The sequence below is a fragment of the Phycodurus eques genome, chromosome 10 (genome assembly GCF_024500275.1).
Source record: "Phycodurus eques isolate BA_2022a chromosome 10, UOR_Pequ_1.1, whole genome shotgun sequence".
In the NCBI taxonomy this organism is placed as follows: Eukaryota; Metazoa; Chordata; class Actinopteri; order Syngnathiformes; family Syngnathidae; genus Phycodurus; species Phycodurus eques.
In genome coordinates this window covers 10,590,625-10,734,803 of record NC_084534.1, presented here as the reverse complement: position 1 = coordinate 10,734,803, position 144,179 = coordinate 10,590,625, and the positions used below count along the sequence as shown (strand labels likewise).

Here is a 144,179-nt window from a genome sequence, read left to right as displayed (position 1 = left end):
CGCGGGGCACATATAAACAAACAACCATTCGCACTCACATTCACACCTACGGGCAATTTAGAGTCTTCAATCAACCTTGCATGTATGGTTTTGGGATGTGGGAGGAAACCGGAGTACCCGGAGAAAACCCACGCAGGCATGGGGAGAACATGCAAACTCCAAACAGGCAAGGCCGGGATTTGAACCCGGGTCCTCAGTACTGTGAGGCAGATGTGCAGATGTCTGGATTTTATTTTTATTTTTTTTACAATAATGAGTGTAGTGACTTTGGCCCGATTGTCATAGCAACCCCCAAAACAACAACTTGACAAAATGCATTCTTCCAAGCCATCCCGCTGTGCAAGATGGCCACAAGGATGCCTGGTTTATATCACCCGGACCTTAAACTAATAAACAGTTCCCCAAGAAAGATGGGCTTCCAGTCATCAAAGACTGGGGTGCAGGCCCAAGATAGTGACCAAAAGTTTGGAAAAGCCGCTGGTCTTACATGTCAAAAAGGTTCAAAGAACCATTTGCTCCTTTGAAATGCATGCAAGACCCTCTGGGACAATTGATGGAACACAAGCGACACCCACTAGCGGTTGAGAGTTACTGCAAACCTGTGGACTTGCATTCAAAGTTTTTTTAACCAAAGATAAATGTCTGTTTTATTATTTTACACGTATAAAAAGGGGCGTGATCCCCCTTTTCGAGACAATAGTTTGATTATAATGTTAAACAAGCTGAACTGGAAGCCACACAGGCATCACTTCCGGTGTTTTTTTTCTTCTTTTTCCTAAATTAATTACGTTTTATCCAAAACCAATAGACACTACAGAGCGAAAGTAGTTAGGTTAGATACATTTGAGCCTGGTTTGTTTTTGTTGGATTGCTGTAACCCTTCAGTAGAAACTGCGACTGTTTCAGACTGTCAGCATTGAAAAGGGAGCCCGCCGGCAGCCAACCGGGCAGTGACTGCTCAGCTGGGGGCAAGAGGCCGCAGGGCGAGCAGCTAGCCACTACCCGCTAACGCTGACGAGCTGGCTCCATATTATACAATTTTAATAAATGACATAATTAATTAGTGATTTCTTAGCATGTTAAATTAAGAATCGAACATGATTTCAGGATGGTGTTGTGTTAAGGTTGGTGGCAACATGATGGCAATACCTGTATGAGGTAGGATACCAATTTGAACAATGCTGAACAGATGCTGCAAGTCAGCTGGGATTCCGCTTGACAGCAATGATGTGTAGCTTGTCATTGCTGAATATTTACTAACTGAATGGTTTTCTTTGTCAATAAAACTGCATGCATAATAAGTCAGAACTGGTGACTATATGTCCCATTCTAGCGAATTCGCACTGTCGCAAGAGTGAAAAGATCTCAATATGCCGGCCATGTTTTAAGCATATTTTTTTTAAATAAATACTTTGTTGATTTAGTAAACAGCAGCAGATAAAGAAGATATGCACATCCAAAATATAACAAAGTTTTGACATCTTGGGTTTGGTTCCCCTTTAAAGATACAGGATGTAGGTTGTTCCAAATGGAATGAACTGGGCCAAAAACCAGTAAACCAGTAAAATAAAGAGAAACCTGTTAAATCATAATGATTATTAAGTAAGATCCATTTCTGGGCCCTGGTCCATCTCCAAAGTTTTCTTCTTTCCCATACGAAATAATTAAAGTAGAAACGATTTCTGTGTCTCAAACAGTCAATATTTAATGATGCAGGTATAATGCAAAGTTTAGTGGTGTAGCTAATGCACCTCATTTTGGACCTCAACTGTCTCATTTTGTAATGCTCCTATTTGTCTAATACAAATGTGAAAGCAAGTTAACCACTGTAAAATGGAAAAACAACAAAATCATTTATTCCTAAACGTAAGTGAGGATGGACAAAGGTATTGGAACATTGCTGGAGTCTTCAACTTTGAATAAGATAATAATAAAAGTCTGCTTACTTCACAGCGACATGGTGAGTGACTGGTTAGCACATCTGCCTCACAGTTCTGAGGACCGGGGTTCAGATCCCGGCCCCGCCTGTGTGGAGTTTGCATGTTCGCCCCGTGCCTGCGTGGGTTTTCTCTGGACACTCCGGTGTCCTCCCACATCCCCAAAACATGCATGGTAGGTTGATTGAAGACTCTTAATAGCATGGTGAATCCCTTGATAGTCACAGAATTAAAGTTGAGTGAGCAGGCTGAAGTCTGAGGTTTTGCACAAGGCCAATTCTGAGCTTTGTATAGTTCCCGTGTACAGTGGTAAGAAAATGTTTGTGAATACTTGACACGCCTGTTTCCATTTCAGTTGTTAAAAAGTTATGTGTGATGTGTTTAGTCATTTTAAGTGGATTATTGTGGGGTCGTGCATTGCATATTTTTTTACATTCAAAATAAAACTGCTTTCGGTGTGTGTATCTGTGATTTAGTTTTACATAACCGTTACAGCACCACTGTGGAGAAGATCATTGAACAGATGTAACTGAACCTAACACCATACACAGTATTGAGACGCTCTACATGTAGCTTGTCAAGAGCTCAGGCGCTTCCCTGGCTGCCCTTTTGTTTTCTTTTCTTTCTTTCTTTTTTTTTTGTCTTTTTACACATACATTTCATTGGACACATATCCAACATGCGCAGATGCACGATTTGTACAGAAATAACACATTAACTCCGGGCAGTGACAACATATAAGTACACATAGATACAAATAATATATATGTAATGTTAAATATTACATATGGTTTGAAGGTCTGGGCTGACTCTCCCCCCAAAGATTTAAATCAGGGTAAAGTTAGTCCAATGGCCACTTTCTGCAGTTATTTTTTGTATTTAATGATCGAAACACCTCTAATGTACCATATGTACCATATGTGGTCTATGCTTTCTCTATAGCTTACAGGTGGTATTTTTTACAATATTATCAGTCACCAATAGGTTTAGTTGGATGACGTCTGACTCACATTGACGGGGTATATCCGATATGTGCATTTACACTGCAGTCACATTAGTCGATATCATACAGTACGTTTTGGATTTTTTGCCACATTTGGAAGTGGTCTTCCAAATATATCCAATTTCATGTGTCTTTTCCAAGTGTTTCTACATGACTTTTGCCATGACACTTTATCTAAATTTTACATCTTAAGAGGAAAAGATCGGAACTGTTTCACTTGTATTATGAGATTTAAATTCATCTCCCGTGTCTCCTCGACAACATGTCTGTGTATAAGCATTTGGCAGACCTGGTTAAAATTAAGAATAATATTCAGTTTGTCTTTTAGATAATTATAACAATAGAGGAATGTTTCCCAAAGAATACTGGCTTGAGGCAGACCCGCAGACATGCTCAAATCTCGACTTGTGAGGTCATGCAGTTTATTTGGGACATTTGAGGAAAATATTTTTTCTTAGCAGAATTTCTGTGATGCTGAATATAGTGGAAGGCCCCTGTTGAGCCCAAATTAAAAGATCTTCTTTTGTTAGACAAACTCCGCAGGGAAGATCAAGCATAAGCAAAAATCCTTTTTGCCACTGTCTCAAAGATTTCTCTCTTTCTTTCACGAAAGATAGGGTGTGAGGCGAAGGCAAAGTTAAGACGAGCCCCCTGCAAAGAAGCAATTAAATGCTCGGCCTTGTGAAGGTCTCTCTGCAGTGCAACCAGAAAAACAGCCATGTGGTCTTGCACGGTGGTAAAAGGAAAAGCTTCCAACAGTGGTTTGATGAACATAGTTTCTCACAAGTTAACCAGCATAGCAAGAGAGTTCAGTAAGGGGCTCTCACACATGAATATTTATAAAAATGAATACAAATCTATGACATAAAATACACTTTGGAAAATTGAGTTTTGCTCGTAACAGTTTATGCAACATGAAGAATAATTCTGCAATCCCAAGACATGAAATCCTTGTGAACCTTCTAGCAATCATTTTGGCAAGGAGAATCTTTTAAAAGCAGACATGCTGCTGCAGAGAATGTTGGTGGTGCTTTGCCGGGTTTGGGTTTTAGAGGCCCTCTGCAGTTAGATCTGTGCTGCTGATGCAATCCACGGTAATATTGGTCTACATTTCACTTAAGCTTGTCAGCTCCTTCCCGCATGTAGACATGGTCACTTTGGCAGTCTGCTTGTTTAATATGTTCACACTTGTCAGCCACAACAAAAAGAGTGCTGTACATCTTACAAAACCAGCATCTGACTGTGACTGCTTTTCTGCATGGACTATAATCTTTATAATTGCTGAAAGCTGAATTGTGTGAATTTGCAATATCATTCACAGTTAGCATTGGTTAAAACATGCATACAAGTTACCGGTTCAAGTCAAGAAATATGTGCACAGAGATGGAGGGTGAGAAGGAAAAGGATGAAAGAAAGTTATTGCAGCTGCATTATATTTGATAGAGGCACTATAAGAAAAAATCAAGACTAAACAATTCATATGATATCGACTTCAACATTTGAAACAAAATGTATGTGGAGTGTCACTGATGGTGTAGTGGTACACTCGCCTGACTTTGGTGCAGGCAGCGTGGGTTCAGTTCCCACTCAGTGACGGTGTGAATGTGAGTGCGAATGGTTGTCCGTGTCTATATGTGCCCTGTGACTGACTGGCGACCAGTTCAGGGTGTAGTCCGCTTTTCGCCCGAAGTCAGCTGGGATAGGCTCCAGCGTCCCACGACCCTAACCAGGATAAGCGGTGTTGAAAATGGATGGATGGATGGATGGATTTATGTGGAGTTTGTCAGTCATCCAGGTCATGGTAATCCGATTTGGAGCAAGAAAAAAAACATGACAAATTTCTGCACTGATTAATCTTGCTGACAGATTCCTGAACATATTTGTGCCTCCATAAGCATTACTGCAGTGGGGTGTGTTTTTGCCAGCTGTTGTCTATTCGGTCAGTTTTATTCCATCCATGTTTTTTTAAGTCTTTGAATGGTTTATTTAATACACTTTAAACTGTTTACATCTTTAGTATCAAATAATTCCATTGTCGGTTAATGGTTGTAGTTTGGAGTGGTGCAGTACTGCACTGCTGTCACGTACGTGGTTAGGGCGAGGGCGAGTAACGCAAGGCAAGAACATGGTGGACCCAATTGCAGGGAAGCAGGGAGGCAAGGCAGGAGTGCGGGAGTCTCAAAATAATATTTAATCTTCAAAAAAGGAAAAAGACACCTGACAAAGACATACCACAATGATAAAGACAACTGGCGACTATGACATGGCAAAGACATGTGACAACGACAATGAACCGACAAGAACTGAAAGAAACCAGGGAACTAAATACAAACAGATTGACGAGACAACGAGGAACACCTGGACAAGACACGAGTGGCTGGAGAGAGCTGATTGGTCGACACAAAGTAGACGAGAACAGGTGGACACAACAACCTAATGACCACACGACAAACATGGAACACAGGAAAACATGAACAAAACTAAACACAACCCAAACCAAAACACAGACCATGACAGTACCCCCCCCTCTAAAGGAACGGATCCCAGACGTTCCCAAAACAACAACCAAAAAGTCACCAACCCAGGGTGGGCGGAAGGGGGCCTGGAGGAGGGTACAGAGTCCCCCCCCTCAGGTCAGTCTGGTGGCCATCCAGGCCACCCGAGGTGAGGTGCTTGGCTGAGCGGTTCAGGAGGTCGTCCAGGACGCCAAGCACGGGAAACTCCACATTCCGGGAATTCTACCCTCCTGCAGACTTCAATGAGTCACGCCTCTCAAGCCGTTACGCGCAGACCACCCGGGTACGGGCGGTGGTTGTGTGAGAAGTGAGAAGTCATTGCCGGAGAATCTGCGCAAGCCAGGCATGTAAAATACTGATTTACGCACCAATGGGAGAATATGCCCCATGTGAATGGTGCACTGTCAGATGTGTATACAGTCTAGTATTTATGGACATACAATAATAATAGTTCGTTCACATCCATAGAAATAATATTTAAGTTCATATCGTGTTCCATTTAAGCCAGAGGGCATGCTGATTTTTTCATTTACCCTTTTTGTGTATAGTGACAATTACAACTGTGTGTGAAGTGATGAATATTTATTTATTTGAATTGTTTATTTTTATGCACAATTAAAAGAAATTGGACCAGAGTTAGCTAAAAGCTCATTTGCATCTGTTGTCCCTGGGCAGATAGCGAAAGAACAAACAAACAGCACAGCACAACAATTACACATTATAAAAATACCTCAGTCTATAAAAGTCCACCATTGTGATTGAATAGAATCAGTGCACTAAAATGAAGTAAATTATTACATACCATGATGATGAATAAAGTAAGTAATGGTTTGACATCTGCAATAAATACAAGGCAATCATTGGAGATGACAATATTGACATAACATTAGCTGAAGTTTGTCTCTGACATTTGCAGGTATAGAATTTTCCTTTCCCAGTTTAAACCGAGAAAGCAGATTGAGAAAGCAGAATATACGGTGCATTGTTGTTTTATTTGGCGGGTTAAATATGGAAACATTGAATTCAATGCATGGTGACTAGTGTCATTTTGGTTTCATACACATAAGCTCCAAATTGAATTACGCTAAACTCAAATCACAGCTTCTTTATTTTATTTACATATACACAATAATTTAATTCATCATAAGTTTAATCAGTTTTATATGAACATTTTCTATAGTTTTGTAAAGTTGTAAACTCCATCAAACAGGATTATGGCCCAGTGCAGGCCTTTTATATTTTGCCGCATTCATCCTCTTCCCTGTCTGTTCTACGCCATAATTTCCTATAAAATTCCTGCCTCAGTTACAACATACTGTATCATATGCCTCAAAGCAAACGCTAGAGTGCAGGGAGTAAAATTCATATTACTTTTTTTGCGTTCTATGTGTCAAGTCGTTAATGGACATTGAGTGGAAGTGAAAAGCAGGAGCTTTTTCATCTCCCGTTCCTCTGTCTCTTTTACACTCGCCAAGGAAGCAAATGTAAATTGGCTATGAAAGGAGAGGTGGAAAACAATTATGGGCGCGACGCGCCTGAGAGAAATGAGTCTATTGCTTGACCTGTAATGAAGTGGAAAGTTGACAAGCTGGCTTTGTGCGACTCGCAGATTTGAATGCAAGGAAATGACTCGTCTGTACTGTCAACCAACAGGGAAAGATTGCCAATTATAAGTGCTGGCCTTCTAATGCAGCCTAGCAGGCATACTGATGGGCAAGGATGGACATGAATATTCAGTACATATGAATATTGATGCTAACATTTTATCAGAGTGGTGCCAATGAGACCATAACAAACTATTAGTGCTTGATTAAACATGAGAAATAAGCATTAATCATACAAAATATACATGGGGAATTTTGATATCATAATTTATGCCTTGTATTGTTTGTGCTTGTACATCTGCATATAAAAATAAGCCTTACCTGTGCAATTTTGCCTATATTATTATTGTTATCCAAAAAACATGCTTCTTAAGTTAATTGATTCCTCTAAATCGCTCATAGGATTGAATGCTAGGCCCGCCGCCCACCGAGCGACTCAGCCGAAAGCGACTCAACCGCTCAACCGCAGACAAATTGAAGTCGGTGATTATTGTCAACAATATATTTTCTAATAAGATTTAACTATGAAAGTAAAGGTAAGTAAATCTAATTTAATCAGCTAAACTTGAATTGGGTTTATTTAAAGTCACTTGAATTGTGGTCTAGATGGGTACTATTTAACACAGGTTTGAATGTGATTTTCTGAAACCACATTATATTTGTTGTATTTTCTACAGAAAATACATCTTTATAATGCAGTGTGTCACAATGATTAATAATCTAGGAAAGATCTTGATGGCCATTTGGTTGTATTATATATTCAAAGTACAGGTACTTTCTTGTTAATAGAGCAGCTGAATATTCCTCAGTCAAGCACTGCTGCTGCCACTGCTCCTCATGGGATGCGGCGCTTGCCAAATTCAACATGAGGTCCCTTCTTATTTGCCAAATTCCCATTCCATGGAGCTCAAGGTAAAGTTTAATGAACCGAATTTTCGGTTCCTAAGGATGTGAAGATTTGCGGCGATATATTCTTACACTCAAATGATTGACCGAGGTTCCAAACGGGTTATCACATCTGCCTCACAGTTCTGAGGACCCGGGTTCAAATCTGGCCTCGTTTGCATTTTTTCTCCGTGCATGCGTGGGTTTTCTTCATGTACTCCGGTTTCCTCCCACATTTCCAAAACATGCATGGTAGGTTAATTGAAGACTCTAAATTGCCTGTAGGTGTGAATGTGAGTGTGAATGGTTGTTTCAATTCAAGGTGTACCCCACCTCTCTCGCCCGAAGATAGCTGGGATAGGCTGCAGCACGCCTGCGACCCGAGTGAGCTTAAGCGGTATGGAAAATGAATGAATGAATGATTGGCCTTTTGTTTCACATTATTACCTTACCATTATGTTGCGGTCCCATGCGGTGAGAACTCTCTAAGCAGGACGGAATGATGTGCTTTGCAGCTTGATTGGAACAGCCTGACGCTGTGAGGGACATGTGAGTCCTTGCTGTTTGTACACCTCATCATGTGTCATCAAAAAAGCTGCAACACGCTGTCCTACAAGATGAAAGCCTTGTTGTTTCTTTCCATAATGTGCTTATATGCGCACACACATTTGTTCAGTTTTAACTCATGTGCTTACTGCACGCTCCTGAGTATATCCTGTGCTCATGCCACTGTCTGTCTGTCTGAGTGAGTGAGTGACTGACTGACAAAAGGCCCCCAGATGATGAAAGGATGACAATTGCTCACCCTTCCAGTGTCATTCAGCATAGCACAGGAGCCATTAACTTTTAAAGCCAGGCCTCGCTAACAGCAAGCCCCATGCCGTTTAGCCTCCCATTCTGTGACACTTCAAATGGCTGTGATGGGCAGGAGTCAAGGCACCCTTACCCCCATTTTTTTCTTTTCTTTTTTATTATTTTTTTTTTATTTTTTATTTTTTTGCAGAGGGTAAAGCACTGTGGTGCGGTCTCGCACTGTGGAACTGTTGGCACGCTGGTATGTGTGTGTGTGCGTCAGTGCCTGCGCGTTTGTATGTGCCTGTCTGTCTGTGTTGGAAAGTGAGGTCGACAGAATACACCTTGATTGACAAGTCTCATCAGGGATAACTTAATGGCACCACCATCAGCCAATTAGAAGTCATCAAGGTCCCCAATTGAAAGTGCTTTATAAATAATGTATAGCCAGAGTAATACCACATAATCTGGATATCAGAAAGTCAAAGGTGGATGCATTATTAATGGGGCCAAATTGGACTTTAATAACTGTTCCACCGAGTCCCACACTGCTGCAGAATTAACTTATGTTAATATGCCTTTATTATTAATGGGCAGCCTTTTTCTAAAATGTTAACTGACTGGGTTGCCCCAGAGGCGGTTGCTAAGATTGACGAGCCTCGCATCTGGATAGAAGAGGGTGGGAGGGGGAGCGGGGGGGGTTGCTTATTTATTTATTCACCTACCTGTAGCATGTCAGCCCACATCATTGTGTCAATAATTCCCTGGTAAAGCCATTAGGCGTGATCACAGAGGCCCAATTAGCTCTGCAATGTGTGAGATGACAATCGTATATCATTAGCTCTGTAATGGCATGCAGGAGCAAAGCCTCTTTAAAAACAAACAACAAGACTATTACAGGGAATATATGCTGTCGTCAACATTGTTACCTCAACCATTCTGACTTGTGCTCGAATGCTCTTTTTATGCACGTCAAGTGTTATGGGACATTAGAGCGAATGTGTTCCAATGAACTGCTCTGGGTTATTCACAATGAATGCATCTTCATTTTGGCGTATTTTGTGATGCTTAAGTGTCTCCTTGCAATCACTGCACCAAACTTTAGATAGATAATGTTAAATGCTATACAAAGGTTGCTGTTTAGACTATGAATCCTATATGTTTAGAAAGTGGGAAGAACACTTAATGTCAAAAAGATTGCTGTCACCCTGATTTATATTCACTCATCCCACAGCTCAGTGGCGGCTCACGCTGAGCTTCTGAAACAATTTGGTAGAAGCATCTCTGAGGGTAGCCGATAGACTAGCTAATATGTTCTCTTATGGTATTTGCATAATGTCCATGGTGCATCGCTAGAGAGCTGTTCTGCTCCAGTTCCTTCTCGTAATATATCTGGCAGCGTTTCTAAAATGCAGATGTTGCTGGCACCGGCTCACAAATCTGACGGCGAAAGAAAATCTGGAATATCAAAGGAAAAATAGTTTCTCAGTAGTTTCTTTGTTTTCTATTTGCTTTTGAATTTAGTCCTGCACGTGCCATGTTGATTAGGTCACCATCTTATGTGGTGTGCAAGTTTAGTTTGGGTGCTTTTTTTCTGTATTAAATTTAGAAGGACAAACTGTTGCGGTTGATACCATACCATCCAGTCTGACATTCTCCTGTTTGGTTGATGTGGCATATATACATCCATCCATCATTCCATTTTCTGAGCCGCTTCTCCTCACTAGGGTCGCGGGCGTGCTGGAGCCTAACCCAGCTATCATCGGGCAGGAGGCGGGGTACACCCCGAACTGGTTGCCAGCCAATCGCAGGGCACATACAAACAAACAACCATTCGCACTCACATTCACACCTACGGGCAATTTAAAGATGTCAATTAACCTACCATGCATGTTTTTGGGATGTGGGAGGAAACCGGAGTGCCCGGAGAAAACCCACGCAGGCACGGGGACAACGTGCAAACTCCACACAGGCGGGGCCGGGGATTAAACCCCCTTCCTCAGAACTGTGAGGCAGAGGCTCTAACCAGTCGACCACCGTGCCGGGTGTGGCATATAATTGGTTGATAAATCTTTGCAATAATCACATTCTGAATTTTAGGATGTTGGTGGATAGAGAAGCAAATATGTTGGAGTGTAGGTGGTTTATTTAAAAACAAATTAATAAAATCAGAAGGTTTTATAAATGATCACTCTTCCAAAAACAAACACTTTCTTGAAGCACCTTTTGCTTCAATGACAGCATTCGGTCTTTGAGTTTATCTTGACCGGACAATACTTGCCCACTGCAAATCTATCAGATTGCAAATGTGTTGCTTGTAAATCGCCCCCTCCCGAATACATGACCAATTTTCAATTGGATTTAAGTGTGGCCTCTGACTGGGCTATTAATAAATGTTTGCATTTGGAGGTATGCTTGCGGTCATTGTCATGCTGAAAGGGGAAATTCACCCTTAGGGGTGTGTTCGCTGTATCCACTGTAGTATGGACTGGATTATTTTACATCAACACGAGCATCAGTACATCTTGAAAAGTTCTGTGGCAATTCCTTCACAGGATTTGGACATAGTCTCCAAAATAGTCCTGTTGTAAAATGTTCCACAAATCGGAGGGACTTTCTGTGCTGAAAACTTAACATTATGCTAACAATTTATAAGTCTGAAGTGGGTTTTTTTTCATAGTCTTTACTCATTTAAAAAAAAAAAAACTTCTGTGTTCCTGTAGAGCTACAGTCATTTGAGAAAATGGCACTGCGCCAAAGAAATGGCTGATAATATACCCAAAGAGAAAGCCAACAGCGTTTACTCTAAGACATCAGTGCATTCAGTCACACTGTGTTTGCTCCTCTTGCCTTGTTTAGCCCTAAATCTTGTTTGATAATGCCTATATTTTTTCAGGTTGATAAACAGCCACAGCATCTATAAAGTAATTGACATACCTCTCAGTCTCCTCCTCTGTCACTCCCTCTTCATTAGTCATCTTGCCTCGATGCTCAACTGACTTGTGCGTGCTGTCAGTCGAGGCGTCTAATTGTCTGAAGTGGATGTTTTCTGCCTCAGTAACAGAAATTTGCAGGCCTATGGGGAAACAGCCGTGGAAATAAATGTGCTGTAGAGATTATGTGTGACAAGGCTTGTGTAAGATAATGTGTTTTCCCGGTTTTTGACATCCAGTCAATATATTGACAGTGTTTGTCACTACAGCACCGCTTTGGCGCAGCAAGCACGATGCCATCCAAGCCAGGTGACCTGTCATGCTTCGCTTCACTGTCACAGTGGATTTGGGCAGGTGAAAATCCTAAAGCCTGAAAGAATATTGCCTATAACCATCCTCTTAGCTGTTGCAAGCGCTTTAAAATGTTCCTTTAAACCGTTCAGGCACTCTCAGATAAAACATGTGCCTGAAAACTTGAGTTACAGTCTAAAAAATATATATTTATTTATTCAGAGCAGGGATTGACCATATGTACCTTTAAATTGAATACACACCATCAAAAAGATATAACATGTTATAAAGTCAACTTTCAGAGTAAATAGAGTCAACAAGATATTTGGGTTGCCCAAAGTCTGATTAGGAGGTCAACCAGTCATCTGGACCTCCCTACCCACCCTTGAGGACTTGCACTATGCCAGAACTAAGACAAGAGCATGCAAAATCCTCCTAGTTCCTCCACATCCTGGTCACCACTTCTTCTAACTTGTTCCCTCAGGTAGGCACTATCGAACAATGCAAACTAAAACAAGCAGACATTCCAACAGCTTCTTAAATTGCTAGAGGCTAAGTGACTCTCCCTAGTGTGTTTTTATGTTTTTATGTCTCAAAAGTATTTACTGACTTTTGTCATACTAGAGCGGCTCCAACTACTGAATACAAATTCCTTGTGTGCTTTTGAGATACTTGGCAAATAAAGAGGATTCCGATTCTGATTCTGAAGAGCGTGTATTGTGTGAGGGAAGAAAGTAAGATGCAAGTGGCCTATACCACAGGAGCTGTCCAGCCAGTTCCACATTAAAGTCATTGAATCGTGTACACATTCATCATGGCTTTTGTTCAAAGCAGACACAAAACAGCTTAGAAACAGACCGCTGTGACCACTATAAACCCTGACCCTCCCACTGGGCATACACAGTACTCATCAAACACTCAAAATATTATTTCGCTTCGTCTCTTTCTAGTGAACTTGATATGTGCAGGACTAGATCCCTTTTCTTTCACTTCACTTTATTGAAAAACAAAAAAAGAACTAAACTACGACACAACTTTGCTTTTTGATTCTTTAGATGTTCATCACTTGTTATTCAACAACTTCATCATAGGCACAGTACATCTGTAAAATTTATAGAAAAATATGCATAGAGAAAATACTAACTCCAGTCTGATTAATCTAATACAAGAGGGGTTTGTTTTGGCAGTGTTTGTTTATATACTGTAAATATTTTTTAGCTCAAGCCATTTTTACAGATATACTACATTTAAACATTACATAAGATGTAGTTGTACATCAATTAATAATATTTGTTCAATTATTTATTAATGATTTCATTGTATTATGATTTCATTGACCCATTTTATATGTGCAAAATCTGACGGCACACTACCGAAAAAAAACGTCACAAAAAGTCTTGACTACTAACAAAAAATTTAGTTTGTCTCAATTTACTCCCATATTGACTTATTGTGAAGTCTGGGCCTCTTTATTTGATATACTGACAGGAAGCCATTACTTATTCTGTTGTATGACTGACAGGTGGATACACAGTTCTATTGATAGATAGGCGTAGATGGATTAACAAATATATATTTGTGATTCATACATTTTTAGAAATTGACAGATTAAGTGAAATTGGATAATTTCCCTCGGCCCTCCAGTGATCTCTAATGGCACATAGTTTGCCACGGCACCCTGGTTGGGAATTACTGCTCTGTCTGACTAACATTCCATAATGCTATTCTTATCTGTCAGTTGCTATTGTGCATGAATATTCAAAAGAAAGGTTTATGATGTAAAACTACAATACATAAGACAATAATCCATCCATCCATTTTCTGAACCGCTTCTCCTCACTAGGGTCATAATAATAATAATAATACAAACCCCGACAAAACCAGAGATTGTAAAATGAGTTAAATGTTCTTCATTTACTACTCCTTTTTTTAACCAGCCCATTTTCAATCTTTGTTTCAGCGAAGAAGGTGTAGAAGCAGTGCCAGCAATGTCACTGCAGGAGAAAGGTTATCCTAGGCACAAGGATCTGTGTATAGAGTCAATCAGAGCTGTACAAACCCTTGATTGCCATTGACATTTACTGGGGGCCCATTTCCAATTAATCTTCGAGGGCCTCCACCTCTTGACGGTTGATTACGATTTCCCCCGACAAACTGGCTAGTTTGTTTCGGGGCATGTGCCTAGTAGAGGAAGCAGTCCTTCAGTGCCGCTCCATTATAGTGGAAAAGGATTTTAATAAAAGGGCAGACTGTCTGTAGCCTTAAACAATTTTAATACATATAACATTTATTGTTAAGACTTTGCAATATGCAACAGCAGGCATTTATTTTACATTGTATAGAAAACTAAACAACCATCTGTCAACGTGAACTAAGGATGTATGTCAATAGAAAGACTTTACCACTAATTCTGGATCTTTGCTTTGAAAAGCTTGACAAAATACTTAATGTAGAGTACAAAATTAAGTTTCATGGGGCATAATGAATTTTTTAAAATAAGTTTGCTAATTTTAAATGAAGAACAAATCACGTTCAATTCAAGATTACAGTAGGTTCAGTTGAACTGATTTTGTACTGCGTACATAATTTTTTATACTGTTTGTGTGTAATTTACACATTCACATTATACCTTGTGCAAGGCTTTTTTTCCAAGTCTTTACCTCTATAAAGATAATAATCCAGAATTGGGATCGACAATATCTGAAGGATCTCATTTTGAATAAAATACACATTGTTTTTACTACTTTTTATTACTTCCGCCTCTCACATAGCTGCCAAAAATAAAGTCAAGAACAACGAAAAACATTTTTAATCATTTATTAGCCAATAAATACCTCTTTGACATTGTCGATACAGATTATTATCTTTGTTGAGCCAAAGATGGGTGACACATCTAAAGGTTATAGTCAGTGATATAAAATACTGTAAAAAAATTAAAAAAATAGATGTACACAAAAATATTTGTTTAAAAAATGACCCAGATGCAAGGAAATGAGAGAAAAGAGTTGAAAGAAGTTTGTCACAGGCAATATGGCATGACTCCTTCTTATATATCATTCAGAAGCTCCAAAATTGCATTGCTGAACAGACAATGTGCCGCAATACATTTCAAAAAGATTCACACTGGCAGAGAAGTTACCCACGCCCATTTTCATTTTCCCTGCACTACACTAGCACTGCAGTTCGTGCCGGTTTGCATCTGCCTTTCAGAATCGCTATTTAAAGACACAAAAACAGCCACCGCAATCTGTCTCAGGTTCGATAAATCACATTGCATGTGCTAAATTTTGATGTATTTGCATATACTCCTCCCAAAACGGCAGCAATTTTTGCCTGTTTGGAAGACGTAATCCTGGTTGTGCCCAGTGAGTCGATCAGCTTTCACATCTGTTTTCGAGCGATCCAGTTTTTTTGCACGTGCAAACCATTAGTAAATCAGTGTTTTCTGGGAGATACACAAACAGCATGCAAGGGAATTTGTATATATGTATTTATATATTTATTATCTCATGGATGTTATTTAGCGGCACGGTGAATGACTGGTTAGCACATCTGCCTCGCAGTTCTGAGGACCCGGTTTCAAATCCGGCCTCTCCTGTGTGGAGTTAGTGTGTTCTCCCAGGCACTGCGTGGGTTTTCTCCTGGCACTCCGGTTTCCTCCCACATCCCAAAAACATGCATGCTAGGTTAATTGAAGACTCTAAAATGCCCATAGGTGTGAAAGTTAGTGCGACTGGTTGTTTGTTTCTATGTGCGCTGCGATTGGTGGGCGACCACTTCAGGGTGTACCCCGCCTCTCGCCCGAAGAATGAATGAGTGGATGTTATTGACAAATAGAAGACGTTTTAATGCTGAGAGCACCAGCTTGGGCAAAACTGAAGTGCATTGTTTTCCTGCCTTTTTTTATGTTAATTTTCCTCCTGTCTTGCTACCTCAGTCTCACGATTGCAGCTAAATCACGCGAGAGGGACGTTATTCCCAAAGTGTCCCCTGGCCCAGTTTGATAACGCCATTGCCACTCCGTCCCACCCTTCCATCTTTTTCCCTGCCACCTCCCTTTACTCCTCCCTCTGCCCCAGGCCGGTGTGCTCTGCAGACCAGTGCCACTGTGAAGCCACCCTGGAATCTTATCTTCTGCCCAGGCTGAGTCCTGGTGTCTGCCTGTCTGCCTGCTCACTACTGCTGTGCCTGCTGCCCTTTGTGTGTGAGAGAATGTTTTTTTTTTTTTTTCAATTTACAATTGTACCAATCAATCTTACAACCAGTTACATCATGTGTTTTCCGAGTTTAATATGTATACTTTAAATTTGAATGTTATGTATATCGGACTTACTGGAAGCAACATTGTAAAAGCACTTGGGGCCTGATTTACTAAGATCCCTAATAGCAGATTCTAAATTACATGTTCACACCAGTACGCGTTGTTGGCAATAGGTGTAAAAGTGGCGGAGAACGCCCTATTCAAAAGATGGTATTGCACTTCTGCTGCTGCTGTATCATTGTTTGAGATATTCTGCATATGTAAGTGATGTCTTTCTACCACTGTAACTTCGTATGGCCGTTCTAACAAGACTTTTTTTTTTTTTTTTGCTTTATTCAGTACTTCTAAATTGTTCTTGTGAACAGTTTGAATACTTTTTTCTCAATTCCCCAAAAAATCTTGGTACACTTGAACCAATTGCAAATTACTATTAATACTATTATACTATTGATTTATCTTTCCAATAAAGGTTTTTTTTCTGCTTACAATATTTTGACGTGCATTGATTGATTTTATTCCTGTACATCATCCATTATTCAAAGACATCAAATACAATGAAATATGTTGATCACCTTGAACCTCCCCAGAATATAAGAAAAACAGAGAGCAAGACAGAGAGTGAGACAGAGGGAGGGAGAGAGGGAAATGCCTGAGAGCGTCCATTGTCTTAACAACTGACGTGAGTAACAATCAACATCTCCTCCGACACGCCATTCAAATCTCCTACCATCGACACCTTTGATATTGCTGGCGGCATTGTTCATTTGTAGTTCCACGTGTTCGTCATGCTGCAAGTCGCCCGCTCCAAGTACACACATCCCTGCTCACATCTCCATCCGCACATCCGCTCACACACATTAACACACACACAAAGATACATATACTTTGCATGTCTCCCCAACTGGCTGAAATGACTATTGACATTTGGGTTTGGATTAGAAAAATGATGTAGGCGATGGAGGTGAGTTGGACATAAAACAGCCCAGTCACAGGGCCATCCCGCAGCGAAATTATATTTGTTCCCGTTCTTTATGATTGTATTATTATAGAGAACCTACAGTCAATCATCAGACTGGCAGTTGGCAATGGAGCAATTATTCCGTTGTGATTTAAATGCCTTTGTTTTATTTCTTTTTCTTTCTCTCTTTCTTTCTATCGCTTCCTTTCAGTCTCTGAGTGTTAAACTTGAAAATGCATTCATCATTGTTTTCCTGTGTGTATGCAGGACTGTGTGGGATGAGGAAGGACAGGATTACTTTGTCCTTGTCTCAACTTGTCTGTTTATCTCTGTGATGGAGGTCATTCACATCATTTCTCAGTCAAAATAGGGATCCCTAATACCTGCGCCCTCCTAGTTTCACTTCATTTAGCAAAGATGATAGAGATTAATATAAATACATCTACACATTCCATGTGACAGGTTTTCACTTAGCTAATGATGTTTTGTTGACGACTGCATTAGCTTGCCTAATTTTACTTTCACTTGAAATATTAAGGCAAACGCCGTGTTAATTTTTAACGCCTAATGAGCTTGGTTGGGGCATGTTCATTAAATGATTCTTATTACATGAGAAGGTGACATTAAGCAGCTGATTGTGAAGTCAATTTAGTTTAAAATTTTAAGAAAGTCCATCACTGCATAACTGTCAGTATCTATCAAAGCTGCAAAGGTTTTATACAGTATTGAAAGACTGTTTAATTGGGGAAACATTCTCTTATTTGACAGGCTTTGCCACATGTGGCCTACATTTTTGACACATGGGGACCGTGGTCTTATTTATTATGGTAATCACATGGAGCTACTGTGGTCAGACATGGAAAAGAGACCTGGACTTGGCCACGAGACCCGCTTGGGCCCTTTTGCAACTTGTTTATTCCTCTGATTGCCATGAGTCAGTTTAATTTAGTGGGATTTTGTCCAAAAGGTAATGTAGTTTTGTATAACTGGATTTTTTTTGTTTTATAAAGACTACTGTATCTTATGAAACAAAAGTGACATGAAGGTTCAGCTTGTAAAGCATGTTTGAATCCGGGTTTGGGTCCCTGTTTGGCATTTGCGTGTTTCCAATGTGATTGTGTGGAGTTGCTCTGGTTATACCTGCTTCCTTCCACTGTTCTCAAACCAAGATGAATGGAAGATTTGAATAAGGAAAGGTATCCGGTCTAAAAACTGATCATATCCACCTATTCCTACATTGGGTGGACAACATGGTTGAAATTATTTTTTTTTCCATTTACTAGGTTTCTTTTCATTTTTCTATTGAAGTCAGCTCCACAGTTAAGATATTTTTAAAATGAGTAGTAGAAATGAATTCTCACCATGTTGACATGGCACAATTAACATCAGCATATTTACATCTTCACAAAATGAGATTTATGAGTGGAATTTCCACATGTATCTGCAAGAATTGGACCTCTTTTTTCTGCTGGATATAAATGAATAGGAACGGGAGCATCAATTCCAGCACACGCTTCAGAGACATCTGTTCCCTGCAGGCTTTGTGTCAGAGCTGCACTTCCAGGCAGGTGTATTGGCTTTGTGTTTGAGACAGGGGAGCCAAGTAGTGCAGTGTCGAGGAAATCGATGCACCCTGGGAAGTGTTGTCTCTGGTTCTGCATGACATGAGGTTCTACCATTAAGGGAGAGGTCGGCTGGCGAGAGTGGCCCGGCACCTGTGTCCATTTGTGTGTAGTAGTGCGCGCACATGCTCATCCAAGCGTCGCATGGTCCTCATCCTCACAATCCGGACATTTCTCACCCTGTAATTAAAAATTACAGTCAGCTTGACAGTATAAGGAACTTTCCCTGGCCAAAAAGAATATTTTTTTTTTTTTTTTTTTTTTAATATTCATTCGGGTCCTTGACAAAAGATCTCATTAAGACTATTTCTACTTTGGAATAATTTGAATCCATTTCGACTTTTTGATAAGTACACTTTCATCTCGGAATAATTTCGATCTAATTTCTTTCGTCTTGTGAATGAATGAGTTAGAAAGGAGGAGAGAGAAGGCAATACTGAACTCAGCGCCTTATGTGTCTTTCCCTTTGGGCTTACTATATCCAGATTAAGGGAGAGTTCACAGATAGGTGACGGGATCCAGCACCCATATCCAATCAAACGGTTCCCTGAGGGCAACCATGTGGTGTCCACATATGTGGTCACAATCGCACAGCTTGACACACTCATGTCCTCCAGGAGTCCTCCACAAGAATCCTGAGAAATTGTAAGAGTCCAGCATGTTGAAGGTACAGGATTGTAATATTAGAAGATGAACTGTAGCACAAAAAAGTGTAGTTTGGTTTCTTTTATTTTTTTTATTTATTCATTTATTTTTTGTCCTATTCGGCTGTTAGGTCAAGCAGAATGGAGGATCTGTATCCCTTTTATGCCGGAACAGTTTTACTGTGTCACAGTGGAGTTTTTAAGCTTCCGCTGTGTTAAGCATCCGCTGTGGTTTCTTAGTATTATTTGTTGAGAATCAGTCAAACAGAACAAAGTTTCTTGAGGGGAGAGAGAAACGAAGACAAAAGACAAAGCACTAATTGTATAAAGAATGAGAAAAGTAAGTCATTACACTATCTACAACAATGAAATATTAAATATGAGTGTTGTATGGGGCTGTAATGCTACCCCCTTTGAGGGAAGGACAGGACAAGATAGAACAGGACAAGGACAGGAGAAGTAGCATGCAGGACAAGGGTCGTGAACCCGGCTGTACGGGAGCGTGTCCCTTGTTTGTTGGAAAGGAGGGCGGATAGGGGCACCCGACAAGGGAACGATAAGGGGGGGGGCAGGGAGCAGCCGCGGGTCGTGAGAGGGGAGCCCCAATGCCAAGCAGTCATCCAGCCCGGGAGGGCCCGGCCTCAGGAGCACCGCCATGCAACTAAGTGAGAGCCCAACTCCCCCCCTCTTACTATGACTGCCAGGTCCCCAACTGGCAGTCATTGGCCCTACCACGTGTATCAGTGGCCCCCCGAGTGGTGTGATGCATTAAGATCTGGAGAGGCCAGTGAGCCGAAGGGGGGGCAGGGCTGCCAGGAACTGCTGCCTACCAGCCAAACCCCCTACCCACACACACACATGTCAGTGTTTCTCCTTCCTTCTGCTCAAATGCCTTTGTGAAAGTCTATTTGTAACACCGTTTAGTTCTTTTCTGCTCCCTTCATGTGACAACACAATGATGCTTTATTAGCATTTGCAGGAAATGCATGTGTGTTTGTGAAATGCTGTTGATGGCTTAAGAAATGTGGCATATAATGCAGGGGCGTCATACTTATTTTGGTTCGGGGGCCTCATTCACCCCAATTTGATTCCAAGTGGGCCAGACCAGTGTATTCATGGCCTAATAAACTATAAATAACAATTTTTTCGAATGTTTCCATTCTTTTTGCTACAAATCATTACATAATTAAGTACATTCTGAAAATATTCACATTTATTATTATCTTGTTGCAAATCATATGAGGAAATCTGAAAACGGATGCAATTTCAACAATATTATGAATCAGTTTTTCACTTACATGTGAAATCTTTTATAAATCACCTTGTTAAGAGCTACGAAACATTTTAAATTGACATACATTTCCACATCCATCTGGAAATTTTGACAACCTCAACTGACTCATCACACAAAACAAATTGAAGTTGGATTATTAAGAGGGTGCAATTATTCCCATGCCTTGTAAACGTACTGTACATACAAGTACATACAAGTTGTAGCAGTGTATGAACAAAACACAAAAGGGTTCCATCAAACCAGCCTCTTTTGAACTCCAACTGTTGACTGAGATGTTGCAATATTTTTTATCTTAAAATATTTCTACAGTAGGTATTTATTTTCACAGATCTGTATTCTTAACAGTGCAAAGCTGGCACAGTGTTCTATAGGAAGTAGGCTTGCTTTACTACAGAAACTTGGCATCGTTTAGCCGGCACAAGTGCATTAATATCAGATGTTAAATCATGAGCAGCAGGATTTCAGAATGCCATTTAAGTGGTAAGTGGTCATTTAAGTGGTCATCAGTACAACTTCAGTGGACAAATGTAGCAACAAGCATGACTTTTATTGAAAAATTGCAGTTAAAGTTTTACACTTCGCAAAAATCCTCCCTGTGGGCCGGATTTGACCCCCTGGCAGGCTGATTCTGGCCCGCGGGTTGTATATTTGATAGCGCTGCTCTTATGTAACAAAGACTGGAAGTAGCACAGCTGGCTTCTTTAGGAATTTAGGAACAACATTTTTCATTTTTCAGCTCCATGATGAAATGTGTCTTGCACCATTGTGTCAGTTTTTGGACTGTGTTACTTTTCATGAAACACTCACACAATGACACTGGGTCCTGGACAACCAAATAACACAGCGGCACTTCCTAGAGCCATCACACTTGATCGGCATGTGAATTAATCACGCCGGGCGAGCATTTCCCTCACATCTACCTTCTTGCCGGCGACAGAGGCAGAACGAAGCCGTGGCTCAAATTTTCACTGACAAAAGAGGCGACAGTGAAGGGAAAGTGAAAAGGCTATAATAAATGTTACAAGGGTGGTACAAGGAAGAGAGTGCAGTGTTTGAAAACGGTAACCTTTTTCAGATGCTGATTTGGTATTCATTATTAATGACCTTTCCCTACCTGAGCGAAGCTGTCGCCAGGAAGCCCCTTTGTGTTGGAGCCTGCCAGAAGCTGGGGGACAGGCGCTCCAGCCTTGTTCAGACTTGTTGCCTGATGGATTTCTTCACTCTGTATATGTCTCTTTCAAACACACTGTTTAATTTGTCCTGCTGAGTCCACATGCTGAGTAAAGAATAGTAGGAACATTTGTGGGCATGGAGTTAAAGTTCAGAGAAGCACGCTGGAAACAAATTAGGGGGCAGACAGGGAAGATTGGCGTTGTGGTATTTACATTGTCTGTCACTACCTGGCAGGGAGGAAGACGGGCAGACTGGCACACACAGCGTCCTCCCTCTTCCTCTCACTCATCTTGTATTCAACGCTCTCTCGATCTCATCAGAAGGCATTCTCATGCTAATGGGACTTGAAGACCAACCATGCATACGGTGCATTTTCATGCGTGTGTTTGTGAGTCTGAACAATCAACTAAAATGTGCTCATCCATGCTCACTGTTCTGTTCACGCTGCTTTACACCCTGACATCCTCTGAACACGGTGAAAGGCATTCTGCTAAGAACATTCAAACTTCACTGCCACACTGAACAGACAATACACTGGGCTAACTATGTATTACTCTTTATCTTGTAATCCCTTAGCACCAATCTGTCATTTTATTGTCTCTCTGCAACCCTTAGTCATTATCAGCGCAAACAAATGGAATTTATACTACACCAAACTGTACTAACACCACATACATAAAATTTTAACCTGGTTTAAATTTGGAGTGACCTGTACATGTATACTGTGTAGATATGTTGCTTATGTATTATGTGAAATGTAAAAACAGTGTAGAACCAGGAAAACGTTTTTTGACGTGACGACACGTGACGACAAAATATGTCTATTTAAACTATAATAATACAGGACTGATGAAAACAGAATATTAATTATTACATTTTAAGTCCTGCTCCGTTTACACTCCAGCTGGTACACACCCATTTTTATATAAGCATTAGCATTAACCTGCACAAACAATTAGCAACCCCGCTCCAACTATTAGCATGCATCCAATTAACTTGTAGCCTACAAGTAACTACGAAGAAGTGACTTTTGCCTTTTTCCTGTCAAGGGGTCGCCGCAACACCGAGTCACTCAAATGATTTGTTTGTCTGACGTAATCCAACCATTTTTATCAGGGCTTTAATAAACCCATGTCCCAATTACATTCACAAATTCGTTTTTAACTGCACATGTATATCACTCTTTTACTGCATATAGATCAGAGGCGTGCCACGCAAATCTTTTTTTTTCTCTCTGTTTCGTGCATGTTACGTCACGTGACTCGCAGCACTTCCAGTTCTACAGTGCTTCAAAATAGGAGTCTATATGTATAAATGAACAAAAACTTGCCGGACGGGCATAACAATGTTCGCGGGCTGGATTGGACCACCGAACGTACGTTTTACACCCCTCCTATAACGTATACATCAGAATCAGAATCATCTTTATTTGCCAAGTATGTCCAAAACACACAAGGAATTTGTTGTGTATTAAAACAATACTTAATTACATTCATAATTTATGATGTAACAGTGGTGGATGAAACAATGATGCTTTCATTCATTGTCACCAGCGATGATCGTCTCGGCAGGTTCAATTCAAATCAATAGGAGCGGATGATGAGCTCCAAATATCCCCCTCTCTTTTTATTTGCATCCACATCCCCTTTCAGCTTGGTAAACTGTGCTTCACAATGATAGTAACGGGGGACAGCCATCCCACTGGGCACCGTGGCTGCTTGTCACTGGCCCTAAAGATTGTGGGGCGAGGGGCTGGAAAGGTTTGTAAAACTAGGAAGAGATCAAAAAAATCAAAGGAACCACCTGGCGTGCTTGCCATGGTTGCTTCACAGCACATCTTTGCCGAACGTTAGCACACCTACGACCCATGAAGTGGTAGAAGCATATCAATATGGCGCAAATGAAGTGAATGCACGTGAAGTGTAAATAATAATAATAATATTGTATTGTAGTATTGTTGGCATGTAGACAAGTCTCGGTCTACATGTGCTAACCCAACGGAAACAACAATGATGTCGACTCTTCACTGCGCTGTGTGAAGTGAAGTGTAGTTTACGGCCATCCTACTACTCTGAGAATGCCCGATCTCATATGATCTTGGAAAGGGCCATAACAGTTTGTGGGTCCCAAATTGACAGATATAAGTGATCTGTGGTGGCAATGGCCTTGACAAATTTGCTTCTAAAATAAATTACTGTATTCAAAGTCATCTTCCTTATTCTCATCATCATCATCATTACCGGAAATAATTTTTAGTTAGCTAGTATTACAAGTATTAGTAGTAGTAAAAGTATTCTGAAAATATAAACCACACAAAATGGCATAAACGCCACACTTCATCCGTACTCTCGACATTTAGTTTGCCAAGGGGCATATATAGCAGAGAACCAGGTGTTGTCACATTCCTTTGTGAACTCTTATTCCCTCCCTGGAGCAATTAATGGCTCCTTGGAGTCAGACACTCTGGCCTCAAAATGGCTACCCATCTAGAATGGAGGTGTCACATCACCCTGACAACCATGTCAAGCCCTCTGAGTATCATCAGTGTGCACCAACAAAGCCAGGAGTCACAAGTCATCTCACCTTGTGATCTTGCTGTGGAATTGATCTGTTGTAGTGGAAATGGGCTTTTTGAGCTGCATGATTTAGACAGCACCCAGACACTTTTTTTCTTGTCAGACCTGTGTGAGAGGCCACATGGCTCATGACATCGGACACACAAAGGAACTGCAGCCTAATTAGGGTAATTAGCTGTCTTCTTTCCCATTTGTTCACATGTCGCTTTAAGGCGCATGCATACTGTATTTGTTTATGTACCCTTATATCTGGGCCACATTGAACAGAACATTGTGTTTTTCAAGAGGCCTGTGTTTTGGGGCCAGAGAGTCATTGAAGGAGAGGAGTTGTCAGCAAAGCTGATCTGTACAGCCGGTTCTCGGCACAAGCAGAGACGCCCACTTATGTCAAATGTCACAGCACTAATCTCTTTCCAATGTAGCCCTGCGATAACCGCAGGGGCCAGAGACAGATACAGCTCATTGCTTCGCATGATGAGCTTCCCAGGAAGGTCTGCCATCCCAAACCTACAAGCTTTTCTTAAATGAGATCCATAGCATCCTCTCAATATTGGTTTGACATCAGCTGTTGCTTGTTTTATTCAAAACTGAGCATATGTGGAATAGGAGTTGCATGCCTCGCCTCTTGATATTGAAAGTAATCTTTTTGTATTAACAGAATTAAACTTGACTCTTCTTCTTCTTCTTCTTCTTCTTCTTCAGGCCACATACCAGCTAGAAGGATGTTTTGCTAATTATTTTAAAAGCTCTGATGTTATTGAATGTCTTTGCAACGTTGTTTTTTTTGTTTCTCATAGTGAGGAAATCCGAGGTGGGAATAAGTCACATACAGTATGTGCAAGTCAGAAGCCAGTCTCAAGTCGAAGCCTTCAACTTTTAAGCAAGAAAAACAAATCTAACAGGTCAAAAGTCGAGTCACCACTAAATTTCTATCAAATATTACTTAGTTTAAGGAAGTCATAAGTCAAGTAATACAATCTTGCTCAGGCACAACATATAGTGTATTGCAGTGATAATAAAATGTTTCAGTGCACTAATCATAACAACAAAGCCCATTTGACACCTCAAATGATTAAACGAACAACAGAGTATTAAATACATTTATTTATACTTATAAATAACAATAGGTGTTCTTGTTTTCTACCGTTTGCATCATTATTTACAGCTACCAATGTATCTAACACTGTTACTGTGATACTAAGTATTGAAATATACTGTATATGGGCGCAAACATACTGTATGGAAGATTACATCCGTAAGTTGTTTTTGGTGCCAATCTCTTTCCAAAATATAATTGTGTGTCTGTAAATGGGTGAAGAGGCATTAATTTTGTGCACTTTGTAGGTTACCGCGTTATGAAATTCAGTCCATCTGCATTCGTTTATGGACAGCCTTGTCACTCAAGATGGAGTCTATGTATACATGTCTACGCTAGGACATTCACGTTGGCAGTTATATAATGGTATAGTTTCCAGATGCCAGTCTCCATACTGTGGCTCACTTTATTGACTTCTATATTAATTGCATAACCAACTTGAAATTTAGGTAATTGTTTGACCAGCTGTAGCTAAACTGTGAAGCTAACTTAGCTAGCTTGCCTGTGTCTGTGGTTTCATAGTGACATATGAAGGTAGACGTAGATGTTGTGTCTCTCATCTTCGAGTTGCAAACCTTGCATGTTTCTATTCTCTTTTCTTTTCTCTCTTGGCTCCAGCGGTCCCGCGACCCTTGTGAGGATAAGCGGCTCAGATAATGGATGCATGGATATTCATTCTTCAAGCAATGAGTATGGCTTTCTATATGCTGATGTCCTTAATTATGGTAACAGACATGATACTCTCTGATACTCTAATGGGATCCAATAAAAGAAAGATTTGTAGCTTTTTTAATACAATGATGAGTTGTAAGTGACACTGTTAGAGAGACAGTAATGTAACAAATGTAGTGGTTGTATAGAATTTATCATACTGAGAAGTGTTTCTAACAGTTTGCCCTTCCCTTGTAACTAAATTAATATTGAAAACACCTCATAGTTTTACAATGCAGTTCACACTACTGTAAACGTCAACCAAATTATAAATACATTGTTTCTGCTATCATTTCTTGGGATTGTGTCGGTGCCCTTAATAAAGTGGCCGCTGATTGTATAATGATTTTGTCCACAATTCTGTTTGCCCATATTGGATATTTGACTTGCTGGACTTTTGAAAGTGTCGAAATTGGCCACATCTAGTCAGCTCCACCTTGTCTATCCGATGCCATTATACTGTTGCTAGTATAACATCAGCATTGGTTAAACCCCGAAAAAAGGAATCCATGCGAGTTTTGTTCCCGACCATGGATAGAGGAACAGTGTTTTTGTTCCAGAACCCCGGACAGAGCAACATTGGCTCTTACTTTCAGCACCACGGACAGCATAGGTGTGGACCATGTGGAGAGATCAGCGTTGGTTCTTGGGCGAAACAAGGGCCGGTTCCAGACATGGACAAAGTCTTTACCTGACTCCCCACTCCCACTCCCGTCCCCTCATCAAAATTTCACATAGTGCTCCGTAGGAATACACATTATGATAAATGCTGTGAGTCGACCTCTCTGCTTGGTTTATCTTTCAAACGTATCCATCGATCCATTTTCTATACCACTGATCCTGTCCAGGGTCACAGGTGAGCTGGAGCCTATCCCTGCTTACTTCGGGTTAAAGGCAGACTATACACCTATTCTATACATTTGTTTTACTGTCAGGGGCGGCGGCACGGTGGACGACTGGTTGGAGTGTCTGCCGCACAGTTCTGAGGACCGGGGTTCAATCCACGGCCCCGCCTGTGTGGAGTTTGCACGTTCTCCACGTGCCTGCGTGGGTTTTCTCCGGGCACTCCGGTTTCCTCCCACATCCCAAAAACATGCATGGTAGGTTAATTGACAACTCTAAATAGCCCGTAGATTTGAATGTGAGTGTGAATGGTTGTTTGTTTGTATGTGCTGGCACATACGATTGGCTGGGAACCAGTTCAGGGTGTACCTCGCCTCCTGCCCGATGATAGCTGGGATAGGCTCCAGCACGCCCGCGACCCTAGTGAGGAGAAGTGGCTCAGAAAATGGATGCATCGATGGCTGTCAGGGGCGATTGTGTACTGCTTTCAGCACATCTTAGGAGTTGGGACAGGATGTTACGCATAATAGTGTACTCAAGCAGTGTTGAAATACATACAATTTGGGGACTGCAGCTGAGATTGATTGAGAGGTGTGGTGCGCCCTGGACAGACAGCAGTCAACCAGTTGCACTTAGAAACAGACAACCATTTACATTTCATAACCACTGGTGAGTCTCTGCATTACCTTACTTGCATGTTTTGTCTTGTTGGAAGAGGTCAAAGAACCTTGTAATATCCCTTCCACCTAGATTCAAAATGTCAGCGACACACACAAATGTAGTTATGTATTGCTAATACACAATTTTTTGTCTTCATTGGTGGGCTAATCATTTCTGTTGAATTTCAGATTGGTTCAAATTTGTTCTGTGACCAAACACACCCTACATAATCATCAGCACAGTGCGTTCATTAAATGAGGTCTCCTCCCATTACGTCACATTGCATGTAAAATATTGCCAATGCTAAGTCAGGCGTGGGTGCGGGCCAGTCTGCAGTGCATGGTGAATGAGTAGATGCCCTGAGGGAAAGCTTGGAGAGTAGAGCACAGTGTCATGCCAAAGAAAGCAAAGTTCCCCCCGCGCCACTGGGGCTCGGTCATGCCGTGAAAACGAGATGACATTACCGGGCCATTTAGCTGGCGGAAGAGCAGCGAGATATAGGTGAGAGCCCAGTGTATCGCTTTTGTTATACAATGGTTGGCTAATGTGTCAGCAGAGAGGGAAAGTGAGGTCTCATGATATAAATAATGTAATTATATATATATATATATATATATATATATATATATATATATAATATAATATAAAGAAAGTATAGCACATGTTCACTTTGCTCATAAGTGAACAATGGATCAATTTGTCTGAACTATTGACACTATTTACATTGTGTGTCAAATATAGAGGAGATGCATTGCATCTTCGTAGTGAAATGTAAGCCTGTGGATGCACTTTTTTAAACTATAAATCTGCACAAGGTTGAATTTGTTTGGCAACAGCAATTGTTTTGTTTTTTGTTTTGTTTTTTCAAACGTCTACATCAGACAAATGCACATGGCGGATTTGTTTGGAAAAATAGTCTAAAAGTCTTTTGTTGCTGTTTAGATGTGGTGTTATGTATCGCATTGCATTTACACATGACCTACAGGAGATGAACAAAATAATTTGAAGTAGCCACTGTGTCGTGTTTATGTTCACAGGTTTGATATGTCATTGAAATGATATCATACTGTGATGGAATGCTCACACTTTTAAAAAATTATTAAAATACAACAATATATCAGGGATTTCGTAGTATACTGACTAGCCACACAATTATCACCACTTGCGCAATTAATCAAATCAATCTGCTTTTATGGATAATAATGTTCATTCTTCATTAACTGTCACTGTCAAGACAGTGGATTCAACAATGTTGTAGTTGTAGTTTACAGTGGTGTTGAACTATACTTCCATTATAAAACATTGACGTTGAGTGTCAAAATATTAGATCCAGACAGTCTATCTCTGTATGATAGAGAGCTGTTCTAAACAATTGAAAAGGATAAGCACAGTAATAAATATAAGAAATTGTTGAAAGGCATGCTAAAACTCTCAGATTGGTATGGTCTCGGATGGTCATATATAGGCAGGCTGTTCATGTTGTTGATGTATTCTTTGAATAGTCATGTCTACTTTATCTGCAAATGCATATTATTTTTCATCTGAAGCAGGTTTCTGCATGCAGTTGCTGATGCACGTGTACTTGGTTGTCAATTTTGTAAATGTTACCGATGTGTCTATATTGTTATCATTTGTGTTAGTAAAGCATTAAGACAATTCCAAATGAAGCTTTTCAAAAATCAACCAATAGCTATTGGTCAATTGGATGTGGATACTTGCAGTTTGAACACCACGACGATCACCGTAAAACATGAAAAAGAAATGCTCGATTTGAAAGCGAATCCCTATGCCTCACATTACATTCCGACCCACCCTTATGTGTCCCCTCTGAACGCCACTCGGCGGTGCTCACAGACTTTCCCTTTCTGGGAGCACGCGCATCCAGTGCACAAGGCTTCAGGAATAACACATTTAACTTACTGTTATCAACCATGACGAGCACAGACAGAAGGAATAGCAAACATAAAAATAAAAGCCTTCTGTGGACTCTTATCGTGTAGGCTATTCGTTTCAGCACCGCGGAGCTGTTCGGGATCACGACGCAGTGAGGATGCATGCGGCCAAATAAAAGGCTCGCAAATAAGATTTCAACAAACAAATCGCTTGGTCTATCGAATTTAACATAACATTATTGACACAACATTAGGGAGCACGCCATAATCTTGTGATTGTGTAGTTTTTCACTTGCTGAGCAGGAGCACAAAGGACCGTTTTCCTCTCTCTTTCTCTATTTATAGACCCTCGCCCCTCGGTGGAATGTACTATTCGGTCTTCCAATAAGAAAATAGGGGGGAGCAGAAAAGCTGTGTTTGACATGAGCCAAGTTGACAGCGAATGTTCCTTACTGAAACCTCCCCACCACCGCGCAGAGGTTGAGTCAGTCCTGCTCGTTTAAACCGAGAAGACACCCATAGCGACTCAAATGCAAAGAAGAAGAAAAAAATAAAAGGGTGCCAAGAAGCTGGGACCAGGGAACGTGGGTGTAAACACGCGCGGTCTCTCTCTCTCTCTCTCTCTCTCTTTCTACCTCGAATTCTCACTCTTCTCTCTCTCTCTCTCTCTCTCTCTCTCTCTCAACTCCCTTCTCTGTGTGTGTGCTTCCTCTCTTTTATTATATGAATGAACGACTTTCTGAGTAGGACTTCAACATAAGGAATCCAAAGGCTCCATCGGGACCAAAACGGCATCACGCGTTTGTGATATGCGACTTGGCCGTGCGCTCCATGTGTTTTGCCATCAATGTAAATATTGGCTTTGATAGGACGGGAGCCCCATCGGCTGTGGCGCGCCTTGCTGTCGGACCCACATTTTGACCAAGACTCGCACCTTGCCTTTTTGATTCGTCACCACTTTATCTTCATCGCCATCTGCAGCCGTTGCAAGCCACCCTCAAGTCGCCGGCCGGTCCGAACGAAGATGGCAACTTTAACCAACGGGCAGGTGGACACCGGGGTGCACGGTGTCGGTGTCGGGATCGGGGTGGTCTCCGCCAGCACCAACGGGCTCGTGAACGGATTAAGCCACAGCCACAGCCCGGCGGGCTGCCCGGCCACCATCCCCATGAAAGACCACGATGCCATCAAACTCTTCATCGGTCAGATCCCCCGCAACCTGGACGAGAAGGACCTGCGGCCCCTCTTCGAGGAGTTTGGCAAAATCTACGAGCTGACGGTGCTCAAGGACCGCTTCACGGGCATGCACAAAGGTGGGTGATGCTTCCGGAGACCTGTTCGTTTCTCAACTGTCACAACGTTTGAGGGCGTCAGGAGTAGCGCCACTCTGACAGGATGAAATGTCAAAAAAAAAAAAAAAAAAAAAAAAAAAACAGAATGACTTGCCGGTGCTGGACTTTACAAGCAAATATTTCCCAGCATAAAAAGTGTCACGAAAGCGGGGATGTGCTTTTGGTTTGTGCGCACCCATCTCGTCCGGCGGTTGTAAACGTGCTTCCATTCGCTTCACTAAATCTAGGTCATTAAACTCACGTTTTCATGTTGCAATAGCTGGAGGCTATGATTGATTGCCCGCAGCACTTCTGCTTAGTTTGCGTGCGCGCGCGCGCGTGTGAGTGTGTGTGTGCGCGCGCGCGTCGTTCGTTCGCTGGTTTGTGCAGCTAAAGTAGTAGGTCCAAAAATAATTGTGCTTTTTTTACACTTTTTTTTTTTTTTTTTTTTTTTTAACCTATTTCATAACAATGCTTGGATTTACTTTACAAAGAGTGGCCATTAATTAAGATGGTATAACTTAATGGCTCATTAAATGACGTCAAATGTCTCCAACTGGCTGGACATGGCCTTTAAGGTGTAATATGAATGACCAGCCTTTGTTTAGGTGCAACAGGAATGATGGTACTTCCCATTTGTACTTTATTTTCTTCTCTCAAGGGAAGGCAAATCACCATTTAATGAGAGATCAGTAATTGATCTACTGTACCTGCTGCACATCTCCCAGGGGAACAAAGTACACTAGGAAAAAAAAAAAAAAAAAAATCATACTATAAGCTGTTTTAAAACTGTCCTGTTGACATTGTGTTTCATGTTGAATAGCTAAGGAAATGTTAAATATATACAATTTATTTCAGAGGCTCTGTAGGCACGGGAGAACAAAAGAGACAGAGGAGGACAGTATGCATTGGGGCATAGTTTTTATTAATAGCAAAGATGTAGTAGACCCCCTGTTGGACAGTTAATCACCAGTGGCCCCGGAACTATAGGCATGGCTCACCAGCTGATTCTCAGAACTGTCTCCTCACTGCGATGTGCGGCCCTGCTTCCCGCTTTCATTAGCGAGTCCCCGCTGTGCTCATATTTTAACTAGCTGGAGGCACAAGCTACTGCCTGACTCACTCACACAATTCCTGCACAGACCTCAAACACCTTCCAGTCACTTTCTATATAAGAAGTATTCCAAATTAGCAGTAAAACTGTTCAAATGTCACAAATTAGTGACCGAGGTAGACGGGAGCTGCAGAATCTAACAATTTTTGGAAACATCTTTTCCCTATTTTAGTCCTCAAAACTTTTTTAGTATCGTCTTGTACATCCCAGACATATTTCCTTTCACCAAATCACATATGTGAAATCTGTTTGTTTTTTTTTGTTTTTTTGTGTGTGATTAAGGGCTCCACGAATAAACGTAACGTCTTTGTAGATCACATGCAATTACAGTTTTTCATTTGGCTATTGTTTACATTTTACATTTTTACAAACCACTTACCAGAAGTTTGCAGAATCGCCCCTAAAGCACAGAACCCTTTTGTCTTTTATATACTCTTATTATTTATCATCCATCTGTCCTCACTTACTTGTATCATCTTTTCCTGTCTTGTCCTGAGTGTACGTACAGTCCGAAGCAGAAACTGGATATACCTGTCAAGTGTTTCCACTGTTATCACTTCTTTCATTAAAAAAGAAAAAACTGTGTTCAGTGGTTTTCATAACTGACAATGTTGTGCCTCACATTGTTGGCCCCATTTAACTTAACAAGGAGGCACTTTTTCAAAGAAATAAGCTCGGTTTCAGCTCACTGATCCAGAGCTTATTTTCTGCTACTGCAGGTAATAAATGTTGCTTATCCTGTTCTACAGTATCAACAAGCCCAAAGAAGCAGCCTTCCTTATGGTAATGCGACCTCTGAAGAAAGAGACCCCCATTATAGCCATTGTCAGCTGTGCCTGTGATACTATTGCCATAACCCTCCCCATAATGACTCCATGTATCACTGGTAATCTAGTCTTTAGGATTCTGTCCCCTTGGAACAGAGGGCTGGGAGGCGGGGGGTGCGGGGAGGAAGGGTGCGGGGAAAAGAGGTCTGCAGAGTCTGGGAGCGGGCGCTGGGACACCAGTGCAGGCCTACATTCTCTCAATGATTTTATTTCTCTCCCCTCTGCGACCGAGCCATGCTAATAGAGGCCATTTATAATGGTCACTGGCTGCTGCTACTGCTGCTGCTGCTGCAGCTACCAATCACAATGGGCTGAGAGACACAGTTAGCACACAGAGGCAGCCTTCGAGCTTGCGCCTCACTTCAGAAAAAAAATGCATGTGAGGATGTAACTGCAACCACCATTTAATAGGATTTTATGTTAAAACGTGTGGTCGATTAGCTGTGACAATGTGAGCGAAGCATTGTATCAATTAAGGTGTCTTCTACAGTCAAGTCTTGTCAAGTCTACATCTTTACGTCTTTGTTTTTGCTCACAAACACACCTGTCAACAAGTTTGTTTTGCTATCCTTGACTGATTGGATCTAATGTAATATGTTTGTTCTTCAACCATAGTCGTAAATGGGTGAGCGACTGCTGTTTCATGGGCTCAGTCTGTTCAAGTTGCAAAGCCTGAGCGTTAAGGCCTGTTAAGACTTCTTTCAGTAAGTTTGTTAGCTCAGAAAAAAAAATCACAAAACATCCCTTTACTCAAACAGTTCTACTTAAAGATGATGCGCATATTTTGTAACCTAATATGAATGTGTAGTGGGTATACATTGTAATTAATGACAATTGCTTTATCCATACTTCAGATGCCTGATGTTGCAGGAAGCTGCAATAATCAGTGCTGGTCATAAAGGAAATTGCAGTTCTCTCTGATCGCCTACATTTTTACATTTTAACCTCTTTTAACTGAATATGTCGGAGAAGAAGGCTCAGAACAGATTATGCGGTGTATCATGTTTGGTAAGACCAGGAAGTCACAATGCCAAAAACATGAACGAATCATGCTGTGTTTTATTGCAGGCAATTAGATGTTAGAGGCTACCATTAGGGAAGTACCATCTGCAGAAAGAAGGATAAAACCAAATTTGCCTTCGAACAAAAACAAAAACTGTGTGTGTGTGTGTGTGTGTGTGTGTGCGTGCGTGTGTGTGTGTGTGTGTGTGTGTGTGTGTGTTTGTTTGTCCTGCAGGTCTACGTTAATGCAGCATGCGTTCCGGGCGAAAGATTTCACTCTAGTTGCATCATCCGCTCTGTGGGACCTTTTTCTATCTCCTCTTGCATTTGCTTAGGGATCCGCGCATGTGTGTGTTTTGGACTCCTCCCACAATCCTACATTTAGCTTCTCTTACAATGTACACTCAGACTCCACATTGTGTCCTCTTTCTCTTAAAATCCATCACTATCGATTTGGGCTGCAACATGTGTCACAGAGGACGTCGCTACTTAGAATAGTACACTTAACCAGCAGCTCCACCCTGCTCTCACCAGGCACACCGGGGAACAGCTTAGAAGTTTCAGACAGCAAAAGGGCAGCACCGTAACACGATTTGTAAGAAAGAGAAGTGCCTCAGTTGTCCATTATTGTTGCAGTGAACTTTGAGATGGTCGAGGAGCGTAATAGGAAGACAAAGGATGGCGATCTTGCAAAGATTAGCATGCTAACAGCAGGAGTGAGGCCATGAAGCTGTCAGTGAGAAGTGTTCTTCCCTACCGCAGCGCTCCTCTCATTAAAACCACTTACTATCACTTGACTGTATACATGGAGAGGAAGACAATGCAAAGGGAGGGCTGACCTCAGAAATAGCAATTTGGTGCCCTATATTGAATGGAAAACTATATTAAGCACTCAATAGAGCCCAGATGTCTGCCAAGGTTGCTAAATCTACCTTCCATTTGACCTGTTGGAATAAAATGTGATGTGCAATGCCTAATTGTTCCGCTGTGGCCCTGAAAGAGCAGATTCAACTACTCGAGGTGGTTGGCCCCTAGTGCAAGTAGAGTGTAAAGGCCAAAAATCTAAACAAATTATTGTATTCACCTAATTACGATCTTTGCCAAGATGTGATGGGTTTTGGCTGGGGATATGTGCCACCCGTTCAAAGAGTTGCGCTTGCCAGAGGTAATAATACTTGTTTGGATAGGGATTGTATGGAAAGATGTGGATCACCTCAGGAAACAGTTTTATAAATAATGATTTTTTTTTCTAAGTGGTTCATTTTTATATCATTTGATACATTATATTTGTTTTCCATTATGAAAAGGTGCTTATGGTACCAGAATACATGATACAAACCAGACCACTTTTGGACATCCATCCTTCTGTTGGTGTACCAACCATAGTGTTCACTGGGGTACATTAGTGGTTATTTAGAGTTAGACCCAGCCCAAATTGATCCAGAGTCAATTTTCAATAGAACCACCCAGCCCACCCACACACACACACACACAAATCATGGTAATGTTCATTGATAATTTTAGAACTTTGAACGACACAATTGCATTTAACTTTTGAACTAAAGTTGTTGGCGGGTTACGCAGTGTCATGTTGTTCGGATATCATACTACTTACGTACGTAGCGAACGTTATCACAGTACCTCCTGTACACGTTCATATAAATCAAAACACATTCCAATGTTCCAAACCATTCCAAGGTAAGAAACGGAACTGTACAGCTTGGTGGAAACGTAGCTTTTGTTCTTTCCTATTTAAAGAAGTTTTAGCCTCCTGGTACCTTCACACTGGTGAGGCAGAATGAAGACTGAGAGGCCACATGTTGAAGCTTTCTCAAGTGTGGCTGTTTGAGAACTCCATCCATCCATCCATTTTCTGAGCCGCTTCTCCTCACTAGGGAGCCAATCCCAGCTGTCATCGGGCAGGAGGCAGGGTACACCCTGAACTGGTTGCCAGCCAATCGCAGGGCACATAGGAACAAACAACCATTCGCACTCACAGTCATGCCTACGGGCAATTTAGAGTCTCCAATTCATGCATGTTTTTGGGATGTGGGAGGAAACCGGAGTGCCCGGAGAAAACCCACGCAGGCACGGGGAGAACATGCAAACTCCACACAGGCGGGGCCGGGGATTGAACCCGGGTCCTCAGAACTGTGAGGCTGACGCTCTATCCAGTCGTCCACCGTGCCGCCTGTTTGAGAACTAAATTTCAGAATTACATTATCCTCGGAAGCCACTTAATTCACCCACAGAAAACATTTAATGTTAATAGTTCAGAGATCACACTGTGTCCAAGTGTATACTTGTGCATTAGTGTGTACTAAATGTGTCTACTTGGCAAAGGCATGTCTCTCGGTGGATGGCAGCTCTGACCCGTGGAGGAAGAGCAGATGCTGATAGATAGAGCCTTTTTTTTAACTGTTTTTTTTATTATTATTTATATAGCCTACTGTGCAAATGGTATACTGTTTTTTATGCTCACCTAAACCTCAACCAATAGCCCACAGCGGTTTTAAAATGAAATCAGTGTTTCATCAACATTTGGCCTTTAGTATTCCATATGGTTCCAAGTCTTGCTTTCCTATTGTTGTGTTTGTTGCCTCGGTTGAATGTTTTAGTACAAGTAGATGGAATAAAAACTTTTTGTCAGAGCATTTTTGCTCCTTAGACGTGTAAATATGTTTTATTTCCCAGGCTCTTGCATCATGCGTTATCTTTGCTGTGTGTAACAACTTGACACCTTGGGTATTATCTTGTGTTTCTTCCTTTGTGATTCTTAATCATGCTTGTATTCCACTTGTCTGCAGTAGCGGTGGCCGATTGTTGAAATGCTGCGTGCAGTGCAATACTTCTGAAATTTGTGAAAGTCTTACAAGTCATTATTGAGCTGCACCTTTGTTCTGCGTGATTGCATTTATTTAAATCTGAATTGCAAATAACATGATTTTGTGTTGAGAAAAAAGTCAAAACATTACATTTGAAAAATGCACTGTGTTTAAAGTACTTTAGATGATGACATATACATTGTTAAAAAGAAGATTCTCCAAAACATGGCAGTTGTGAGTAGTTTCCCACTTTAGAAGTTCCGTTCCTGTCATCTGCTCTTGTTATCTCTCTCTATGGAGAATTTTCTTCCCTGTGCAGCCTTGAAAATTGCTGTTTTGCCCTTTGGATTCGAACCAGTCTTTTTTATTATTATTAAAATACATTCCGCAGGTTTTATAACAGCAAATATTATACTGTACAATGTGTCACTTGTGTGTGTGTGTGTGTCTGTGTGTGTGTGTGTGCGTGTGCGTGTGTGTCTGTGTTTATTGCGTTATAGATGTTCTCGGAACATTTATCATGTATGTCCTCCTCGATCCTTTTTATATGAATATGCTCCAAACGAATGTGTGATTATACCACAGAGAACAGAAATGTGCAGGCTTCCCATTTAAATAGGAATGCTCAATTGTAACTGTCTATGTTTAATAGTAATATTAATATTTAACGTGCAAGTGCAGATGGAGCCCTCACTATGCACATGAATTTAGCACTTGCTGCAGCCCTGCACTGCAGAAGCTTTGCATGAGGAAATAGCAGCATGACACAGCAGTAATATGAAAAATAGACCTTAATTTTGTCACCGCTAACAGTGTCAGTGGCCCATTAATTCACGTCCAGCGCGCAATAATTCTAGTTATACTTTCTGCCCCACATGTCATTGTATTTGTTTGGAACTTAATCTAACTCTTTATTCTGATATATGTCCTTTTTCTTGAATACAGTTTTTATGGTCAATTGTTTTTGGAACTCAGATTTTCTTTTCCAACTTTCATACAAAAGTAATGAACTGAAAATATTTATCATTTCCAGAAAGCAGAGTTGATGTTTATTCTCTACAAAATAGCTAAATGTACCTCTAGGTGGCATCTCCATGTCTGTCTGCTGAATACACTAAATCAGGGAATACATTAAATCAATGAGGCTTGTACTCTTTGTCCTGGACAGAATGCATGTCAAAAACGTCCGTGCATGGTCAATGTGTGGGTCCAGACTCATATTAACCCTCTGTGAATATACAGTATGCATCTCCAATCCTCTCATTTTAGTTCATGGGCCACATTCACAGCAATTTGATCTCAAGTGGGCCGGACCAGTATATGTGTGGCTTCATAAGCTATAAATAATGACACTCTCCTTTGCTTTGGTGCAAAAAAAATAGAAATACATTCTGAAAATATTTACTTTATTGATTATCTTGTTGCCAGTGTTGTTGCAACTCAAATGAACAATCTGAAATTCCCTACCAAAAAAGGATTGCAACAATTTCAACAATATTATGAATCATTTTTATCATTTACACATGTGCAACTAACAGATCAAAGTGAACCTACAGTATATGTGTTCCATTCATAAAACAACTTGTTACGATCTAAAATCATTTTAAATGTACATAAATTTCTGCATCCATCTGGAAATCTTGACAACCTCAACTGACTAGTCACACCGTACAAACTAAGTGGGTGCAGTTATCCGCCTACCTTGTAAATGTGTACGTAAAATACAATATATGTACAAGTTGTGGCAGTGCATAAAAAGAAACACCAAGCCAACCTCTTTTGAACTTCATTTGCTGACTGACATTTTGTAATATTCTGTGTTGTCAAATATTTCTACGGTCTGTATTAATTTTAGCATAACTAAATTCTTCACAGTGCAAAGGTGGCTTGACATTTTATAAGTAGGCTTACTTTGCTCCTGAATTTGGCATCTTTTAGCCTTCACACATGCATCAATATCAGGTGTCAAATCCTGTGTAGCAGCGTATTTCAGAAAGTCATTTAAATGGTAAGTGGTCATTCTCGTGGTCGTCAGTGTGACTTCCAGTGGATACAATTAGCAACAACAATTACTTTTATTGGAAAAATAGCAGCTAATGTGTTCTCTAGGTCCACGGGCTGGATTAGACCCTTCGACAGGCTCGTTCTGGCCCACAGGCTGTACGTTTGACACCCTTGCTCACTGGCTATGTAACGCAAAAGCCACTAAATTTGAGACTCACTGATTCAATCTATTTTCCTACCATCTCCCTTCATGCTTATTTCATATCCTCAATTAAAAATGCACCACACTGACTTGTCAAAGGAAGATGGGGATGAGGGTTAGGGCTTTCCGAAGACCCCGCTCAATTATTCAAAACCAAGTGTGATTCAGAAAATGGTAGGTGTATAGAAAGTCATGCAGAAGTTTTGGAGGTTTGGGTTTCAAATGTCATAAAAGATGTTCTGTTGAAACCAGTGGATGGCTTAGTTTTAAGGTAAGCTAAATCAGGTTTGACCCTATTCTTTAGATTAGAAAAAAGGCACTCAAAATGTGCTCTCAATACGTATGTACAACGTGTACAATATAACCATAATTACATATAAATTATGGGAAACAAAATTGTATAATGCCCTGCGACTGACTAGCGACCAGTTCAGGGTGTAGTCTGCCTTTCGCCCAAAGTCAGCTGGGATAGGCTCCAGTGCCCTGCGACCCTCAACAGGATAAGCAAAATTGAGAATGGATTGATGGATGGATGGAAAATTGCATATTTCCATTGTAAAACGTCTGGAGTACATGATTGTTGATTGCTTTGCTCCATTTTTGTGGCTTGTTTGTGGAATGTGTGTTCTACAACTCAACTAGGTGCATGGTGCTAGAAATCTGAACAAAATATTGTTTTATTTTTTTATGGGCTGTCCTACTCACTGCAAGTGAGAACACATTTCAGATTCCCAGAGTCAGCATCCTTCATTTAAAATATGACTTCTCTTTAGCAGATGCAAGAAGAACATCTGACGTTAGCAACTCAGAACGGCTTTCTAATTCTTTCCTTTTATAATGACTGTAAATTTCTTCACAAGGAATGTGTGATGTCTGGCGCGTAGCTACAGTAAGTGCCATAAGGAATGAGATCAGCTTTGAATGCTTATTTTAAAAGTTCTGCTTGCTACTGCATTGCAACTATACCGTTCTCCTTGAAAGTTTTTTTTTTTTTTTTTTTGCAGATCAGATATTATCATTCCAGCCGTATTGGCATCCCATTCAGGAAAGATACATCAAGGCCTTATCCTATTATGCTGGTTGGAGAGCAGATAGACCGAAGCATATTGTTGCAGAGGGAGATGGTGCAAGAGCGCGTAAAACGACACAGAGCTCAAAACGGAGCGAGATGTTGAAACAGGGTGATGTAAGAGAATGCGTGAAAGAGGTGAGGGGGATCCACGGAAGAGAGTTAGGGAGAGGAGGGGCACACACAATGACAGAATATTAAGGCAGACCGTCTAAAAGAAAGAGAGGATATTGTGAAAAGAGGTGCAGCCGAAACCAGAGCGATTGTACAGTGAATGGCGCACAGTGAGCACCAGGTGGAATAGGAGGAGGAGGGGGGGAAGCCTACGAGGAGGAGGAGGCAAGGAAAGGTGTTAGAAGATTGAGGGAGTCCCAGAGACAGATGTGGCCCTCGCTGGCCCCAACTGATTGATAGCTTGTGGCCCACTTCCATGCCAGGCTCTGACCTCTCTGCCCTCTGCTGTAATTTATAGTCTGAGTTTTGCCAGATTTAAGTGCTATACTCTCTGGCCATCATGGGCCAAGAAAGGAGAATGACCTTCCTTGGAAGGGAGCTGAATTATTCCCCTACTGCTCTCAGACACCCAAGGAGCAAAGTGTGCCCTCCACATTAGGAGGATCTTACACAACTCATTAAAGGGCACACTTTGGTCTTTTTTTTTTGTTTTGCTTTAGTTCATGAAGTTTTGTCTTAGGATTTAACATCAGCAAGCATCGATTAATACATGAAATAACATTTAGGGACTTGATAGATGACTTGTGAGTTTAGGATATAAAGAAATATGCATATTTTTTTGTATTTTATGTATTTTTTGTATTTAGTTTTGACACATTTAAGCACCTTCCCATGGGCTCACCACCTGTGGGAGGGGCCATAGGGGTTGGGTGCAGTGTGAGCTGGGTGGTGGCCGAAGGCAGGGACCTTGGCGATCCGATCCCCGGCTCCAGAAGCTGGCTCTAGGGACGTGGAATGTCACCTCTCTGGCAGGGAAGGAGCCCGAGCTGGCGTGCGAGGTCGAGAAGTTCCGACAAGATATAGTCGGGCTCGCCTCCACACACAGCTTGGGGTCTGGTACCAGTCCTCTTGAGAGGGGTTGGACTCTCTTCCACTTGCCCACGATGAGAGGCGCCAAGCAGGTGTGGGTATATTTATTGACCCCCGGCTTGGTGCCTGTACATTGGGGTTCACCCCAGTGGACGAAAGGGTAGCCTCCCTCCACCTTTGGGTGGGGGGATGGGTCCTGACTGTTGTTTGTGCCTATGCACCAAACAGCAATTCAGAGTACCCACCCTTTTTGGAGTCCTTAGAAGGGATGCTGGAGAGCGCTCCCGCTCGGGACTCCATCGTTCTGCTGGGGGACTTCAATGCTCACGTGGGCAATGACAGTGAGACCTGGAAGGGTGTGATAAGGGGGAATGGCCCCCTCGATCAGAACCGTGCGGTGTTCTGTTATTGGACTTCTGTGATCATCACGGATTGTCCATAACGAACACCATGTTCAAGCATAAGGGTGTCCACACGTGCACTTGGCACCAGGACACCCTCGGTCGCAGTTCGATGATCAAAATTGGTGGTCGTGTCATCGGACTTGCGGTCGCATGTCTTGGACACTCGGGTGAAGAGAGCGGCGAAGCTGTCAACTGATCACCACCTGGTGGTGAGTTAGCTCCGATGGTGGGGGAAGATGCCGGTCCGACGTGGTAAGCCCAAACGTATTGTGAGGGTCTGCTGAGAACGTCTGGCAGAATCTCCTGTCAGATGGAGTATCAACTCCCACCTCCGACAGAACTTTGCTCATGTTCCGGGGGAGGCGGGGGACATCGAGTCCGAGTGGACCATGTGCCGCGCCTCCATTGCTGAGGCGGCCGACCGCAGCTGTGGCTGTAAGGTGGTCGGTGCCTGTCGTGGCGGCGACCCCCGAACCTGTTGGTGGACACCAACGGTGAGGGATGCTGTCAAACTGAAGAAGGAGTCCTTTTGGGCTTTTTTAGCCTGTGGGACTCCTGAGGCAGCTGATGGGTACCGGCTGGCCAAGCGGAATGCAGCTTTGGTGGTTGCTGAAGCAAAAACTCGGGCATGGGACCCCCTGATACGGGCTGTTCGGTCCCTGTACGACCGTACCGAGTCAGAGTTTGGTCCGCATATCCGGCAGTAAGTCGGACTCGTTTCCGGTGAGCGTTGGACTCCACCAAGGCTGCCCTTTGTCACCGATTCTGTTCATAACTTTTATGGACAGAATTTCTGCAGCCGAGGCGTAGAGGGGAGTTTGGTGGCATCAGTATTACATCTCTGCTTTTTGCAGATGATGTGGTTCTGTTGGCTTCATCAAGCCGTGATCCCCAACTCTCACTGGAGCGGTTCGCAGCCGAGTGTGAAGCGGCTGGGTTGAGAATCAGCACCTCCAAATCTGAGACCGTGGTCCTCATTCGGATCAGGGTGACATCCCCTCTCCAGGTCGGGGATGAGATCCTGCCCTAAGTGGAGGAGTTCAAGTATCTTGGGGTCTTGTTCACGAGTGAAGGAAGAATGGAACGAGAGCTAGACAGGCGGATCGGTGCAACGTCTGCAGTGATGCGGACTTTGTATCGGTCCGTTTTGGTAAAGAAGGAGTTAAGCCGAAAGGCGAAGCTCTCAATTTACCGGTCAATCGACGTTCCTACCTTCACCTATGGTCACGAGCTGTGGGTTGTGACCGAAAGAACAAGATCCCGGATACAAGCGGCCAAAATGAGTTTCCTCCGCAGGGTGTCCGGGCTCTCCCTTAGAGAGTAGATGAGAAGCTCGTTCACCCGGGAGGAGCTCTGAGTAGAGCCGCTGCTCTTCCGCATTGAGAGGAGCCAGATGAGGTGGCTCGGGCATCTGATTCGGATGCCTCCCGGACACCCCTGGGGACGACCCAGGACACGCTGGAGAGACTATGTCTCTCGACTGGCCTGTGAACACCTTGGAATCCCCCCGGACAAGCTGGATGAAGTGGCTGGGGAGAGGGAAGTCTGGGCTTCCCTGTTGAAGCTACTGCCCCCGCGACCCAACCCCGGATAAGCGGTAGAAAACGGATGGATGGATGGACATTTAAGCACTGTATATTGCATTTTACATTTTTAAATCTGTTGGTCATACAAAATAATTGTCACCATTCACAGACTGCACCATCTCCAGTTAATTACAGTATCTCATGAGTTGTTCTGGGGTGTTTTCAATCCTGACTTACTTGTATCGGGTCCTAGCTGAAAGGAATACAACATTTCATTCTTCCATTTTTATGAAAATAAACAAGGTCTTGTATATCTGCATTCTCCCTCTGGTGGGCTGACTTGGCTGGCTGGCGGGTGGGCTCAGCTGGGTTGGTGCTCGACCATTCAGAGTGCCTCTGCAATGCACAAATCAGCCATGGAAAGTTCTGGATGGAAATCAGTCAGCAAATTATTGGAGATTTGCAATTTAATGGCTTCTGAGATCTCTGCCTTTTCTCCACACAGGTTCCCAGCGAGACAGTCTATTAGTTTGGTTCTTTAATCATGGAACAGGAGATGGGATTCCTGGTCATACACTTCCAGCACTTCACTTGCTGTGGAATGATTTCATGGAGTTCATAGAGATAGTGAATTGTGGGTGTGTGCATGTGTGTGTTTGTGTGTTTGTGTGTGTGTGTGTGTGTGTGCGTGCGTGTGTGTGTTTCCACCCATATTACTCTGTAAGCATTCATTATTTGATCAATTTGGCTTCCCCTGGGGGCGGCATGGTTGCTGACTGGTTAGCACATCTTCCTCACAGTTCTGAGGACCCGGTTTCAAATCCGGCCTCACTTGTGTGGAGTTTGCATGTTCTCCCCGGGCCTGCGTGGGTTTTCTCCGGGTACTCTAGTTTCTTCCCACATCCCAAAAACATGCATGGTAGGTTAACTGAAGACTTTAAATTGCCCGTAGTTGTGAATGTGAGTGCAAATGGTTTGTTTATATGTGCCCTGCGATTGGCTGGCGACCAATTCAGGGTGTACCCCGCCTCTCACCCAGAGTCAACTAGGATAGGCTCCAGCACGCCCGCGACCCTAATGCGGGTAAACATTACGGAAAATGGATGGATGGATGGCTTTCCCTGGAGCAGGGGTCGGGAACGCATGGCTCGCGAGCCAGATGTGGCTCTTTCGATGACGGGATATGGCCCGCAGATCAATTTTAGCTGACATTTCTTAACACGATAAATAATTAACAATTCTGCTGACATTTTAGAGTAAAACACAACAAAAATCACTATTATAAATAACATAACAAATATAAAACATTCTAATGCATTTTAAAACATTCATCTATCTATTTTCGGCCGCAACGCAGTAATTTATACGATGCCAGCAGTCCTTCCGGGTACATAGGTTCACACACCAAAACGCTATTTTTATTAGATAATGCGGTAGCCGACACGGGTCGTTGTGAGGTCAAGAAGATTCCCTCCTTTTTTTTATCCTACAAGCTATAGCTAATACTGCAGAGCACAAACGAGATGGCTAAAAGAAAGAAGGATGACGAGTATCGTACATTTCAGCACGAATGGAGAGAGGAATTTGCCTTTGTGGAGAGAGCAGGTTCTGCGGCGTGTCTAATATGCAATGATAACATTTTGTCGATGAAAGGGTCGAATATAAAGCGGCATTTCGACACACGTCATGCAATATTTGCATCGTTATATCCAGTGGGGGACAGTAGGAAGAAGGCATGCCAAGAGCTACTGCGCAGAGTGCAAGTGAGCCAGCAGCAACTCTGTGTATGGACCCGGCAAGGTGACTGGAATTCGGCTAGTTTTGCTGGTTCTTTAGCAATAGTGAGAAACGGAAAGCCATTTACAGATGGCGAGTATGCCAAAACCTTCATGCTTGATGAATTTTTTTGAGGACTTTTCGGATAAAGCTAAAATAATCAAACGAATAAAAGACATGCCTCTGTCAGCAAGAACTGTTCACGATCGTACCATCATGATGGCAAATCAAGTGGAGGAAACGCAATTGAAGGACATAAATGCAGCGGCATACTTTCCCCTCGCTTTGGATGAGTCGACAGATGTAAGCCATTTCTCCCAGTTCAGTGTGTTTGCAAGGTATGTTGCCGGTGACACACTGCGTGAGGAAAGTCTTGCTGTTTTGCCAATGAAAGGGATTGATAAACATCTTTTGATAAACATCTTTCAGTGTGTACTGATGGTGCTCCGTGTATGGTGGAAAACAGGGGATTTGTAGCGCTTCTTCGTGAACATGAAAATAGACCCATCCTAAGTTTTCATTGCATTCAGCATCAGGAGGCGCTTTGTGCTCAATTGTGCGGTGAGCAGCTTAATGAGGTGATGGCTCTGGTCATTCGAGTGGTCAACTTTTATCGTTGTCCGAGTTTACAATGAACGTCAGTTTAAAACACTGCTGGATCAAGTTGGGAATAATTATCCCGATCTGCTTTTGCACAGCAATTTGCGTTGGTTGTCCAGAGGGAAGGTGCTCAGCCATTTTGCAGCTTGCCTAAGCGAAATACGGACTTTTCTTGAAATGAAAAACGTCGAGCATCCTGAGCTAACACTGAAAGGCTCCTGAAGTTTTATTATCACGTGGACATGACTGAACATCTGCACCAACTCAATGTGAAAATACAAGGCACTGGAAATACAATCTTATCCCTTCAACAAGCAGTGTTTGCATTTGAAAACAAGCTGGAACTCTTTATTGCGGATGTTGAAACAGGTCGTCTGCTGCATTTTGAAAAACTGAAATAAGTTAGGCGGCACGGTGACCGACTGGTTAGAGCGTCAGCCTCACAGTTCTGAGAACCAGGGTTCAATCCCCGGCCCCGCCTGTGTGGAGATTGCATGTTCTCCCCATGCCTGCGTGGGTTTTCTCCGGGCACTCCGGTTTCCTCCCACATCCCAAAAACATGCATTAACTGGAGACTCTAAATTGCCCGTAGGTGTGAATGTGAGTGCGAATGGTTGTTTGTTTATATGTGCCCTGCGATTGGCTGGCAACCAGTTCAGGGTGTACCCGGCCTGCTGCCTGATGATAGCTGGGATAGGGTCCAGCACGCCCGCGACCCTAGTGAGGAGAAGCGGCTCAGACAATGGATGGATGGATGAAATAAGTTAAAGATGCATGCACAGCAAGGAACCACACTCAACATTTTGATCTCCAGCAGCTTGTTGGCTTCACATCTAATCTTCTGCAGTCATTCAAAGCACGCTTTGGAGAATTTCATGAGCGCACTTGTCTTTTTAAGTTCATCACTCATCCTCATGAGTGTGCTGTGGACAAAGCCGAGCCGAATTACATCCCTGGTGTCTCCATCAGATATTTTGAGTTAGAAGTTGCTGACCTGAAGGCCTCAGATGTGGGTGAACAAGTTCAAGTCACGGAATGAAGATTTGGAAATACTTGCATGACAACAAGCAGATCTGGCGAGCAAGCACAAGTGGACCGAAATGGAAAAACTTCAACCGGCAGACCAGCTGATTCTCAAAACTTAGAACGGGCTTCCTGTCACATACCACATACTGCGGCGTGTGTGTATTGCCGTATTGACCATGTTTGGCTCCACGTATGCATGTGAGCAGTCGTTCTCACATTTAAAAACAAAAACAAACAAAACAAACAAAAAAACATCAAGACCAACTTACTAGCACGTTTAATGGATGGAAGCCCCAATGCCTGCATGAAGCTTAACCTCACCACGTATCAACCAAACTACAAAGCCATCAGCAACACCATGCGGCACCAGAAGTCGCATTAACAGTAAAAAGCATTTTATTTATTATTGGTTAGCTTCAGAGCTTTTCTCCGGGTACTCCGGTTTCCTCCCACATCCCAAATACCTGCGTGGTAGGTTAATTGAAGACTCTAAATTGCCCGTAGTTGTGAATGTGAGTGCGAATGGTTGTTTTTTTTTTTTTTTTATATGTGCCTTGCGATTGGCTGGCGACCAGTTCATGGTGTACCCCGCCTCTCGCCCGAAGATAGCTGAGATAGGCTCCAGCACGCCCGCCACCCTCGTGAGGATAAGCGGTACATAAAATGGATGGATGGAGGGATGTTTACCTTTTTATCCCTGACGTGTCGTCGACCTCACCCTAACCTGCTAGATATTTTAAAATTCCAGGTTTCTGGGAAAAGGGGCAAAAGCACTTATTCACAGGACATTTTCTGACGCTTTCATAGTCAAAATAACCCAAAAAGTCCAGGCAGACATTTTGAGGCTTAGGTGTTGGTCATTGTACAATGGATGCAAATCATTAAGTATCTCTTGATGCCCCAAATTTTCCAAGCTGAGTTCAGAATGAACTGTTTGAGAGAACCCCATCAAATATGGTGAATGTACTGATTACCTATGGCTGACGGACCAGCATATGGGCTTTAAAAAAAAAAAAGTTTTGTCCCCAAAGTTTTAATTATTCTGACAAGAAAAAGCTAAAATTACATGTAATCAGGTATCTGTAAGACTACAAGAGTTCAGTCTTCTGCAACCCTGCAATGATCTGTTTGGTCTAGGATTTGAAGCTCTTCATATGCTGTGTAATGTTAATAAACTAACATGGTCTGTTGGTAAATTCTGAAGGGATTTAAGAAATGGCTGGCAGATGGTTTGTTGGTTTTAGTTATTGGTCCGTTGTAGAGGACCGATAAGCATGTTTACTTTAGGTATGGAAATGCCCAAATGTCTTTCATGTGTCCTTCCTGTATGGCGAATGACTAGTGGTCCATGTTAGCTTTGCAAACATCCTAATTGTGTTAAATGGGGAAAAGGGGGGGAGATTAAAATCCATTAAAGTGTTCTGTGAGGGTACGCTATTCCCGGGATGGTGCTTTTGTTCACTTTGGCAAGGCACAGTTTCTCCTTGAAACCCCACAAACGTCGTCATTGTGTCTACCTAAAACGTTGTTGCTGTCGCTGGCTCTTGCTCTTTTATTCACTGTCACATTCGCTTTGCTCCTCTTTGCATTTCTTTTTGTGATTGCCTCTCTCCATCCTTCTTACTGTCTTTGTGTGTCACTCCCATTTTCTCTCTGTCTATCGCTCGCCTGCATTCTCTTTGTAGCCCTGTTTCTCTCCATCGCTCTCTTTCTCCCTCTGTCTGTCTCAGCGTCAGATAAGCTCACTGGGGGAGACTTTAGAGGACTCTCCATCTGTGTATAAATAGCTCTGGATGAATTATTGAGGGACCTGGGGTTGCTAATAATCCCGCAGGACCCATCTGACAATGACACAGAAGATGGAGGGAAAACAATTACGCAGGATTTCTCCTTCAGAAGAGAGAGAATGGGGGAGGGATAGAAGGAGGAAGTCGGTGGCTTCTGGGAGCCTCCTCGAGGGGCCCAACATCTTGGCTAATAAACCCAATTAAATCTCCGGAATCAATCGGGGCCCTAAGGGCATCGTCTCTCTTCCTCCCCCAGACGGCATGCAACAACAGGAAGTGTAATGATTCATGTTCCCCTCCTGCGTTTAGATCGTCCTCTCATCTCCATCTTGCATATTGGCAAGGAGGACGGGACAGGACGGGATGTCCGCCCAGGCAGGATAATAGGACAGGGAAAGGGAAGGAGAAGACGGCCAAGCCGAGTGGAGAGGCGCACTGAAGAATATTAATGGGAGTGTTTATCCTGTAAGTGTTTTGCCCAGGGGACAAGACATGGGAGCGCTCCCATGCTCCAGAGTTTGTGTTCTCCCTGACACATCTGATTCCTCCGCAGACAGACTTTTGAGTGATGGACCCGACCCTCGACATGTGTTCCTGACATATACTGTACATCCATCTGTTCATGATGCTCTAATTGGGGCAGAGATAGAAATATACTTTTTAATGTTGTATTATGAAGAAAGCTAGAAAGTAAAACTTCTTTTATCACTCTAGTTTTTATTTTTTTCAAAGCACTGGGTGTTACACTATGGGGGAATAGTGGTTGGCATGTCTGCCTCACAATCAGGAGAAGCAGGGCTGGGAGTTTCCCCTTTCTCCCCGTGCTTGCATAGGTTTTGTCCGGGTACTCCAATATCCCAAACATGTTTCTTGAGTTAATTGAAGATGGAAATTGCCTATAGATGTGATTGTGAGTGTAATTGTTGTTTGTCTAAATGTGCCCAGTGATTGGCTGATGACTAGTGCAGGGTGTCCCCCTCCTCTTGCTTGATGTCAGCTCGGATTCTCAGGGCATTGAATCGATCGCAACTGGAGTGTTCTGTTTCTCTTAGAAAACGTTTTGCCTCTCATCTGAGCAGGCTTCATCAGTTCATACAACAAGGCTTAGTTAGGACACACTAGCCTGATTTGGTGTGGGGAAACTCAACTATTTATGCTCCAAGTGAGAGGCACGCCCCAAACCAAATAGGGTATAATTCTTAAATAAAATAAAATGAATAAAATAAAATACAAAACCATAAAATTCTGCAAGTTTGCACTATCTAAGATTTAGCTCTGGGCTGGACTTGGATACATTTAATAAATTGATTATCTGTGGTTCATACAGTTACAATAACATTTACTTTTAAGGTGCTGCGCTTTAAAAGGAAGGTTTTTATTTTTGACGCAACTTTTAATTTCATAAAGCTACTAGAGAGTCTTACAAACATCTTAAAGAACAATCACAGGGCACTAAGATGCATAGCGATCTGTTACCATGAATTGGACGAAGTATTTCATAGAGGAGAAACATACTGTAATGTAGTAACCTAATAGTTACACCTACGCAATTAAATGAGATCCAGTAGTCATCTGGCCTTTACAAAGACAATAAAAAATAACTAAGAAATAAATAAAAAAGATGATCTGTTTTTTTGCCAGTTTTCCATATAACAATATGCTTATACTTTTGTTGTTGGAGTTCACAGTGATGTATTGGTGTTTTTGTAATATTGTGCTTTTCTTTTTTTAACTGCATGAAAGGTATCTGATGAAAGGTTTAAAGGTTTTATCAGGATAAAAACTTTGCTTCAAACCAATTTTGTATCATAACTATTTTGTGTTGTGACTGATCTCGTAACATCCCATTTTGGCAGATTCAGCCCGTAGGGAGGAAACTATAGCACTATAGAAGGTGTCAAAGTCCAGGTGGCAGCTGAGTCATCTCTTTTAGATAAGCAGTTTCTTGAATGAGACAATTGGGGCCAATCAAAAAAAGAAAAAAAAATCAAGGCTTGGAAAGCACATTTAGAAAAGCAGCTTCACCAGGCAAACGCTGCTGTCATATAGCAACTATCCTTCCATGACTTTCCAGGATAAAAGCACATTTGTCACACTGTCCTGCATAACTGTATTTTGCCTAATAGAATAGTTGGATGAAATGCAGTTATTTCACTTAAATGCATCGCATGCAAGTCACTGATGGTGTAGTGGTGCATTCGCCTGACTTTGGTGCGGGCAACGTGGGTTCAGTTCCCACTCAGTGACAGTGTGAATGTGAGTGCGAATGGTTGTCTGTGTCTATATGCCCTGTGACTGACAGGTGACTAGTTCAGGGTGTAGTCCGTCTTTCGCCCGAAGTCAGCGGGGATAGGCTCCAGCGCCCCCGCAACCCTGAACAGGATGAGGGGTATTGAGAATGGATGGATGGATGGCTGGATGCATCGCGTGCACCTGGATGACTGAATTAATAATAAAAACACACCCTTGCACACTCCCTCCCTGGCTCAGAGAAAGTCACATACCTTGACCACTACAAGACAACAACAAAAAAAGCTTGTGGGAGAAAACGTGTTTAGATGGCCAGAAAAATTAGAACTCCGTGTGTATCATTTCAAGAAAACTTCCAATAAATAGAAGTAGAAAATGTATTCATTACACATCTAATTTTAACTTTGTAATGTGAATTTATCTCTTGGTTTCTTTATATTAGTACACACCTGGACCAAAGAGCAGGCGGAGGCAGATGTAAAATGATGAACAGTTTATTGAGCAAAGGTTATGGAGTCCTGGATGTGTTGGCAGGCGGCGACGTGGACAGGTGGGAGGCAGTGGACAGAACAGGCGACTGGCTTGGTGGCAGGAATGACGTTGGTCAGGAACACAGGGGAGCACTGGGAGCGAGGAGAGACGCGAGTTAACAAAGGAATGAGGAGTTAAGTGGCTTACTTGAGTACAGTGGGCCGTGGTACCGTTAGGAGAGACTGCAATACTTTGGCGAGGATTTCCTGGACAAGGCAGGCTTAAATACCGGTGGTGATGAGGCAGTTTGGAAACAGGTGCTGAAAACAGAGAGGGGAGGGTGGAGAGAGAGAGGACGTAAAGAGCCCTCCAGGCTACTATAATGGAACTGCAGGGCAGTATATGACAAATACCTTTTTACATTTAATGTATTTCAAACATGTATAAAATAAAAGCACAATACTTTGAAAGAGTAATATAGTACAGTAAAAAAAAAAAAAACAATTGAGAATATCAGCAAATAGAAAAAAACAATCCTGCTCAAACACATCTGACCATTTACATGTTCGATTGGCTGTACATTTTTTTCTCCACGCTAATATTTGCGCCGGCACGGTGGTTAGCACATCTGCCTTACAGTTCTAAGGACCGGGGTTCAAATCCCAGCCCTGCCTGTGTGGAGTTTGCATGTTCTCCCCGTGCCTGTGTGGGTTTTCTCCAGGCACTCCGGTTTCCTCCCACATCCCGAAACCATGCGTGGTAGGTTGATTAACGACTCTAAATTGCCCGTAGGTGTGATTGTGAGTGCGAATGTTTGTTTGTATGTGCCCTGCGATTGGCTGGTGACCAGTTCAGGGTGTACACCGCCTCCTGCCAGAAGATAGCTGGGATAGGCTCCTGCAGTCCGCGACCCTAGTGAGGATAAGAGGTAAAGAAGATGGATGGATAATATTTGCGCCTCTCCATTGGTCATACAGTACATACAGTGCACAAGACATTAATGTACAAAAGTCATTTGATATCTAAATCATGCATCTGTCAGCATAAGAACAATGTCATTCATTGTTGTGTGTTTATACTGTACTATTTTGGTTCTTTTCTATCCCACCAGGCATATTGGAGAAATCATCTCCAAGTAGGAAGATGAGTTCTTTCTGAGAAGGCAAAGACAGATGCGATCAGTAAAATGTTCCTATGGGAAATACTAAACAGCTTTAATGAGTTTGGCAGAAAGATTCTAGAATCCCACAAATCTCCATTTAGTGTCTGCTCTACAATTGTTTCGCTATTCCGTTCTGGCCAAGTATATCAAGGTGAGGAGTTCACCTTCGGAGTCATTCAGAATTGAATTATTCAGAGCATGGAAAGCTAAAAATGGGTCACTCAAACATTTCCTGACAAAATGGCTGAGGTAAGATGTGGCAATTTGTCCACACACACACACACACACACACACACACACACACACACACACACACACACACACACACACACACACACACACACACACCCTGTTGTCTTCAAGAGCACAGCTCTTTGTATACTGTTGGACTTCACCCTGTGACGGTTCAAACCTCACATATACTCAAGTCCAGTTTATGTTTTCTGTTTCTGACCCTTACTGGTTGAGTACCAGGGGAGAAAGGGAGAGTGAATGGGTTTAGGTTGGCGGTGTGTGCGTGTGTTTGACACTGTCCTAATGATGCATTTTCTAGTCCATTGATTCCGAGGCTCTGCTCTCCAGTAAATCCTTCACATGCAACACATTAAAGCTTGCCCTTTTTCCTCCTTCGCCAATCGATTAGCACAGCTGGGAAGCAGGGCGAGAGATGCCACTTGTTATCTTCAGGGACACACACGCGCACGCATATGCGCACCATTTCAAGGGTCTTATTCTATCTTATTCTATCTATCAGTTTGGTTGGTTTATTTACGTGCAACTTCATGTCTACAGTTTTTGATATAGGAACCTGGATTTTTATATGGCGTATTTTCAAGGATGATCCCATAAAAGTTTGGTGAAAATCCACACTGATGTTGTCATGAAATGTATCATCAGGATGCAGTGCTAAAGAGCTGTACTGAAACCTTAACTTATATGATCCGGAATGTGCACTTGACACTGGTATTTAAACCTAAAATCTGAAAAAACATATGAACCTGGCCCTATTTGGACATAGAGGCTTTCTGCCAGCGACAATATATTGTTATAGTAATGTTTGTTGGTAGTGTGGTTCCCATATCTGAAGCCATGTATCAGTTCTTCCCCCAATGCGACATTCACAACTGTCTTGTGATTGCCTGGCAACCAGTCCAGGGTCTAGCTTTCCCATTACGTTAGCTGGGATAGATCTCCCATTTGCATACTGTGACTCAGAATGGACTGACTTTCGATGGATGGTGAATATTTTGTAATAAGCAATCCATTGTTTTAAAGTAAAGTGTTGTATTAATACAGTCTATATTTTAACATAAGCTTTAATGCAGAGGTTGCCAATGCCTGTATGTTCAGCAGTGCCTTACAGTACCTCATTCACTGCCATTGACAGCTTTTGAATTCAAATATCCATTACATACAAAAAGTCTCCTTTATGTTATTTACAAGGGAGTTCCTTCTCTCTACCTCAATGAGATTCTGACACATTAACGTGCATGCATACAAAACACACACACACACACGCACGCACACATCAGAACTTTGTTGAGGATTACAGAGATTTATATGCAATGAATGGGACATCTGCTCCTTGGACAAACTATTACTTCCTATTAATCTGCTGCTAGCTACCTTTAAACTAATTCAATAGCCATTTCATGGTGATATTTACAAGAAGATATCCCGACCTTTAAAAGCATGAGACCAAATAGAAGAAGTAGAATTGCGTATAAAATGTTAGCATTCTGGGAGGAACGATGAGCTGGATTTGGAAGAATTTGACTTTAAGATGAATTGATTTCCTTCTGATCCGCATTATTTGAGCTTAGATTTTACATAATATGTTGATATGATATGATTTTAATGATTTTTTTTACTCATTTTGTATTTGCATTCCATTATTTATTTTTAATAGGAAAGACACAGTTAGCCCCCCAAAACTATTATATAATTTATTTGTTTACAGGAAAGGCCCAGTTATCCAAAGGAATTTCACTAACCATAACTAAGCCACCCATACACATGCATACATACTGTATATATTTTTAAATGTATATATAATTATATGCATATAATCTAATATTTATCAACTTTATTATTATTACTATTATCATGATTATTATTATTATTATTTCATGCAATACTGCAGTTCATGCAATACTGCAAGCAGTATGCTTTGGCGTTTCATCCATCACCTGTACGAGGTTCTGTCTTTTTACCTCTGTGACTCACTTCTTTCTCGGAGTGAGGTCCGATCAAGCTTCATGAAGTTGCCTGTTGGTGAGCTGCGGCTGCTATTACACTTTACTATAAATTAATTCACCTCCTCTTTTATAATACTGCCCCTTAGTTCTGCCTGCCTCAGCTGAAATGATATCATACTGAGGACCAGCGTTCATTAGTCATAGAAGCGGATCTTGGCTATCAAGCCAAGTTTAAGACAATTTTAAAAAATGTAGTGTGCTCTGAACTGAACTGTAATTGAAGTTTTCTCTACTTGGGCTTCCTGTTCACACATACTGTAATTGTAATGCACTGCTCATCCAAATTCATATTGTTGGCTTTAAAGTTGAGTTTTAATAAATCGCGCTTTACCACTGGCAATTTAAGATTTTCGGAGGATACGGGGCAAAAGCAGGAATATTTTTATCCCCTGAAATAGCCTCCTTTCTCTATATCTAGTCACCATCATACAGTAAGTAATGATCTGAGGGGCCAGGATAGGTGAAGGGGATATGAGGAATTGCTGCTCACTTATATAGAATTACTACTCCTCACAGAGGCACTTGTTTTGTTTTTGGGCTGATATCAGATCCAAGGATATTCAACTCAAATATGGATACACTTTGAATTAAAAATTAAACCTTAGCAGCGTCTGCATTAGAGCAATTCGTGTCTGTTCTGTGTGTGTTCTGTGCATGTGTGCATGAGTGTGTGAATTATGTTAAATTACCTATAGTTTCTGCAACAGCAAGGTCAACTTTCTCATCCTTTAAAAAACATCTCTTTTGCATGCAGTTGTACTCTTCTTTTCTATAGCATTTTCCTGTATAACTAACATCCTCGAGTTTCTCTTGTTTACTGAGCACAAGTTATCCTTGGTCAACTCTTTGGGGAAAAGAGAAGAAAACTGTCATACAATGTCGAAATCTATATTGATAGCCTGCAATTGGACAACATCACGCAAAGTTTGGCATGGCAAACGTTTTCGAGGCAGAGATCCAGGGCCGTGCAATGAGGAGGTTCAGCTGTGCTGCGGATAAAGACTTTAATGCTATTGACTCTTTTGAAGCTTTTACCAAGATATTCTGAAATATTTAAATGATCACTGGGAGTTTCTCCCCATCTGTAGCTGGGGATAAAGGACAGAGTGTGAAGAGGAAACCTTTTATGTCAGCCTTTTTACAATCGCTGATTTAATGGGCGCAAGATAATTGGAGAATTCTCAGCAATAACTTGTCCCCTTAGCTTTCTAGTCTTGGGTGGCGCAGAGGCATGTCGTTCTGGTGAAAAATAATTCATGTGCCCAGTAACAGTGAGAAGCACTAATTCAGGGAGGGATGCATTGGGATTCATGTGCCTTATAAGGCAACTGTCATTCCAGGACTGAAATCTGCACTGTGATTTTATCAGCGTTCTTTCATTTGAATGAACACGCATTCAAATAAAAGCATGAAAAACTTTAATATCACCTCATTTCATCTCAACAGATAAATTTCACACTGTCATCAGTGTGACATATTCTCTGCTGGTAGGTGTTACTTTTCAGTGCTAGTCGCTGGTTGACTAGTGATGCAAGGCCTTAAATGAACAGTGGAAGAACCCTAACAGAAACTGCATTCTTTCAGTCCAATATGTATTTTATATTGAATACAGTGAAATGGTTCAATTTCTGATGGCTTTCTGTCCAGGGGCACCATCAGTCCCTTCTTTGGCATTCAAACAACCGAGTGGCTGTGGATGGCGTATGACATTTTTACAATTATAATCAAGCCCTATGATATACTGTAAGTGGTGGAGCCCAAATGAAGCAACGAGGAACAATAACCAAGCAATTCTGATGATTTATGTTTGTAATTATTAACGCTCTTTGATCCATTCATACTTTTTTTTTTTTTTTAAATATCGCTTGTCCTCATTAGGGTCACAGATAATCCAAGCCTATCCTTGCTTACTTCAAGTGAGAGGCGTAATACACTTTGGACTGGACCGCTAGTCAATCATACACATATAGAGACAAACAGCAATTCACATTCACAGCTGAATTACGGGCAATTTAGATGACAGACATGCTTCTTAATTAACCTAAGAAGCATGTTTTGGGAATGTGAAAGAAACCCATGCAAGTATGGCAGAACTCAAACTCTACAGAGATGTTCCAACGGAACCACTATTTCACTTCGCTGCCTCACACGCTACTAGATTTTTTTTTTACATTTTCTTTCAGTACAGTAAAGGGTTGTTTTCTGTGTTTGGGTTGTAAAAATTAGAAATTTTAAAAATCACATTAGATGATAACAGAGGACTGTTTTCCTGGTATGTGATCCAAGTGGTTAGTGCTTTTTCATATATTATCGACATTTGAAAACCATTTTCTTCATTGAAACTTAAGTTTTGTTTTTGTTAGTTTGTTTGTTTGTTGTTTTTTACAGCGTTGCTCTGACTTAAATGACAAGCAGTCACTTGGTTGTTCTTTTGCTTTGTGTTGCGAGCTAAACATTTTGTTACGAGCGGGGTTCAGATACGCTACAGCTTAAGGGAAGTGAAACAAAAGAGATACAAATACAATACGAAAACTCCCGAGGAGCATGGAGCAGACGCTCACGCTGAACTAACCTTGTGGAAAACGGCCATCACGACTGAGCGTAACAGCAGGTGTCACTCACTAGGCCCCTGAAAGGCAAAGTGTATTCCTTGACATTCTTTTATTTTGTTTTATTTTGTTTATTTAAGAAAATAACTAAAAACAATGTTTCAGTTTGTTAGGAAACCAAATCCGACAAAGCTGCAGGTCAGACCTCATCATAGTCTTCCATAGTTTGCTGCCTTTCGCCACAGAAGCTCAGCACTTTTTCCACACACTTCTCCTGTCAGTGAGATTCATAGTATCCAACATTCCCTTGTTCCTCTCTTTCATCCTGCCTTTTCCCATCCCCTTTTCCTCCCTGTCTGTCTCACCCCCTCAGTGGGTATGTGTCCCTTTGGGGTGTCTGCACCAGTTGAGATAAGCAGCAAGTGTAGGACACAGGGGGATGGTGTTCACAGAAGCTAGGTGATCTTATCTCCACTCTCCCCTTCTCTCCCTCTCCCATTCCGAGCATCTGCTTCTCTGTCCCACTCAGTTTTCTCCCCTCTTTCGTTTTGCTTCCTTGCCCACCTTTACTTTCTGCTCTCTGTCTCTCTCCTTCATAGACACGCGCACACACACTCAGATCCCCTCTGCACTGCAGTTGATTTGAATTTGAAGTGATGGGAAACCAAATTGGCAGCATTGACATCAGAAACAAACAGCTTATCTCTCTCTCCTGGGCCAATATTGGTCTTAGTCAGATACTAAAGCCCCTGCCAGCGTCAGACTTGTGACAATGATGATAAATTGAATGTTTGTTGACTGCCACGCACTATCTATGTGCATTTGAGCACCTCAATGCGCATGGGAATACAGTGAGAAGTTGAATGTTTTTTGTTTTTTTTCCGTAGTATTTCTTCTTCAATATACAGGTAGTTGTGTAAATATTTGTTTTACCCTCAAGTCTTTTTTATATGCACAACTCGTACAAGTGTGTCTCCCCACTGGCTTTGTTTTAATTACCCTTTTCATAGCAAAATAGTTTATATTAAAATAGTAAATGTGAGGGCAATACACGTAAATTTAGAGTGCCATTCAATTTAGCTTCAAGAGGGCTCTCTTAAATTGTCTCTCGTTCAATTGTAATGGGAGGTCAGACTAAATAAAAATGTTTTTTCTTTTTTGATTTTTTGATTTTATTTAATTTTCTGTTCGTGGTGCACGGTGGACGACTGGTTAGAGCGTCAGCCTCACAGTTCTGAGGACCTGGGTTCAATCAATCAATATGGGTTAAATGAAGAGAACAAATTTCGTGTGCATGCATGCATGTTCATGACAATAAAAGGTGACTCTATTCTATTCTACCACTACCTTACAGTCAGTAACCTCCTTCAGATTATATCGTCTGCACAAGATGTAATCCACCTGCGTGCTTCTACCTCCGCTCTTGTAGGTCACCCTATGTTCGTGCCTCTTCTGGAAAAAAAGTGTTCACTACAGCCATTTCCATCCTTTTTGCAAAGTGTACCACCATTTGTCCCTCCAAGTTCCTTTCCTGGATGCCGTACTTACCCATCACTTCTTCATCGCCCTGTTTCATTCACCAACATGTCCATTACAATCTGCACCAATCACGACTCTCTCTCTGTCTGGGATGCTCAGAACTACTTCGTCTAGCTCCTTCCAGAATTTCTCTTTCACCTCTGTCAAATCCTACCTGTGGGGCATAGCCACTAATCACATTATACATAACACCCTCAAGTTCAACTTTCAGCCTCATCACTCGATCTGATACTCTTTTCACCTCCAAGTCATTCTTAGCCAACTCTTCTTTTAAAATAACCCGACTCCATTTCTCTTCCCATTGACACCATTTTAAAATAATTTAAACCCTGCCCCTGAACATCTAGCCTTACTCCCTTTCCACCTGCTCTCCTGGACACACAATATATAAACCTTTTTCCTTGATTTTTCAGCAAGTCTGCACATATACATACCCTTTCAGCAACATATTGGCACATCCTGTATCTAATTCCAAACCATATTTGTAAGGTTTGGCAGATAGTCATATAGTATCTAGGACCCTAAAGCAGACTCTTCACACAAGGGCAATAAAACCGAATTTAATAACCAAGGGAACATGTAGAAAAAAAAAAAAAACAGATGGCAATAAAGTAACGGAAAACAACAGTGGCAAAAGATCAATATGGTGCATAAATGACTCTCAGTGTAATGAATAACAAAAGGTGGTGGACGGAGCCACAGAAAGGAGACACACAATCAAAAAGAAAGCTAAATAAAACCTTGCTTATTGAAATTGCCAGCAGGGGTGGCGCAAGAGGCTCCGCCCACAAATGCTCACAGAGGAAGCTGAAAAACAAAATACAAACAAAAACAGGAACACAGTTTCGTAATAATAGTTTTATGACATAGAAAGTAGATTTTTTTTCCAGTAATGTTAGGATACCTGCTTTATTTTTTTTTATACAAAATCCCACAAACCTCTCACATTGGTTTGGCAAAGTTGGCATCGATAGTGGTCTACACACCTTTTTTTCACCATTGTGACGTATAAACTGTACAACTCAATTGAATTACAAAAAACAAAAAATCTTAGGAAGGATAAATAAGAAATAGAAAAACATAGCATAACCTGGTTGCATGACTATGCAAAAACCCAAACTAATACTTTGCCACAGCAACTTTGGCTTTCATAGGGGTAATGTCACGCATGTCCGGTTTTAACTCTTAAGGAGTGACTTCCGGTCCATTTATCTCTTTGAAAAATGACTGGATTACAATTCACTAAAGGCAGTGTTGAGTCCTATCATTAATGCAAATTTTTCCATGTCAGTACTTGAGTTTAATATCGTTCGATCGTTTAATGTATAGATTGCATAGCTATTAATGTAAGCTCACTCATTACTTGGTCAAAACTACAAGAGATGACCCAATCACTGACCTTTCACTAATGTCTTCAGCAAAGCAAACTACATCAACACAAAATAGTCTTGTTTTTCCTCCTTCCGTGGTGATTTCAAGTAGCAAGCCGTTTTTTATATGTGAGCCCGGCCACTTGATTAGGGACAGCAAGCAAGACTGCAATGTTGCGGTTTTGTCGTCGCCGTGATTTCCGGTCCGCCGACTTGTGAGGGCATCTGCTGTGCACAACCCTCTTCAGATCACCCCACAGATGTTGATGGAACTGTTCATATTTCCCCGCAACTAAACTAAGGCCCCAGTTCCAGCGAAATAAAAACATGCCCAAAACTGCCACCACTATTGTAGGTACTAGTTTGGGTTGTTTTGGTGATGAGTAGTGTTGTGTGTTTGTCTCTGTTTCATTGGATTAAAACACATTTTCCTACAGACACGTGCTGAGGAGATTTCAAGTGTGATTTAGAAAATTGTAGCCAAGTTTGGATTTTTTTCTTTGCAAAGGCCTCTTTATACTTCCGCGCTCGCACGGCCGACAGCGCCCGCATCATGTGACTGACTCATCATGTGACCGTCCGCATCATGTGACCGACGCATAGGGGCCGCGCGGCCCCTATGCGGCATTTGACGCGTACATGGCAAAAATTGTTGCTGCGCGTAGAATGGTGCGGAGATCATCTCTCGTGATTGGTCCGTTTTAGCATTGGCATTTGTGTGCAGACTTTTAATATCCACTGAATATAATGAACATTATGGTAGAGTACATGCAAGCGAGTTAAGTATCTGTGCATTTCCAGGGGGACAGCACATGCGTGTTCGAGTTAACATGACAGGCCAAGAGAGGACGAGGAGGTAGCTGAGCTGTCAGCGGCCAACTCATTTGGCCTAATGAGTGAGAGGCCTGTTAATTAAAAACACCATCAAGAGCAGCTCCCTTGTGCATTACCATCAGTAAGACCTGGGGTTAAAGACAAAGCATCAGGAGGGGTGGAGGCAACTTCCACATACACTATATGGGGTTGGTAACGACAACTAATAACATGGTTTGCATAAACAACAACGGGGTTTTGAGTTTTTCTTTTCCCGATTGGGTGGTTTAAATTAAGGGATGTCGTCAATCATTGCCAACTGTGGGCCCGTGAAGCCCTTTGAGACGCTTTTGTAATTAAGGGCTATACAAATAAACTTGACTTGACTTAACAACGTAACCAGGATGAGCTATAAGAGGAGGCTGTGAGAATTGTGATCACTCCAAAGAACAAAATGTGTTTGTTGCATCCCGTTTCTCCAGTAAAGTGAATCCCAGTGTGCCGTGAGAATCGTCCGGTGTGCTGTGAGAAATTGTCTACGGTTTCAATGCCCACCCAAACCTCTTTGGATGCCACACCCCCCGGAGTTGGATGCCCGGGACCGCTGCCATACCCCATTGCACGCCACTGGACAGGAAGAGCAGACAAATGCTCGCCGACTAGATGGCAATTCACTTATGTATCCACTTTCTGTGCCATTTTTGTTTGGGGGTGTGCCGTGACATTTTTTTTCTAATGTAAAATAGGTTGTTTTTTAACGCTTCGAATGCCTGATAGTATTATTGTCTGCGTTACTGAAGTCGAATTAAGAACTACATATCTTCGCATCTTAAAAATGTATGCATGACTTTTAAGGATTTTGTTTGTCTAATTAAATCCTGTCACCATTGTCAATGGTTTACATTGGCACATTTTAGTTCTTTGTCATCCACCTAAATTCTTTTCTTAGATGTGAAGATTGACAGTCTGTCAGCCCTCACCAGTGGTGTGCTCCTCATTGTTATCATGGGATGGTGAGGGAGAGGCTTACACATTCCCCATGGCTTCTTCTCCTGCCTCGCCTCCTGCATCTCCATCTTCATCCCACCCCCATGTCAGACCAGGTGGCAATCAACCCAAGGATTGTAGGTAGTCTTGGAAGAACATATGGAGTCGAGAGTTGGACAAATGAAGAGTGGAAAAGAAACGGGGGGGTTGTCAGGGAAAATGTCTATCTGTGTCACAACCGCCAGAAGAGTGCGATGGGTGAATGGATAACTGGCAGCTGGGAAGCTCCGTCACATCTGACGTGTTTCTCAGGCAGAGGAGCTCTCACGCAGCATATTGCACAAATCTGCAAGCCAGCAGATATTGCCCTCCTTAATTTCTCAGTGCCGACTTGACTGCGCTCATGCGAAAAGGAATTTTCCGTTTGTTCAGTTGCTGTTGTGTTGCTCATCATGCGCAAAAATAAATCCATATTCTTGATTAGAATGAAGGTGACAGACAGGCTCTTCGTGTTTCTCTGTTGTTTTTAGCTATTTGGTGTGATTGCTGGAGCACCCTCCTACATCAACCTATTTTTCTTCCCCAGTTCACATTATATAATGATGTCTCTGTTTTGCTGTGTTTCAGGCTGTGCCTTCCTCACCTACTGTGCCAGGGAGTCAGCCCTGAAAGCCCAGAATGCATTGCACGAGCAGAAGACCCTGCCAGGGGTAAGTCACGCCATGCTGGCCTGGAAGCAACGACACAGACAACAATGTTAGGTTAATGGTGGCACTTAAGTATTCATTTTTTCACATACAAATGCCTGACATTTATTTCAAATCAAAAGGGACTCACCATCTTTGCCACGCCTGTCACTTTGTGTTTATCACTGGCTGTGCGCCAGACGTGAGCAGAGCCTTCCTTTCGCTTACCGTCCTCTTGCTCTCCCTCTCTCGTCACTCTGACAGTCACACACACATATAAACCCACAGGGAGAAGCCACACACAGCATCACATCTTCGGCATACTATTTATAGTGCTTCCTCCAGTTTGTGTAAATGAGTGTACGCCTGTGTGTGTCTGTTAGAAGCAGCCGTGTGAGGGCGAGTGTGTGAACGAAAGACAGAGAGGGATGAAAAGCCACTGGGTGTGTGGGTGATGGCTATTTGTACATCATGCCCATCATGGATGTAGCATGTCTTGTCGACCGATGTTCACATGCTGTGGAGCAGCAGTGGACATGTACGATGCGCATGAAAGCCGTCTCTTATGAATGTTGATCTGTCATCGGTGCATGACAGTAGAAGGGATTTTTGACACTGTCAAGGGAGGAGGTAGATGTTCAATTCGGTATGTGAGTGGGGGGCTTATATACAGTATATCGCATTATATACAGTCTGATTTTAAGATTTACAGTTTTGTGGGAGTTTTTGCAGGAATTTGTCGCTGCAATTCTTTTCTATCATGCCCCTCAATGCACAATACATGCATCTTTGTGTGTACAGATGTAAGCCATGTTCATCCGTTAGCGTGCACACTTGCACATGTGTGTGTCAGGAAGTTTTGATGTGTCTCTGTCAGGCCTGGCTTGCTTTGCTGTGTTCGTTTTTAATGACGCCTCTAGGGAAGCTGACAGTCGCCGTGTTGAGCACATAGCCTTTGATGTGAGTGATTATGACATCACAGACATGCAGCGAGATAGCTGAGGAGTGGGGGATCCGTGGTTTCAGTTGTTTTTTGTTTTTTTTCACTTCCCAGTGGCATATTATTCAGAAAGAAACAGGGAGGGAGAGACTGACACATACACACAGAGATTAAATATTTGGTCGAAACCAGAATGCAATTTATGTTCACACATCTGCTGTGACTGCTGTTTTGGCCTTTTGTTGTTTATACCAACAGAGAGAGAACAAAGGATTCTTAGATTTAGTTGCATGCTACATAGCATATAAATTTAAGTGTAGATATGCAGTTATTGGCAATCGACTTGGCTCCAGAGGGAAATGCTAATTCACAATGCTTATGCCAGGAGAGGACACTCTCAAACTTGCAATGGATCGAGGGTGAGCCTAAAGTAAACAAGGGCATGCCTAAGAGAGACCTGCTGCCGATCTTCCAGGAGAAAATGAGCAGGAAGCAGCGGAGTATACTGAAGCCTGCCGAGCCATTTGTTAAATGGTTCCGTGGTTCATAAAGAAAAGTCAGTCCAGTTGCATGGTGTTCAAGTTGCCATTAATACTTGTCCACTACATCCCTGTAGGTGGCAGTAACGGGCATTCAAACCCGATTGTCAAGTGGCGGTAAAGGCCTAGCTAGACGATATGCGAGCTGTCTTTAGTGAACTCTGACATTTACAGTTTTAAAGAAATATATGCACATCTGAAAGTTCTTAGGAAATCAGTTTTTAGGAAATCAGTTTTTTTTTTTTTTTTGCATAATCCTGCTGGCAAACAAACAAACATAAAAATACCCACAGCCAAAAACCAAAAATATTCGCTCCTTGGTGAAAGTAATGCAGTTAGTCATTAGAATTTAGCCTAAAAAAAAAGAAATTTATGGCACTCGTTCGTACCCGGTTTTGCTTTTTCCACCTTGTTTGTTTTCTCCGTCTCTCCAGCCTCCATCAATCCCCTCTCTCAAGCCAACATAACCAAGATCCTGCAAATGAAATCCCTTTTCCCCCTTAAAGCTTCTTTCCCCTTCACTTCACGTCCTGGTGCGCTTTTTATCATCAAAGTTGGTTTCCAACCCTTTATATTTAAAAAGTTTTCCAGAGTCTTCTTTCTGTGGCTGCCAGGTGAGCCGAGAGTAGAAGGGGATTAGACTACCTAGTGGAAATGCCCTGTAAGCACGGCTGTAGGCTGTTGGTGTAGCGCAGCACAAAGTACTGAAAGCTCTGTGTGTGTGTTTGTTTGTGTGTTTGCGTGTGTGTGCGCGTGTGTGTGCGTGCGTGCATGCGTGTGTGGTGTCAGTTGAGACTGAGGGTAAACAAGCAAAAACCAAACTGACACCGAACTTTTAAAGGCAGACCAAAGTTTAAAATCCCTTCATCCATTTTCTGTAGCATTTGTCCTCATTAGGGTCACCAGCGAGCTGGAGCCTATCCTAGCTAACTTTGGGTGAGAGGCGGGGCACAGCCTGAACTGATCTCCAGCCGATCACCAACCATTCACACGTGCAAACAGTTGGTCCACCATGAGGTATTTTCCGCGAAAGAACACCGGAATATGCAGAATTCTCATCGGCACGTATTATTCTGACAGATAGAGTTTGCACAGATATTTCTTTAAGTAGTATTTCTTTACATTTGTTTGATAAAACTGTGTAATACAAATCAAGTTGGCAAACGGAATGGAAGCCCACAGTTCAAGGCCTCTGGACCAAAATCTATTAAAGTGCTACCAAACAAAAATGTCTTGTAAATTTGACACATCACAGAGAACAGTCTTGTTAACAAGAAGCCAGACAATGAATGAATAAAAAAAAAAAAAAGCAAAGGATGTGAAATCAGGCTTCAAAATGGTTGAATTGAGACATTCTTTCAGCTTGCAGGCGCGGTGAGCATGTCGCTAAGAGCTCAGAAAATCCCGCCTCTCTTGTCAATCAAATACATGTACTACCTTCCTTCTCTCACGGCTCCTTTCCAGCGACCGAGAGATCACACTTTCACAGGCTGCATAGAAGCAGCCTCGGAGCCGGCATAAGGACCATAAACCATGCCGCCAGGACAATTTTTCCCTCCTCTGAAATTCACCGGACAACGCGCTTCTGTGGCACAGAATGGTGCTCCACATGTGGCCAAAGCTGCACGATGCTCTCCAGTCCCCTTGGATGAATCCCGGCGAGGAGGAGGAGGGAAGAAGGGGAAGGAGGCCGTGAGCCTAAGGGCACTAACGCCATTGTGCTGGGCCTCTAGCGGCTCCTCTAACCTGCTGGCAAGGTGCCGCGGGGCGGCAGACCTCCTCCGTTTCGCCACTGCCTCGCGACACAACCTGCGTGGGTGTCAGACAGCAAGAAACGTTACCCGAATAACACAAAACGCATTACATTTCAAAGATGATGGGAACAGAACCCAAGCTGCCTGCACCAAAGTCAGGCGAGTGTACCACTACACCATCAGTGACTTATTAAAATATAGTCAATATAAATGGTTAAAATAGTTATTTTAACTGTTTTAACTTTTATTTTTATTGTTTCACTTACCCAGTTGACTGAGAGTTGACTTCACTGACAGCACTGATAGACCATAGTCAGCCTATCCATCACCACTGCAAACAGGAAGGGGCTCAGGGCTGAATCCTGATGCAGTCCCACCTCCACCTTAAACTCCTCTGTCACACCTACAGCACACCTCACCACTGTTCTGTTGCCCTCATTTCCTGTATTATTCTGACGTACTTCTCTGCCAATCCAGACTTCTGCATCCAGTACCACAGTTCCTCTCTGGGGACTCTGTTATTGGCTTTCTCTAGATCTACAAAGAGACAATGTACTGTAGCTCCTTCTGACCTTCTCTTTACTTCTCCGTCAACACCCTCAAAGCAAACAATGCATCAGTGGTACTCTTCCTATGCATGAAAACATACTGTTGCTCATAAATACTCAATTCTGTCCTGAGTCTGGACTCCACAACTCTTTCCCTTTCTTTCATTTTGTGGCTCATCAACTTTATTCCTCTATAGTTCCCATAGCTCTGCACATCACCCTTGTTCTTAAAAATGGGAACCAGCACAGTTTTCATCCATTCCTCAAGCAACTTCTCACCTGCTAGAATTCTGTTGAACAAGTTGGCCTAAAGCTCCACAGCCACCTCTCCTAGATGCCTCCATACCTCCACAGGTATGTCATCAGGACCAACTGCCTTTCCATTTTTCATCTTCTTGAGTGCGTTTCTAACGAAACACGAAAATGAGTTTGCTTGCACTTTAAGCCATGCATGTGATCTATGACCTTAACAATTATTTAAAATTTGACTTCTAATGATTGTAGAATGCGAACACAAGCAGCTCCTAGTTATTAAAACTGTATACAACTTCACACAACAGCAGGAGCAGTTGCATTGTTAACTCATACAGACACACAAGCATATCAGTTCATCAACTGGAGTTGTTTATTTAGATAACAGCATAGGAAGCTTGAGTCTTGCCCCAATCATATTCATTCATATTTAACTGTACTGCTGTATGAACAGTATACTGATTTAAATCTAAATCAATCTAAGACTCCGAAAGTTATTGGTTTCCTTTTAATTTTCCTAGAGATGCAGAACGTAGGTACAGTTCTGCACATACAATTACAACAAACAAGCATGCCATAAAAGGAAAGAGGAAAAAAAATACAAATCATGAAAAAATATTTTTATCCAAACTGTGTGTAAATGGAATTTTGTCTGTAAAGGGAGGTCAATAAATTAACAAACAGGTCCTTTAAAACATTCAGTCTGGGTTTTTACAGACATACAAAAGAAGTACAGTACAAAAAAGAAGCATAAAAAGCTATTTATTCATCACATTTTTCATCTGTATTAGTCATACTAATATAGATAGCCAATGGTGCAGTTTAAAGCAAATGACCGTATTTCAGATGTATAAACCATTGCACAACAAACTGTCATTGTCAAAGTGGCCTCACATAACTAAGTTTAAAGATGGATGAAAAAAAATTTTGCACCTGTACAGAGCAATTTTTAGTACGTTAATGGAGGAGTTTGGGAAATTTTGATGAGCAGCACATCCAAAAAAGCTAAGCCATTGCTGCCATATTTGTGATCTCCTGGTCCAGTTTCACAATTGGCCAACAGCATGAAAATGCATTTAATGTTTCTGGCAAAAGTGGGGGGCTGTGTTTTCGCGCTTGCACTTTTATATAAATTTGTGCAGATGTGGTTCACTCTTGGCGGCACGGTGAACGACTGGTTAGCACATCCGCCTCACAGCTCTGAAAACCGGGGTTCAAATCCGGGCCCCACCTTTGTGGAGTTTGCATGTTCTCCCTGTGCCTGCGTCGGTTTTCTACGGGTATTCCGGTTTCCTCCCACATCCCAAAAACATGTGTGGTAGGTTGATTGAAGACTCTAAATTGCCCGTAGGTGTGAATGTGAAGTGCGAATAGTTGTTTGTTTATATGTGCCCTGCGATTGGCTGGCGACCAGTTCAGGGTGTACCCCGCCTCACGACCGAAGATAACTGGGATGGGCTCCAGCACGCCCATGACCCAAGTGAGGATAAGCGGAATGAACGATGAATGAATGAATGGTTCACTCTTACACATATACAATGCACTGACAATAAAGATTATACTACTTGTACAAAGTCTTAACAAATTTATTAGATCTCTACCACCCAATGCAAAATTTATGCCCCAGCTACCCTAAATTAACACACAAGCATGTCAGCTCTTTAACCAAAATTATATTCTTTAGTTTTAGGAATTCAATATTGTATTGCATGAATTTTCAAATGTTTTACAAAAAAATGAAAAAAAAACACTTATTAACGTGTGTAATTATAGTATATAGCATAATATTTACTTGCATTCCTGTAACAGAAAAAGTGACGTCTCAGAGATGAGCTGTAATTTGGGTGTAAAATGGTGAGATCAGTTGGAAATTCCTCATTCCTTTTCAAAATAGTAAAATGTTGAAAGCTCAAAGAGTCTGCATTAAAGCCCTTTATGATGCTGGATGGTCTCATGTTATCATAACAGAAAAGCTAATACAATCATTTGGCACTGTACATGCAGACACACTCACGAATACAGACAGCATTGACTCAAACGTATATCAGGAAACACTCCATCTTTTTCCCACATTCCAAAAAAATCCATGTCAAGTTAATTAAAAAAACAAATTATTCTTCAGTGTGACTGTGATATTTTTTTTTTTTTTTTTTTTTCAATGTGCCTTGCGATTGGCAGTCCAGGTTGTACACCACCTCTCACACGGGAAATGCTCCAGCTTACCAACAATCCTACTAAGGATAAGATACAAAAAAAAGATCTACACAAAAGATCTAGACAAAATAGATGGATGGATGGATGGATGGGCGGACAATAACAAATGCCCTAACCACTTTTCCACACATGGTACACGAGGTGCATACTTGGGATGCAATGAATACTTTGTACATTGACATAACGCAGACCACTGATGCCAGCAGCACATGCACTCACTCACACCGCAAAGACTTCTCTCATAACAGTAATACAAATCTCTTCACAAACACTTTCATTGTACAACCTGATACTCAGGGAAAGAGCGTGCAGAGAGTGAGAGAGAGTAATACAGCGTCGATTGACTCATAGTGTAGTACTGTAGTGAGGCTGATGTGGAAAAAATAAAAAAATAAATCAACGTGTCATTTCAGAACACATACACACCCACATGCAATCAACACACATGCAATAGAGCACATACACGTGCCTGTTTTCAGCCCAGGGGCAAACAAATACCAGGAAAAGAAAGCAAATGAATAGCGAGAAAGAGGAAACGGTTGATGAAGCCAAGTGGGAAGGAGTGGGTAGAGCAATGTTGGTGAGGTGCTTCTGTAACAACTGATTTGTTCCTTATTCCTACAACACGACTCCTCCAACACTACTACCAGAAGTAGGCTTTCTCTCAGTTAAGATAATGCCAGCCACAGAAATCTATGACATTGATTGGCTCCTCTGACCCAATTTCATGGCAACGTCGTCTCAATAAGTCACCCCGTTTGGTCGATACCTGCGAGGCTCCCTTGCTGAAGTGGGTGAACTGGTCAGAGGGAAGATTTGGTGGTGCTTGGTTGGGATTTCCCCCCAACCCAACATAGTGTGCACAAGAAACACACTTCCTATTGTCAATGTCAATTAGTGGCACAATGTGCAAGAGTCATAGCAGCATATCCACATGAAAAATGCCTTAAGCCTCAGAGCTGAATCTTCCCCTCCGTCACCAACCATCACCCCATCAACTATCCTAATGACCCTTCTCCAAAAGAAAACCAGTTTGCGACATGGAATACTCCAATTAATCAATCTGGTCCTTGACAGAACATATAGGAGTGATAAAAAACAAGCACACAACCAAAAACACATCACCTCATTTTGGCATCCAAAAGAGTGCACGCTTCATTTGGAACAAAACTCTTTTTAAAGCCAAAGACCTGGGGCCTCGTGTACAAAAGGTGCGTATGCACAAAAACGTGGCGTTCTTTTTCACGACAAAGTTCAGATGTATCAAGATTGACATGACCGTGGAAATGTGCGGTGCCTCACGTCAACTTCATGGCTGGCGTACGCACGTTTCTGCAGCTTTTGGTGCTTTGGCGACACTTAGAGGTGATGCTGGGAAACTGTTCTCATAAATCTGCACACCAGAGACACATGAATAATTAGCACTCATGAACAATTCATGCCCGGCAACATTTGATTTCAACAATGCAATTGAGGCAAGGACTGAGAATTCATTTGTTAACCAGTGTATTTAATGAACCACTGATAATTGTGAGGACACCTATTAATTGATTGAGGCGATCATTTATGCCGCCGATTGCCCTCACAATCGCTTCGTGACTCCAGCACATGCACTGAAAAAAAAAAGTCCTTTGAATTTACTTCATTTGAACATGTAAATCGGTTGCACATGATTAAAATGTGTTTAAATTGACATAATTTACTCCTCTTCTCCTAAAAAAAACATGATTTGTTTGTCAGTGTGCGTGTCCTCTCCTGTGTATTAAAATAATAAATTGAGTAATCAAAAAGGAGTCAAAGCTTTTGATATCCTCTTTGATATGCTGATGTGCGTCTATTTGAATTCAAAAGATTGATTACAAATACCACACATACAACATTTACGCATGAACCTTTATCTCACAGGGAGTGTAGGTTACTGTATGAACACATTTGTTATGAGTTCTAAAAATACATGCTATTAACCTTGTGGGATGATCATAGTCAGCCACATGTCCAACCATCACCCCTGAGAGAGCAGCGTCACCCATGATCGCAACGATTCTCTCCTCGAACGGGTGAGGCCCTCCGCATCAGTTCTTCCGCCTTTTTTTGGCCACACTTTGGCAGTGGGCTGCTGTCCCCCGTTTCACATCCACCTTAATGTCTGACCACTTCTTTTTTAGTACAGCGTGTGCGCGCTATTCTGTCTCCACAGCATTGACAGCCACACCCGCGCTGTCCCATTCATCCCTCTTTCGCGTGTTGTTAACGCCGGAGGACAGCGTGCCAAAGAGGATTTTCTTGCGTGCCTCCACTTCATTGAGCAACTTCACATTCAGAAAAAAATATTTTTCTTCATTACCTTGCTCATTTTCCTTTTTTTCTGATCATGCAGAGATCGGCATCTCAGGTGCAGGGTTCATTTAAATATGATTTGAATATTCAAATTAGGCGTGGACAGGGAGGAGTCGGCTACTCCAACATGTGCGCTCATTTCCACGTAGATTGGAATGTACGAAGGAAATGTGCTTGGATTCATGAGTACAAAGAGTTTCATATATCTGAATATTTTTGTGTGTACGACGTTTTCTGGATTTGAGCGTACGCTATGTTTTAGGAGTCTTTGTACATGAGGCCCCTGATGGTCAGTCAATTTATTACCAGTCAACAGTTAGGAGAGCTGCCAAGAGGGCATAAATCCAGGGTACAAATAAAAGAGGGGCACAATGCAGCTTCTGTTTTATGGTCACATGCCTGAAATAATGCATTTCAATGCATCCATAAAATACAATAAAAGACAAATTTCTGTCGCAAATGGTAAAAAAAATCTGTGAATGTTGAAATTTAGAATTTTTTTTACCAGAGTTAAGTGGAATCTGGGCACAATTACAGGAATGAACTGGACTTTGGTCAAATTTCTCTAAAACAGGGAACCCTAAATATTTCTGAATAAATTGGTAATAATGTTGTTTAAAGTAACGTGCATGTGTGCACATCATATTTCTGTCTGACACTGAATACATCACTACCACTGCAAATAGCACACAATTTGACGCACTGATTTTTATTTTTATTTTTTTCCCCTCTCTTGGGCTTGTACATGTTTCGATAAATTAATTACAGAACAAACATGAAAAATAACACATTTAATGTGTCATGTAGTTGTAATGAAAATAAACACTGGACCTTCATGTGTTCACTTCTACCACAAATATTTAATGGCGGCAACTGGACTTGTTGGGTGTTAAAGACGTTTTACCTTTGATCCAAAAGCTTATTTATTTCAAAATGTTATGTTCCCATGTAAGTCAGTTCTGTCGTCATTTCCTCCCAGCATCTTCTGTTGCACTAGAGGGGATACATGTGAACAGAGAGCTGAAATTGAATAAAGTATTATCCACACATAAGCTATTGTAAGAAAAAAAAATTATGATAAAAAAATTATTACCCATAGAAAGTAAATAGTACAACTGTCCCTACTTCCAAAATCCAGCAGCTAAACTTTGATGGAAAACTTCCAAAATGTTTTTGGAAAATTACTGGAAATTTTCCACCTCATTGAAACCCTTATAACCACAGAAGTACAGTATGTCAGCCAGGTTGTTGTATGGTCAACCTGTTAACACGGCTGTTAATCTGGTGTTGGACCCCTTAAGGCTGAAAAGTAAATTATACTTCAAACTTGCACCTGGGGAGAAAAAGGGAAAATAACTACTAATCATCTAATTCTATCATATGCTTTATAATATCATCAATTACAGGAAGTTTCAGTTTACCTGCTCATTGTTGTATTTTTTTTGTATTGTTTTGTCATGATGTGGACATTGGACAGAGACCATTTTCTTTGTTTCAGACTAACGTATACAACCTTATTTTTGCACCAGCCCCATAAAATCTCAATGGCGTATGTGACTGTGACCTCAACCTCATACAACACTTCTGGGAGGAATTGAAGCACAGATGAGACAGGCCCCAAAAAACACAAGCGCAGTTAGAGTTGTCAATTATGATTTTGTGGGTGAAGGGGAATAAATCCATAAAGCCAAAATCATATTCCTGGTGTGAAGCTGTATGGAATTTTGTTAGAGTAGCTACTTTACATCCATTCATTGGGATTCATGAATCTGTTTCTTTATTTGTTTTATTTCTTGCTCCACCACCTACTAGCAATCACTATGGTTCCCTTTGTGCCTTTCTGAGGTCAAGAAGCAATGATATCTTCTGCAGCTTTTTAATACTTAAAAACTATATCGGAACACGGCGGCACGGTGGACGACTGGTTAGCGCGTCAGCCTCACAGTTCTGAGGACCGGGGTTCAATCCCCGGCCCCGCCTGTGTGGAGTTTGCATGTTCTCCCCGTGCCTGCGTGGATTTTCTCTGGGCACTCCAGTTTCCTCCCACATCCCAAAAACATGCATAAATTGGAGACTCTAAATTGCCCGTAGGTGTGAATGTGAGTGCGAATGGTTGTTTGTTTGTATGTGCCCTGCGATTGGCTGGCAACCAGTTCAGGGTGCACCCCGCCTTTCGCCCGATGATAGCTGGGATAGGCTCCAGCAAGCCCGCGGCCCTAGTGAGGACAAGCGGCTCAGAAAATGGGTGGATGGATGGATATATCGGAACATATTGGCGCATGGTGCCACGGCACGGCGGAAGACTGGTTAGCACATCTGCCTCACAGTTCTGAGGACCTGGGTTCAAATCCGGCCTTGCCAGTGTGGAGTTTGCATGTTCTCCCTGTGCCTGCGTGGGTTTTCTCTGGGTACTCTGATTTCCTCCCTTATTCCAAAAACATACATGATAGGTCAATTGAAGACTCTAAATTGCCGTAGGTGTGAATGTGAGTGCAAATGGTTGTTTGTTTATACAGTATATGCCATGTGATTGGCGGGCGACCAGTTGAGGGTGTACCCCGCCTCTCCCCCAGAGTCACCTGGGATAGGCTCCAGCACGCCCACAACCCTAGTGAAGATAAGCGGGATGAAAAATTTAAGGATGAATGGATGGTGCACCATTGTAAATTAATTTCTTAATATAATAGTATAAATGTGAGGTTTCTCCCACACAATACAGTACAGCACTAACACACTGTAATACAATTTGCTTTACATGAATTTGTAACAGCTACCTGTCTATATTTTGTTGGTTAACTGAATAAAGTTCAGCAGAAATGTTCTTGCCTTTGGTATACTTTTCAAGTTTTCCGAATGTAAAGCTCCATCATATCCTGATATACAATGGTTTCTTTTAGGTTAAACCATCTGATGCGGGAGGGAACGATGGAAGAGATGCAATCATAGAGCCAAAGATGAGTGCAATTGTACAGTAGATGCCATATTCTGTCATCTAGCCTCTGAATGGCCTCATTATGGTTGGGCTTTAGGCCTGATGTTACAACCTCCCATTACCAAGTAGAATTTGAGCAGATTGTAATGAGAAAATGAAGAAAGATTCATCCGTCTGCAGGCAACAGTTCTCTTTAGTCCGGCGGTACAACTAATTTCAAAAGTGGTGCATGGTACCCTTTAGGCCCATAGATTGATGACCCAAAAGCGACATTATACACCTTTACATTACGGGACTTTATTACATTTTGTGTAATGATATAATCTAGACAGTTTGTTTAATATCATTAGGCGAGGAAAATGTGTTGTGTGGGCATAGACTCCCCAGTGTCAATACTAAATGAACAATTTATTCACGCTTTCTTCTGTGGGGACAATTCTTCTGCAGTTGCCTGTTTTTATCAATCCAGGCACTACTAAAGATAATTTTAAATACATACACCACACATTGTGACTCGTATACACACATGGGGTAGCCTCTCATCAGATTGAATGATGTCACAAATGCTCTTTTTGATGAAAGAACAAAAAAAACAATCCCATGACAGAGACCCTCTAAAATATTACAGAAAATCTTCCTTGATGATTTGAGACTGCTCAATGTTCTTTCATTTCCAGTTCCTGTAGGAAGATGGCCAGCTATCTAACTAATTTTGTCTATCCAGCGTTTGTGTCATCGTTTGCATTGGTCGATTCACTTTTGTAGCGGACATGCTCCCGCAACCTGAGGTACCACAGTGACCCCCCACAACTTGATAAACTGCATTCTTCCCAGCCGCCCTGCTGTGAGACGGCCACTAAAAGGAGGCCTGGCGTATGTCAAGTGGACCCTAAATTAATTAGCAGGTCCCCTCGAAATCTTGGTTTACAGTCATCAAAGAGTCCTTTTCTCCGTTTGAACTGACAGCAACCAGAAGTTGGGGAGATCCTGTCCCCAATAGGAACAATTCCTGGGACACGGGCGCCAGCCACGACCAACCCTTCCTTTTCCTTTGTCCTCCGGTGCTACCAGGCGCCATTAAATGTCATTTTAAATTACAGCATTATAAATCAAGCTATTTTATATATAAGAGGGGCACCACGTCGCTTTTTATGTGGATAAAATTTTGGGAAAACGACAAACCTTTTTATCAGTCTCGTAATCTAAAGGTTGCTACACTTTAGGAAACTTTGATAAGAGTTCTAGACGTCCAGAGGTTTTTTTCATCTAACCCAAACACACACAACAATGCAGGTAGTGAATTTTATGGAAGATTTAATGATCTAACATGAGGACTCTACTGGGACAGAACACAGAAAAACACAGAAAAACAAAGTACAGACGAACATTGGCAAAGGAAACTGACTTGTGATGTGAGATTGGTAGAATGAGCGTGTAGTGAATGCATATAGCTGGGGATTCCTGTTCTCGTTATTTTAAACCCAAATATGCACTAATCTGAACTTTTAGTAGACCGCAATGTTGGACTTATTTGTCTTGAACACGTTTGAGGCAGGCGGGTCAAGCTTCCGAGTGTTCGGCCGGCCCGGTCCGCACCGGGAACAGGTGGATTTGGCGGAAAGGAAGAAGAAAAACGGAAAAAGTTCCCAGGCAGGACGGCAGGAGCCCAGGTGTCTCGGCTCACAAGACGTTCGGTACGGGCGCGTTGTGCCCACTTCCGTTCCCTCGGGGTGAACTCAGGTCCCCAAACAGGGTAGCTCGGAGCGCTTGCAGGATGCTCTGCAGCCGGGGATGGTCCGCTGTGTCCTCGTCACCTCGTGGTGAGGTGGGCGTCCTGTCTGGGCCAGTCGTTGCCAAGTCAGTCGGGTGAAACAACAACTGCCCAGAGAGCATAGCCCTGCCTTTTTATGGCCGGAGTGAGCCAGAAGGGGGTGGTTTACCCCCTCCCGCCTTCCTTTCCCCACCACCGTTCTAGTATCTTTGGTCTCCGCTTCGAAGCTCCAAGTTCTGGTAATTCACTTAGTGTTGGCATGCCAAAGCAAATTTCTGTGTCTTGCTTCTGTTGATTATGGCTGTTGATTCATTTAGCGTCTGTATGTGAAGTTACATCTCGCCACTTCGTGGTCGTCTATCTCGGTGGGAAGAGCGAGTCTCGCCGGAGACTGGGGTGCCGGGTGTCATCTTTTCATGGCGTGTCCGCTACAGTAGCAACATTTAGATTATGAGACTGATAAAAGGTTTCTCATCGCTTTTCCTACATTTTACACATATAAAACAAGAGACACGGTGTCATTTACGAGACCAAATTAGTTTAATTAAAGTTAAACGTCTATCGGACTAAACCAGAAGTGAACACAGACCTTCGACGAATTTATTTCTTAAATAAATTACGTTTTATCCAACGTCAATATACGCTACACTTTGTAACCAGTCTCCACACTCGCTGTTAATGGGTTTTGTTGTTTTCTTTTGTTTTATATATAAGTGGGAAAATAGGGCGGCACCGTGGGCGACTGGTTAGGACATCTGCCTCACAGTTCTGAGGACCCGGGTTCAAATCCAGGCTCGCCTTTGTAGAGTTCACATGTTCTCCCTGTGCCTGCGGGGGTTTTCTCCAACTCCTCTGGTTTCCTCCCACATCCCAAAAACATGCATGATAGGTTAATTGAAAACTCTAAATTGCCCGTAGGTGTGAATGTGAGTGCAAATGGTGGTTTGTTTACATGTGCCCTGCGATTGGCTGGCAACCAGTTCAGGGTGCACACCGCCTCTCGCCGAGAGTCAGCTGGGATAGGCTCCAGCACACCCGCGACCCCAGTGAGGATAAGCGGTATGGAAAATGTATGGATGGATGGAAGTGGGAAAATGTTGCCGCTATCTTTCCTGGGGTAGTTAGTTTGCTTTTAGGCATGTAAAATTGGTATTTTGGGGGCAGATTTTGTATAGCTCGTCTCATAAACCCTAACAACTTTGTTCAATCTCTATTGCAGTGCTTTTTAAGTAATATGCTAGACAGTGAATATAAACAATACTGTTGCACTTTGAGCAAGGGCTGCAATAATGAGACCAATGGAAAGAAACATGATTATGTCAGCTTAAAGAAAACAGGCAATTATCTATTGTACAGTGTCTTCTTTTACGGTAACAGTTACGGCCCTCCCAATTACAGACAACTAAACTTGGCATGGTGTGTGAACACAGCAACAGGAGTAGTGAGCTGCACTCATTTGGAAGAGGCTTATCGTGTGATGTAACAGAAACCAACGATAGTTTTACACCTACAGTAAAATGCAGGAGAATGCACCCCTTGTCTCCTGGCCCACATTCCCTTCATGTCAGGGAAAATGAACTGCCGCGTCAACAAATGGTGCGTGGAACAGAATCAGACAGAACTAAACAAAGTACACAACACATACACACAACACTTTTCTTCTGTTTCATGACAAAATATACGTAAATAAAATTGACAAGAAACAAAATAAGCTGTAATCAATTTGACTGGAATTGTCTAACATGGTCAAAAAGAAATTCATACACTCAGAACCCACAAAGAAAGTCGAGACAATGCAAGCTCACAAACACAGCTGCTTGGATGAGGGAGAGGACATAGGGCGGCGCTTCTTAGGGACGTTTGTCAGGAAGAAACTGAAAAGCCATGATTCTACCATGTCTGAAAGTTTGGCTTGGAGTCATAAACCCTGATCTGGCTTGCATTTATTTTGCAGTTTGTGTAGTCGTGTTCTTTATAACGTATATAACACTAACAATAACTTCAATAACAGTGTTATATGTCATACTAGTGCAACACAATACTGTGTAACAAGATCAAATTCATTACCGTAGCTATGAGGTTAGTTGTAAAACTGGTATCGTGTGGAACAGTTATTTTGGTATTCAAACAAACTATGAGAAAGCCAAGAAGGGTGAATGTAAGTGAAAACATCAACCGTAAAAGCATGACCACTCAGTCATCCTGATCCAATACTGGGATCACAGCAGGCGTGTTCCCATTGTACATTGCTCCCTGTTTTGTTGACTTTATATCCAACATTGCTGTATTCAGGTAGATTTTCCACTTCAATTCACTCCCGAAATTATAAATAGTTCAATCACCCCTCATAATGATCTCAGAAAGCTTCCAACCCAAACCACATTCTCCGACCTTCCCCATCACACCTTTACCGGCGATGCTGTAAAACTATGGCAGAAATTGCATTCTCTTCATTTGGCCACATCAAGTAATTAGCTGGATAGAGAAGGAAATGCCGCTGGAAAATCTTTTTCCAGACTCAGTTGTAACAGCTGGTGAGCTTGTGGTCGGCAGATGTGATAATGACAAAACACACCAGCAAAGCCAGGATAGCGGGCCACGACTCAGGGAGCTTTTAATAATTGATGGCAACCAAGGCCCCGCATTGGCCAGTAATTGCATTACAGGTCACTTCTCAATAGCAATTTGGGAAATTTCTGCTGATGTGTGCTGGGTGGCGATCAATAGACACTGTCCAGAGATGGTGTCTTTCCTCCCTTATCCTCTCACAACTGTTGTATGTTATGTTGCTATCTTATATGAAGACATCAAAATAATTTTAATTTAACTGATATTTGTTTTGCTGATGTAACATTCTTTCGTATTCCTCACAAGGATAAAAATAAGTTAATCAGTACAAAACGTAAAAATAACAAACCTTTCCCAAGAAGTGATAACGTGTGGACTCTTACGACTTTGAATGTGAGACATCTTCCTTCATGTAACTGCCAGCGTATACAGCGTTCCTCCAGTATTGACGCTTTCACCCCTCTCCCCAAATGGTGAAGCTCCTCCCCTCACTTCAAAGTAGTTTATTGGCACCAATATGCCACAAGATGGCACCAAAGCAATACTTTTATATTAGACAGGGCTTTAGCCTGAGCACAAAATAGGCAGATAGGTGAATTTGCAAGTAGCAAAGCCTGAATATGTAGGAAACACTGTATTCTTCTTTTCATTTTTTTCTTAACACCCCTTGTTTGAGGCTTCGAAAGCTTCTAAAGAAATACGTGTGCATACAAGACAAAAAGACACAGAAAAAGCAAACAAGTGCAGTTAATCCTTTGATGCTGTGTGAAGTGTGGTCTCATGACGATGACCTGTGGCATCATGAATGATGGCGGTTTAGTAGCTTTTCCATTATGAATGTCCCACTACATTAGATATCTCACCTGCTTTGCCATGTAAACTCTCACCTGCTACATCTGCTCTCTTTCTCACCCCTCATCTCTTTTGCCCCCTCCCTCTGGTGTGGTATGATAGAAGAGGAGCGGCGAGGAGACGGTAGATTTTACATGCTCCAAATACAGCCTGAATGTGTGTGGGCTGCTGTCATCCAAAGAAATCAGGGACAGAGAAGTGTTCTCTCCTTTTGTGCGAGAACATGAATGTGTACGCATGTGCTGCACTCACTGTGTATTCATTGAGGCAAACATCGAAAAATGCTCCTTCATCAGCCGTTCTCTCTCTTTCTCTCTCTCTTTCTGTCTCTCTTTCTCTCTCTTCTATCGCACTCTCTAGCGTCCCTTTTAGCGTCGCTTTGTCTGCATTGCCTTTTTTGGTTCTCGCTGTAATGTTCTGCCTTTGTGTGCCCGTCTCTTTTGCTGTATGCGTGGCCCCTTCGCATGTGCTTGACGGGGTGTGACAGCATTGAGAAGTCTCCAAAGTGGTAAATGATGATAGGCCATCCATCATGCTTTATGGACTCTGTATGGTGCTGCTGTGGCGAGTGGCTGCACTGTGCAGGCTGTAACTCAAAACACTCCATCCCTCCGTATAACCTGGCAGGGGCTCTGCCAGGAGACTGTTTATGTGTGTGAGACACAAGTGGAGTGTGTGCGTGTGTGTGTGTGTGTGTGTGTGTGTGTGTGTGTGTGTGTGTGTGTGTGTGTGTGTGTGTGTGTGTGTGTGTGTGCGTGTGCGCGCACCACAGAGAGTCATCCGTGTGTGAATCTTCACCGGCCTCATGATTCTGGCCTCCTTTCTATTATTATTCACCTGTCAAAGAACTAAATGCATTGCATCAGTGTGTCACATATTCAATGTTCTTCTGCCTTCTTTTTGTTTTTTTTTTCTTTTTCTTTTTTAATACCAGGAGCCTTATTCACAGCATCTGTCTTTTCATTTAGGAAGTACTTGGAGAAGGTCAGAGTTTAGCATTCTGTTATATAATAAATTGCATCCAATATCAGTGTTACCCACCTCAGGACATACACATGACTAAAACACACAAGTGTAGATGCTACTTAACTATTTGGACTAGTATTCAGATACATAGTATGACAAAGTTAATTTTATGTTGCTTATGTAAATGCAGAAATGCTTTACGGGTTTCTTACGGTTTGATTTGTGGCTCTGCGAAAGGTAAGCTTGCAATAACCTTTGCATTCACTCTTTATTTTGATGTCCACATCATAGTACACATTTTCAAAATATATATACTTTACAATTACCTGACACTATAAGATTTGATTGCCTTTGTTGTATGTTTCACGTTTTTTGTGTGGATGATACGCTGGTCCTGAAATGCAAAACACAGCAGCAAAAAACTAAACACAACGGCAAGTTAAAAAAACACAACAGCAAATAACTAAACGCAACAGCAAATTAAAAAACACAACAGCAAATAACTAAACGCAACAGCAAGTTAAAAAAGAACACTAAATAACTAAACACAACGGCAAGTTAAAAACACAATAGCAAATTACTAAACACCACAGCAGAATAAAACAAACACAACAGCAAATAACTAAACACAATAGCAAGTTAAAAAACACAACAGCAAATAACTAATCACAACAGCAAATGACTAAACGCAACAGCAAATCAAAAAACACAACAGCAAATACCGAAACACAACAGATAATTCAAAAAACACAACAGCAAATAACTAATCACAACAACAAGTAACTAAACACAACAGCAAAATAAAAACCACAATGACATTAAGCTACCGGAAGAGGTAGGTACTGGTTGGGGACAATAATCATCGCTGATTGGACGAGAGGGACGACTTGATTGGATGCTTTGACCAGGAAGACGTCTGGCGTGGTTACCAGTGATTCAAACGTAGCTGGTGTTATCAAATAATATTTTGACACTGGACATAACCCATTGGATTTTGTGGCTCTGCAGTACATAACTTCCTGCACGGACGACCACATCGGGGTAAACCATACTGCCACCGTTTCAGGGATTGGGAGGCGAGTTCCCGGGATGCTAACTCAGCAGCCAGCAACCTCTTTTAAGGAAGTTGGGTTTCTTAACATACATCCTCACCGCCTAGCGTGCTCCCATTACAAACATATGAGGTGATAGTGGATAGATATGCTCAGGACGAAATCACGACATTCAAATAAGTATGCGTTCACTGACAACGCATTTAAAAGAGGTTGGGTTGAACAAACGGCGTCTTCCAATTAAGTCATCCCTGTCGTCCAATCAGTGATCAGTCTTATCCTCAACCAGTACCGACCTATTCCGGTATCTTAATGCAGTTGTGTTTTTTCATTTGCCGTTGTGTTTAGTCATTTGCTGTTGTGATTAGTTCTTTGTTGTTGTGTTTTTTAATTTGTAATCGTCAAGCCTCCCGGACGTTATTGCACTCAGTCGAATGGTGACTGTAGAGACGCTTCTCCCAGCTGTTCTTTGCTCATTGATGCATTGCTCGGGTTGGTCTTCCAACTTGGGCCACCTCGCCTTGTGTCCAGGGAAACTCAGCTTCGCCCCGTCCATTTTGGAGAAAATTTAAGACTTTTAAGTGCGCCTTATGGTCGTGAAAATATGGTAATAATCTTCTCACATGCAAGGACAGGTCTTGTGGGAAGTGTAATGTTACCCCGGCCACATTGAGCAAATTTTATTAATGCAATAAGGACTTTAGCATGTGATTTACAAGTGCTGAATCAGAAACATCCTGCTGATTCTTTTGTATGGAGCCTCTCTTGCTACCTTTTCCCCTTTCACTTTGCCTCTTCTCACTCTTGCATAATGTCCTCCTGTCATGCACCTTTCCACTCTTTTCTTTTGTCACCTTTACACATGAAAGAACAATTGCTCTGACAGCATTCACTCTATCTCCGTCCCTCCTGCTCCTGCGCTGCCTCTCCTTGCCAGCACTCACAATGATCCATAGGGAATCACACTGTCTGAACCAAATCTGCCACAAAAAGTCAAATAATGTTTGTTTTGTGTCCTGTTTTTGTTTTTCTCACCCCTTCCTACCTCTGCTTTCAGCACGTGTGTGTGTTCTAACTCTATCTCCATATGTGACAACGGGCAGTGACACAAGGCGCACCTTCACGTCTACTGAATGAAAATGTGGAGCTTCATTATTAAAATAGTGTCGAGGGAGGACACGACGCGGCACACAAACTTTGTCAGGGGGTTTGCGTGATGATAACATTTGTATCTTCAGACAGCTTGTTAGCATATTTGTGAAGACAGCAAGTCAACGACATTTCCACTGAGGCTCCCTAGAAACTTTGAACAAAGGATACTTTGCTGACAACTGTAGGTGTTCAGATGACTGCACAGCTGTGGCCAAATAACAGAATAGCCCCAAAGAACTATTTAACTAACTGCTAAACAATTACCTAACAGATTTCTTATGAGTAGGAGAAATGCCAATTGTATTTTAATCGTGTATATGCGCAACCTACTTTCGCATTTGGCAAAACAGGTCTAAGTGTTTCCTCCTGTATCAAGTGAATGGCGAACGGGGCCGTGACAAAGCACCCGTAGGAACTTTAAATGTCTACAATGTCTTTTGTTGAACACAAGACGTCACCACAGAGCCACCAAAGATGACAATATCTAATGTTTAGGCGTTGTTTACATTTCATATCATATTTGTATGAATAAATTATATACATGTTTAACTTTTGTCCGAAGACACTAGCCATAGAGAAAACAACATTTTAGCAAGTTTGGCTTCAAACAATTATATGACCAAACCGTAGTCATGCTCATTAGCGTAACATACACAGGAAGTAAGGTAATCTGTTTTGCAGGTTTTATCACGTGACGTTCCGCATACAGCGGATAGACAGCAATATCCCGACTATTGATATTATTCTATCATTGTGTTATTATTCTAATAGTCTAAATAAGACCACATTTCCTGTGTTTAATTGTTTTGTTATTGCTGTTAATTATAGTTAATAACTAATCAGGTTTATCTGTCATTCCCAGAACTTCATGAAGTCCACTCACCTATGATATTTTCCTGTGAACTGCCACTAAACATCAGAACAAAGTACTATTGCAAAATGCTGCCAAAACTCACAATAGCGTTGCTGTTTAATCCAAATATGAATTAATCCTGGTTCAAGTAGTCAGCAGTGAGTAAATTGCCTTAATTGGGTTCAAATATAAATGTCTATGCAAAGTTGTGAATCAGCCAACTGCCTGTGGATTGGATTCTGCCAGTTTTGATGAAGCAAAATATATTTTTGGAAGACTGCCCCAACTTTTGTCATTTCAAGCTAAATGAGAGAAGTTTTAAAGGGGACCTATTTTGCCAAACCAACTTATTTTAGTATTTAGATGTAATATTGGCTCTATGGTGCCTCAGTTAACATGTGAAATATGAATTAAAATCGTCTAAGCATTCCTGAGTCCCAGACGTTTTTCTGCCAAGTGGCCAGAAATCAGATCAGTCGAACTTTCCCTCTCCACTCCTGAGCCAGCGCTTTCAACATAACGTGTGCTTTCACAAGTGTGTCTTCTACATGGAGGCAACCAATCAGAGGAAAGGGGGCGGTCCTAGCCAAATATGGAAGAAGCGGATACAAAACTGGGTCAAACAGAAGTAGCTGTCAAAGGGACCTTTTCTGGACGCTTGTATGACAAAATCTAGGTGTTTATTAAATGAAATTGACATTTTTGTACTAAGGTCATGTTAGAGAGTCACTCTCTAACATATAAGAGCTTAATAATCATGGCTACACTCAAGGAAGATGTGTTAAAAGGTGATTTAGTTCTATAAAGTAGTTCTATAAAAATAAAAGATTTAAAGCAATAAAATCAAAGTCATTCAGTTAGTCAGATGGGCCAGGTGGCTGAGGAACATCTTAACTCACTTTTGGTTGTCCATCTAAAGTTTGTCTTCAACTTCAGCAATACTCCTGCACAAGCATTTTTATGAATGTAACACTCGGGAGAGGAAAATGATTACATCTGCAAAGCAGACAGGGGGCAGAACGGGAGAGGGTGGGGAAAAGAAAAGGGGGGAAATCCCTTTGATGGATTATACCTATTTTGAAACAACCTTTATTAATGTTTTTGAACAGGATTCTAACAAGATCCTCTGTTACAGCCATGAATAAGCCTTTTGTATCCAATTTTCAATTGTATTTACAAAATAACTGATTGCCAGAGACGCATGAACCCAGACTTTTTAACTCGGGTTGATCCGGGGGGAAATGCAGGATGATATTCCTGCGAGCAGACCGAACGCACTTCCCTGCGTGGAGGCTCCCATGTGATGACACTGGAGTAAAACTAAAAAGACTAAAAGACAATAAAACAGGATAAAAACTGAAGGATAATAGGAGATACACTAAATTAGAAATAAATAAATAAATGAGTACTTCAAATCGGAATTCAGAAATCAGTTTAAAACTAAATAAATAATTTCAAAAAATATTGTCAAAAGCTAAACCAAACAGGTGAGTCTTGAGCCTCCTTCTAAAAGCATCAACAATCTCTGCATTCCTGAGGCACTAGCAGATCTAGGTTTCATTTCCACCGTGGGGTGGGTCGTGAGATGTTGACAACCACATCAGCTACAAATATAAGCAGTGTATTTTTGTTCTGTCTTTTTTGCACGTGGCTGAGAAATTTTGCAAGAAAAAAGGTGGTTTTGTATCCTTCCCATTTCATTTCCGTTGTCACACGAAAGTAGTCGACAAGCCAAGCGATGTTACCAAAATGTGATAAAGTACAAGTCAGCTCTCTTAGAAATAGAATCTATAGCTAATTGAACTGTTGCTGAGAAAGACATCCATCAGTCCATTTTTTCAATCTCTTGTCCTCATTAGGCTCACAGGTGAGCTGGAGCCTATCCCAGGTGACTTTAGGCGAGAGGTCCAATTGCCAGCCAATCGAAGGGCACATATAAACAAACGACCATTCACACTCACATTCACACCTATGGAGAATTTAGTCTTGACAGTAATTCACTTACCAGGCATGTTTTTGGAATGTGGAAAGAAGCCAGAGTACCTGGAAAAAATCCACGCAAGCACAGGAATAAAATTCAAACTCAAAGGTTGTTTCATTAAATCTAAGTGATGGCATTCTGTGTTTGTCTTCAATGTGTTGTTTGCTGACACTTGAATGTGAATGAGTGGGGGAGGTGTTGTGTATTGTGTGTTATAAACATAGCATGATAAAACACTTCTCATTCATTGTTTGGCTGCATACATTTTAAGAGGACATGCAGGAGAACATAGAAAGTTGCACTATGTTAAGAAATAAAAATCCTTAGCAGATCGAGATTCAGGATTTTCATGGGACAGTGGCAACAGAAGAAAAAAAAGAGTTAGTGAGGGGTGTGGCCGTGTAAAGTTACTCAAGTAAGCAAAGACAAGAATGGAGTGGTAGAGTATTCCCAGCAGGATGTTGGAGATGTGATGCATGTGCAGTGTTGGCCCTCAAGCGCATTTAGTCCCACTTAGCAATCATGTTCCACAGCAAGGTTGTCTTTGGTGGGGATCCATGCAGACCAATAATTCATTCACAGTTACACATCTTCCTGAGCAATAAAGGACTTAAAAGTTCAGTACAGCTCTTGCAGTGCCACTTAGTGGAAACATAAATTGTGTATATTTTCTCCTTTAAAGGCTGCTGTGAATAGCTCTCCTTCTGCACACTAACAATTAAAATGTCTGCTTCTTCACCTTGGTACATTCTTAAATTCTAATCTCCACGATTCCCGTTTATCTTTCTATTGATTCATGGGACATCTTTAATAGTGTGGGAGTCAATGCTTTTGCATTTTTGGTGTGGGTTTCCTATTGATTCCTCTGAATTTGTCCTCGGTGCTCCAGCTGGGAGAGTGCGACCTTAATCCCAAACAAGAAAGATAAGTAAAATATCAACACGACAAAACCCGAGGTTCATACAGCATTTGTCGCCTCACTTCTAAATCTCTCTTAAATAGGGGTTGTCACAATAAAGTGCTTTGCAATGCACCTAGATGCAAATAAAACAAAACTCTATGTGGACACTCATTGCAAGTGTGAAACATCTGCATCGCTCAGTCGTCATTGCAGATGGAAAAGGCTTGTTAAATCTTCCCTAATCTCAAAGACATCTGCTTTTCCAACAAGTATAATTGTCTCCCTATGGATAATGTCTTCCTATACTTTAAGTAAGCTTTTCCTGCAGATGGCCCTCTGTTTTTTTATGTGTTCTGTCTCGGTGACTGTCGCAACTCACGCAATCTACACAGTTGTTCTTTTATTTGTTGCCATCATGAAGTGTGCACCAGAACATTATTTTCCAAGAACTAACAACCCATTCAAATAATTGTCAGGTAATTTGCGATGCGTGCGTTGCAGTCTATTACAACAACAATAGATAACATTCCATGTGGGTGGCAATGACCGTGGGAGACTTACTGTAGCTCATTCACTGATATAGTCTCGCTGTGGCTATCTCTGCTAGAGTGAGCTTAGTAAGTAAAACAGATGTTCAGAAAACAAATATGTTCATAAATGAATGCTCCCATGCTAATTATGATAACCAGTCACAGGTTTTACACACCAGGAGGGAAGACAGGTAAACATTTTGCTGGTTTCCACCTACCTTTTCTGACATTATCGGAACAAACATTTCGTTAGGTATTCCTTTAATTGCTCTGCAATTAAAGTAATACTGCTCTGCATCATACTGCAAGGTGCTCTGCATCATACTGCAAGGTGTTTCTAATAGTTTGTCACATGTAATTATTAAAAAATGGAGACAGTTCTCAGTGTGACACAGCAGTTCTACACCACGAGTAGTAATGCCTCTCTGAGAAATGTAAGTACTATTATCTTTGTAAAAACACTTTTTGATACATTTCTTGTATTGGATCTCAAGTGCCGGTGTATCTAATGGTTTGCCGGGTGATTTTATGTATTGCAAGACAAGTAAAGGTACATTATATTTACTCAACGGGTGCGTCATCATCAATAATGACATACTGTAGTGTATATTTTCAAACATTCGCACTATATTGCTTTTCTTCTCTTGATCTCACCCCATGAAGAATTAAAGGGTGTGGTTGTTAAAATTAAACAATGCTCTCTAAAGTCAACTGCAGTGAACAGTAAAGACATTTTTGGCTCGCAGGCTGCTTGCTCCTGTCATCTCTATATCGTTGTTGTCTCCCATATCCACGCATGGCATGATGGGGACCAGCAAATGTGTTTCTTCCCTTCTCATGAGATGGACCCCTGAGAAAATCTGCCAGTGCTCCAAGCATTAGACTGTTGTATTTCAACACAGCCTAAATGTTGAGACTTGTGGTTGACTCTTGATAAATGTTCGTTTGTTCATTGATTAAACCTTTGGAAAGTTGTTTAGTGTTTCACTCTCTGTTGCCTGCACTGTAATGTCGGAGAAACAGTTTTTTTTTCCCTTGAGTGTTGGAAATATCATGCAAGTGCGCAAAATGACGAAACTTGACTCATCAATTGCAGTGTACTTTTTGTTTTTTTATAGAAAAAAATACATACCACAGCATAATGTGGTAAATATTTACAGATATATATGTAATATTAGAAGGTCTTCACAATATGAAGCTGGGTAGTTATGGACTACTACAAACAATGCAACCACGATAATAAGCATGCTGTTATATGTGGAACAGCATTCAGGTCCACTGGAACACATGCAAAATAACCTAACCCTACTGTAAGCTCTACAAAAATTCACTGGGACACGTAAAAAAGATTTTTAATCCAAATGTTTTTCCTGGCAAAATCAATGTTAAATAAAAATGGAAATTAGTCAATGTTCTCACAGAGCATGGAGAATAAATGCCTGTGAACATTGTTGTCTCTCAGCTTTGTGTGTGTTAAAGTAGCAGCTATTAAAGCTTTATATTAACGTAACATTTATGATAGTTCCCGTTAGCCCGTCTATGGACTTTCACATCTTATGTTAGCATTAAGCTGGCAGAATTTCGTTAGATGATTTGGTTGAACATTTTGATGTTCTGTAGAAGATTCAGTTCTCCTTTGTTTTATTTGCCAGTAAACTTATAGTAAACTTCAACTGGGAGCGACAAATAAACAGCTTGAAGCAAACACGCTTCCCCGCTTATTTGGAGAACTGAGTGAGCGAGAGAGTGAGAAGAGGCACTAAGAAATACTTTTAAAAGTGTCTTATAATAAGCCTAACGGTGTTCTATCCATCCATCCATCCATCCATCCATTTTCTGAGCTGCTTCTCCTCACACGGGTGTCCGGAGTGCCCGGAGAAAACCCACACAGGCACGGGGAGAGCATGCAAACTCCACACAGGCGGGGATTGAACCCCACTCCTCAGAACTGTGAGGCAGACGCTCTAACCAGTCGTCCACCGTGCCGCTAACAGTGTTCTAATCATGTGGAAATGGTAAACCTATGAAATAATTATCTCTGTATAGCTGATTTTCGCCTATTGCGGGTGGGTCTGAACTGCATCCCCCACAATAAACGGGTTTAATGTATTTATGTTTATTTACATTACCTTTACATTTCTTTTCGCAATATTGTAATAACAATAACGGTGATCATTTTGGCCACTGTAAGCACCCTATGAAATTCACTGTTCAAAAACCGTTTAATCTGTTTATTTAAAGGGCTTTCAACTCAATAGAGTCTGCAAGGATATTTATTGAAGTGAGTTATCGTCACTATAGTGTTAAAATGTACATTTTTAGAAATCGCTATATGAATCCAACGAAGCTGAGTGTTTATCACTTACTCAACTGGGTTGACAAGATTGCAAAATATATTTTTGTCCATTCTCACTTTGCTTTGTTAAAACTGAAACTGACTACATGGCAAATAAATGGGCAAATATCCAGTTATAAGTCTTGAGGCTACATAAATAGGTGTGGTGATGAATTATTGATATGATCCTGGAGATAACATTCAACCTCTAATTGCATGCCATCATTACCACATTGAAACTAGTCCCCGTGTTCCCTTAATGTAATTACACATCCCTAATTGTCCTGTTATTAGCTTGCTTAATTATTCACAACAGCTAGACTCTAATTGGCACAGGACCGCAACATGTCATTTAATCTCTTTCTTTAAGGTATATTTTAACTTTACATTAGCTGAATGTTATTTTCAAATACCTGACTGTGCACTATATCACTGCTGAGGGTTTTATTTTGTGTTTTAAAACATATATGTAACTCAAAGTCAAGCACATAGGCACTTAATATATTTGTATAAAAGTGGACTATGTCAACATTTCACTGAAGCATAATTTAAATAACACATACAGTATAATAATGATTAAATTGAATAAGATTCTCAGTTAAAAATATCTGCAGCATTAATGCCTACTGTAAATACTTCTGCCTTCCTCGTAGTTTAGAGTTTATATCAACCACACCTTAATTATTCATCTTACAAAGACATTTTGAACAATCCCCCTGTGTTTCCAACTTCGTGGGAACACTTAGGAGAAGACAACCTTTCTGTTGGAGCATGACTGTGCCCCAAAATTGTCAGTTACAGGCAAGCTTGGATGCATTTGGTGGAGAAGAACTTGCCAGCTCTGATATTAGCCCCATCCAACAACTTGAGATGAACCATAACAGAGCTCGTGAGCCAACGTCAGTACCTCGCAAATGCCCTTTTGAATGAAAGGACAAACACAAGCACACACATGCTGTACTGACGTTTGAATTTTGCTTTAGTTTATGACTTTGCTTCTATAGTTACATCAAACACATCCTTGCAATCTTAATGCATTCTGTGTATCGTGTTTAGTGCTAGCCAGACCTTAGATGCTGTCCTGCTTCTCTCGATTACCAGTCACATTATTTCGAGGCACCATTTTCGCTATTATTGTTTCTTTAGAGCTTCTACTCTATCAGCTCCTGGGAGCTCTTTTGCTATAATTTTCATATATGAAAGTAATCCCATCTCATCTGCTCTTCCACAGTGTTCAATTTATTCTTGTTTCCATCAGACCTTGCTCTTTATTTTTTTTTAAAATGTCTTTCACTTTCTTGCAGCACTCCCAACCCCCCGGATGGTCTTCCTCTATCGCTCTTTCAGGCTCACTAACCATTCACTCGTCCACCCGCACACCATATCTCCCCAACTTTCCCCTCCATCCCTCCAACTGTTACCCCCGCTGTATCCCATCAACAGCTTCTTATCTTTCTCTTACTGCATTTGCATCATTCTCACCTTTCCGTCTCCAACTCTTTACCGACATGAAATTACCTCTCTCACTGTCTCTCTTTCGCTCTCTCTCTCTCTCTGTTCCTCTGAGGCATGTTTAATTAAGCGTAGGGCTATGTGTCAGAGAGAGAGAGAGAGAGAGAGAGAGAGAGAGAGAGAGAGTTGCTATCTCGAGCAAGCAGAGCAGCCAGTATAGATTCTTGTCCTCCTGTTTTTTTTCTCGCTCTCCTCTCCCTTTGGCCTGGGCCAGCCGTAATTACCATGCTCATTAGCAGAGGAAAGACATGGGGGAGGGAATGTGAGCACAAACAAGGGAGTTGGGGGAGGACAGGTGAGAAGGTTGGAGGATCATCTAACAGTGGATGTGCACAGAGAGGGTGAGCGGACGACTGGGGAGTTGTCAGTGAAGTCAGAGACTGTCAATTTTGGGAAGGTTTTGTGTAATTAGTATACAAGGGAGTGAGAGAACTTGTTTTCTATGATTTTTTTGTGACTAAAATCCTACAACAACCCAAAATTATTGATATCCTGGCCAATGTTAGAGCTAAAGTGATTTTTCTTTTCCTGACTGGAAACGACACAAGAAAGTGGTAAAGTCTTTAGAGATAAGCAAAATACAATGTACATATAATGACCATTTTCCTTGTAGAAACATAAACATTCCTAATATTTTCAAGCAGAATAAATAAAAAGTAGTAGTGGTAATCTAGAGATAATCTGGAGGGTGACCAACCTTTCTGAAACTACAGTAGCTTCTTGGGTACTGATTAATGTGAAGGGCTACCAGTTTGATACACACTTCTGAAATAACAAATTTGCTTAAATTACATTTTATTATATGTTATTATTACCTTAGTGATGATAAGCGGTACATGGATGGATGGATTGCTGGCTATTCTTCGACAGTATGTAAAGATGCTTATCAAGGCAATGAGTTCACATAATTTTCAACAATGATTTAACAAGGTAGGAAACAATTAAATATTAATATGCCACATTTTATTTCTATGACTCTATGCTAATGGCTACATTTTCATTAATATCACTTCTACAACATTCTGAGGAAATCACAGTGTCCGATCACTGGTGAGATATTTTTAGAACAGGTGAGAGGGGTACTCATGTGGTCCTCAAGGCACCATGTTGGTGACGCCTGTGAGCTGGAGCATTCTGACCAACTATACAAAAAAATGCCATAGAGGGGATATGCCTGTATTGAGAAAGGGTATAGGTCATTTTGTACATTGAACTTTTAAAACTGTATGTCTACTCTAACTTTAATTTGTGAATCTTAGCAAATTACTTGCATAGGCCGTTATTACCGTGGTAAATTACTGTTTGTACAAAATGCACTTGCAGTCGTGTCTTTGGTGACTCTGCAATCTCTTATTAAGCATATCTTTCATTGATCTTCCCTAGAAAAAAAATATTTAGATGTTCCTGGGATTTGCAATCTATATTGTGAAACAAATTGCTATTCGATAAAGCACTTGCCATTATAAATTGAAAGCTTTATGAAAAAAACTACTTTGTGGGTTTAAAAAAAAAACTCCCGGTCAATTTATCATCATCATCTGGCGTGGATACACTATCACGCCATGAGACTGGATGGGTGAAGATTATGGGAAGAAATGTTCATTAAAAGCTGCACACACACAAATAGTAAGTAAAAGTAGTTTTACATCCTGACATGCTGCGAGCTACACAACACAAGGTTATCTTTTGAGACTGGATTATTTGTTTTTTTGCGTAATGAGTTTGTCTTGCTTGTGGAACACAGAACCGCAATTTCGGCTCTCTAATTTCTCAGGGAAAATGTTGCGGTGGCAGGATGATTCAATGCTGATCTGCTCCCCTGTGAATAGACTGTTTAATCCTTCAGGTACTTGCTGTTTGTTGACACTTAAGCGTTGTTAATGAGTGCTTGTAGAGAAAGATGTGAGTGCTGAGCGTTGTGTTTGGAATGAGAGGTGCACAGAAAAGTAGGACAGCCTCAATATCATGCCATGTTACATTTGCACATGGCTTGCCAAATGCACATGTAGTCCTGGCTGGTGTCAAGTGTGCTGATGCACACACCTTACAAGCTTGCTCAGGCAAGGGTCCAAGAGAGTGGCTTCACGTAGTGAGAGCTCTTTGGCCGCTTGGCCTCCTGCGGGCTGTGTGGCTCACATTACATCACCTCATATTTTCTTTCCTTTCCATTGTTTGGTATTTAAGAACATTTTCTCTTTATGATCGTTAACTTTGTCTCAGTGACACTGATAGAAAACTTACTTGCAAACTCAGAACTCTGTCCACCTTAAGTTGGTTGATGACACGCTTCATGGAGGAAAGTAAGTGAGTTCTTAGGCTATTGACTTCTGAGAGAACTAATCAGAGTCAGAGTCAACCAACCTAGAGTGAAATCAACATAGACAAGATTGGAGGTGTTGGTTAAAGCTGCCCTGCCCTATTAAAACTAGACTTTACACCGATTTTATCGGGCTGATCGGTATCGGTCGATAATTAGCATTTTATGCTGATCGGCTTTAATGTCATAATTCGCCGAAGACATTTACTCCGCGTCGCCATCGTGCACAGTATATTTGAATCCAAAAGCTAGTTTATTTTTAGCCTTGTGACGCGTCTTTTGACGTAGTATTGGAAAACATCTGACGGCCAATAAAATGTTTAAAAAAAACACGTCGGCGGTGTGGAACAGACAACACGTCTGAGACAGACAACATGTCCGGATCAGACTACAAGACAAATTTGCTCTTTCATGATTGCATTGTCAGACTACTGCAATAAAATCTTGTATTCCGATACCACTGCATCCAGTTTTTTAAGACCATTGGGCTTTATCTTGTCAAATGATACACCGGATACCGGATACACGCGTTACCATGGCGACAACAACAAGAGTGGATCACGCCAACTGTATTATGAGGACAAAATGGGGGAAAATGTGTGTCAGTGGTCACCGGTGCTCAGGACAGGAGAGGACGTCCGTTTAAGGCCTGCTTGAGATATGTTCATGTACTTTTAATACTATACAGGCGACAAAAACGTTATGTAGCCTAGCAAGTTAGTGGTAGCACAAATGGTTGGACGTAAACATGCCGCTGTTCTGTCGAATCATGCTCTAAAGGTTCGGTGTGGGTGAAGTAATTTAATTAAAAATAAATTAATTTAATTACAGTAAGTTACCACCCATTATTTCTGTCATGTAATGTTGGTTTGACCTGAATGATTAGAATACACAATCTGACTAGAGCAGTGATTTCCAAGCTTTGTGGCGCCAAGGAACATATTTTACAATTGAAAAATCACACCAACAAAGGAAAATGTCACAAAACGTGTATACATGAATTACTGTATTTACTTCCTGCCATCTAGTAGAAGACCATTAATTTTTTCTGTCTGTCACTATGACTCACTGGCATAAATAGAGGAACAAAGATACATTATTTATTGTAAATATAATTTTTAGAGCAATTAAGTGCACAAGTATATTCAGTAAATGAACAGGTCATTTAAATAGACACATTCCTCCAACTTGTGATCGGATCAGTTATCGTTTTTTTAAACTCGCTGATCGGTGGTGATCATGTAAAGTCTAATTAAAACAAGTTTTGGGTTTGCTATTCTCAAGCCGCATTGCTTTACGTGAACATTGCCTCGAACAAAAGAGATCTCAGAAGACTTACAATTAAGAATTGTTGACCTGCATCAAGCCAGAAAGGGTCACAAAATAATCTCTAAAAGCCTTAATGTTTATCAGTCCATGGTAAAACAGACTTTTAACGGAGAAAGTTCAGCACTGTTGCTACTTTCCTCAGGACTGGCTGTCCGGTAAACATTCACACGGAATGATCAGTGAGTGGAAGAAAAATGTCTGCAGTGGGACTTGAACCATGACCATCTGGTTCCAAAGGCCAAGTCCTTGCAGATGAGGTGCTGCTGCCCAATTGCATACATTCAGTATTCCGGGGTGAGTGGCATCATCAATGACTATGACCCTTTGCCCTTGAGTGTCCAGTTCATGTGTTGCATTGTCATCAATATGCACACGAATTGAACAAGATCAGGGATTTTAGTCAAACTTCAGTGTACTTTCTACCCCAAAAAAAGCAAAGCACGTCAGTCAGAAGTGTCCTGTCAGGACCAGCATTCACAACTTTTGTAATCATTTTCAGGAATGGCACAATGTAAATTACTTTCTGCTTCATTCAACTCTACTGACTTTCCTGCAGTTATTAGTTACAAAATAACACGTGGAAAGGAGAACTTTACTCAAAGCTGCACATCGATGGGTTCGGGGAGAAAAAAATACATTTGGCGTTCAAATTATGCCTGTTAGCATCACCATGAGTATGATTGACCTTCATTACTGACCCATACAATCTGGCATGTCCTAAACATCAGCTATGTAGTGTCGAGAAGATGCTCATTGGCCCAAATCTTGTGCTATTTTCCTGGCTAAAGCAGCCAAGGGAAGTAGTTGGTCTGTTTTGTGAACAAAAAATAACTGCAACTTTGCTTGGCTTTTACAAATATAAATTGCATGACCACACTGTGCTTTCATGCAAGAAAGCGAGGGGGAAAAACAGCAACAAATCTGTGCAAGTGAAGTTTAGATTACAAGCAATGTGTGATTGGTGGTCTAATGCCCTTAAAGTGGACTAGCTCTGGGAACCTGCCAAAATATGCATTTATCAAACTGAAATCTTGTGTGGCCACAATAAATAATTGAGAAAATAATAATAAATAACAAAGCACTAATACCTAGCGGGGAAAAATAAAGTCCAAAATTATTTATACTCTGGTCAAAATAAATAAATCCTCTGGAAATTCCGCAAAAAAAGGTGTAAAAAGCCCATAAGATTTTGTGTTAAGAGAATCTTTAATTTTTAAGAAAATATTTAATTTAATTTAATTTTAATTTTAACTGTTTTCACTATTTCATTTGTTTAAAAAAAACAAATACTCAATTAATAGTTGTGTAGAATGTTCTAGAACATTTTCTAGATTCTTGATTATACTAGAATTTACCAGTATCCTTATTGACAATCGTAACTCTGCTTGGATTTGGATAATGTCGCTAACACAATCGCTTATAGTCTACTGTCATTTCATATGCATACATTTAAAAATTCACTTTAACAAAAAATTTGGGCAGCGTATAAATTATTTTGGTCATGTTCATTTAGTGTTCACAATCAGCGTGGAATGTTAAAATATCAGTATGTAAAGACTATTAGTTGACGTTGTACCTTGCGCTTATTTCAGCAACTATCCCTCCTTTCTGATATAAAACTTGAGGTAAATATCTCATTAATTACCACTTAACACCACGTAATGATCTATTTCCATCATAATGAATTATCATCCTAGCCAATGACATTAATGGGCAATGACTACTGCAGTTTGGATGAGAAATTGCAGAAAATGTGTCTTACTATAGGAAGGAGTATTCCTAGCTCTTTGGTTTTATCGAGCGGTGGGAAGAACATAAATCTCCTGCACCATTTACTTAAAGCAGAACAACTGAGACAGACAGTTTTTCTGGCATCACAGGAAAAATGCAGTGTAAAAGTATATGGCAGAGTTGTAATATTATTACATATGTAAGATATACAGCATATAAATCACAGCCCGCAGCTGTAGTGTGTACTCCACTTAATAGGATTATACCTGTCCTGGTGTCACAGAGGTGTTAACTGCACAGCTCTGTTTCCTTCTATATCAGCAAAGTGGGCAACCCACAGCAAAGACAAGGCATTGAGGCACTATTTGCAATTATTGTGATTTTAATAAGAATTAGAAGTATTTGGCTTCTGTGTACTCAATTAGATCCTCTCATTTGTAATCTGAGTGAGTTGGTCAGCACTCGATCGGACTCTGTAACCCCTCGGAGGAGACAGATCCGCTTTGATTTAACATCTCAGACAAAAAAAAATAATCCCAGAAGAGATGCTGCACAAGACTACAATACTGGAAATATTTTTTCAATTCCAGGTGTCAGAGTTTTCATCCAAACCTCTTGAAATGATGTGTTTGGATGAAAGTCCTCCTATATCCTTCCATCGCTTATCCTGTTCAGGGTCACGGGAAGCTGGAGCCCATCCCATCTGACTTTGGATGAAAGGCAGACGACACCTTGGACTGGCTGAGAGTCACTCACAGGGCATGTCTTCCTATGTGCTGTATGCAAATAAAGTTAGAAGGTTTCATGGCCAGTCGACTGTCACGGTGCTTAGCCTTTGTCAATCACTCACAACCTGTTCCAATCACAAGCTGGGAACTAAAGATAAAACAACTGTGCCGACTGGCTTCCATATACAGTAAATGCCGCCTGCAGTGCAACTGTAGGCAGTGGGGGTCAATCAGTGCAACAGGGGGCGCCGCAATGCTTTTGTGCCCAGACGGGCCTCCTCAGGGGAGAAGCAGGCTTTCACCACATGGGCCACCTCAACTTTATTAGATTAGACTGTGTGCCGCCTCTGTTTTGTAACTGCATTTGCCCAATGCTGCACATTTAAGAATAGATCAGGCTTGGTCCCAGGCCCACCCGTCTCTGCCCAATTTTCCAGCAGCCTCAGCTCTAGGATAAAAAGTTGACTTGACAGCAAGGAGGTAACAGTTAAAGAGAAAATGGAAATAGACTTTGCTCCTTCTTTCCTTGGGTTCCTCTTTTTTATTCACTCTTTCTTAAAGTTTGAAAAGCACTTCAGTTCATTTCTTTGAATATTTTAATTCTTTTTTTTTTTTATCAAAACAAAACAAAACAAAAAAACACCAAATGCTTCTGTTAGCTTCTTGGGAGGGGGCGGTATCAAGCGCTGTCGAGTGAGACTCGTATTTCATCCTGTCCATAATTTATGAAGGGACAAGATTTAGGAACGGACAATGTACTAACATGGGGGGTGCTTGCCATAAACATCCCCCATGAGACATAAGCAAGTAGATAGAGTACACATCGATGCTAACACGTGTTTTGCAACTAAATGCACCCTTTGCCATTTAAACCATCTTTATGCATTTGCAGGTAAGCATCCATTAAGTGTCATCTACTTGTGTATATTACAATGTGGTTTATGGTATTGGTTTAGGCCTGTTTGAGGATACTTAGCTTGAACTTATGCACTCAACTGGAGCTGTTATGACTCAGCAGATCTTCAACAAGCCCTACTGAACAGATTGGAACTTGACCTCGTCTGGTCCATTTTAGTGAGACAGCAAGCTTTATGTGGTGTGGGACGGTGGCGTTCTTTTGAACTGGGAGTTCAACCAGCCGGAGGTTGTATATTATTCAGCACAACCTGTCCGCTAATCACAAAATACAGCCAGCCTCTCCTAGGCCCTGATCCACTTCTCTCCACAGGGAAGCGGCGGCCAAGGAGAAGAATACTAGCCCCCGGCCACCGCTCCCCACTTAGGGATGCTTATAAATCGGCATCCTCACAGATAGGTCAAGGTTTTGATTTGGTCGTGACCGTCGTCCATAAATCTGAATGATGTAAGGTCCTTGGTTAAAAGGCTGCTGGAACAACTCGGAGATGGGATGCATCCCTTGTGTTCTGTCTCCTTTGCTGACTCTCTCTTCTCTGCATCGCTTTTTAAGTTCCTGCTGCAGCCTCGGTCCGCCGAGGCTTTATAACAGGCTAAGAAAAGGGGAGGGAGGGAGAGACAGAGACAGAGAGAGAGCGAGAGAGACAGAGAGAGAGAGAGAGAGAGAGAGAGAGGGTGAACCAGGCAATCAATAAATCAATATGTTTTGCGCCACTAAGCTAGGGTAAGCTCACTCTCTCAAAGCTACTGGTGCACGTACAAGTATACACACACACACACACACACACACACGCACACGCACACACACCGACTTACCATTCCAGCAAATTTCTCTCAACACACAGATACAAACAAACAATTGAAAGCCCAGGACAGAATGTCCCTTGCTAAAAGACATTTTGTTGTTTTAGGGACTTGCTTTTTTTCTCTCTCTCATTCTATTTCCTGTTTTGGATCATTAAGCCATTGATTTTTGTTTCAACTGGTAAGTGGTGGTGCAAACCCCCTGGGAGCTGGCTGTAAACCTCAACAGAGGAGTTTCTCTAGTTGTGACAGGATGGTCCCAAGGGCCACCAGGTCCTCTTAACTCTGCAGTTGAGGAGATACAGTATCACCAGAAATCAGTCATTTTGCCTCAGTATTCCAGAGCCACTTGGGTAGACGCTCCACTTGGATAGCTATAGATTTTTTTCTTCCTCCATCTTTGCAGATGGAGAGAATTTTAAATTATCGCAAGTCAGTTCTTATAGCCACTATGCCAATGATTTTTAGGCGTGTGGGGGTGGAGAGGGTCAGGGAAGGGAGAAGGAGAGATATGGTATGATACAGTAGCAACTCTCACTGGCCAAATCTCAGCTGGCCAACAGCCAGTAAGATATTACAGCCAGATATATCGTAACACAGATGGATGCACTCAGCCTAAAGAGGCTGACATATTGGCTAGCGCTGTCATAAGAATGACATAATACCTATCCTGACAGGTAATGAAAATAAAGGCAGCGCCACTGCTGAGTTGCATAAGCGGTGTAACGTTGCCGTACAACCTAAAATATTGGCCCTGACATGCGGGATATCCTGCATGCGCAAAGATTTCAGGGTAGTCAGATGTTAAAGGGGTTTGACATTTGGAAGTGAGCGTGAACCGGCATGCAACTCACCAATGGCCTCGGGTATAGTTAACATAATTCCTGTCTATTTCCATTTGTCCATAAAATATTTATTTTCATTGTAGTCAAACCAAACCTCAGACATTACAGTTTCTGGTAATGTATCCACACCGTTAAATGATTAGCTGCTCCAGATGTCAGTCACTGCCTAGCGTTCAGCAAAGGGAAGTATTTATTTGTTTAACTCCATCTGAATTTTTTAACTATAAAGTTTTATTATTTATTGATGTTCATCCTGGAAATGAAAGTTGGTTGATTAATACTGCAGTCCTCATTAAACAAATTGAACTCTTGCACTGTGTGGCACCTTCATATACAGTAGAAATGTTACTCTGCATTTCATTTAAATGCATCTCAGTGATCCGCACTGAATCGATCTGCTTCCCCCTCAGAGAAAACAGGAATACAAATCCAGCCTGACAAGTTCTCCCTTGAGAAAGCACAAAATCATTCAAACGTGCAAAGTTGTAATTGTGCTTTCTCCTTTTATTTGTTCTCGAACAGAATTAAGTCTGGAATCATCATTTGAACCCTATGAGGAAACTACTGTTACCTTTCAAAGGGACACAAATAAAGAGTACTTGAAAGTCTTTTTTACCTTTAAAACTTGTCACCGTACTGCTTTTGCATCCTTGACACTTGACTTTTACCGCTGGGGGAACATACACATAGACGTTTGACTCAGGAAAGGATACAAAGTGTTACCTTGCAGTCATTGAATTAACCCTACAGATTGCATTAGAAATTGACTCCAACTGCATCCCTTTGACTGTGTGAAGTGTTGGATTAACTTGGTGACGTAATTGTTTCCAAGTTGGTTTAGCGTGTTGGAACAAGGCCTATTGAGCTCATTGGATGCATTTAGGTAACAACACTTATTTGTTTTTAAGATTACTATGGAAGAAATCCAAGTTAATGTGACTCTTTGAAAATCAATTGCAAGATAATATTTCCATGAAGCTCTGTTGTTTTTTGGCACCACTGCACCAAAGCATACTGTTGGACAAGAATCAATGCGAAGGGTACAAGACCTTTAAGAGGATCATGGGAAATAAAAACATAAAATGAGGCTTGATAAATTATGCTAAACCTTCCGGCATCTTCCTGTTTGGCTTACTCCTATGGTTTGAAATTAGGTTAGGTTGAGAGGTTATACACCTGCCACCAACTTAGTTACACTTGTAATATTTAATGAGATCCAATGAAAGAGCAATATCAAAAGTCTGCCTACACAAAGATCATAATCATTTTCAATATTCATTTATTGCTGTGATTGTAGTTTGAAGTGGTATAGAAGTGAACTTCATTTAGTTCATTTAATTGAACGAGAGAGTCAACATATTAATCATAGCTCTTCTCATAATAAACATATTGTTAACTGAGCATTTATATCTCTGTATTTTTTAATTCAGTGTACTGCACTGGTGGCACTTTGGTCCCCTTCATTTATATTCATTTCCCAGGTCCTCTTTTGATATGAAATCTTGCAGGTGATCCCATATACGTTCAATTTGAAGGAGGTTTTCCTTCATTAATAATGACATCAAATTTCCATCTATTCCTCTTCCTCCCCATTCACTTCCCCCTGGAATGAACATAGTACAACTGCAACATAAAACTCTTGTCAGCGTTCCTCTTTTCCTCAATGAAACCTTCCACTTTTGAGGAGACATGCAGCAGGGCTGGAAATTCAAAGAAGTACACGAAGAAAAAGAGGACAAGAAAACATGCACTACAAAAAATATAGGGATAATAGAGATGCACACTTTGCACATTTTACAGGACAAACCTGCAACTGTAATTTAGGGAATGTGCCCAAATGTCAGCAACTCTACGCATGGGAAGTATTGCATATACTGTACATGCAAGTACTTATTTGTGTCTCTTCCGTGTGTCGGAGGGAGAGACCTTTCACATATCCCAATACTACATCGACTATTATTTAGCTGTTACATTGGCACAAGCTAATATGCAGGTTTGACTTCAAATCTTGCCCTTCTTGCTGCTCTTCCACACTTACGCGCCTCTTTTGCTTTGATTTGCCTCTCATCTTCCTCCCCTCTTCCTCACTTGCTGTTGTTTCTATATTCAATCCAGTAGTCAGTATAGAATTAGTTATTATTGTATGGAAATAAGCAGGCGAGAGGTTGGCTGTGTGAATTTTCTCCTCGATATGACACATCCTTTCATTTCATTACCTAGTACACCACTATTACCTCTTAGCTACTGTTTCTTCATGTTTACATCATCCTTGCTTTAATGTCAATCTTTCTCTACTAGTTCACAACTGATTTAGCTTTTCATCAATTGACTTGAACGGGAGCACTGTGTTGACTCAGCGGCTGCCGTGGAGAGAAGGTTCTGCCAAAGCAAGAGACAGAAGTCTTGTCTTATCTTCTACTGTTTACCTCAAAATCATGGCAACAAAATGCCAAATGTCCTGATGAAGTCGTTTAAATCCCATGGATTTGTCAACTCTGCAGTAGTTAAGATACAACTGTTTTATCGATATGCTTTCTGTTGTTTTCAGTATAACTTCCTACAACAGCAAAATGACGGATTCGTTGATCAATGGCCAATACAATATTACATAACTAAATGGAGATACAGAGACATAAATACAGTACAAATCAGCAAATTTTATTAAAACATTTGTAGCCCTCACTGGCAGTACTCACAAAACCGTTGAACCCTCAGTTCACTGGGGAAAAGAAAACCGAAACCGATTGGCGTAGGAACGCGCCCTTGAAACGCTTCAGTAGGCACAGCGACTGGATCCCGTAGCGTCGAAGCGGCAGCCCGGTGGCGTTGATTAGGCAGGACCCGTGGTGTTGAGCAGGCAGGACCCGTGGCGTTGAGCAGGCAGGACCCGTCGCGTTGAAAGAACCAATCCGTTCGCGTTGAAACAGTAAAAAATCCGTTCACGTGGAAAAAACAACCAATCCGTTCACGTGGAAAACCAGTCACACAAAACACACTCAGTATTGTGATTACAATGCTATTACATTGACCGAATTTCTTCTTTTTTTTTTTTTTTTTTTTTTTTAAGAACCAAACAAACTTTTAACTAGTTTTCACAACAGCAATTCAAACAAATACAGTTCAACACATTTTAGTCAGTACACTACACATTAAATTACGTACTGTTTTACTGTTAACATCGCAGTTTTGGATATTCTGAGCTTTCTGACGTAAACGTGGTGGAATCACTGTTCTGTGCTTGTAGTAAACAAAGTTAACATTTACAGTGTGCAAAGCAGTCACAATGTGGCGTAAGTCAGATTGATCCTATCATATAAACAGCCTAACCCTTTATTTTTATATATATATATATATATATATATATATATATATATATATATATATATAATCAAATCAGCTGTTAAGAAAGTCCCTCTATCGCGCCCCTGGCTGCAGATTTATGCTGGCTGCTATGTGATCTTGTCACGCTGCTCTGCACTTTCTTCACTCAGTGTGCGATATGATGTTTAGAAGAGGAGTATTTCCCTTTTCTTGAGGTTCTGTTCTGTTTTCACGCTACACTGGGTTTGGCTCAGCTTTCCGGAACCTTAAGAACAGTGATGTGCATGTCTGTATTCATCCACCAAAACCAAATAGCAGGGACACTGGGACTGGCACCTACCGAGTTCTCCTCTTAATTGTGCAATAGCACAGCCAATAGTGTTTGTATTGTGTGAGCTTTTACAAATGCAATTATGCATGTGTGGGTATGTTTAAGATTAATAGTAGTTGTGTTTCTTTCCTCTATATTTGCATGAGCATATGCTTTAAGGTATCTTTCATAATGCAAATGCCTTTCAAATCATCCTTTATTGTGTACTGTACTGCATATACAGTCCACCAGCTCATGAATATCTTGCAGCAATTATGGGAAAGCCTCTCATCATCTGTGCACCCGTGATGGCTACAGAAGAGAACAAAAGTTGTGTGGCGCTCTAAGTGGACGCAGGCTACACAGTTCAGAATATGACAGCATTTAACTTGTTTTTCTTTTTTTATTCATTAGATAAGTGAAAAGCAAAAAGCCAGTGATGGAACGCCAGTAACAGATTTATGTTCTGTGCTGGAAAGAGAAAAGTAGAATTTATGGCTCTCTCATCTGGTCTAATCTTCACTATATTCTGCAAAGCCGAGGCGATGCAGTGAGCTTAGAGGCTGAAAATTGTCCTCTGCTCTTTTTCACTAGTTAGCTTTTCCTTTTTTTTCTTTCTCTTCCTCTCAATTACTAGCCTACTCTATCACATTTCGTCCTTGTAGTTTGTTCTCTTGCAAGTGTACATACACTCCAGCACCCGAACATACACACTGAGGTGCACACCCTGAAGGCTCCTACCCCTGTAATCACACACATGCAAGTGCGCCTTTCTCACACGCAGACACGCACGCACACACCCACACACACACACACACACACACACACACACGCACACACACACACGCACACACACACACACACACACACACAGTGCGAGCTTCTGAGCCCCTCAGCGACACCTTCATTCTCGCACCAATTTTCTCACACTTTTTCATTCTCTGCGTCTTCGCCTCATTCTTTCTCTCACCGCCTCGCTCGGCACCTCCGCCCTCATGCGCCTCCACACATAGATCTTTTCTTTGTATAGTCGACACTATAGGCCAGCAGAGTTGTTGATTGCAAGGTGCTGCACGTCTAATTATGTAACCATCGCAATGGGTTGTGTTGTTTGTGAGAGTGAGTGTGTTTGCTCTGCAGCCTATTTGTTACTCACCCCGCCACTGTCCTCCATTAGCTGTGTCTCTTCCAGTGCAGCAGGGATCAAGCTATGGTGAGAGAGTCCACCTTTGTTTAGGATTTCAGCTGTAATGTTGCATACATTCAATTTGAAAGTAGTACATTTAAATAATCCAGTACAAGAGCTGCCTCAACAGATAATATAGATAGTAATGTTCAGTTTTTAATTATTCTGTACTGCAACTATAGTTGTCGTTTGTAGTGGTGTACAACTGCACTAAAAATTGTTTGAATGTTTAGCTTCTCATTTAGCTGAACAAGGTAACCAAAATATTAGTAAAAGCTTTCGGTATGATGATAATCAACAAACAGACAAACCAGTCCCTTATGTCGACCAATCAGCTCCCTCCAATAACTTTTGTTTAGTCCCGGTGTTCCTCGTTGTCTCGTCAATTTTTTTGTATCTAGTTACCTGCTTTCTTAGGGTTTTAGTCTGGAGTTTGACTTGATTATTCTCAAACCTTCCACATCTTTCCCCGACGAAGTCCTTTGTTGTTATGGCAGTGGAATTTCCCATTTCAAAACTGAGTCTACACATTCACCCATCCGTCCAACCATTTTCTTTACCGCTTATCCTCACTAGGATTGCGGGCTGATGGAGCCTATCCCAGGTATCTTCGGGCTGGAGGCGGGGTACACCCTGAACCGGTCTACACATTCAGTGCTATTTATTGTTTGGATCAGCAATGTACTGTAATACACACACATAGGCATCAAAGCACACTTGTCAGTCACATCTTCCAATACTTTTTCTCACGTTAAAACTAGTGCTTAAAGATGAACCAAAGAACCCAGAAAATTTCATAAATTTGACACACCACAGAGAAGAACATAGTTAACAAGCCAGACAGTGAATGAATAAATAAAAAAATACAAAGTATGTGAAATAAGGCTTCCAAATGGTCAATAAATTGGACATTTTTTCAGCTTGCAGACGCTGTGGGCATGTTGATGAATACTCTGCGGCTGGCAACTGTATGGCTGACAACCCTAATGCCATTGCGGCGGACCTCCAGTGGCTACTTTAACCGCAGTCAGGCTGGCAAGGGGCCATGGGGCGGCAGATTCCCTCCAGTTCGCCGCTGCCTTGCAACGCAATGCACGTGGGGCCAGACGGCAGAGACACTGTCATCCAAATAGCGCAACACACTTTAGACTTAAGGGAAGATGTCTGCTGTTCCCCGGTGACGTCAGGGCGACCCCGGTTTAGCCCCGCCCAACAAATCTGAACAAAAACAGTTTTAAGCTATAGCTCAACAATTCAGTACTATGTTGTTCTCAGTCTTTGCACAGGTTTTCAATTCTTATCTTCAAAATCATTTATTGTATTTTGAAATAAAACACGAGTTTGGTTCATCTTTAAACAAAAGGTGCTATTTTCTAACTTGTGTATCATTTTCTAAGTTGTGTATCAGATCCATATGTAAATAACTGTCTTAAATATCCATTGCTTGTCTCATGTCTATCTGTCCATCAATCCATTTTCTTCCACTTATCCTGAGTTATGGGGGCAGCAGCTTAAGCAGGGAAACCCAGACTTCCCTCTCCCCAGCCACTTTGTCCAACTCTTCTGGGGGGATCCCGAGGCGCTCCCAGCTAGGAGCCATAGTCTCTCCAGCCTTTCTTGGTTCATCCCTGGGGTCTCCTCATGGTGGGATGTGACAGGATCACCTCACCAGGGAGGCATCCAGCGGGCATCCTAACCAGATGCCCGAGCCACCTCATCTGGCTCCTCTCGATGTGGAGAGCAGCAACTCGACTCTGATCCCCTCGCGGATGACCAAGCTTCTCACCCTATCTCTAAGGGAGAGCCGGACTCCCTGTGGTGGAAACTCAATTCGCCTAATTGTATCCCGATCTTGTTCTTTTGGTCACAACCCACAGCTGGTGAGGGTAGGAACGTAGCTCGACCAGTAAATTAAGAGCTTCGCCTTTCGACTCAGTTCCTTCGTCACCACGACAGTCCGATACAGACTGCCTTACTGTAGACGCTGCACTGATTCACCTGTCGATCTCCCGCTCCATTCTCCCCTTACTCGTGAACAAGACCCCGAGATACGTGAACTCCTCCACTTGGGGTAGGATACATTTTTACTCCATGTTTGAAGTGCAAGGCATAGGCTAGAGGATGAAGCTTTAGGGTTTTTAATGGTACAATCGAGTGTTGTTGATGTTTTCTGTCTACATAGTGTGACAATATTTTATACCCTCTATTGCAATTAAAGCAAGTCCTCTTTGAAAAGATGAAGGAAACAGGGAAAGCACTGTTTTATGCATCAGCTTCATGTAAAAAAAAAATTTTTTTTAAATACTTCACACACTCATTTACTCTATTTGACAGCAAATTTCCACAGAAAATGAGGAGGAAGGAGAAAGAATAATCAGATGTGGAACACGAATAGAAAGAAGTACAGAAAGAGCAGCATATTTGCATTTTAACCTCTCATTCAAAACTGCTCGAGAGCATCCCACTAATCAACGTACTGAGGCAGCTTGGCAATGAAATAAGGAAGAAGCAGAAGGAGATAAAGAAGAGGTGGGCCGGTGTGAAATGGATCAAACAATGGATTAGAGAAAATCATTGCTGTTCTCAACCAACTGCAGGCAAATGAAAGAGAAGCGGAGTTGAATCGGGTGGAGGAGTGGGTGATAACTTACAGCTTTTCAAATGACTGTGTTTCATAACTCTTTTGACAGCAGGTCTTCCAAATAATAGAAACATTACTGAGAGGGTAGAAATTTTGGAATCAAGAGTCCAAACAAGGGAACAGAACCCTTTGGTCACTAAAGCTGCATCAATATCAAATCCATCCAATAGAGTAAATAAGATGCTCAGCGAATTAAGATCATATGTGTTAACAATTCTTTGTTTGTTTGTTTGTCTGTTTGTTTTTTTATGATTGTGATTTTTTTGGGCTGTGGAACTGCCTTCTCTTATGTTGCTAAATACTATAAACACTTGCAGTGCATTACAAGTGCAAACTACAACAACAATACCAGCCTTTTGCTAATTTAATACCTCTCTGACAGTGTCAATCAAAACTGAGCATTCATGTCTTTGTAATTACAGACCTCTTGGTGTTGCTTTTTTGGGGATCATATTACATTGTCCAGGTGTAGCGTATATAAGTTGCATCAAATTTTAATTAATTTAGGAGAAAAGAATAAGACGGAAGTGATGCCTGCATTACTTCGTTACGTTAGCGCAATTTTAAGATAAATTGTTAAAATACAAACTAATTTTAGTATAGGGGCAACACGTTACTTTTTATGTGAAGTCTACTTGTGGAGGAGTCTCACTTCAATCTTTAAAAATAAAATTACCTCGCTCTTTCGCCATCTCTATGTGACATGCGCGCACTCACAGCCGACAATGAGGCGCTCTAAAGCTGCCACGCCAGCGGACTGTCAGAAGGAAAGATGCATTTTCAGAATTTAGGCATAGTAAGTACCGTAGCTACTGCACGTCACAATTGCAACAGACAACCGCTGATACAAACAAAGGCCCTTAAGTTCCTAAATAGTGAGATAGTGACGACTTATGCCGCACTTATACACAACTATGAACGATTTAGAGTCTTCGATTACCCGAACATTCCTCTTCTTTGAATGTGCGAGGAAGCTGGAGTGCCCAGTGGAAACCCATACAAGCACGGGGAGAACATGCAAACTCCACACAGGAAGGCCGTAGCCGAGATTCAAACCCTGAACCTGTGAGGCAGATATGCTAGCTACGAGGCCAGGTATTCATTCATTCATTTTCTGTACCGCTTATCCTCACTAGGGTCGCGGAGGTGCTGGAGCCAATCCCAGCTGACTCTGGGCGAGAGGCGGGGTTCACCCTGAACAGATGAGGTGGCTTGGGCATCTGATTAGGATGCCTCCTAGACACCTCCCTGGTGAGGTGGATGGATGGATGGATGGATGGATGGATGGATTTTGGTGTAAAAGGGCCAGTGTTTCCCTCTTGTTCGTGTGTAAAGTTGTCAATCATTCTCTCCTCCCAAGTGTTGTTGCACTGCTTATAAAAGGCATGTTGATGAAGGAATAAGCAATGATTAGAGAGATGCACAGAGAAACTTGTCTCCTTTTGTGATCTTGCAGTGCTTCCTTTTCATCCGCCTTTGTGGAGACACGCTGATGTGGGACGGCGGGAGCACAGAGCGAGCAGCAGCATATACAAAAAGGCCGACACTGGCGATGGCTGCATTTTTCATTCACATGGTTGCTCTGAGCGGATTCTCAGGGTTAGAACATGAAGAAAGCCTCCTAATGAATATTTAATGCTTTTGGAGGATATGTGTTTTGGGTTTGTGTAGTAAATGAACACACTGGGATAACTCAGTATAGTGGCACCTGACTGAAGATATTCAAGTGTGGAGGTGCATGAAGCATAAATATTTTCAACTCAACGTTAAATATGATTGTTTCTCCCCTGTGAAATGCATAGCTTCATCAGACGCAAAAATGATAAAATACACCAACTTCACTTCATTAGGTACACGAGCTAATGAGATCCAATTCTCAAGCGGTGTTGCCTTTACAAAGATGGCTTGGAGTGAAGAGTTTCATTAGATTTTATCTTGTTTTAGATATTCTATGTATAGAAAATTCTGGTTCACAAATATAGGATGCTGGAAATGCAAAAAAATAAACTGCAAAAACATTTTTGGGGCAGTTTTAAAGCCTTCATTGCCTCATTTACTAGCCTGTTGCCACATATTACGCAGAGCGGACTTGGCGCGATAAAGACATGTTTTGAGTGAGACCAGAGATATTGTCTCTTAAATGCAGCTTTCTTTTTCTTGTAAGTTGTAGGCTCTTCTTTTTCAGTCTCATTACTTGACGTGACTGAAAGGAGCAGTTAGACACAGGCAGATGCACCTTATTTTCAAAATGAAACTTCTTGCAGACTCTGATGATCAATAAAATATTTTTTGGTTTAGTCTCTCTGTGGAGCCCGGTACCAAATGTCCCACAGACCAGTAACGGTTGGGGCCCACTGCCGTAATGCACACGACCATCATACCACAAGCCCCCTTAGTGATGCTTTGTTGCAAACATTTCTTCCTGTGTCAATTCATAATTCATTTAGGTTTGTTAAAGTATTTATCTAGTATATCATGTTCCCCCATTCAAACTGAGGCATGCAACCAGCACAACCGTCACTCAAACAAAGGACACTACCATGTGGTTCTGGAAAGAAATTATTTCAAACTCTGTCAATCGTGACATGAGACACCCACCTTTGTTTGCCTGTATTTTTCTTTTTAATTCATAGTGACATCTTTCTTCATAGTCATCTGTCACAGTGACATTGATCTGTGCTGCATGTATTTTTTCATCACAAGAGAGTTTTGTTGTTTGGCCCAGTGGACGCAAAGTAGGAAAATTCTGAAAGGTGTAAACATTTGTACAAATAAAACATGATGGCTATAAATTCATTGAAGCAGCGACACCTGCATTGCTTCTAGTTTAGCGTGATTTGACGCTTAACATTATAAATCGAGCTATTTTGTCTCGTCCAGGGCACCACGTCACTTCATATGTATAAAGCGACGACAAACCTGTTATCAGTCTCATAAGCTAAAGGTTGCTACAGTTTATGAAATATGATTCCTAGATGACAGAGGTCTCCTTATTAAGCTCAAAACACAACAAGGAGTGGAATTTTATAGAATATTTAATGACATCTACAAGGGATCTATAGGGAAACACACAGAGTCTAAAGACCGGAAGAAAATAACACTAAAACTGGTGAAAGAAAGAAAGATAGGCGTACGAAAAGGGAAATAGAACACCGTGTTGCTGGAATAAAATTGAAAACGTGAGCGTTTAATGCATTCAGTCCGGACGAGAGAGAGCGAGGGCAAAGTTTGGATTTTGAATGAAGCTAGTACTTTCCTCAAAATTATTAGGCACTAATATGGTACATCCTAGCAACGCTTGTCGTGTGGTACTCACGACCGTAAATCAGCTGGTCGGTGGGGATGGTCGTTTTCCGGACATCTCAGGAGGAAAACGGAGTAGGTTTGGTTGAAAAAGAAAAAGATGCTGAAAAATTAAACAAAACAAAAGAGGCGGAAGAAGAAAAATGTAAGTTGTTCAGCACGCCTCGTTGGGAGAATAGGACCGTCTCTCTCCCTGCCTGTTTCCGGGATCCGCTAGCAAGTTAAGAGAACTCACATTTGGCTGGTAGCGTATCTGGCACCTCAGCAGCAGCTGTTCTGGGTGCATAACAGCGGTGATCAGCGCAGGCTAGGAAGCCGGATCTCCATCCCCAAGGCTCGCGGTTAACGAGACGCGGACTTGAACAAGAGGAAAGGGAGGGGCGGCGGCACAGCGTAGGTCAAAACAAGAGAGCCAGACACAAAAAAGAGATAGAAGTGGCGGGAGTCTTGGAGAGAGGGTTCCAGCTTTTGGTCGCTGTCTTCAAAAGAAGGAAATGAGTCTTTGTGAAGACGGGAATCAAGATTTGACGGGAAGCTGCTAATTAAGTTAAGGTCCAGTAGGCGTCTTCTTGTGGTTGTCCCGAACAGCAGGGCCGCTTGGAAGAATCCAGTTTATCAAGTTGTGGTGGAGGTTTTGGCAACTGGGTCAGAGTCATTACACTATTCATTCCTCACTGTTCAAGACCGCATTGACAACTAAAAGTTTCTTTTACAGTCAAGTTCAAGTCATAGCTGACTGAGTCTGGCAAGAGTCCACGTCACGATTAGGGATACAAAGATCTGTGGAGGGAAGTTACTGTATGTATACATAGGGAGTATAATATATGAGAATACTATTCTCAAAAGAAATCTGGAGAAAAATAATCACAATATTAAGAATATTGTACTCTTGTACAGCACCCAACATGTTGCGCTGAAAACCCTTTATCATTGAAAACACTGGTCTCAAACTCAAGGGCCAGGGGCCAGAACTGGCCTGCCACATCATTTTATGTGGCCCATGAAAGCAAATCATGTGCATCACCTTCCATTATCCTTGTTAAAATCTGTACTAAAATTCTGATATGTAATAATGTGAATGTTGAGATATTGCAAGCATTATTTTGTTACCAAACACCTTTAATCGGTTGAACAATAGTTGAACAAACTATTATGCTTGACTTCTGATTTCAAAATTAGTTATCTATCAATTTGTTCTGTATATGTAATAATATGATGAGGTGGTGAAACATTGATGTGGTTTCAGAGTCACAACGGCCCACTGATGAAAAACGTAACTACAATGTGGCCTGTGACAAAAATGTTTTTGACACCCCTGACTGGTTTAATGTATTGCTGGGGTTTGGAGCTGAAACAGACGGCATTACTGTTTGCTTTTAATCAGAAAGATTCAAATTTTTTTGAAGAACAAACACAAGAAGGTTCTAGCTATAGATATATACATATTTATAATGAAATAATACTCCATATTAAAAACTATATTTTAAAAAATGACCACGATTTTGTGTGGCAAATTTGGTTAGTACAGTAAAGTGATACAGCAATTGTCATACTCTCTTGAACCTGAAATACAATAAAGTTCAGCTGAGGTTACTGAGGTTAAGAGCACACACTCCAAAATAGCCACACTGACCCTGTTCAATGTGCAGAAAAAGCAGTTCATGTGGCTGCAGTGCTACAACCGTGGACTGATCCCCAGAGAAACACTAGTTTGCCATCTATGTGAATCACTACATTGCCAATGTCATTCATCTTTTAAATGCTTTGAGTGGCTTCACTGGTGCAAAACTTGTCACATTCAGTTAGTTCATCTTCACCCCAAGTAGATCCCTTGCTATGAGGTGAGGTGATGCCATTTGACAGAACGCTTCTTGTGCATGGTAAAACAAATAACTTCTACTCTTGGACTACTTGATTCCAGTTCCATTAGTCACATTAAGGCTCTTCTCTCTTTGGTCTGCAGAGGTGCTGCTGGTAGGGAGGGGCATGGGGGGGCTTTGAGGGGCTCCCGCTTGTAACAGATGCTCTAAATACATCAGAGACATGATCTTTTGCAGCACAGAGTCATATTTTTACTGAAACTCTCTACAATTTTTTTTATATAGTCATGACACTGACTGCATTTGTTTTATCCTTCCGTAAATGAAAAAAATGGGATTGCATAATAATTGTTAATATTGTTATTATTGCTATTAGGCGGCACGGTGGACGACTGGTTAGAGCGTCTGCCTCACAGTTCTGAGGACCCGGGTTCAATCCCCAGCCCCGCCTGTGTGGAGTTTGCATGTTCTCCCCGTGCCTGCGTGCGTTTTCTTTGGACACTCCGGTTTCCTCCCACATCCCAAAAACATGCATGGTAGGTTAATTGACGACTCTAAATTGCCCGTAGGTGTGACTGTGAGTGCGAATGGTTGTTTGTTTGTACGTGCCCTCCGATTGGCTGGCAACCAGTTCAGGGTGTACCCCGCCTCCTGCCCGATGATAGCTGGGATAGGCTCCAGCACGCCCGTGACCCTAGTGAGGAGAAGCGGCTCAGAAACTGGATGGATGGATGTTTTGCTATTAGCACATGTTTCACTGCATGTATGCTGACAGCTTGAATGTGAACCACTGGTTTGTTTGATAGATTTGAAACATTGGTGTTCCTCCTACAGTGACACCTAGAGCACCCACTGCCCCCCTTCATATACTGTACCTCATATCACATATAATCTTCTTAAGAATCAGTTAATAGACAGTATATGCTGTTTAAGAAGGGAGCGCAGCAGCAGTCAGCCGCAGCATGTAAAACAGAGCAAGTTGTGACAATAGTGGAGGAGGAATATTATGAAGGCAGCCCTCCTTACTTCCCCGGGAGACTTCCATGGAGTGCTTTCTCAATGTGATAATGAAATGACCTGGCTTGCACTGACTCTCTCTCTCTCTCTCTCTCTCTCTCTCTCTCTCTCTCTCTCTTGCTCTCTCACTCTCTCTCACTCTCTGGCTTTCACGCATTCTCTTTCTCGCTCTCTGTCTCTCTGTCTCTCTCAAAAACACTGTGACTAAATTGAGATGAGTCACGAGATCATCATTATTTCTGTATTCATACTGTGATGGTGTACCGTAAGATTTATGAACGTAAAATGGGTGCCTAGGCTCCATAAAAGTTGGCAAACACTGTCCTAGTGAATGTGTGTTACTTGTACCCAAAAAAAATCCAATCACATTTGAGAATAACAGAACAAGTTATTCTATAGATATCCGACAAAAGTTTTCATTTCTTGCTGTGTTTTCACAGAATTGTGGTGGTTTGAACACACTGAGGTCAATACAGCAGAAAAAGTCAAATCAAGAACTAAAAATACTTGCTCCCCATTTCAAGCCAGAACCCATAGTCGATAATCCCACATTGTTTGCCGTTAATCATAAGGGCCTTGCTGGCCCTACTAGACTGATTCAGAAGAATGACTCACCAGTTTGATACAGTGCAGACTGCATGCACGCCATGTATTCCCTCAGCTTCTAGTTAGCAGGGAATCTGTGGCAGCACCAAGGCATTGAGTTACATAATCAACAGAGGAATGAGGCGAGCGCGTGTGCATACGTGCGTTTGCAGAGCCACAGTTCTTTTTGAGCTGTCGATCAAGCGCCGCTCCAAGGCCGCTCAAACACAAGGCTGCTGAGTTGGACTTTCAGCAACAATGGAGCTCAGCCTGCCTGCCTGCCTGTAGGCTTCCATGTGAGGCTTCCATGTGAGGCACATGCATGAATGTACAGGTCATACAAAGAGTATACAAGACAAGAGGAGAGAATGCACGTGAGGTATGCTGCCTGAGAGATGAGCCAATTTTCTTCCACATATAGAAATATTTACATATTGAATGTTTCCATGGAAGCTTGAAGGCATGAGCCCATTGTGATTTTCCACTCTCGACTATGTGTAATCAGCATGCATGTCATGTATGGTTCTTTTGCATGTGCACATATGTTTGTGCATGTACAGTTTGTGCACATCTCTCATGTTTCCCACCCTCACACGAGCTTGAGGAGTTCTTGGTTGCAGTTGGTTCTGTTGCTCAATGGTGCCATCTGGCTTTGGCAAGCACCACTGCAGTCCTTTTGTGGGAACGATAAGTGCTCGTCAGCATCCAATTGTACAACTGCTTTGGGATCAGTTTTCCAGTTGGTGCTAATTCACTCTGCATTGTGGGCTGGATGGTACAACAGACCTTGAAGCAGTTTATAGTGCTGAGATAATGGTAGCCAAGACCATGAAACACCACTCAGCATTCAGTGGCAAAAGAAAATAATAGTTTAACCACTTAACATTGTTTTGAACTGTATGTAAAACTTTATGAGCAGAGACTGTTTAACTGTTGCTACTCAAGTAAGTAGCAATGATAGCTTAATTGGATTCATTGGTCATACTTGCATTACTAGATTCTGGGTTAAAACGAGTTTCATTTTTTGAGGACAGAACCAGAAAGCATTCAGTTGTTGAGTTGTTGTTGTGTTGAGACCAGCACTTGTGTTTAAAACCAGTGACGGTGAACTACAATTAGGTCAGATTGAGGCCAGACCATTAGTATGGGTCACGGTAAAAGCACTCATATGTATGCAGGCTTATAGCCCCCCTGGGACCTCCATGCTGACCTTGTCCCACACTCTGATCTATGTCCTCATCTCTCCCCTTTGTCCGCTCTCCTTATTCACTCAATGTTTCCCCTCTATCACCCTACCTTTGTTTAAAATTAGTTTGCTCTGTGCCTCCAATCACTCCTCTTATTATCACCTTTGCCATCCAGCTCTTTTACACATTTTTTAACTTGCTCACTGCATTCCCAGTTATCGTTACGCCTCCCCGTTCTTTTTTCCATATCAACAGTGAGTCTGATAAATAATGCATCACAGCACATTAAAATCATTAATAGGGCTCTCTTGGCTGTCAAACAGAGGGAGGAGATGAGAGAGACGAAGGAATGGGGAACTCTATTTTAAATAAACGTTATGGTGAATGATGTGATTTAATATTTGTCAGAGAATGACGAAAGGAAGGGCTGGAGGTCCGAGCATTAATTGTGTTTGCATCGTGACACTGTGTCCTCCTTGCCCTGAGGCTTTTGCTTTGTAGAATCATCTGAACCATTCATTACAATGATGAGTGTATCAGCAAACTCAAAAGAAAGGATTTAATGACATTTAACAAAACACTGATGCTGCATCACACAGAACCTTGACCTTTCCCTCCTAACGCTTCAACACCCCCCGCCCCACTTCTCCCTTTCTGCATCTTCGGCTCTGCTCTCTTCTCACCCCACGTCTCCCCATTCCTCCTGGCAGCATAGCAATTGGCATTATTAAAAATTGATTGGAGGCGAGCGTTTAGCTGGGTGCTGAGGCGGAGGGAATGTCTGACAGGCAGGAGTAAAATGACAGGAGGACTGACACTGGAAAGGTCTCACTGGGGGACAGTGCATGCGTGTGTGCCAGTATAATTTGTAAACAGGCAAGAGACGTGCTGTGATGCCCCTCACTGTGTGTACAGTATGCGCTTATTTTATGAATTCATAACCTTTTACCTGAATAGCCAGTTAAACCACAAATTATTATACTGAAAAAGTGAATTTGTATTTGTTGAATGGGTATCTTTTGGCTATAAATGGCACCATAAAATGGAAGATTTTCATGAAAAACATTCACCATTTTAAGTTTTTAATATTTGGAAAATTAATCAAATGCCAATTGGTAGGAAACAAAATATTTTTGCATTTTTCACACATACAATCCTTTCTAACATAATCTAAAGCAGGGGTGTCAAACTCATTTTTTGTCACGGGCCATCGTAGTTGTGACTTCCCTCGGCGGGCCGCTACACCTGTGAACCCATATAAATGAAAGAGTACCTCATATACTGCAATTACATACAATATACACAACACATTGATGAATAACCATTTTTGAAATCAGAAGCCTATAAAAACATGTTTTTTGACTGATGACTTGATGATGAGAGCGATCTAGCTAGAAAGGAGGAAGCTGGTACCAGCCAGGGAGCATCAAGACAGGTGTTAACGAACCCGGGTTCTACTTTTGGCTATGGTACAGCACTGTGTCAATCATGCAGTTTTGTGGGGCCAAAATCTGCTATAAACCATCGGAAAACAACACTAAAATTACTATTGAGCCTGTTTTGGTGGGGGATTTTTTTTCTGCAGCCATCATTTTTAAGTCCAGAACTAAAAAATAAGTGCCACTGTTTGCAGCATTAGAGAGGTTCCTTAACTCAAAATGTGACCAGGATAGAGATTATTTTTGTTGTTGATGTTGCTGCTTCTGCATCTTACTACATGGGAGGGGCAAAATGGTGGAAACCTCCAAAAACTAGAGGTACACACCTGCATTTGCCTCAATTTTGTCATAAAGCCTGATGCATTATTCATTGAGAAATTACAAACAATCTCATAAAACCTCCGTGGCGACACTAGGATCTATATCACAGTCAAAGAGGTTATTTCTTGCCCTACTTCTCTGCAAAGTAGTTTGGATATTTTTGTGCAATCCTGCAGAAAACAAACTGACAGTGATGAAACTTTGTGATAACCTCCATGGGAGAGGTGATTAATGGAATCAAAACTGAGTATTTTTCAAATTTTTGATGTAGCGCTTGTATTGGATCTCATTAGACTGTAGAGGTACTCTATATCTAATGTCGTGGCTGGTGAGTGTACAAAGTCCACATTGGCAGAAATGTTACCTCTCTACTAGCCTTCTTGCCTCCCTGTCTCACTCCCTTCATCCCTCTCCTCATCCCTCTTTCCAGCCCTCCCCTGCCTTTCATCTCAGATCAAATCATATTTACAGCCCATATTCCCAACCAACTAGTCCCCCAATGCCTATAAGTGCTACAGCTTTGGATATTTTTAATACAATTTACCAGCAATTTGGCTGAGTGATTCTTAAAAAAAAAAAAAATTTAAAAAGACATTTTATTTTCTAGGCGGGATGAGGAAAAGTGTTTGCCAGTACATAAGTTCATACTATTAACTGGTTTACTTTTCTCTGAATTTCCTGTCTTTCCCTATTTTTTTTGCACAGATGAACAGACCAATCCAGGTGAAGCCAGCAGACAGCGAGAGTCGAGGAGGTATAGTGTATTTTGCTTCCCTTCCTTTCTTTGCTACTTTCTGCCTTTATTCTGACCCCCCAAACATGCTGCCTGTGCATATCAGCCTCACCATTATTTGTCCCATTACACAATGGCCTGTACCTCAACGCAGGCTGACAGCCTGGCCAGACCCTCTAGAATTCAGAACGCATTATGTAAACAGAGCTTGTCCTCGCCAGTGTTGGCCAGCGTGGCCTTCAGCTCCTCAGTCTGAGTTTTATCATATGCAAGGATGCATGCACAAGCACAGACATACAGTACATACATGTACACGCACACACGTCTTGTTATGCTTGGATGAGGGGGGACAGGTCATTTCTCTTTGGACTTTAATGGCGCTGTCTCCAAATCCCATTAAAAATATTGTATTTTTGCATCAAGCCAATGAACTTGATTTGGTATTTGGTGACATTTTCTACATCTGGAAATGGAGCGACTTGCACTTGATATCAAACAAGAGCAGACAGCTTTCAGAATTTGCAGTTGTTGCAGATAAATTATTTAATGTAGAACAAAACACGGAGACAAATTTGAAGAATTAGAGCATGCGATGGATTGGAAAAACAATGTTGGACATAGTCTACTATTTCGTTTGTTGCTTCTCTAAATCGAAGACTGATGGAGCAGAAGAGTCGCTGCTACACTTTTGTTTTAAGTCTTCCCCAACTGCTCATCTTCACCCCCCCCCCCCCCCTTCTCTCCACCCCCACCCCGAGACCTCTTATTTCCCTTATTTGTCTTGTTTGTTACTCTATATCACAGAGTTTTCATCTCAGGGAGTATTGCAGTCCTACACATTCACAATCAAGAGTCATCAAATAGCAACAATATATAATAACGAACACGTATAATAAACGTGTTCGTATTGATAATAGGCACCATTTTGCATCTGAAATATAGACGTGTGCAGGTATAAAGTAAGGAATGGAAAGAAGGCAATTGAAGATGTCATATTGTAGCTTGTGTTATGTAGATTAAACACTTTTATGGCTGTTTGGTGATATTTGCAATGCTCCTACTGAGTGTAACAAAGAAGGAAATAAATGAGAGTTTTTGTCATGCCTAACTGTGTGGGTGTGCTCCAAAGAGAGAGCTTTGCATCGAGACTCTTAAGTCTTCATGCTGTATATTGATTTGCTCTCCGGCCAAATATGTGTGCGTAAATGTGTGTGAGCGTGTGTTAACAGCCCTTTCCCAAAGAAAGATGTAATGTTTATTGGTGCCTTCCCTAGGGAACTGACGGCTTTGGCCATCAGTGGATATGCGTGTGTGTGATGTGTGTTGTGTTGTGTGTGTGTGGGCGGGGGGGGAGACAATTTCAGGATATGTGTGGATAGGTCCTGCACCTCCGATGCGCACCCGCTCTTGTAAACACCCCCCGTCCCCACAACCTCCCCCCGGTGCAAGGCCAGAGCTCAGATTAGTCTTGTTGACTCGGCAAGGACACCCTGTCAGGCACAGGCTGTGGGGAACGGACCGTGAGCACGTTGGCGCGCACACACACACCTACACGCACGTTCATTTGCAGGGCATACTCAGAGGCAATTGCACCAAGGCTCATTAATTTCCCAACATATACATCAATTTCCACAAAGCTCAGATTCGAGAATGTCACGTTAGAACAGACTGCCTAACACACAACCCATCTGCTGTTGTTGTGTACTAACACACTTTCGTCGTCTGCCTCAAACACTCATTCATTGGCTCAATCACCTCGTTTGTTTACATCCTGCCAAAGACAAAACACAATAATCATATTTCATTTGTCTAACAACAAATCAATACAAGTTTTTTTTTTCTGAGATGTCTTTAGTTCTGTCAAATGGGTATTTTACCCCAATTATACAACCACAATTCCAATGAAGTTGGGACATTGTGTTAAACATAAATAAAAACAGAATACAATGATTTGCAAATCATGTTCGAACTATATTTAATTAACGCTACAAAGACAAGATGGCGGCACGGTGGACGACTGGTTAGAGAAAAAGCGTCTGCATCACAGTTCTGAGGACCGGGGTTCAATACCCAGCCACACCTGTGTGGAGTTTGCATGTTCTCCCCGTGCCTGTGTGAGTTTTCTCCGGGCACTCCGGTGTCCTCCCACATCCCAAAAACATGCGTGGTAGGTTAATTGACAACTCTAAATTGCCCGTAGGTGTGAATGTGAGTGCGAATGGTTGTTTGTTTGTAGGTGCCCTGCGATTGGCTGGCAACCAGTTCAGGGTGTACCCCGCCTCCTGCCCAATGATAGCTGGGATAGGCTCCAGCACGCCCGCGACCCTAGTGAGGAAAAGCAGCTCAGAAAACGGATGGATGGATGGACAAAGACAAGATATTTAATGTTCAAACTGAAAAACGTTATTGTTTTCAACAAATAATCATTAACAGTCTGGGGTCTCCGTTGTCATATTTTACGCTTCATAATGCGTCACACATTTTCAAATGGAGACAGGTCTGAACTGCAAGCAAACCAGTCTAGTACCCGCACTCTGTTACTACAAAGCCACACTGTTGTAACACGTGCAGAATGTGGTTTGGCATTGTCTTGCTGAAATAAGCATGGGCGTCCATGTAAAAGACATTGCTTGGATGGCAGCATATGTTTCTCCAAAACCTGTAAGTACCTTTCAGCATTAATGGTGCCTTCACAGATCTGTAAGTTACCCATGCCATTGGCACTAACAAAGCCCCATACCATCACAGATGCTGGCTTTTGAACTTTGCGTCCATAACAGTCCAGATGGTTCCTTTCCTCTTTGGCCTGGAGGACACGACGTCCACAATTTCCAAAAACAATTTGAAATATGGACTCGTCAGACCACAGAACACTTTTCCACTTTTCATCAGTCCATCTTAGATGAGCTCGGGCCCAGAGAAGCCGGCGGCGTTTCTGGGTGTTGTTGATAAATGGCTTTTGCTTTGCATAGTACAGTTTCAAGTTGCACTTACGGATGTAGCACCGAACTGTATTTACTGACATTGGTTTTCTGTAGTGTTCCTGAGCCCAGGTGGTAATATCCTTTACACATTGATGTCGGTTATTGATGCTGTGCCGCCAGAGGGATCGGAGGTCACGGGCATTCAATGTTGGTTTTCGTCCTTGCCGCTTACATATAGTGATTTCTCCAGATTCTTTGAACCTTTTGATGATATTATGGACCGTAGATGACGAAAATCCCTAAATTCCTTGCAATTGTACGTTACGGAACATTGTCCTTAAACTGTTCGACTATTTTCTTACACACTTGCTCACATAGGTGAACCTCGCCCCATCTTTGCTTGTGAAGGACTGAGCAATTCAGGGACGCTCCTTTTATACCCAATCATGGCATCCACCTGTTCCCAATTAGCCTGTTCACCTGTGGGATGTTCCAAACTGGTGCTTGATGAGCATTCCTCAACTTTCTCAGTCTTCTTTGCCACCTGTCCCAGCGTTTTTGGAACGTGTTGCAGCCATAAAATTCCAAGTTAATGATTATTTTCTAAAAACAATAAAGTTGATCAGTTTGAACATTAAATATCTTGTCTTTGTAGTGTATTCAATTAAATATTGGTTGAACATGATTTGCAAATCATTGTATTCTGTTTGTAGTTATGTTTAACACAACGTCCTAACTTCATTGGAATTGGGGTTGGAGAAGAAAAATCAACAACGTGCCTTTGGTAGTGTATTATCAAACAAGTAACTTCTACTGTGAAGATGTTGGACCTTTTACAAAGGTTTTGCATATATTGTTATGTCCATAAGTGATGCCTTTGTCTCCCAGTGCAATTTGACCTCTCATTTATAGCAAACAGGGGCTAGCATCCTGTCTATGCACGTTTGACAACCATAATGTGTTGCTCAATATAAATTATTCCCCAGAAATGCAAATTTGGAATGTAACTGGAAATTCAATTAAATGTTAATCACATCCTGACCTGTGGACAAACACATCTGGTCATCCTAATGCCTATGCATGGAGCATTTATACTCTTACAGCTGTTTTGTGTTTAAAGCATGCTGCCTACCTTCTATTTGGTACAACCTCATCATTGATTTGGTGACATCACAACTTCTACATGCAGCAGGCAGCTGTTTTCAGCGAGAGTGACCCCATTGTGCATAAAACCTGACCAGATGGAATAATTTCTTTTTAACACTCTTGACACTTGGCAGCACAAAAACTTAATGTTCTACAAAGGAGGTTGAACAAATGTGTGTCAGGAAGCAATACCAAATACAAAGTGATATCGTCGGATTCATAAGAAGGCAATGGATGTATCACCAAAGGTAATGCTGCCGCCCAAATTTGCATAGTGAATGAATAAGATGTAAAATGATCACTCAAGAGAATGAATAAGTTGCATGCTACTTCCCACATGAACCTGACGGTTTTGTGACGGTTTGACACATCGGCAAATCATGTGCATCAGAGAGAAAGAAAGAAAGAAAGAAAGAAAGAAAGAAAGAAAGAAAGAAACAAAGAAAGAAAGAAAGAAAGAAAGAAAGAAAGAAAGAAAGAGAAAGAAGGAAAGTATGAAAGGTCTGTTCACAATTATGTCATCGTGTCAGTTGAAATTTTCTGTATCAAAAGTACGAGTGGTATCGGTACTCAGGATTGGTGAGTACTCAAGAGTGAATACTCGCACTGGTATGGCTCTGAAAAAAAGTGGTATCGAACATCCCTAGTGACAACCAATCAGTGGAATGTATTGTGTTTATTTCCCCATTACACGAGTGAACCACACTGCACTCGTGTGACTGGTACCCCAACAGAGGGATTCTGATGAGTGAGACAGTTTGGGTCAGATACTTTTTGACCCTTAAAAACAAACTCAATTAAACTGAACTGAACAGGCTGAACATTTCAGCCACCGTGAGCACATGTTCCCTACAATTTCAAATGAAGTGCTTCTAAATTCATGAAAGTATATTCTTTATGGTGACATCATCATAGAATTGGAACAAAACATATTCTAGAGCAGTGTTTCTTAACCTTGTTGGAGGTTCAGAACCTCGCCAGTTTCATCTGGAGTTCACGGAACCCTTCCTAATTTGAAAAATAAAATATCGTTTACTTCAAACTCAAAACAGGTATATATTTTATTGTCTGTGTCAATTCTCAGTCATCCAGGTCATGTGCAAAATGAACCACCCATCAGCTGCACACAAAGTCATTGTGGTAAAAGAATAAAACCAACAAAACCAGACTTTCACACAAAAAAAAAAAAAAAAATTCATCCATCCGTCCATTTTCTGTACCGTTTATCCTCACTGGGGTCACGGGCGTGCTGGAGACTATCCCAGCTATCTTCGGATGCGAGGCGGGGTACACCCTGAAATGGTCGCCAGCCAATCGCAGGGCACATACAAACAAACAACAATTCGCACCCACATTCACACCTACGGGCAATTTAAAGTCTTCAGTCAACCTACCATGCATGTTTTTGGGACGTGGGAGGAAACCGGAGTGCCCGGAGAAAATCCACGCAGGCACGGACGGGGAGAGCATGCAAACGCCACACAGGCGGGGCCGGGATTTCAATTCAATGAAAATTTACTCTAAGTGAATGGGAATTTTGCTGTTGCCATTCCCCTTGTAAGTGCCACTCTCATGTCAGAGGAACGGACTTCGTCGTGAAAATTCACAACAAAATCTGTTCCTTTTCTTTATGTTATTTCTACAATCCTCTAAAAGGGTTCATAGGTAAGAGTAAATTTTTTGGGCTCTTTTTTCAATTATTGGATGCGCTGTCTGACGCCACAGCAACTCAAGTGTATCATTAAAACTTTGTTAAATAAAGATAGTTTAAAAAAAGAACAAAGCATTTCAACTCGAGGCGCAGCGCCGCAATGGTAAACGCCCACTTTGAAGCACGGCATTCAAAATGCAGTGTAAAAAGGCTTTTACGGATACATGCAAGCACGCACACACGGTGTGTGTCAAGTCCTCCGTTGAACCTCAGCGACTGCCTCACCGAACCCCTGGGGTTCGATCAAACCCAAGTTAAGAACTACTGTTCTAGAGAATACAGAGGGCTCTATTTTAGTTGGTGGTGCATCTGCTGTGGAGCGCAAAAAAACTGGCATATCTCGATTTTCATGCAAGAGCACAGCTTGCTGCGCATGTTTGCCAGTTTTCTGACAAGCTGGGTTTACCTGGTACGAAGAGGGTCTGTCCTTCCACTTGTACTCAGCACATGTGACAATCTGGTGGCAGAAAGTTGGTCAACTGACGCCTGCTGGGACCACATCTAGATACGACGCAGTAGGTAGACGGCTGATCTCACGCGATTTTGATTAACTTGCTCGGTGCTGTAAACACACCCACAGTGGTGCTGCTCTACAAAATTATCAACACCAGACTGACCCGCCTCTGACGCACAGTTTACGCCGTTCACGAAAACAGGGCCTAGTGAGTCTAAAAGTAGATCTCTGAGCCCTTGATTATAAATAATTCCTTCTCCCTTTTAGAAGACAGAAAGCTCTTTGTGGGCATGCTCAACAAGCAACAGTCCGAAGATGACGTGCGACGCCTTTTCGAGTCCTTCGGCGGCATCGAGGAGTGCACCATCCTGCGAGGTCCTGACGGCAACAGCAAAGGTGAGTTTCTAGCTATTTATGACATTGGGTCGTCAGCAGAGTTGTGTCACAGGCTACTGCACAGAAATGATTTGGGCTTTCACAGTTGGTGACTTTGCAAAGTTCTCCTCAACCACCCTATGTTGAGTCACGTCAAAGCAAAGTTATTTGTCAATGAGAGGTCACAAATGAATGCTGTAGATTCCATAAATTCCAAAAGTAGACGTCAATCGAAAGCTTTGTCCACAGGGTATAAGATAGAAAAGAAACTCATTTTAAATGAACCCAATTAACCTTATAAGTCAACCTACATGGGGAAAAAGACAAACTAAGTCAACCTCATTATAAGCCATCAAGCCTCCTATCATGCCAGTGAAATGGCCTTTCATAGTGTTGTCACAGTGCTTGAAGTTATCATTGGGCTTAGCAGCCAACACTGTGGCCTGTCGATAACTAAGCCTGATGATTACAGTGGGCTTGATCGTTCTGATGCCTCCATGAAGCTCCATTAACAAGACTCCGTCAGCCAGCGTACTCAGCTAAATGGGCTTTAGCTCAATAATTACTGGCAACTTGATCATTCAAATTCATCAACAGGCCTTGTCAATATTAAGCGAAGTCCCATTGCTGTGGCATTTTAAGCCCCATCAGAGGATCTCAAAGTTGTTAATGATGTCAAAGTGCCGTGTTTACCCTGCCTATTGAGTGCAATTCAACTTGGAGCCTCCTCTGCAAAGAGAGCTTTGTCCATCAGAAGCATTACTTGTGACTAGTGAGCTTCCTCAGTAACATTGCATGATGTTTGTCCTCCGCTCCTTCTATTTAACATGCTCATTGTCTTCTCTTTCTCTTTAGGCTGCGCATTTGTAAAATACTCGTCTCATGCCGAAGCTCAGGCGGCCATCAGTGCACTACACGGCAGCCAGACAATGCCTGTGAGTAGCTATGCGTGAGAGCGTGTAGATTTATGTGAGTGACAAGAGTCACCGCAGAGGTGAATCGCAACAAGCTTAATTACCTCCTAAAAGTTATAAAGTTATACTTTTGTAATCCCTCTGTTGGAAGAGTGTCCCCTGCCTTTGACCCATGACAACTAAATCAGGGGAAAAGTAAAGCTTTGAAGCTGGTTGGCTTGGCAGTGCAAAGTTAATTCTTGTAACAGCAACATAGACTCTCTTTTCCATTTACTCACTACTTTTCACATGGTTTTGTGCTGTTGCGCATGGGAGGAGTAAAATATACTGTATGCTTTGTGTACAACAGGGGACACGAGGTGATGTCATGCGTCCATCTGTACACGCTAACCTACTGTCTGGTGTGTGTGTGTGTTTATGTGTGTGTGTGTGTGTGTGTGTGTGTGTAAATGCGCAGGGTGCCTCATCCAGTCTGGTGGTAAAGTTCGCAGACACGGATAAGGAGCGCACCATTCGCCGCATGCAGCAGATGGCTGGTCAGATGGGCATCTTCAACCCTATGGCCCTGCAGTTTGGAGCCTACGGAGCCTACGCTCAGGCAAGGCCCTCCAAAGCATATTTTGGAAACACATTATTTAGGGGCTGTTTACATGGCATCATTTTTGGCTGAAAAAAATGTCTGGCTGTAGAGCCTAAATGAGAAAATATTGGAACGAGTGTGTCAAAGTGGATGTTTTTTAAACCAACACTGTTTTAAATACAGTATAAACTAAAAATCAAAAGTCCTTGTTTGTGCTGCTCTGGAAAATGAGTTTGACACTGAGTGTACATTTACTGACGACAAGGAATTGATGCCTAGATCATTGAGGTGTAATCATAAACTTAATCACGAATCCACAGAGACTGAATACTATACCAAACCCTTTGCCTTTTCGCAAGACAAATGATCAAACTCCAAGCACAGTTTTGTACTCGCTCAAAGATATGATGTAAACGTCTGGATACATAAGCTATATTATTCTGTTCACCTCTATTCTATGCTATATTGTTCTATTCTCTTGTGTACTGTACTGTAATACACTGTACTGTTCTATTGTAGTACAGTATGTACTGTACTATGCTATAATATACTATATGTGTACAGTATAGGTAATCCACAACTATATTATACTGTAGTGTTCTATTTTATTTAATTCTACACTATAATGTTTAATTCCTTACTATACTATATTCTACTATACTCTACTATCGTATATTGTGATATACTGTAATATACTGTACAATGTACAATTCTCTACTATATTATACTATACTGTTGTACTCTATTCTTGTAAATTCTACACTATGCTGTTCAATTTCTTACTATACTATACTATACTATACTATTTTCTATACTACACTATAGTAGACTAGACTAGACTGCTGAGATGACTTAAAAGATTACATTTATCCCATTGTTTTAACATTAGGAGTGACTTTATGCCAAGTGTGAACCGTTGCAACAAAAACCTTTTTCAATCTGGGTCCCTGAAAAATTGTTATCCTGCCCTTCAACTCAGTAATGCCTAGATCAGACTACAGGATTTTAGCCCTGGTATTGGCCTGATTAGCTGTTGCAGGCAATTTCCCAGATCAGGCCCGACATATTTTATCGGGAAAGACAAAACTTCTTGTATTGTAACATAATCCACGACCAACAATTTGGCCTCACCATAGCCCTATGACACCAAAATGAAAAGTCTCGCATGTTTGATTTTTTGGATATCTTCCTGCTAGTGTGACACATCGGCGACAAGTCTCCAACAGCACACCTTGCCGTCGACCAATAGGATTGCGTATTGTGACCAGCGCTTGGTCCCCCTTGCTTGCCGTTGTTAACATATTTGGGTGCCGTTGCCAACATTTATTCCCTCGCACGAGCCAATGTTTAGCGAAGCTTTGCTTTAGCGCATGACTGGACAGAAAGCCAGCGTGTTTACATACAAACGTTAGTGCTGGCAGTAGCTTGCTAGCGTACATAACATTGTGTTGCCTGCTTGCGAGCCGTATTGCATTAAAAGTACTTGAACACACCTCTAGCTCTTCTTGAATGGACAGCCCACTCCCGAGAACCGGTGACATGTAGTGTCGCTACTGCCTGACCGAGATACGGCAAGAATTTATGGCAGTAGTCTGACATAGTGCAACCATGAAAGACCACATTTGTCTTGTAGTCTGCTCCAGGGATAACATATCCATGTCCTTCTAAACTGATATTCATTTTCAAGTCATTTTATTTAGAATCTCCTCCTCCCTATAGGTGCAACAACAGGCGGCATTGATGGCATCTGTAGGCCAGGGCGGCTACCTCAGTCCGATGGCTGCCTTTGCTGCTGCCCAGATGCAGCACATGGCCACCATCAATGGCCTCCCCGGAGCACCACTCACGCCCACGTCAGGTAACAGCGGTAAAAGCAATATCTATAATTTAATCTATTCTAGCTAAAATATGTGACATGGTTTAAAAATTGATACAGCTACAATGCAGAATCTAGTGAATAATGAACACAGAGTTCCAACATGACTTCCTCGAGTTGAACACACCACAGTTTTGTGAGATGATTGCAATGCTCGATTACATTTGATCTGCATCCACTTGTGTCACTCAAAGGATTATAGAGAGATAGGAAATCAGCCTTGACATTTAATGTCTTCACTGGACCACTGGACCGCCCCCTCTGACATTTGCAAGAGTTACTTGGTGGCCAGTCAAAGTAAAACTTTCCATAATGTCTCTGGGGGGAAATATGGACAATTACTCTCTGTTACCCTCTCTGATTTTACTCCTTCCTTGTTGCAGGCGGTAGCACTCCTCCAGGCATCAGTGCCCCCACAGTGACCAGCATCCCTTCCCCCATTAGTGTCAATGGTTTTACTGGCATGCCGCCCCCTCAAGCAAATGGACAGCCACCCGCAGAGGCCGTCTTCACCAATGGGATACACCATTACCCTGGTAAATCCATAGTAAACCCCCTTTTTTCATGCAAAACTCTAAGCACTATGTTACATTCAAACTTGACCATTTTCCAACATAACAATCTAAAGTTCTAAAGAGCAGCAACCCATGCTTCATCCATGATGGACATGATGCGCAAATGCTTCACTGAAAATGTTACTTTCTGTCGTAATTTCAAGGCAGTTTCATTTAGTGCACTGATTCTCAAAGTGTGCTACTGGTACCACGAGTGGTATGCGGCAAACCTCTAGTGGTATGTGAATAATCAATCCCTATGTGCAGTTCAGTTAGTTGTATTTAACTGTTTAGTAAAATAGATTTGCATTTAATCTTTAAGAACTGATCTTTATTTAGGTACAATTTTTGTTTAACATTTTATTTGAATCATTATTTAAGTTTTGGTTTTAATTTGCCTATATTTAGGCGCAATGGTAATGTTCAAACTGTGCATAGTGTTACAGTGGCTTACAATAATATTAGCTATACTGTTTCGAAACAAAACCTTTGTCTTGTTTTTGATGAACATATAATCCTACTATGCTACTGTATAATTTTGGCCATGAAGGTGATACTTGGTGTTAAAAAAACTTGGTTTAATTGGAGAGTATTAATTTTCTCAAGCAATCACACTATTTTCACAACGGGGGAAAAAGTAATATTTTCTACTCTGACATTTGAAACAACATCGTATTGAGCTATGATTTAGACCTACTCAGAAAGAAAGCACATTTATTACAAGGGAAATATAAATGCAGTGGATGGAAGTTTGCCTTGATAAGCGCTTAGGAAGTTGTGATCGTGTTATCCCAATTTCTTAATGTTTAACAATGTAGGAAATTAATCTGTCAAGTCATTCTTTTACTAAATAGAGTGCAATGCTCTTTATACAAAAAAAGTAAATGATTGAGGATACAGAGTCAACATTCAATAACTCATCCAGTTACATTATATGCTCTCAACAATGTTATGTTGAGCTACAATGTTGACTTACTTGAGTATGAACATTATTAGAAAAATAAGTAAATAAGTAGTAATAACCACTCTCTGTGGTATTACTGCAGGAAGTTAGTCTTTATACATGAGCTGCAACATTATGCTGAGTTATGATGCAAATATCCTCAGGGTGAATTCTATTCATTGCAGTGAGGGGCAACGTACACACAGCTGTTAATATTTTGCCATAATTTCAATGCAGTTGGCGAGTTGCGTTCAAGGCATATTATTTTCTTTACATTCATACATTTTTAAAAATGTACATTTTCTACTACGTAGAGTACAGTTCTACTCAATTCTTAAGCAGAAACTATGAGGATTTGAGTAATTCCAATTAACATAATGAAAATATATTCTCTCTATGCACCGGAAGCATTGCTTTGTTGACCTATGAAGCAGACTATGTCAGAAGAAAGGACATTAATTGCAACAAGGATAATAAGCAGCCAATATTTTTTGCACAACTTAAAAGCAGTTAAGGGGATATTATATGGCCACATTATTTTCATAACATTCTCAAATAAAAAATATTTTCCCAAAAATTCCAAACGTTGTAGAGGGTCGACTAAATTATGTATATTACTTTTCAGCCAAAATCCTACAAAATTCAAGTGGGAACAGGATCAACTACCATACTCTCAAACATACAAGGCAAAATGAATTTCTTTATCATCACTGTCCAATAAAGATAATTTAGGCCTACTGTATCTCCAAATGTTGTGAGATTTAACTGATACATTCATAGCAATGAATTCCCTCTATGTTCCTGATAAAAAAATACATAATAATGCCTATCAGCGACATACATATATGCCTTATAAACAGCTGTGTTTAGCCATGATTTATATTTACTCAGAGGAAAACACATTTGTCACAACAGGACAATGAGCGTTCAACTGGCTTACATAATATGTGAGGAGCACATTCGGCATGTAGAGTCCCAAAGCAGAAAAAATGAGGAAATCCATGTCTAGCAAAGGTGCTTTGGGGATGCTGGAGCAAAAGTATGCATTTGTGTCACATGATGTGGTTTGTACCTCACTTGGTTGAGGAAAGAGACTATTATATTGTATTATTATTTTTTTGTTTTTGTCTCCCTAGTTTTGCAAGAAGTGGTTTTTCGGGAGGACTCTGAGAAAAATGGCCTGGGTGTAGCTCCAAGGAGTTGTTTTGGAGTTCAGGGTGGCTGTTTTCTTTCTTCTCTATCTGAAGGTAGTGTTCTTATTCTTATCTAATGTGTATCTTCTCCACCCCTTCATTCTTTGGTGTTAACATTGGTGTTGTATCGGTGGTGTATGGTTTTTTTTTGCAGTGTTTTTAGCATGTTTATAATTCCCTTTCTTCTACAGATAGTCTTATACAATAATAAATGGGAGCAGCTCATTAGGATTTAACAGAATACATAGCTGGAAAATGTAGCCATACCTTGACACTAAAAATAGGGATCCACACAAACACATAATATAGCACATTCTTATATATATATATATATATGTACAGCTCTGGGGGAAAAAACTAAAAAAACGCTGCAAATTATCTTTAATTTTACTATGTTTGAATAACTGTGATTGGCTGACGACCAGTCAAGTGGTACATGAAGTGGATGGACGTTTCAGTACACTGAACAATTTCTTTTTATTCTACAACCTATATAGACAACATAACTCTCAAACCCAAATACAAATATTTGGGTTGGTGAGTATTTATTTGCAGGAAATGAAAAATGGTCAAAATACCAAAAAAAGTCCATGATTATACAGTTACCTCAATATTCTTCAGAGATGTACAGAATGCATATACATTATATTGTGAATAATATATAATGTATAAACCATTTACTATAAGATAGCCTCATAGAATAGTGGTACATTTGCTTGAAATGATGAATGAATGCTTCAGGAAACTTTCTTTCCAAACATTTGGCAACCTTTCCTTCTTTTGAGGAAACAATTGAGCTAGTGCCCAATGGGAGAGGTCTGCACCTCACACTGAGAACTAACCTCTTCGCCTCTCATGTCTATTCCCTCCATTTCCTCACATTGTAACCCCGCTCCCGCCCACTGTTATTATATATTACTCTCGCCTTCCTCTGTGCCCCCTCCTCCTCCCCTCCATTTACATTCCTGCTCCGTCTCACTGCTGCTTTGTCTGTATTGTTCCTCTTTCTTTACCTTGGTGCACACCCACTCCTCCATCCATCCATGCTGCCCTCCACATCCTTCTTCATCTCTTCATGTTCTCTTATGGAGCAGCTCAAAGTCCCACTGCAGCTGATCCTCTCCAGCAGGCTTACACGGGAGTCCAGCAGTATGCAGGTGTGTGAACGTTTGTGTGTGTGTGTGTGTGTATGTGTGTGCATGTGTGTGTGTGTCCGTGTATTTGCGGGAGGGAAGAAGGGAAGGAGATAAAGATATTTCATTGTTTGCATTTGCATTTTGGAATTTTCACCATGTAACCAAAAGTGTCACGCCTGTACAACATCAATTTATTCTCTGCTTTTTATGGCATGTCTGTGAGTGTGAAACATGTACACTCTATTGTCTGTTATCTGATCGATTGCCTGCTGTTCCCCGGTGTATATCATGTTGTTTGCATGTGTGTGCGTGTGCCTATGTGTGTAGCACTGTGCTCTCGTCCCAGCTGTTATCTGATCAGTGTGTGTGTGTGCGTGTGTTTGTGTGTGTGTGCCTCAGCAGCCTACCCCGCTGCATACGGACAGATCAGCCAGGCCTTTCCCCACCCTTCAACCATCATCCCACAGCAGCAACGAGAAGGTAAAAGATGCAATATTTGGGTTACCAGTCAAACATTTAAATCTGTTTGACTGTTTGTCAATTTTGGCTCATAAACCTTTATAAATACATATTTGGAAGAAGCTCAGGAAAGACTCAACACAGTATTTATTGAAGACGTTTTCCAGTTGTGGGGGAGTGTTTATGAGAGCAGCGTCGGCATACATGAGCAGTATCCCTCGCATTGTGACACCAACACTTGCTTCTGTGTTCACAGTGAGGGGTGAAATGCAGAGGTCATATTGCATTTATGCGTATATGCCACTTCGTGACATTTTAAAATTGAAAATAGAGATGATTATAGGCTGTAAGTTAATTGACTATATCTATCCTACAAGTGTTTGCTAGCTGCAACAAGGGAGCGAGATCACATACAGGACTGTGGCCTTGCTGCCCTCTTGTGGAATGCAAACAAAACAATGCACCACCAAGTAGAAAAAAAAGATAATATTATAGATAAGATAATCATTGTTAATATTACATAGAGTTTTTTCCTACCTTCATTGCGTCAAGGCACATATATAAGAAAAATCTCAGCACACCACCAAAGATTGTAACAAAAAGGACATATACTAAAATAATGATGCTCTTGTCTCAATTAACACATAAATGTTACTTGTCCAGTGTGAAATGTGGGCCAGTGTAGTTGAACACAAGGCCCTTATTCTGTTATATGAGGCAACAGGTGGATACACAGGTTAATTGTACCGTCTGCTATGTCGTGGAAGAGCGATTATTTGTTCTGCTTGTCACTATACATCACTGGCATAGACAGATGATCAAAGATGCATGTAGGATAACAACTATTGAGCCGATTAAGTGAAATTGGATCATCCCCCCCAAGCGGAGAACAATAAAGGACTGGCTGACGACTTGAATACCTTCTACTACAGATTTGAAAAGGACACTTTCACTCCCCACACCCACCCAGCCACACCACCGATGCCCACCGTCACACCTCTGACTCCCACTTCTGCGTTGACCATTCACAAAGTCCCCAAGAAACCTGCAATTTCAGGACTGAGTGACAACAGACCACTCATGCTGAAATCTGTGCTCATGAAGTCATTTGATTTCCTTGTGCTGGACCACCTCAAGAGCATCACATGACCCCTGCTGGATCCCTTGCAGTTTGCTTATCAAGCAAACAGGTCTGTGGATGACACAGTCAACATGGGACTGCATTTCACTTTGGAACAACTCGACGGCACACGGACCTACAGTACGTGAGGATCTTGTTCATGGACCACAGCTCTGCGTTCAACACCATCATCCCCGAACTACTCTCCTCCAAGCTTCTCCAGCTCAGCGTCTCGCCTGCCATCTGCTGGCAGATTAAAAGTTTGTTTCAGCTTCCTGATGGGCAGGACAACAGTGCCCCCCAAGGATGTGCCGTCTCTCCACTGCTCTTCTCTCTACATGAACAACTTCGCCTCAACACACCCGACTGTAAAACTCCTGAAGTTTGCAGACGACGTCACAGTCATCGGCCTCATCAAAGACGGTGACTAGTCTGCTTATCGACAAGAAGTGGAGCGGCTGGAGCTTTGGTGAACCCAACACAATCTGGAGCTGAACACGCTCAAGACGGTCAGAAGGATTATGGACTTCAGGAAACATCCTTCGCCACAGCTGCCCCTCACGCTGTCCAACTGCCTTGTGTCAACCGTCGAGACCTTTCAGTTCCTGGGAATTCTCAGGACCTGAAGTGGGAGACCAACATCTACTCCATCCTCAATAAGACCCAGCAGAGGATGTACTTCCTGCGGCTTTTGAGGAAGCACGGCCTGCCACAAGAGCTGTTGCCACAAGAGCAGTTCTACACAGCAGTCATCAAATCAGTCCTGTGTTCATCCATCAAAGTCTGGTTTGGTGCTGCCACAAAGAAGGACAAAATCAGACTGCAACGGACAGTCAAGGCTGCCGAAAGATCCATCAGTACCCACCTACCTTCTCTTGAGAACCTGGTCACCACCTATTCCAACTCATTCCCTCAGGTAGGTGCTATCGAACAATGCAAACTAAAACCAGCAGACATTCCAAAAGCTTCTTCCCTCTTGCCATTAACTTCTTAAACAGGTGACTTACAATTTCATTGCAACATGCTGCCAACTTTGCACATCTCTGTCGGGACACTTCTACATTATTTGTGCACTTACTTTTTTATCATGCTCCACTATTTGCATACTATTTTTGATTACTACTGGCCACTTATGTGTTTGAGGACTCTGCACCTTTTCCACATTCGTCACAGTACCAGATCATTGCACTATTAGTCACTTTAAATTGCTCTAAATTGCTTGAGGACGGCTTCATGATCACAATTGCCATTATATCAGCATCACCACACTAGTGGTACGCTTTCATTCCTCAATGACTCTCCATACTTGTGTTTTTTATGTCCTAAATGCATATTTTGTCATAGTGGCTGCTTGTCGTCAACTAGAGCGGCTCCAACTAGCAGAGACAAATTCCTTGTGTATCTTGAAACATACTGTACTTGGCCAATAAAGCTGATTCTGGTTCTGATTCAGGCACACCTGATAACCATTCAACCCAAAGTTGGGTTCAAAATTTTGCAAAAAAACACACTTGAAATCTCCCAGATGCATGTGGGAAAATGTGTCATGGGCCAATGAATTTTTTATATTACAAAATCCAGGCAGTTGAACTGGGGTGTGTCGACTTTTTATCTCCATTGTATGTTCAATTATTTCCCAATGTTTTTGTACATCTGTAATTGTTAAATCAATTTTGTATTCAAACTCTATATGTACTTTGCAGTGGTGTAGAAGTGTTAATATTTCAAACAGCTAACTAGCGTAAAATCGCTTTCAAAGTTTTCAGTACGATGCAGTGTAAGCGACAACCGCAATAATATAGCAACATACACAAATTCCTCTCTCAAAACTGAGCGTTATTATTAGGGATGTTTGTGTGATGTGAGACCACGTTTTTAGCGGCCGATACCAGTGCAAGTATTCGCTCTTGAGTACTCACCGATACTGAGTACCGATTCCAATAGTACTTTTGATACATACAATTTCAATTAACACAATGACAGATAATTGTATACCTAAGGTGTCAAACCATCGCAGTGTAGCAGCAACCACTGGCGAGGAGGACTTATTCGAAGCCAGTGTTGGTGGCTGGTATTGGGAGCCCTCACGAGTATCCAATACCATAAAATAAGGTCGGTATCGACCCGATATCGATACCTGGTATCGGTATTCGCCCATCTCTAATTGTTATCTTTGTCAAGGCTGACTGTTTATTAAGTGGTTGTATTGGATTTCATTAGATGCACTGTACCTAAAGAAGTGTCCAGTCAATGTATATCAATTATTTTTCATTTCCTGCCTTTGTCTCTCCCTACACCTGTCTCTGTCTCTCTGTTTCCCATGTACAGGGCCAGAGGGTTGCAACCTGTTCATCTACCACCTCCCTCAGGAGTTTGGGGATGGCGAACTGATGCAGATGTTCCTGCCATTCGGTAATGTCATCTCCTCCAAAGTGTTTGTGGATCGAGCGACAAACCAAAGTAAATGCTTTGGTGGGTAAAAATTAACAGAACCAGAAGATTATTGATTATTTATTCTGATTATTCTTTTTTACTAATCACCTTCTTTACTGCAGCCCCTTGCTAACCTCCCAGCACCTCCCTGTTTCAAACCAAATGAAAATAAGAGAGACTTATGTTGAGTTGTGCAACAACTGGTGACTTATTTGATTACTTTACATTTCTATCTGAAATTATTCAACTCTGCCTTACTTTGTGACGGACGGCAGCTTGGCTGCTATGTTAGCTGTGCCAGAGCCAGTCCGAATTTCAAATAACATGCTATGATTATGAATTATTATTGGATAGTGACTGAGTGTTTAATAGAGATTTGTTAAGGTAACCCTTGAATGAACACATCAGTGCCTAATGAGCAACACGCACTAACATTGGGTACACGCACAATCTACTGACATCTATTTCGAAAGCGGTGTCAAGGATACTGCCTTGACAAAGAGAATCATGCTCAGTTTTGATTGTCAGATAAGTATCAATTTAACGACATGTTGATGGTTGTGTTTATAATATTTTGCTGACCTTATTTAGCTTCTTGAGACGATAAAAACTGAGCATGATTGACTTTTCAAAAGAAAAATGTTTGATACAGCTGTTGGATTAGCTCTCATTTAGATTGCACAGGTCTACCTAATGAAGTGTCCAGTCTGTGTATTGGAAAATATGAACACACAGCTTTAATTGGAGATATTACACAAGTGGAAGCCCAAACATTTGATTGAAATACAGCACAACTGTGTCGATGTTTTGGTTTTAAACTCCATCACTTCATATTGTGATATTGGTACATGCTACTCTCTTATTAATGTGATCCTGTTGTTGTTGGATTTTGTTGTTGTTGTTGTTCTATTATTATTGTAATATATTTTACTCCTTATAGCATTATGCGAATATTATGGTATTGATTTGTAACATGCACAGATGTCTTCCTACAGCTACTACTCAACTAAAGTGCTTCATCAATGAATCTCATACTCACATTTTTGTTAGCATTCTTCATCTAACCTCAAATTAACCTGTGCCCCTCTCTTTCCCTAGGCTTTGTGAGCTTCGATAACCCAGGCAGTGCCCAAGCTGCCATCCAGTCAATGAACGGCTTCCAAATCGGCATGAAAAGACTCAAGGTGCAGCTGAAGAGGCCAAAGGATGCAAACCGCCCCTACTAGCCCCGGCCCCAGCCAGCCGCTGCCATCCATGGCGGCCGGGGTAGCTGTCACCACACCGGGTAAGACAGGTCAGACCCAAGCTCACAGGGGAAGCATTTGTGGTCACACTTGTTTGATGGGTGATTAACCGGGCCACTGCATACTCAGCTGACGCACATCATATTGACGGATGCTCAAATGGCAAGCCTGTTTATGAAAGTGCCTGATGTGGTTTCACTAACCTTTTAGAAATGCCACAAAACATTTGCAGATGCCTAATAAAAAGCAAATCATCTGCAAATTGCTTGTAAAGAACATCGATGTAGCATCACTGAGAGTTCAAGCAGCCGTTTTTTAAATGTTAATTTCCCCATCGTCATTTGGACTGATGACTGTGTAAGTTATAGAAGTCCCCTGATAAGCTACATCCGGCAGCTGTATGGGTACATGAGAAAGCACCACACCTGCACAAAGTGAATGAAAGTATTGATACAAATCCCTTCATTCAATCAGGAGTGGATCTAATACCCTCAGTTCCCTGTAAAATCTTAATTCTTTATCTTATCAAGACATGTTGGACAAGTCTATGCTTCTAACTTTGTGGAAAGGTCCTTTTCTGTTCCTGCATGACTGCGCCCCACCCTGAAAACACATAAGACAACAATGTCAAAAGCGCAAAGGTCTTACTACTTTTAATGGAATTTTTCAGTCACAGACATTATGCAAAATAAAATTGAGACAATGTATGTCTGCATGAAGAGTGCTGCTTGTTGTGACGGCCATGTAAGACAACCAGTGACTTCATGAACAATGAATGAGATCCCAGTCAAAAGTGATGTAGCGTATTTCAGATCATGTGCAAGAATGCTGAACCAAAAGAGGAATGTGCGACGGCAGAATGCAACAACGCATGTCAATAGAGGTAATGAAAGCCCAGATGATTTATACAATATTTTTTTCCTCAAAGAAAATAGGACTCCTGCTCACCTGAAGGCCCTCAGATCTCACCTTTCGTCCTTTTGGCTGAATGGACAAAGCATCCAACAAAGCTCTCCATGTTCTCTTTTGTATTCTATTCACTTCCTGTAGGTGATAATGTCCACGTGACTCAATACTTTTGTCCATATAGTGTACCACATGCATTGAGCTTGATGCTTAACCAGACACCTGCTGTGTGTGAGATGTCATTCTTATGTCATCAAACAGTGCTTTCTGACATTTGGTACAACATTTCAGAGTCCCCCAGTGTGTTACACTGTAGGTAACAGATAGTCCTTACATAAATGCTTCAGCGTGTTGTAGAGAGAAGGGATTGCCTCCAAAGAAAAAGGCATTTATTACTCCGAAGGCGAGTAATTGTGCCGTTCCTCTTTGTCTCCTCCCTTCATCTGCATGATGGAGAGTTCAAACTGTGTCGTTCATTTACTGCTGATGACTTAATTCAAGGGCAACTTATCACCCACTCACAAACTAACTGATCCATGTAAAGACCGTGTCCCGAGGCAAAGCACTGCAAGAGAAATAGGGCAAATTCATGTGAATGCGCCACCATTCCTTCCCATCCACAAAAATATTCCATATAAGCTGTCAAGCTTGGACAATTTATAATGCTGTTGACATTTTAACAGATAAAGCTTTTTGTCATTCTGAGCTTCACTTATGAGTATGTCCAAATAGTCCAAAGCACAGTTTTTCCTTGAGAGCCCAAAGCAGAAGCAAATATGAACTCATTGGTATAATTTGCTTTTCAAAATTATATAAGACATTATGAAATAATAATAGAATGTTTGTTGATATAAAGGTTCCCAGTCTTTGTGCTCAGCTACTTGAAGGACGTGCTATGTCCTAACATACTGTATGCCTGTATGTTCATTTTATTCTTGAAAATTATCAGTACTGTATCACACAGTATTAAGATAAGAATTAAGCTTAAACCACTTCTGCCTTTAACTCAAATTATTCACAAGGCAGGGTAATATTCACCTTATTGGGGGGTCAGTATTAAGTAGAATGGATCACTATTAAATTATTGTGAAGATCATCAAATTTTACTGATGTAAAATGTTCTGTCTATTGTGTTTTCCAGGTTTTGTAGAGCTGAATTATATGTTGACTATTTGCTACCCGCTGTAGAATGCAAACTCAACATCTGGAACACTGAGGCTGCTTCAGAAGGAGAGGACATCAAGACAGAGAGAAAGCTGTCAGAGTCTTGGAAAATTCCTTTTGGATGTACTAAAAACTTTGGAACACAGTGAGAATTTGTACCAACTTGGTTTGCCCTTGGACCTTTTCTTCTGCACATACAGTATATATATATATATATATATATATATATATATATATATATATATATATATATACACACATACACATACACACACACATTCTTTCACTCAGAACCCTGCTTGAATGACAGCTACCTTTTTTGAACCACAATAACTTTTACTTGAACAATGACGGGGGAGAAAGTAAAAGACAAAAAAAACACTTTCAATGATCAACCCCGATGAACTATTAAAGGGAACAATGGCTGTCAAAAGTCTAACGAGAACAAAACAAACTTTTTCAAAACTGAACAGAGGATTGTTGAAGGACATGTTTTTTGTCTGGTATGTGTTTGGGCCAGTTGACTTGATACACAAAGAAACAAATTCCAGAATAGAGACCGGAAGTAAGGAATGTGATATTATCAGGACACAAATTGGCTTGGATTTGGAATGACTGTCTTTAGCTTCGGAGTGCCTGTCCGTTTCCAGGGGATACCATTGCCAAGGAGAACCATAGCAACGGTCTCCAGGGAGTCTTACCTGTCATTCCTTAGTTGTTTTAGGGACCAAAAGACCAAACATTTTTTTATTGCTGAGGACTTGTAGCTCTAATATACTTGGACCACTGCATCTCTATCAGTCAGTGTCAACTGGCTCAAGAGTTGTACCAAAAAGAAGTGTACATTTCCTATATATATATATATATATACATATATATATGTGTGTGTGTGTGTGTGAGTGTGTGTGTGTGTGTGTACACACACAGCACGTGTGTGTATATACATATATATTGCTGATATGCTTTGGAATACAGGCAAAACTATTTCCGATGACCAAATTGGGTCTCTCACTTTGTTAGTTTACAAGCACTTAAAATGTTTATTTTTTGTTCTACTCATTTTGTCTTGGGGGGGGGTGGGGGGGTGGAGAATGCATGGGAGGGGCTGCTCCGCATCACAGCCTTACAGTATCTTTTTTAACTTAACATCCTAACCTCATAGATAGTGTAACATCAGAAACCTTTGATCTATACGAACTTGTTTATATTTGCAGTACATATATATGTATAACAAGCGTTCAAGAAAATGTATTCATATATACACGGCATATATGGATAAACAGATATTAATCATAAGCAAATACATATGTACTTATATGCACATATTTGTTATATGTGTGTCTGTATATAGAACAGCTACTGACTATGTTGAGGTGTAATTTTGATTAATTTTGGGGTGGGGGAGATTTTAGCTGGAGTTTGAAAAATTGCTCTGCTTGGGATGAATCGCAAATCTGGCAGCTCCCAAAAACTGCAGGCATTCCTTTTTGTGATTACCTACAGTATATGCTGACACACAGTACGCAGCACTGCTAAAGGATACGTGTGTGGGAATGCACATGATGGTGTAAATATTGTCTGAAAATGCAAAAAGCCACATTTCAGTAGCAGGCTTCCAGAAAAATCAGGCTGAAGTATCTTAGAGGAAAAGAACAATTATCTTTGACTCGATTCCAAACATATCCTTTATGCTTTGCACGGACGCGCGCACGCACACACACACACACACACACACACACCACATCTACACACAAAGCTTCTCTTTGAAACTTGAACCAAAATGAATATGTCTCGCAACCTTTGCTCTCTCCTGCATTCAGTAAAAAGTGCATGTAGCGTACGGGCTGTCACCATGTCAGGGTGTGCCTTGTCACCTGCAGAATCTGCCATCAAACACTGTGCTCTCTCCAAAATGAAACGAATACAAATCACACACACTTCTGCAAGCAGCCAGCGCACTACTATGATGTCAAAACTCCGACCAGATCCATATCAGTGCTCAGCTGTGTAGAGGTTCAATGCATGTCCACAGTTGGTCTATCGATGTCTTTCAACTTTTACAATGTATGTACCGTCTACTCACACATTATTATTATAAAAGTGGGCATTATCAACCCTGCGAGCACAGCTACGAACTATCAAAGCTGCAGTCAAGGCACCTGTGACGAAGTCAATATTATTAGTGTGAGTTTGTAAGTGTAGGCAATAAATGACTATCAGCAGTTAGTCATTGACAATTATTGGCATGAAGCATATCCTTTAGATAGAGCAGGGGTCTCCAACAGATATGTCCCAAGCTACCAGTAGATCGTCACCCGCTTCTGAATTGTTGTACTTTTATAGCTAATCGGTTCGCATCTATTCTGCCATGGTTGACCATAAAATGATACAGATTGTCAAACACCATTAATCCAATTTGTGCCATTGAGGTGATGGGGCCGAAAGAGCTCTTTTTTTGCCACAGATAGATGGCAAAATAAAGCAACTGTTTAAAAGACAATGTCTGGTATGTGCTTTTCAAATATCTGCATATTCCGCCTTCAAAGCACTGTTGTCAATAAATGATTTTTTTTTTGAAGAAAATGTTCCAGCCCTTACATTTATCTAAACCTACCATATTAAACGAGAGCGGTTTCTGGCTGTTTTTATTTTACTTGGGAGAACACCTCACATAGCATAAATGGTTGGAGACCCCTGCTTTGGAAAATGCTGCCTAGTGGTCCAAATCCTTCTGTAATCCAATATAAAAAGAAAAACAGTCAAGTGGAGCAATAAGTGTGGAAAAAACATTTATCCATCATAGTGACTGTACCTCTAAGGTAGGTTTCGTATTACTATAGAATACAATTTGAGGTAATAGTAAAATATACAGTACGTTCTAAAGGTCACCATGCAGCTGCTAGAGATTACTTAAATGAATATTTATACATGTGAATTTTTATAAGGCTATATGACACTGGAAAACAATGCTTCCCGTTATGTGTTGTTAAAAGTTTTCCTATAAATGGTTCATCATTCCTCGTCACAAGATGTTCAACCTTTTAAAATGATCGAATAACTGAACTTTACCTGCCAAAACCGGTGAGGCAAAAATATTCAGTTCGACTTCCGAGGACGCCTGTGCATGGCTTGGGTGCGCTCATAATACTGTCCTGAGCATGGCAATCAGTGCAAAGACCATTGTGACCAGTACACAGTTTTTGATCAAGCAGAACTTATGTCTTAAGCTCAATCAACTCAATGTGTGGTGAGCCCGCTTTGACTGCAATGCAAAAACAAACAACAGCAACAACAAAAAAGGTTGACGTGGATTTGTTTTAGCCACAGGTTGTAGAATGCCAAGCACATCATCTTCATTCGCCCACAACTGTACACGACAAGTTGACAAGAGAAGAAAAAAAAAGTCTGGTTTAAAACAACCCCAGAAGTCTGAATATAAATATATATATATATATATGTAAACATAAACTGATGAATATACTGTAAATTGTTTCTTTATGTTGGTTTGTTTTTGTTTTGCTCCGTTTTCCTCTGTACATAGGTTTCCATATTTTATAGGACTTTTACTTCTATCTACAAGGACTGGATAAAGTACTTTGAATACTCAAAAAATATATATGAATGAAAACATGATAATGCTCATTAAAACCAGGTACAAAAAAAAAGTTGCTAGGGTACAGTGCAAAATGTAGGACCTGACCAAGGCATTTATCTAGAAAACAGTCAGGGAGAGCATTGACCTCAGTTAGAGCTTAGACACACGTTGACCTATTTTATAACAGAAATACTTTACTAGGTTCTATTCATTTCTGTATTTATTTCGAAGTCATGTTTGAGATGATATGCATGCTTTCATGGCATTATTTTTCTATGAGTTGGTACGTGACCAAATAGTTTTTATATGACATGCATGGGCCACTGTTGTGGTCCACAGATGATCATTGTTCCTGTCTTCAGGACCATGCCTTCAGCACTTCTTAGAAGATGGAGAAAACAACTCTTATTGACCAAGTGATGTCAAAGACAGATTTTAATATTTGCTTATTTGTCTTTATTTATTTGTCAATGTATTTATTTATTTGTGCTGTTTGACTCAAGATCTGAGCTCTATTATTGCCACCGAGGGGTCTTGCTTAAAAGTGCCACTTTGTATCACCATCACATTACCTCTTCATGTGTTGGAAATCTCAAAAACAACTAATTGATTATTCGATTTCCTGTTTCTGATGAACATTTGAAAACAATGCAGTCAACTACTGTTTATAAGCCTTATGTACATTTCTGTTTAGAACTTATTGAAGCTAGCTTCATTGGTTTAAAGGGGACTTTGATGATTTAGTCTATTTATTATACTTATGCAGTATATTGTATATAATAGTATCGTGCATATCAAACCTGGTTTCCATCTTATCAGACCAAGATCAGAAATAAGTATAATAGGTTCCTATTGAAAATGCCAATTGAATTAAAGATTCTTCTAATGGGTTTGATTTATTTATTTATTTTCCTCATGTATGGTTAGCCTCTAGTTTAGTGCCCTCTCTTTAACGAACTGTACAATCAGACATTTGCCTTGGGGTCAAAGTGAGCTTCTGCAATGTAAAGAGGTAAATTCTTAATACACACACAAAAAAAGAAAATCAGTGGCGTAAAATACCCTTTTGGTCATAAACACTTCGCTCCCCTCCTTCCATTTTTGGCATCTTGCTTTGTATCATTTGGCAGAGCTCTGATCTTGTTCAACTGATGTGTTTTACCAAGAGCAAAAGTCAATGAAATCTGCACTATCCCTTCAATCCAAAACTGCGTTACTGTCACTTTTATGTGCTGTGATAAAGTTTTCTTCTAAACTCTACAGTGACTGGAAAGGCATCATGTGGTTTAAAAGTTACTATGGAAATGTATTTCCCAATTTCAACACATATGGAGGGTGGGGAAATGAATGTTGCATAATTAAGCTTTGCCAGGTTCCTGAAGAACTAAGCTTGTGATAGGCCAATATGCTTTAGTCTCCTGCCCCTGACTCTAAAGAAAGACTGCACCAATTTCTTGTTCCCTTGACTCCTTTTTTGTAATTTTAAAATGAATGATGCGTCTCAGCTTAGGCCAATAATAAAGCACAGTCTAGAATAAAGTGTCCTGTGTGGCGTCATGATTATTGGGCAAAAAGTTACAATGCTGGAAAATAGTTGTTTGAAAGACAGAACGTTTGTTGGCTGTAGGAGCTACTGACTGTAATCTACAAATATTCCAGTTTATTTAAAGGGACGGTTTCAGCCTTAGACATAAACAATATACAGTGGTGCCTTGAGATATGAGTTTAATCCATTTCATGACCACACTCTTCACTCAAAACACTTGTATTGAAATCAATGGAAAGGCCATTAATTCATTTCAGCATCCCTAAAAAAAACCTACCATTTCTTGTAGTGTTTTTTTAATACGGAAAAGAGCATGTTATATTTACTTTATAAAACATATAGGAGTAACAGAATATAATAGAACTAAATATTCAACTGTGCATCATGATTAATTCATTGTGACTCCTGGTGTGTGTGATTTGGCCACTGGGGGCAGTATAATACCCTCATGAAGACAAAAAAACATTCACAACTACTGTGACTCAGTAGACTGCAATATTGTTAGTTTTTCACTGAGGATAAAGAAAATATGCCTGTATTATTATATTGTCAATCTACAGTACGTGTTGTCTGCCAAACAGCAGCTCATATCTCGAAAAACTCAGAAATCGGGTCACTCATATCTCAAAGCACCACTGTAATGTTACTTGGGAGTCAACTGTTCCCTACAGAAGGATGAAAAAGAAATATACAAATATACCCTATAAATGGTTTATTTGTATTGAAAACATTATATGAAAGAAGTTTGCCCAAAAACAGCACTCTAATTAGAATCAAAATCTGTGTAAAACAACTAAATCGAGATCAAGCAAGTAAAACTTTACATTTTTTTACTTTTTCTTGTCAGCAAATAAAGAAAATATCCTCCAGTATTTGGCTTTCTTCCAGGTCCTGCTGACAATTCAGAGGATAAGGCACCACAGGGGTAGGCAGACTTCTACAGATGAGTTTAGATGAAGTGAAGACTGGTCCACGTTGCGATGATTTGGGCTTACGGGATGATGGTTTGCATTGGTCATGTGCCGGACTGGGACTAAAGATGTCCAATAAATCAACCACAGAAAAGTCTGAC

General features: G+C 41.3%; 2 protein-coding genes across 6 annotated transcripts in view; one reads left to right on the top strand and one right to left on the bottom strand.

The window, feature by feature from the left end:
• The first annotated feature begins 30,237 nt into the window (after positions 1–30,237).
• Positions 30,238–139,030, top strand: celf4 (CUGBP, Elav-like family member 4). Of its 3 annotated transcripts, none has more exons than XM_061687412.1 (14): positions 30,238–31,004; positions 62,255–62,337; positions 116,807–116,855; positions 123,337–123,465; positions 124,300–124,379; positions 124,816–124,956; positions 126,658–126,796; positions 127,198–127,350; positions 129,448–129,558; positions 130,599–130,661; positions 131,043–131,120; positions 134,548–134,691; positions 135,751–135,937; positions 137,944–139,030. In XM_061687412.1, the coding sequence occupies exons 1-13, from the start codon at positions 30,716–30,718 to the stop codon at positions 135,876–135,878; spliced, it is 1,587 nt and encodes a 528-aa protein (XP_061543396.1). In that variant the 5' UTR covers positions 30,238–30,715; the 3' UTR covers positions 135,879–135,937; positions 137,944–139,030. The 3 variants fall into 3 exon arrangements, with proteins under 3 accessions (XP_061543396.1, XP_061543397.1, XP_061543395.1); XM_061687413.1 differs by having other exon boundaries at positions 131,040–131,120; positions 134,548–134,631; XM_061687411.1 differs by having other exon boundaries at positions 131,040–131,120.
• A 4,830-nt stretch (positions 139,031–143,860) lies between these two features.
• Positions 143,861–144,179, bottom strand: part of kiaa1328 (KIAA1328 ortholog) — a 21,444-nt gene continuing 21,125 nt past the window's right edge. For all 3 annotated transcript variants that reach the window (XM_061688158.1, XM_061688155.1, XM_061688157.1), the window contains exon 11: positions 143,861–144,179. In XM_061688158.1, the coding sequence (XP_061544142.1) occupies positions 143,951–144,179 (229 nt within the window). In that variant the 3' untranslated portion in view covers positions 143,861–143,950.

Bases quoted from the DNA above. Each gene is read 5' to 3' on its own strand.
- celf4 (XM_061687411.1), top strand. From the start codon at position 30,716: ATGGCAACTTTAACCAACGGGCAGGTGGACACCGGGGTGCACGGTGTC. The intron at 124,380-124,815 runs GTGAGTAGCTAT...GTAAATGCGCAG, and splicing joins ACGGCAGCCAGACAATGCCT to GGTGCCTCATCCAGTCTGGT. The intron at 130,662-131,039 runs GTGTGTGAACGT...TGTGTGCCTCAG, and splicing joins GGGAGTCCAGCAGTATGCAG to CAGCCTACCCCGCTGCATAC.